This window comes from Dendrobates tinctorius, unplaced genomic scaffold (genome assembly GCF_039654945.1).
Source record: "Dendrobates tinctorius isolate UK_male_01 unplaced genomic scaffold, ASM3965494v1 ptg000095l, whole genome shotgun sequence".
Classification (NCBI taxonomy): domain Eukaryota; kingdom Metazoa; phylum Chordata; class Amphibia; order Anura; family Dendrobatidae; genus Dendrobates; species Dendrobates tinctorius.
The window spans coordinates 22,491,869-22,636,047 of record NW_027361763.1 but is presented as its reverse complement, the minus strand read 5'-3'; the positions used below and the strand labels follow the sequence as shown (position 1 = coordinate 22,636,047).

Here is a 144,179-nt window from a genome sequence, read left to right as displayed (position 1 = left end):
AGCGATTTTGTGTCAGCAGGGGGACACAAAATCGCTAAGAAACTAGAATTGCTTGTAGTAATAGCTCTCTCTCTCTCCCCAGCACAGGAATCGCTGCAATACTCGCATCCCCATTCATTAACATTGGACTCGCTAGACTCGCAACGAGTAGCGAGTTTCCGACTCGGACTCGTTACAGTCTAGCGATTCCGAGTATTTCAGGATTCGCCCATCCCTAATCCCTGACCAATTACCAATAGGCCTCCAGTATTGAGGCAGCACCAACTTGTGGAACCTGCCTATGCATTATCTAAACTCAGTTAGTGGCTTGCTGCTGAGTTGCAAGGTCTTGTTCTGTGCTTTGCCTTCTCTGGAGGCTTCACTCCTAGCTTTGTCTTGTACCTGTCTTTCCGCCCTCCAGGAGGCAGAATATCCTGGTTCCTGTGTATTTGTTTCTGTACCTTGTCTCATCCATTACCTTGTCTGAACTCTGTCCTACCTCTGTCTCCTTGTATGTGGCTTCTTTTCCTGCTGTATCTTTTCTTGTGTCCTCTCTGTCTGCTTGTGCTCCACACTCTTGCAGCTCTGCCTGTGCTCCGCACTTTTGCGGCTCTACCTGTGCTCCGCACTCTTGCAACTTTGCCTCTGCTCCACTCTTGTGACTCTGCCTGCTCCGTACTCTTGTGGCTCTGCCTCTGCTCCATACTCTTTTGGCTCTGTCTGTGCTCCACAATCTTGCGGCTCTGTTTGCTCTGCACTCTTGCGGCTCTGCCTGTTCTCCACTCTGGCGGCTCTGCCTGTGCTTCACACTCTTGCAGCTCTGCCTGTGCTCTGCACTCTTGTGGCTTTGTCTCTGCTCTGCACTCTTGTGACTGCCTGCTCTGTACTCTTGTGGTTCTGCTTGCTCTGTACTCTTGAGGCTCTGCTTGCTCTGTAATCTTGCGGCTCTGCCTGTGCTCCGTACTCTTGTGGTTCCTCTCTGTTATGGTTCTGCTGATGCAGAACCTCTTGCTGCTCTACAGCCCTTCTCTGCAGCCTTGCGGTTTTCCTCTTGTGTGAACAGGTCCAAACCTGTTCCTTCATACTCCATTTCTTCCTGTCAGTCCTAGTACCTGCACCTGCAGTGTGAATAAGTCTCTACCTGTTCCTCCATACACCATTCCTTCTTGTCAGTACCAGTACCAGTAGCAGATAGCCCCTATCAATAATATATTTTATCCTATGAAGGAAGAAAAATTATTAAACTCAAGAATTATATACCGTACATTTACATCCAGATCTACTGCTACCTTTTTCAATGGAGGACCTCACACTAAAAACTGTAACTGATCTGAGTTTGAAACTGGTGCATGTAGCCACTGACCACATATTATTGCATACTGTGTTTTACACCAGCACATCATTGCTAATTAAAACATAAAAAACAGCTGCCTCCCAAACATGTTTCAAAATTATTGGGTTCTTTAGGGGTAATGAGGGTGCAGTGACTACTGGTTGTGTCACCTGACCTTATAAAGGGTTGGTTTTGATGTCACTATGTTCATCCAATTGTAGGGGTGGACTGACTTATGGACATGTCTGAGATGGAAAGAACATGTAAAGGATGATGTGCACTATGCTTTATTGTATGTGTATGGTTAACAGCTGGGAATTAGTGCAGGACAACGTAGTACTGGGTTTTGGCCACAAGATGGAGACAGAGAGCAGTGAGGAAAGGACTCAACAGCAGGCCTTAGGCCAGGGGAACGGTATAGTCATGGTGGGCGGAGTTACAGGGCTGGGAAGGGGATTTCCAGAAAGAAGAGGTATAAGGAAGGAGAGTCCCAGGGGGCAGGGTGGAGAACACCCAGGAGGAGGCTGGAGAGAGATGAGTTCAGGAGAAGATGGAGGAAGAAAGAGCTCAGGAAAAGAACAAAGAGAGAAAGAGATGGATAGTTGGGGGGTGACCCTGACAGGACACCTGCAGACTGGAGGACACTGACTAATGGACGCATGGGGTACCGAAAGGCTGGACACTGAAGGTGCAGTAAGTGTCGCAGCGAGCAGACTCGACTGGGGAAAGCGCTGTGGCCGTGGGCCTAATGACAGCCACGGTGAAAGAACCCGGAGGATCGTCGCCAACCAGAGGAGGAGGAGGTGATAGGTACCCGGGCCAAAGTGCAGAAGCGTCACATTTCTGTGGATGTCCAGGAAGTTGCTCAATAAAGTGGACCTGATTGAACGAGCTTCTGCATCTGTTGTCAGTCCGTCTCACGGCCGAAAGAGTCCACCCCCCAGTCGACACACATATTACACAATCACTGCATATTATACAACTTTCAATCCTACAAGTTTTTATCAGAAAATCTAAAGGCATGAGAGGTATATTTACATCATGGATTCCCATAGGTGCCAGTGTTCACAGCATATTATCCTATCCATCCAATAAAGGCCCTTACAATGCTAGAAATTACCAATCAAAAGATCCTTCCAGGTCATCCATTTGGACCTCATATTAATATTTTTCTTAAACTCCAAGAGCAAGTAAATCAACAATTAACATCGCTCTCAATAACGATCCATATAATAATTAACAGGAACTGAGAGGTCATATCACAGGAAGTGAGGCGGCACTCTTTACGGTGGTAACAAAAATGTTGTCTCATCCTCTCTTTGCAGGGAGGCAATTCACCCTGTTAATCTTAAGCTGGAGGTAGAGGCAGAGAGTGCAACAGAAGAGGATGCAGGAGGAGGCTCACATCTGTCATGTTTTTAAGGTGTGTACTCCACAGCACCTTGAGCTTGGAATTTAGATGTCTCATCATGCAGATGGTGCCCAAGTTCAGAACAAATATGAATAGTACAGAGTGCAAACCACCCATATCTTGTTGTCAGCACAGTGAATGAATAAATGCCATGCCATGGATTTGCTTTTCTGCTTTGAATGGGTTTTGGTGTTCTCCTTTCCTCTGTGTGATAGGCAGTAGCAGCCAACAAACTAGCTAGGGGATGCCCTCTGTGCTTTTGCACCTTGCTCCTTCTTTTCCTTGTGTTGCTGGGGCAGTGTAACCACCTCCTCTTCCTCTCATCTGAGCATGTCACTGAGTTGGCTATCACTCCATGTGAGGTCTAGGTCCTCATCATCCCCCGCATCATGTTCCACCAGTCCTCTTACCTGAGTACATCCTCTCCCTGCAACAGCTATACCACCACCATAAGCAGCAACTACACCAGCACCACCATCTCTGACATGTCCTATATTAGATGCTCTCCTCATTTTTGAGTGTTTTCTAGGCTCAAAAATTCCACAGACACTTTTGCAAAGTACAAAAAAATTGATTAGGTACAGTACCTCGTACAGAAACAGGTGCAGAGTAGAAAAAATGGTTAGGCACACTACTCCAGCACACATGCATGTAGACTAGAACACATTGCTTAGGCAGATTACTCAAAACCTAATATTGTCCCTCCCTCCAGCTGTGTCCCATCCCTACACTAAGCAGAGCAGAATGGAAGCAGCACCCTTGATGCTGCATTTATACAGTCCAGGTCACGTGGTGTGCCGGACAATCGCAGACTTACCAATATTTGACATGGCTGTGAAGGCTCTGGAAATACCCAAAACCTAAAAGTTTGCTGATTGGCTGCAGTGCAGCTTTTCAGCAAACTTTATTGGGCATCTGAACCCAAACATTAAACCGGACATCAGGTAAAAAGTCTCTGTTCGGGGTACGGTACTGGACACTAGGTGTTCGTACAACCCTCCAAGTTCAGATTCGCTCATCACTGGTTTTATTATATAGCTACAAAGTCAAGCACTTTCTTGCTTCTTGAATATGTCATTTGAAAAGGTGAACATTTTGATTTTACTTTACATATTTAGACATGTATGCTGTTTTTGTCAGGAATGAGTTAGCAAGACAATTTTATATAGTTATATAAATAAAAAAGTTAGACACATCTGGTAAGTTTAGTATCATAGATTGACTTAATTACATATTGTAAGTAACTCCAGTGGTTATATAATGTGTGGGATGTTGCTTTCTCTATCACAGATGAAAATCTTCACTGACCCGTGACAGATGCTGGATCCCTGAATTCTACGAAGAATACGTGACTCGTTGACTGATTTTATTTGACAGAATAACTGCAATTTCTTAATTTCTCGCCATCGAGTAATGACAACTGGGATCATCCTGTGCCTTTCTCTTTCTATGACTTTGGCAATCTCCTCAAAATGTCAGCTGGAAATGCATAATGCAATAGAAGAAAATGAATATTATCAGCATGGAGACATTATAATCGGAGGAATATTCACTGTTAATTTAAACATGGATGAGCTTGAAGTTTATAAATCTCACACAGTAATGTTTTGCAACGGGTAAGTCAAAATGAAAAATTGCTTTCAGATTTGAGTGGAAAGAGATCATGAAATTTATGTTTTAAAATGAAATGATTTGAACAATGTATTAGCGTGAACTCTTGTTTTGCTTAGGAGAAACAAACAATTAAAGAGGCTGCTTAAGCCTTGGGAAAAAAACCAACATGTTTGCTTTCATATATTGCAGCACAGCTGAAATGAAATAACTGCATATAAAAAAGTATAAAACATTTCTCCTAGTATCTCTGTATTATGTAGTGTTACTAACAATTATTTCACAAATTACAGTGGGAACAGAAAGTCTTCAGACCCCTTTAAATTTTTCACTCTTTGCTTCATTGCAGTAATTTGGTAAATTTAATCAAGTATTTTTTTTCTCATTAATGTACACTCTGCACCTCATCTTGACGGAAAAAAAAATACAGAAATGTAGAAATTTTTGCAAATTTATTAAAAAAGAAAAACTGAAATATCACATGGTCATAAGTATTCAGACAAAGAAAGGAAAAAACAGCACCAGGTGATTTTCATAAAAATTAAAATTTTGTCTTTTATTTAATCCATTTTTTGTAAAAAGTTAAAAGCATACAGGTCATTGAATGTCAAGAGGCAAACAACCCCCGCACGCCTGACTTTATGTCTGACTCCTTACTTATAGGCATCTAAAAATACTATGAACATACAAAGTTTATAACACTTACACAAATTCTGCCCCACATGTGAACACAATTACACAACAAACACACCAATCGTTAAATGGTGGAATCAAATCTTTATCTAGAAGAAAAAAGCAGAATCTCAATCATATGATATGGCAAGCAAATATTGCTCTGTCAAATGTTACCCTTATCTTTGCTATACAGAAATACAGTAGAACAATAAATTGACACATATTCAGGCACTTAAGGTGTTAATAAAGTGTTCACTCTTTGCAACTGATGCACCGATTATCATACGGAAATTAATCTCTCACCCCATCAATACATTACTCAAGGAGGAGATCCCAAAAAGGAAAAAAACACCAGATTCCTGTGCTGCTATGTTTCAACCATCAAATAGAGGAAATCCAGTAGATTGTAGAAACAGGTTCCAATATCAGTGCTTTATTTATGGTACATACAGAGACAACGCGTTTCGAGGTCCATTCAGTGACCTCTTCTTCAGGTCAAATGTACAGAATTGAAGATAAAACAGAAGTTGGCAGTTTATATCATATCGAGGTCAGACCCCCCGCTTTTTACAAAAAAAAAAGGAGGAGGGGGAGGGGACAGTAACCAAATGCAAGTATATAGAACTTTCACAAAAAAACGACCAAGTGTTAGAAGACCCAATCACTTACATCCCAAATAGAAAAGACAATGAAGAAGCGGACGGCACCGCTATTACTGTGACTTATCAGGAGAATTGCGGTACATGAGAAGCCGGCAGCTGCAAAACTCGGGTGCTTGACCTGAAATCAGATGATCCTCAAGGTACAAAAGAAAGAATGATGGTCGCACTCATCGAGTATAATGTTCATGGGTTTATTGGCATATATGTATGTTCATGCCAGGTTGGGGGAGTGACAGGGAGTGCAAGAAAGGCTGACAACGGCCGTTTCGCGCTGCTCGAGCGCTTCAACGGGTCATATTGTGGAAGGAAGTGACGGATTCACATAAAGAACACGTCTCACAGCACCTCCTCCTTCCACAGCTGTTGTCTAAGTGACAATGTGAATTAAAAAAACATGTAGAGATGCATACCAGCAAACCACAAATATTGATGCTAATACAGATTTTAGCTACACAAAAATTAAGTTACAAAGGAAAACATCTTATCTTACTCTAGACAGAACAAAAAATTGCCTCACCTGCGTGAGACTGCTTCCACTTTCGAAAACATACGAACAGTGCCTCTAATCCAATTATTTTAAATAGAGTCATGAAAGTGGGTACTATCCCAAATAATCAATTTTCTCTGTCTGAAAAAGACACATATACATTTGTCTATAATTACAGGAAAACACATCAAACATTGACATATTAAAGAACCTGGAAATGCAAGAAAAAATAACACATTAATAATCTACATGCATATTATCAAACAGTTTGAAAATCCACATACCGCAGGAGCTTGTATCAAGAAAACTGCCATGACAAATATGTATATAAAAAACTTTAACTGAACCAATCAATATTTAGAAATATCACTGACCGAAATACTGCATCAAAATACAGTGAAAAAGTTTTTTATACTTCCCATGTATGTTTAATATAAATCTCGGCCCCTGTTAAATAACAGAGCAATCTAACCAGAAGTAATCAATGACAAAAAACACATGACCATTAATCCTCACAAGAAAATGGCCATATCTATCTTATCATTGAAACTAGAGTTGAGCGAAACGGGTCGAAAAAATTGAAAAGTCATCGACTTTCGCCAAAGTCGGTTCCATAAAACGAAACCCGACCTTAGCGTGAGGTCGGCCACGAGGTCGGCGACTTTAGCGTCAAAGTCGAATTTCAAAGGATGCTTGAGTGCCCTTTTTGCAGCCAATCAGGAAGAACGGACACTGTGGGCAATGTGATGACATAGGCAGCGGTCACCACCATCTTGGAGAAGGGCATGCAAGTGATTGGCTTGCTTTGTGGGGCATCACAGGGGGTATAAAAGGGCGGGGACTCCGACCGCCATGTTACTCATGCTGATCTCAGAATAGGGAGAGCTGCTGCTGATGATGATTCTGTAGGGAGAGCGTTAGGCAGGGAAGAAGATACCAAAAACTGATTCTGCTGCTAGCGATTTTGCCTGTACAACACACCAGTCACTGTGCAGTGCAAGGGGAGCTTATATTTTGGTGCATCAGCTCTGTTGGTTATTAGGCTGCCTTTTAAGGCTACCTGGTAACTGCATTGCTGTGTGCACACTGCTGAGCAAACTGCTTTTTTCAAAGCAATCCAGATTTTATTGTTTTGTCCTTGTGAGTTACTGAGCGTTCATTTTTCACACACCGTACAGAGGTGTACGCTCCTCTCTCAGTACCGTGTAACGGCTGTTATCACGGCCACAGTGAAGCTATCTGTGTATGACTCTGTAAGGATAAGTCGAGGAGTTGTTCCATTCTTACAGACCTCCACCTTATAGTTTTGTCTGGTTTTCAAACAGTTTAGTATATTTGCTGATTGATTACATTCAAAACTATAGAGAGACAGTGTGTGTCAGTCCGTATACTAAAACACGGAGCTTGACAATTTTACATACACCGTACAGCGGTGTATGTGCACGCTCCTCTCTCAGTACCGTGTAACGGCTGTTATCACGGCCAAATTGAAGCTAAGTGTGTGACTCTGTAAGGATAAGTTGAGGAGTTGTTCCGTTCTTACAGACCTACACTCTAGGAAGATTCCAATCCTGCCCTGTCCTATATAACATTTTTCACACCAGCCAAATTCAGCCTGTGATACAGCGGTGTGATATACACTGGGCCTGACACAATACATCAGTGTCCAGAAGTGTGTAAGGACATTCCATTTCTCCCGTCCTATATAACATTTTTCACACCAGCCAAATTCAGACTGTGATACAGTGGTGTGATATACACTGGGCCTGACACAATACATCAATGTCCAGAAGTGTGTAAGGACATAACATTTCTCCCGTCCAATATAACATTTTTCACACCAGCCAAATTCAGCCTGTGATACAGCGGTTTGATATACACTGGGCCTGACACAATACATCAGTGTCCAGAAGTGGTAGGAGAATTAAATTCTCGCCTGTCCTATATACACCTTGTACCTTGTTTTACAGTTTCATATCGTTGGTGGAATTGTGGGTACATTTTTCAAAAAAATGAGGAAGTGTGGTGTAAGAGGCCGTGTTAGTGGGCGACGGTTGCCAGCTGGTAATGATGGTGTTGGTGTTGGATCTGCTGGTAGTGGCAATAGCAAAATAACACCTAATGCAGGAGGTGTTGAGCCTGCGTCATCGTCTGGCTACACAAGGCCTCGAAGGCTCCCTTTTCTTGGAGTAGGTAAACCGCTTTTAAAGCCGGAGCTTCAGGAACAAGTTTTGGCCTAAATTGCTGACTCGGCCTCCAGCTCTATCGCCTCCTCTTCTGAACTTTTAAAAAATAAAAGCACTGAGTCATCTTTGGAGGCTCATGGTCATGAACCATACCTTTCTTGGTGTCCTTCACCTCAACCAAAATTGGAGGATGCAGCAGGCCACACTACAGATTAATCCATGAAGCTGTTTTCACATACCATGCCTGGGTTATCAAGTGAAATGGTGAATTCCCCAGACCAAGATGAATCTGACATGGAGTGCACTGATGCACAGCCACTGATAGATGATTCTGCTGGTACATTCACTCAGAGCACGACATTGTCCTCACAGTGTACTGAGCCAGATTCTGACCCTGATGAAACTCAGGTGCCCCTTCCCGCATACTATACCACCGCACACGGTGACACAGAGGAAGGTGCACATGACATTGAAGAGGAGGTGATGGATGACCCAGTTGTTGACCCTGATTGGCATCCATTGGGGGAAGAGGGTGCCACTGCCAATAGCTCAGAAGAGGAGGAGGAGCAGCCGCAGCAGGCATCGACATCGCAACAGCTGTTATCTGGCAGGCACGGAGCAGTCCAAAACCGGGTTACAAAAAGCCAAAAAGTTGCTGGACTGCTGGGCCAGACGGTCAAAATAGCACAGCGTGCAAGGACGCAAAATGTCTTCCATAGTAGGAAGAGTGCAGTGTGGCACTTTTTCGAACAAAATCCTAATGATCAGGCCAAGGTTATTTGTAAGAAGTGCGCAAAGACCTTTAGCCGAGGGAAAAATCTAAAAAAATTTGAATACCAGTTGCATGCTTAGACATTTAACCACCATGCACTTGCAAGCGTGGACGGAACACCAAACATCAAGTACCACATGTGCAAATGCTCCCAAATAAGGTAGTCAGCAATGCTACATTGTTTCCCCCACTGTAAGCCCACTGGTTAGCACAGCAGCAAATGTTGAGGTGTCGTTGCAAGGCCAAAGCTGTCAGGGAATCACAATGTTACATCAACGAAAGACTGAATCTAGGCCATCAGAAAAAACACCAACTCCATCACCATTATCAACCCTCTCTCAATCCGCCCTGTCCACCGCTAGTTCCACCATAGCAGCTCTCAAGTCCAGCTCACCCTGCCAGAGACTATGAGTAGGACAAGAAAGTCCTCATCCTCTCATCCGCGTACACTGGGTTTGAACGCCCACATAGCCAAACTAATCTCGTTAGAGATGATGCCCTATCGGTTGGTGGAAAGCGCAGCTTTCCGCGAACTCATGGCCTACGCAGTACCACGCTATGAACTAACCAGTCGCCACTTCTTTTCTCGAAAGCCATCCCAGCCCTCCACCTTCATGTGAAGGACCGCATTGTCCATGCACTCAAGCAATCAGTGAGTGGAAAGGTGCACCTCACAACTGATGCATGGTCCAGTAGGCATGGCCAGGGCCGTTACGTGTCCATCACTGCGCACTGGGTTAATGTTGTGGATGCAGGGTTCACAGGGGACATCTGTGGTGGGACAGTGCTGCCTAGCCCACGGTATAGGAAACAGTTGGCTGTAGGCGTTCGACCCTCCTCCTCCTACTCCTCCAGAAGCGAAAGCTCATCCCCAGAGCGCAGTCGCAGCAGCACTCCATCCGCAGCTGCCAGTGTTGCACACGAGGTGTCCCCCTATCGATCAGCTAGTGGAAAGCATCAGCAGGCTGTGTTGAAGATGAGGTGTTTGGGCGACAGACACACCGCGGAGGTACTGGCCGACTACTTTCAGCAACAAACTGAGTCATGGCTGCGCAGTCTACATCTTGAGGCAGGCAAGGTAGTTAGTGATAACGGCCGTAATTTTGTGGCTGCCATAGCGCTTTCAAAACTCAGACACATACATTGCTTGGCTCACACCTTGAACCTGGTGGTGCAGTGCTTCCTCAATAATTATCCGGAGTTAACAGGCCTGCTCCAGAAGGTTCGAAAACTGTGCTCGCACATCCGCTGGTCACCCGTACATTCCAGTCATATGCAGAAGCTGCAGCGATTGCTACACCTTCCCAAGCACCGGCTAATTATCGACATTACAACAAGGTGGAACTCCACCCTGCACATGGTTGAGCGGCTGTGCGAACAGAGGCAGGCCGTAATGCATTTGTGGGAGGATACCCGTAAAGGCACTTTGAGGGCAGACTTGGAGTTGACCGGTGTGCAGTGGTCAAAGCTGAAAGACCTCTGTAAAGTCCTTCAGTGTTTTGAGGAATGCACACGGCTGGTAAGCGCAGACGACGCCATCATAAGTATGAGCATCCCACTTATGCGTCTGCTCATGCAAACTTTGACACACATTAAGGAACAGGCGTCTGCAGCCGAGGTTGACGAGGAGGAAGAGGAGGAGGGAATCCTTGATGACAGTCAGCCATTGTCTGCTCCGGGACCTCTCCTGGACGAGGTGGAGGAAGAAGAGGAAGAGGAGGAGGAGGGTGATGATTGGGATGATTATTTAGGGGAGGAGGATGCTTCTCGTGTGTCCAGAGGAAATGTTGGCATGGCAAGGTCTGGTACAGGGTTTGTGCGTGACTGGAAGGATGTGGATTTGCCAGAAAGTGCTCCTCCACCCAGCAGTCGCACTGCATCATTGACACCGGGAACATTGGCCCACATGTCAGATTATGCCTTGCAGATCCTAAAAAGGGGCCCCCGCATTGCCAAAATTATGAATGATGACGACTACTGGTTGGCCAGCATCCTGGATCCATGCAATAAAGGCAAATTCCAAAATATCATGCCACAGGAGAACCTTGACCTAATATTGGCTAACAAACAAGCAACTATGGTACACAAGTTGGTTGAGGCATTCCCAGCACACAGCAGCGGTGATGGTTCTCACACGAGCCGTAGGGTCCAGGGGCAGCTTGAAAGAGGTGTTCGTGATGCACACATCAGAAGTGGCATTGGAGAAAGGGGTTTCATGACCATGTTGTGGACTGATTTTTCAAGTCCCGCTCAAACGACTGGTAATACTGCATCGATGGCTAGTGACAGGAGACAGCACTTGTCAACTATGGTTACAAACTACTTTTCCTCCCATGTCGATGTTCTCCCTCACAGGTCATTCCCCTTTGACTATTGGGCCGCTAAACTGGACACCTGGCCTGAATTGGCACAATATGCCTTACAGGAGCTCGCTTGCCCAGCTGCAAGTGTGCTATCGGAAAGAGTCTTCAGTGCTGCTGGATCAATCCTGACAGAAAAAAGGACCCGTCTGTCAACCCAAAATGTGGATGCTCTAACCTTCAATTAAAATGAACCATGCATGGGTTTCCAAGGATTTTGTCCCACCTTCCCCTGATGACACATAGGTTGACAGAAAAATGGCTTGCTGTGGTCCTCCTCTCCCTGGGACTTGACCAATTTCGCCTTCTGCATCAGCTGAATGTCCAACATCAACATATGCCAATTTGTAAACCTCCCTAACTTGGCTGCCTCCCCCCCATGGCTGGGGTCACCACCTAGCGCACGCAACCGTGTGAGTGCCGTTGCCCTGGAAAGGTGGGTTGGCCGACTCTTGGGCGCGGGCACTGGCACAGGGTCTCTCATAGTGCAATCAAGTGTCTCTGACTGTGGGGGTGCACACCCACTGTCAGACACACCGCCGTACTATGAGGGGCCCAGTGCCAGTACCGACGCCCACGAGTGGGCCCCCCCTTGCTTGGGCAGGGCCCCAGCATTTGCAATCTTTACCTCTCCCTGCTCCTCCGCTGTGTAGTCTGGGCTGTCAAATCCATACTGGGCCTGACACCGTCTGAGCCTGCCTCCTGATCTATAGACATATATTTTTAATGTGTACGCTATCCATACATGTTATCCGGTGATACGGTACCCTTTCTCACCTTTGTGCAATCACGTGAAATCCATACTGGGCATGAGAACGGCTGGCCAGCTGTTAAGCAAGCTACAGCAACTGTGGTTTGCACACGTAAGTTTTTCATTTTTTCAGGAATGATGGTTAGGCCTAATTCCGGAACTGCGGTTGACCTGCACTTACTGGGAAATCATCATTCACGGGTAATAATTGTAATCCCAGATCCCCATCACTAACGGTGTTCAGCGGGTTATCTGCACCAGTAAGCGACACACGCTGGCCCTTTCAGTGTAGCGCGCATGCAGCCACGGACATGTAATGCTTTGACACACCAGTTATTGGCCAATCTCGTGTGCCAGAGCCTCGCGTGTCCCTCTAGTAAGCTGGACGCGGACCGCGGGGGTATGACGGAGTCTCGTTCATTAACGGAATTAAGCTTGCAATGTGGCTGGATGGTTGAGGTTGCCCGTGTTGAGTCCAATTACGCCGCAGGCTCCACTCCTGGTGGTGCCCTTCTGGACATTCCTTTAAGGTTCAGCTTTGCAACCATACTGCCCATGTAAAACAAACACTTTGCCTTCATGGACGCTGTTTGGAGGGTCGTGACTCGTGGGAATAATGCCGCCCAATCAGTTAACCTGCTATAGAGATCCTTCGTTGCTCCCATGCATGACATCACACTCCCTACGAGGAAGGTAATGCTACTGTGGCGACCGTACTCCTCGGGGCACCACAAGTGCACTGATGCCCAGCCACTGCTCGATGATTCTGCTGGTACATTGACCCAGACCACTACATTCCCCTCGCACTCTACACAGCCTGAATTTGACCCTGATGAAACTCAGGTTACCCTTCCCATATACTGTTCCACCTTACAAGGTGACAAAGAGGAAGCTGCAGATGAAAGTGCAGGTTCGGCCCACCCGCTGTCAGACACACCGCCGTACTATCAGGGGCCCTGTGCCAGTGCCGTCGTCAACGAGTGGGCCCCCCCTGCTTGCTCAGGATCACAGCACTTGCAAGGTTGAAATACTTACCTCTCCCTGCTCCACCGCCATGACGTCTTCCGCGTTTCCTGACACTGATATTCTGATCAGAGAGCGCAATGACATCGCACTTGCAAGGTTGAAATACTTACCTCTCCCTGCTCCACCACCATGACGTCTTCCGCATTTCCTGACACTGATATTCTGATCAGAGAGCGCAATGACACGCCCTTTGCGTAAACAGCCAAGTGCAGTGAGATGGAAGATGGGGACGATGAGGAGTCCAGACTAGTACAGGGATTCCCTAGCGATGAGACTTATTTCATTGTTTTCAATGTTGGGACAGAAATTTTTGGGGAGCACTATACTCTGGAGAATGATAGATGGGGCCCACCATACAATGGAACATTCCAAAGGTGGACATCAGACACTGGAGCAGCATTTACAGGGCCCATTATACACTAGAGCATTAGAAATGGGGTCCATTATGTATGGAGCATTATTTGGGCCCATAAGACAGTGGAGCTCATCATATACTGTTTCAAACATTATATGGGACTAATGATTCTGTATGGAGAAATAGATGGGCCTCATTACTCTGTATAAGCGCACTATGCGGTGGCCATAATACTGTATGGAGTAATACACTGTCCGTTTTTGGAGCTATTGGAGAATTTAAAATGGATATCAGTCATGAGATGTAAAAAGTGAAGTATTTTTCATTGTAGTATACCACGATTTCTCTGCCGTATCGGAGCATGATGAGTTGTGGTATGTGTTAAAGGGGCGCTCTTTGGCCCAGGGCACATGAAAACCTGGAGCCAGCCCTACCCCCCCACAACGTTAGCCAAATAACCCCCATTTTTCAATGCGTAACTAGTATTATGAAGTAAATAAAGGGTGACAAGCTTCAGTAATAAGAATTTATGCTTTTGGCATTCAAATGGGCACTGTAAGTGTGTTTCCTGTCCTCTTCTCACTGCCGATTTTTCTTCCCCATTGACTTGCATTGGGTTTCGTGTTTCAGTCGGACCCCCGACTTTTCCCTATAGTCGGCCGATTTCGTTCGACCCGACTTTTGAGAAAGTCGGGTTTCATGAAACCCGACTCGACCCGAAAAAAGGCAAAGTCGCTCATCTCTAATTGAAACCTTTCGGACCTGTTGCATTGGTCTTCATTATCCATCTGGATTCCTGTCTCAAAAGGATTCTATTCAAATTCCCTCCTTGAGGGGGTAAAGAGACTTTTTCAATTCCTAAGAAAGAGAGGACATTCAGATCACTTCAATGGATATCTCTAATATGACCAATCAACCGTAAGACACCCTTCCCTGTTGTAATCGATTTAAAATGTTCCGTAAAACGGACATGAAGAGGACGTATGGTTTTTCATAAGTAAAAGAAATGGCACGGGCAGAAAATCGCATATACTACATAATCTGTCTTACACGTGATGAAATCAGAAACCGTATGTGTAATGGCAGCTAAACGGACAGTGCGGTCAGTGCAGTGAAACCTGCAATACGAACAATGGCCGCATTTGAAGTTACCTTTTGGGGTTCCTTTACTTAACCAAGTCCCCCGTTCTGTGATTACCCGATTTCTCACAAGAATGTCTCGAATTCTGGTGCTACGTTTACAAGAAATAAGAGGGCCTCTTGATACCATATCACTCAAGTCTCTATCCTGTTCTAAAATATGCCAGTTCTTTCTAATGGCTAATCTAATCTGACTGTCTATTGGACTGAAACGAAAACAGAAGGTGAATCTTTTATCCTTTTTTTCATGAATAATCATGTCTCTCCTTTTCTGACTAAAGTCTAAAGATCTCACTTTATCCAATGTAGTATCTAACAAAGTATTCGGATATCCTCGCTCTCTGAGCCTATTATATAGTTCCTTTGATTGTACATCAAATCCCTCCACTGTATTATTGAAACGACGTACTCTTAAAAATTGGCTATATGGCAATGAGTTGATAGTATACATGGATGAAAACTGTCATAGTGCAATATTGAATTAGTCGCTGATGGTTTCCTAAAAACTGACGTACATATTTTATCATTTTTAATTTCCACTAGGACATCGAGAAACTCTAGCTTACATCCCATAGATAACAAGTTGGACTAATTAAAAAAGTGATAAAAAATAAGAGTGTTTAAAAATGAAACATAAAAGACTCTCCACACCAGGATCAAACCAATAAGGTTGTGGGACTGAGTGTATGTATATGAACCAAAGTCATCCACTTTACCTAGTAGTGCTATATGTATTCTGCTATATTTAACTAATAAGAAAAACGTATGTAAAAGTTGAAAGTAAATATTATACACGGGGAGCGCCAGAGACCATGACTGTGAGTAACCCAAAAGGTTTTTCAGTTCCCACGGTCAGTGCTGACGTCAGAGGCCAGGGAGACATTTCCAAGGAACCGGAGAGATGTCAGCCGAACCCTTCAACACAACATGTCTGAGCTATTGGGATCATTAAAAAATGTCAGAGGATCACAGGGGAGAAGAAAAAAAAAAAAAGGTTTTACTCGAAGATATCACACACCTCATTGAGGCCATTCAGATTTATAGTATTCATCCTATAAATCCAATAAATTTCTCTCCTACACAGAGCCTGAAATCTGTTAGGAGTATTAAGAGTAATCTGGTCAATAGGTAAAAACCGCAAACCCGAGAAATCCCGTCCATGTGTGATAGCGCAGTGTCTGGACAGGCCGTGCTTCATGAAGCCTTTTTTAGTATTGTGGCAATGTGCATTGATTCTCTTTCTTAATGTCTGTGTTGTCCGCCCTATATACTGTTTATTGCAGCTACACTGTATCAAATAAATGACAAAGTCCGACTCGCAGGACAATCGCTCACGTATGGGAAAACATTCATTAGTAGAGGTAGAGCTGAAAGAGGACACATTATGAGTAATGCCTTTGCAACAATGGCATTTCCGTTTCCCACACTGAAACACTCCAATATTGCTGGCTTTTTTGATGTTCAAAAAAGGATTAGAGGTCTTCTCCTTCAAACGACTGGGAGCTAATATATTTTTGATCGTGGGAGCCCTCCTATAAGTGATCCTGGGGTTCTCAGGCAAGTCTACACCATCCTGCTGCAGCTTCATTGCATGTGACTAAGCGCATACAGTAGTTGTGGCTTTACACAACTATTGAGGGTGAGTACCCTACACTATTTTATATTTATTGTATCTGCACTGGTAAGGCCCTATGGGCTCACTTTTGTGGTATCTTTTACCCATCAATACATTGAAATTGGAAAAAGGCAGTATAAGCATACATAACCCTTTGACACTTTGCTTGAGTAGAAGCACTCCAGCCATGAGATTTCTTGGGAATGATGCAACAAGTTTTTCACCCCTGGATTTGGGGATCCTCTGCCATTCTTCCCTGCAGATCATCTCCAGTTCCATCAGGTTGGATGGTGAACGTTGGTGGACAGCCATTTTCAGGTCTCTCCAGAGATGCTCAGTTGGGTTTAGGTCAGGGCTCTGGCTGGGCCAGTCAAGAATGGTCACAGAATTGTTCTGAAGCCACTCCTTTGTTATTTTAGCTGTGTGCTTAGGGTTATTGTTTTGTTGGAAGGTGAACCTTCAGCCAAGTCAGAGGTCCAGAGCTCTCAGGAAGAGGTTTTCATCCAGGATATCTCTGTAGTTGGCCGCATTCATGTTTCCTTCAATTCCAACCAGTTGTCCTGTCCCTGCAGCTGAAAAACACCCCCATAGCATGATGCTGCCACCACCATGTTTCACTGTTGGGATTGTATTGGGCAGGTGATGAGCAGTACCTGGTTTTCTCCACACATACCGCTTAGATTTATCACCAAAAAGTTCTCTCTTCGTCTCATCAGACCAGAGAATCTTATTTCTCATAGTCTGGGAGTCCTTCATGTGTTTTTTAGTAAACTCTATGTGGGATTTAATATGTCTGGTACTGAGGAGAGGCTTCCGTCGGGCCACTCTGCCATAAAGGCCCAACTGGTGGAGGGCTGCAGTAATATTTGAATTTGTGGAACTTTCTCCCATCTCCCTACTGCATCTGTGGAGCTCAGCCACAGTGATCTTGGGGTTATTCTTTACCTCTGTCACCAAAGCTCTTCACCCATGATTGCTCAGTTTGGCTTGACAGCCAGGTCTAGGAAGACTTCTGGTCCCAAACTTCTTCAATTTAAGGATTATAGAGGCCACTGTGCTCTTAGAAACCTTGAGTACTGCAGAGATTTTTCTGTAACCTTGACCAGATCTGTGCCTTGCCACAATTCTGTCTCTGAGCTCCTTGGCCAGTTCCTTTGACCTCATGATTCTCATTTGGTCTGACATGCACTGTGAGCTGTGAGGTCTTATATAGACAGTTGTGCGCCTTTACAAATCAAGTTCTATCAGTTTAATTAAACACAGCTGGACTCCAATGAAGGAGTAGAACCATCTCAAGGAGGATCACAAGGAAATGGACAACATGAGTCATATATATGAGTGTCTGAGCAAAGGGGCTGAATACTTATGACCATGTGAGATTTCAGTTTTTCTTTTTTTATTATATTTGTAAAAAATTTCTACATTTCTATTGTTTTTCAGTCAAGATGGGGTGCAGAGTGTACATTAATGAGAAATGGGCCTGTATACATTGTATTTCTGGAACTCAATATATAATTTTCTTGCCTTGGTTGTTTTTTGTTTGTTTGTTTAAACTGATCACTTGTTGATTTTTTATTTTTGTTTGCTTATATTGCTCATTTTTGCTATTTCAATTTATTTTTTTGTTTGTTTATGCCATTCACTTATGTTAGTTGTTTTTATTTATTTATTTTTTAGTTATTTCAATTGTGTGTCTAAAAGTATTTTTTATGTGAATTGTTTATCACTGAAATTGTATTTCTCTCAAAGCAAAATGAATGCTGTAAAAACAATGCCCAATAAACAGTGGCACAATTGCTTGCATTTCACCATATAACCCGACTTGGTATTTTTTACCTGTTTTTCAGTACTATATATGCTAAAATGAATGATGTCATAAATTGGCACAAAAAATTATAAATAAACAATTCTTTGATGAAAGGGAGGGAAAATGCAAAATTGTGAAATGTTATTACTATTTTAGTAAGTTTTCAACTTTTTTGTCCTTGTCATTATCTATGGACATCTGTGTAACCGTATTGTAAACCCTTTGACATATTAATAAAATATTGGGTAAAGGAAATTATATAAACCCTTTATTTTTCACACTTCACATCTACATTTTTATTAAATCATGTGCAATAACAAAAATAAGAATTTCGGTGTGTCACGTGCTGCTGTCCATATCAATGTATTCTTCAATCTGATATCAAGCATAATGTCGTTAATCATTAACTGGTACAAATGTCGTGTATATTTTCAGAGCTATTTTTTCCACTTACAAGTTCTTTTTGGATTTTCAATTTGCCATAGAGGAAGTGAATAAAAATCCTTACATTTTGCCCAATGTGACTCTAGGATTTCATGTGTCTGATTCTTGTACCAGTGCTAAAAAAGCTGTGAAAAGTGTAATACAAATATTATCAGGACCAGAAGCTGCCACACCTAACTATAGCTGCAGGAAAGAAGGTAACATTGCAAGTTTTATTGGAGATCTGTTTTCAGTATCAACTTTGCCGATGGCAGAACTGCTGAATCTGTATGGATATACACAGGTAAGGAATCAGCAGCCAGTAACTACAAATAAACGAATAGCTTATGGTCAATGGTCCGGGATTCCAAGTTTGGCTTATGATTAGCCCGAGCTGGCGAGAAGTCACCTGTATGCTGCACACCATAAAGCTGATTTTTGTCAGGTTAGCTAATTCTAAACTGAAAAATGCTCCAAGAAAATGTAGATCCGCACAGCGAAGGAACAGACTAAATGCACCGGGGTTGTGCAGTGAAACTGCAAGCACATGTTCAGCAATGAAATAGATGCTCCGTAAGCCAGGGTGCCTTTCCAAAATGAACAGCCACAATAGATGCCAATAAAGAAGAAAACGGATGGCACTCACCGATAGAAGTCACTCTTTATTCCAGTATTTTAAAACATCGGCATCGGGAGGATGGGAGCAGGAGTGGAGGAGACGATGGCCGTTTCATGCTGCAGTAGCGCTTCTACGGGTCACAAATAGAAGCGCTACTGCAGCACGAAAAGGCCATCATCTTCTCCACTCCTGGTCCCATCCTCCAGACGCCGATGTTTTAAAATGCCGGAATAAAGAGTGACTTCTCCCGGTAATTATAAACTGAACCTGTGATCCTGGAGAGGGAGGAAATTCTCTTAGCTCCTGTCCACCAACTGAGACTACCGACTTGGACCATGTATCGGGGGTCATGGGAAACAAACAGTCATGAGAATCAAACTAAACTAACAGTTTGTCTAACTCACCTCAATAGGTTGATCACGTTCAACCTATTATTGAGTATTTATTGAATTTTTTTATGCCTATTATTTTTTGTTGCTGTTTACAAAATATTGACAGCTTTTTTATTATCCTCATGACCAACAGCCATAAGTTTTTTTTTTTCTTTTTTTCCATCAAGGGTTTGTTTTTGTGAGATCAGTTGTACTTTTGGATGACACCATTTATTTTACCATATACTGTACTGGAAAATGGGAAAAAAAAATCCAAGTTCGGTGAAATTGGAAATAAAATGCAATTCCACCTAAATTTTTAGCGTTTTTTATTTACCATGTTTACTATATGGTGTAACTGACTTGGCACTATGATTCTCCAGGCAAGTACGAGTACGCAGATACTAAACATGTCTAGTTTGTTTTTAATTAGTGAAAATAAATTTGTATAAATAAAATGTTCCGTCATTTTCTGAGACCAGTAGCATTTTAATTTTTCAGGATCTAGGCTTTCTGATGGATTATTTTTTGCGCCTTGAGGTGACATTTTTACTGATAAAGGATTGAGGTAGATATGATGTTTTGATTGCCACAGATTGCATTTTATTGCTATGCTGCTGTAGCAAAAAAAAAAACAATTTTTGCATTTGTTTCTTGTTATGTCGTTCACCAATAATATTAATTTATTTTATATTTGGATAGATTTGACATTTCTGAATTGTTTTATTTTCAATGGGGCAAAAGTGGGTAATTTGAACTTGTTTTTTTTATTTTTCTCATATTTTGCAAAAACATTTTTTCTCACTTTTAGCTGTATTTAAAAATGCCCGTAGGACACTTGAAGGTTCATTCATCCGATTGCTTGTGACAGACATAGCAGTACTTCTCACAAAATTAGAATATCATCAAAAAGTTAATTAATTTCAGTTCTTCATTACAAAAAGTGACTCTCCCATATTCTACAGAGTGATTACACACAGAGTGATCTATTTCACGTGTTTATTTCTGTTAATGTTGATGATTACGGCTTACAGCCAATGAAAACCCAAAAGTCATTATCTCAGTAAATTAGAATAATTTATAACACCAGCTTGAAAATATTATTTTTTTTAAAATCCGAAATATTGGCCTACTGAAATTTAGGCCAATGAAATGTTCAGTAAATGCACTCAGTACTTGGTTGGGCTCCTTTTGCATGAATTTGTGCATCAATGCGGCGTGGCATGGAGGTGATCAGCCTGTGGCACTGCTGAGGGGTTATGGAAGCCCAGGTTGCTTTGATAGCTGCCTTCAGCTCGTCTGCATTGTTGGGTCTGGGGTCTCTCATCTTCCTCTTGACAATACTCCATAGATTCTCTATGGGGTTAAGGTCAGGCGAGTTTGCTGGCAAATCAAGCACAGTGATACTGTTGTTTGTACTTTTGGCAGTGTGGACAGGCGCCAAGTCCTGCTGGAGAATTAAATTTCCATCTCCAAAAAGCTTTTCAGCAGAGAGAAGCATGAAGTGCTCTAGAATTTCCTGGTAGACGGCTGCGCTGACTTTAGTCTTGATAAAACACAGTGGACCTACACCAGCAGATGACATGGCTCCCCAAACCATCACTGACTGTGGAAACTTCACACTAGACCTCCAGCTGCTTGGATTGTGGCCTCTCCACTCTTCCTCCAGACTCTGGGACCTTGATTTCCAAATGAAATGCAAAATTTACTTTCATCTGAATATAACACTTTGGACCATTGACAATAGTTCAGTTCTTTTTCTCTTTTTCTTGCTGGCCCAGGTAAGACGCTTCTGGCGTTGTCTATTGGTCATGAGTAGCTTGACACAAGGAATGAGACACTTGTAGCCCATGTCCTGGATACGTCTGTGTGTGGTGTGAGGTTAGCATCCTCAATAATCAGAACCTCCCACTCCCGTCTTCAAGACTATACACGTGCTGCGCCAATTCTTTGGAATGCACTTCCCAGGTCAATACGATTATTCCCCAATCCCCACAATTTTAAGCGTGCCCTGAAAACTCATTTATTCAGACTGGCCTACCGCCTCAACGCATTAACCTAATCTATCCTTATGTGGCACAGCCAAAAGTTTTTTTACCATAACCAGGTTCCCCGCATCATGTTCCCACATGCTTTATGCATCCATTAGCCCTCTGCATCTGCACTGTTACACACTTAACACTATGGCTGGTCCATACAATCAGGGCAAATGTTACCACCCACCTTTCGTGTCTCCCCTTTTTTCCTCATAGACTGTAAGCTTGCGAGCAGGGCCCTCATTCCTCTTGGTATTTGTTATAATCTACTGTATGTGATTATTGTTATGCTGTAATGTCTATTGTCTGGACAAGTCCCCTCTGAAATGTAAAGTGCTGCGGAATATGTCAGCGCTATAGAAATAAAATTTATTATTATTATTATTATTAAGCAATGACTCCAGCAGCAGTCCACTCCTTATGAATCTCCCCCAAGTTTTTGAATGACCTTTTTTAACAACCCTTTCAAGGCTGTGGTTATCCCGATTGGTTGTGCTCCTTTTTCCTTTCCTTCTCATTAATCTGCTTGGACACAGCACTCTGTGAACAGCCGGCTTCTTTAGCAATGACCTTTTGTGGCTTCCCCTCCTTGTGGAGTGTTTCAATGACTGCCTTCTGGATATATGTCAGGCCAGTAGTCTTCCAAATGATTGTGGAGCTACTGAAGCAGACTATGGGACATTTTTAAATGCTTAGGAAGCCTTTGGAGGTGTTTTTTGTTAATTTTTCTCATTTACTGAGTTAATGACTTTTGGGCTTTCATTGGCTGTAAGCCATAATCATCAACATTATCAGAAATAAACACGTGAAATAGATCACTCTCTGTGTCATGACTCTATATAATATATGATTTTCACTTTTTGAATTGAAGAACTGAAATAACTTAACTTTTTGATGATATTCTAATTTTGTGAGAAGCACCTGTGTGATGCAAATACGTCATATGTCCTGGAAGGGGTTAAGAGCTACAATCAGAAAATTGTCTATTGTTTAAATCATATTACACATATTAAAAAATGCTGATTTTCCTATTACTGAGATAGGATATGGCAGCTGCTGCTGTTTTCTTTCTATATAGATTACGTAGCTGGGAGGAGAGAGAGGAGCTAGAAGCAGAGCTACTCCACTCCCATCCCCTCTACATAGATTCTTATCAGTTGCAGCGCCATCTCCTATCTCGGTAATAGTAAAGTCTTGACTGAATGTACAATTTACTTCCAAATTAAGAATTTTGTTAATGACTGATCATTTCTGGCAGAGAAAGAAGCAGATTTCTCTGATAACAAATATTACAAAGTTGCTTATTTTCATGTGTACTATTGATTTATGGAAAAAAAATAAAATAAAAATAAAAAGTGGTGACTCTTTAAGCCATTGAAGTGATCATTTTCTTCACAGCGTATTTTACTAGCCTAGGAAGAGGCCATGGATATTGACCTCTCCCAGACTAAAAACAACCACTCCCAGCTGCCCCAGAAATGGCACATTCATAAAATGCACCAATTATGGCACTTAGCCTAGCTCTTCCCACTTCCCCTGGTGCAGTGGCAAGTGGGGTGATAGTATTGGGGTTTATGTCACCTTTGTATTTTCAGGTGAAATCAAGTCCAGCGGTTAGTAATGCAGAGGCATGTATAAGACGCCACCATTACTAAACCCCATAGTCAAATTGTAAAAGCAGTAACACTCAGAATAAAATCCTTTATTTGAAATTAAGACACAGACTCCTTTATTGAAGCTAAATTTGCCAAAAACACAAACTCACCTCAACACCCAATTAACTGAAGCCAATGTCCACTGTAAATGAATTAAAATAATAAACAACCATATTTCTCACCTGTCCAATGAGAAGATAATAATCCAATTGTCCCAAATGTTGTTTATCTCTGCTACATCAAGATAAATGACTGATTTGTTTGATGATACGACTATACAGCCTGCCATCTAGCAAAGACACTGAGATGCATATGCTTGCTCAGTTCAGTAACTCATGCTCGCAGTGCTGTCAGAAAAGTCATTGGAGTTCAGAGCCAATGCACTCAGTTCAGCTCAGTGATGTTAGCACGAGTGCCGTTAGAAGTTTTCCCACGACGCTTATTCTGACATAATTGAGGCGAAAGTAATTCAATGGATCAAAACTGTGCTCAACTTTAGCACATCACCGCGAGGCACTGAGCTCCACTTTTCTGGACCGATATAGGACCGTTTTGTTTAACAGTGATTTCTTCTAGTCAGACAGGTTAGGAATATGATTTTTTGTTTTCATTTTTACAGTAACAAATGATAAAAAGAGAGTTGAGGAATATTTATTACAAATAATGAATTTTATTCTTACTACAGTATGTGTTTATTCCAAAACTTAATATTGGGTTAGTAATAAGGACGTCTAAGGCCTCTTTCACACATCAGTTTTTTGCCTTCAGGCGCGATCCGGCTTTTTTTGGAAAAAACGGATCCGGCAAAATGCAATGCCGGATCCGTTTTTTCCCCATTGACTTGCATTAGCGCCGGATCGCGCCGGATGGCATTGCGTTTCATCCGTTTTTTGCCGGATCCGGCAACTTGTCTCATTCCGGCGTCTTGAAAAAACGTCTACTGTAACGTTTTTTGTCTCCGGCGAAAAAGCCGGAAGCTTCCAGCTTTTTGCTACAATGAAAGTCTATGGGCGCCGGAATGCGCCGGATCCAGAAAAAGACGGATCCAGCAACCGGATCCGGTTTTTTTAAGTCTGCGCATGCTCAGATCCAATTGGCCAGCCGCCAGGAACAGAGACGGATCCAGCAAAAAAACGGATCCGTTTCTACAGTTCTCCAAAATTTATGCCGGATCCGTTTTTTCTAAAAAAAGCCGGATCCTGCCTGACGGCAAAAAACTGATGTGTGAAAGTAGCCTTATAGATGCCTATCTATTACCAACCTTAATGTCAGCTGACAATACAAAACTGACATCAACTCTAACCCTAATAACCTACTTACCACCACACCAGGGAAAGAGGGAAGAGTGAGGATTAAAGCCAGATTTGGCACACCTTAATGAATGCACCATTTCTAGGGTGGCTGAGGGCTGATGTTGAAAACCTGGGAGGGCAATATATTCCTGGCCCCTTCCAAGCCTATTAATATCAATCCACAGCTGTCTCTTTAGGCTTTGCTAGTTTGAATTTATAGGGGACAAAACACCATTTTTTTTCTTTGGTTCCCATAAACTAACCAGTAAAAGCTATGCAAACAGCTGTGAGCTGTTATCAATAGCCTGGGTACCTTTTGGTATATTTTTTTCCTTTTCCCAAACTATTAACATCTACCAACGGCTAAGGGCTTTCCCTCTGCTGGTTATGAAAATTACGCAGCAGACCACAAAATTGTTTTTACTTAATTCTACACATGATATATGTAGTGAGTGCTGAATACAACTGCAATAATTGTTGGCTGGTTGCGCACCTGGGAACAACATACTGTGCTGCTTTTCTCAGGTGCCGGTACGTGTCAAATGTGCACATGGATGGCACATGGATACCACACAAATGTGACACATGAACACACTGAAACATGGAAAGCAAATGGATACACGGATGTCACATGCATACATATGGATGGCACATGGACACAGAACACAGATCTCACCAGTTCTAGTTTCTCCAGTACAGGAATTACCAGAACATGTTAAGACTGGTGCTTGATACCTGTTAATCAAACATACAGTACATTCCAGCATTTATCTGTAAGCATGACATCACCTTTCACCTCTCAATAAAAAGTGATAATCTCTCAAATGGCACAGAACTTACTCATGAATTGGCTTTAGTCAATTTTTTTTTCATTGAAGTGGCTTTACAAATTTTGACAGAATTATGTTTTTTCCCCAGATCAGTTATGGAGCTACAGATCCGATCCTCAGTGACAGTGCTTTGTACCCATATCTTTTCCATACAGCACATAATGACAATGTCTACTTCTCTGCTGTTTTAGCATTAATGAAGCATTTTTCTTGGAATTGGGTTGGAATTGTAACTAGTGCAGATTTCAGTGGAGACAAACAGAGTCAAACTCTCGCCTCAATTCTTAACAGTCATGGGGTCTGTGTAGAGTTTATTGCTAGAATATTTTCTTTAAGAGAAACTGATCTTGATATAAAAAGCCAAATCATACAACGTAGAAATGAGAAGAACAAAGAAATAATCTTCAAATCATCCTCTAATATTATTCTTATTTGTGGAACAGTTTCTTTTTATTTGACTGACAGTTTACGTTTGCCGGATAATGTTCTGAAATCAAAAACTTTTATCCTTCCGCCCAACTGGTTCACCATTTATGATATAGTGCACGAATCTTTTAAAGCATTTAACTGTAGCCTGGGCTTTGTGTATAAAATGAGTAGTCATAATGAGTATAACAGCAGTGAAGAACTCAGGAAAACGCCATATAAAATGGACATCATGGAGAAATTTATTAAAAATGTCCATCCTTTAAATTATCCAGATGATAAGATGCTTGAAGATTTATGGATGATGGAATTCAATTGCCAATCAAGGAATAAACATAAAAACAGAGTATTTGAAATCGTATATAAGACAAAACTGCGCAAATGTTCAGGAGATGAGAATATAACAGATTTTTTTTATGCATTGTTCAATATTGGTTCACCCATTATATATGATGCGTTACTCACCATGGCTTACGCACTGGACGCTATGCTTCTTTCTCTGGGAAAAGATTTTAATAGGAATAAATTGAAAAATCATGAGTACAGAAATAAGGTAAATGAAAAATTGAAGTAGGAAATGTGTTAATCTGAGACCTCCCTGCTTATGTTTGTCATCACTGCAGACAACCATGATTGCTCAGACCCCCTTTGTGTCGTCTACAATCCACACTTGGCTATGGACTCTGCTGAGTTGTACTCAGACATCACGATGCTCATCTTCATGGGTGACACAAGTCATGATATCATGATGTCATGAGGCATGGGTGGTCAGTGGTGATGGGCATCAGGCTAGACACGGTTTCCACCGCTTGTCATGTAGTGCGGTGGAAACCATGTCCAGCCTGAAGCCCATCACCACTGACCACAAGGACATGTTATACTGTCACACAGCAACTAATATAACTACAGAGAAACTGATTACAAGCCTCCTTTTCAACTTAACAGGTTCTTCCAACAGCTATTCTGAATTAATATATGGTGTCCTACCTTATTAGGGAGCTGGACAGCTCACCTACAAGCCTTTCATAACAGTAGGAACTTACGCTTGTTCCTCAATTCTCCACAATATTTTTAAGCAGGTGGACTGATGAAGGCCATGTAGGCCGAAATGTTTGCAGACTGCATAAATAAAATTTTCTTCTATACATGGATGCCTTAAGTTGAGTGCCAAGTTATTTTCACTATTGAGCTTTGGTTTGGGTAACCTACTTGTGCATCCTGCAGTAGTGCCACGCTATATTATACACTGTCCTATGGGTTGACATTGTGTGGATTCAGGGACAGAGGATTACTTTATCTTCTCCTCCTTCACCCAGCAGCACACAATACCCCTAGTGATGCCCTCTAAGCCCGTTACCATCCAAGTGATTAATGGTTCTGCGCTACCCTATCAAATGATCCATGAGGCCGTTCCGCTTACCCTCGAGTTTTCTCCATAACATCAGGATGAGGTGTTGATGAGGTATTGCTAGGTATGCCTTGGTTGCGTCAACATTCATCCCATATTGATTGAGCTACTGGGAGTATACTGGGATGGAGTAGGTCATGCGAGGGACAGTGTTTCAAGGCCCAAATTCTGGTTGGGTCATCCAAGGTATCTGCAAATCTAACCACGCTTCCCAAGCATTACTGGCAGTATGTGGACGCATTCTCCAAGAAGGCCACGGAGACTCTTCCTCACCATCATCCCTATGATTTCCCGATAGACATCATTCCAGGGGCAGAGCCTCCTCATGAGCATGTTTACCTTTTGTCCCTTCTGGAAACTGAAGCGGTCAGAGTATGTCAAGGAGAATCTGGCGAGGGGATTTATTAGGAAGTCATTGTCTCCTGCTGGAGCCGGGTTCTTCTTCGTCCAAAAGAAGAGCGGAGAACTCCAACCTAGCATAGTGTCATGATGCATGCTGGATCAGGACTGATAAAAAGCACAGGTAACCTTTTTTTTTCTTAAGCTGTGCTTAAGTTTGGGTTTTGCCCCCGGCGGCCATTAGGATTATTGCACTGTGGTGTAGTTTGTTCTAAGTTTGCCCCTGGTGGTGGTGAGCGTCATTGCACTCTGGTTTCTTTAGTTAAGTGCACATGATTATAATGCAGGTGTGCTTGCTCTGGCTCTGCTATAAAAGAGTCACAGGTGTTGCAATCAGTGTTGGTGATAGTGTTCATTTCAACCATCCTTGGTGGAGGAAGGAGCTGGAGAGCGTTCCTTGCAGCACTGTCTTAGCCCTGGTGTGGAAGGAGTCATAGGAGATTTCCTTGTAGCTCTGACAGAGCTTGGTGGCAGCAATTCAGGAGGAGAGCTGCATTCGGGTGGTGGACTCTGTTGCGAGGAGCAAGTGCAACAGAGTAAAGCTAAGTAGTGTTTCCCTGTTTGTGTTTTTCCTTAGTTTGTATTAGTACGCGGTGGGGCCAGTGCCTGCGCCACCCAGCTCCCTAGCAAGGGATAGGTGTAGGGTGTGCTAGGGCGACAGGTTTCTGATCGGCGCCTATTGCAGAAGCGGCATAGGGAACATTAGGAGCATTAGGGACACTGACTCAGGGGAGTGCAGGAGGTCTCCATGTCCCCTTTCCCTATTGCAGGGCCCACCATTGTAACTGTTTCCCCTTTCCCTGTGTCTTGTTGTTTTAGTTACCGGCCTGCTGGTCGTGTCACACAGGACAGTATCACGTGCCGCGTCTTGTTGTTTTAGCTACCGGCTTGCAGGTCGCGTCACACAGGACGGGTCATCGTGACACATAGATTATAGGGGTCTGAATGTCATCACCGTTAATAATAAATATCCTCTGACACTTATCTCTGAGTTGTTTTGACAGACTGTGGGGTGCTAGGATATTTACTAAATTTGAGAGTGTGACAAATGGAAGATGGCGTTTTACACACGGGACGAGCATTATGAATACTTGGTAATGCCATTTCATCTCTGTAACGCCCTCGCCATCTTCCAGGATTTCGTCAATGACATCTTTCGGGAGATGTTATCTGCTTCGGTAGTCATCTACATGGATGACATTCTTATTTTATCTCCCGATCTGGATTCTCATCATGGAAATGTTGCCAGAGTTTTTGAACTCTTGCGCGCCAACTCTCTCTTCTCCACACTTGAGAAGTGTGTCTTTGAGCAGGAGTCCTTACCATTACTTGGCTACATCATCTCAGCCAATGGCTTGGCTATGGATCATACCAAGGTGGAATTGATGTTGAACTGGCAGGAGCCACATTCTCTTAAAGCAGTGCTGTGCTTTATGGGATTTATTAATTACTACCGCCAGTTCATTTCCCACTTCTCTACCCTGGCAGCTCCCTTGGTAGCTCTCACCAAGAAGGGAGATAACCTTTAGTTATGGTGTAAGGAGGTTTCTGAAGCTTTTGTCTCGATAAAGTCCCATTTCACTAGGGCTACTGTATTACATTGGCCAGATGTGGATAAGCCCTTCAATCTGAAGCTGATTGCCTCTTCCGTAGGTGCGGGAGCTCTATTATATTAGAAGGATGCTCACGGTCGGAAACAACCCTGCTTCTACTTCTCTTAGTTTTTCTCTCCGGTGGAGAAGAATTACACAATCGGGGACAGGAAATTTAAGTTCAACAAACTCTTCCTCTCAGGGGAGAAGAATTTAAGGGCTGATGCCTTGTCCCATTCTGTAGTCTGTTCCAAGGAGGGGGATGAACCACGGCTAATTGTCCCTTCAGAGAGTCTGCAAACTGTGGCTCCAGTTTCACAAGAGCAGGTCCTTTTGGGCAAAACTCTTGTACCACCAAGCCTGCAGCCGAAGGTTCTCTCCTGGGCTCACACGTCCAAGTTGGGTGGGCACTTCACTTCCAAAAGGACATCTGAGCTTCTGGCAAGGTCTTATTGGTGGTCATGGATGGCGCATGATGTTAGGGACTATGTCCAAGCTTGTGTCTCCTGTGCCAAGAATCGGCATTCCCAGCTGAGACCCGCGGGTTTGCTTCATCCCATGCCTGTTGGTAGATAGGCCCTGGGAGATGGTCAGGATGGACTTCATTGTGGGCTTGCCCAAGTTCCATAACAACACTGTCATTTGGGTAGTCACTGACCATTTCTCTGAGATGGTACATTTGGTCCCCCTTCAGCGCGTACGGTCAGCACGTGCCTTGGCTGTGCTTTTTGTGAAGCACATCTTCCGTCTTCACGGAATGCCTGACAAAATTGTCAGTGACCAGGGTCCCAAGTTAGCTTCCTGGTTCTGGAGAGAACTCTGTCGGCTGCTCAGTATTGAGCTTAATCTCTCTTCAGCATATCCTGAGATGAATGGGTTGGTGGAGAGGGCCAACCAGACTCTGGTCACGTATCTATGGCACTTTGTCTCTGCAAGACAAGATGAATGGGCATCCTTATTGCCATGGGAAGAGTTTGCCCTTAATAACGCCGTCGCCGATTCTACAGGGCAGACACCGTTCCTCCTCAATTACGGTCAGCATTTGCGTGTTCCCGTGCCCATGCCCATTTCGACTGCCGACTATAACATGATGGATTTGGCTGTTAAGGCTCGTGACATCTGGGACAGCACACAGGATGCCATCATGGCCTCTTAGGAGAGAATGAGGGTCTCTGGTGATGCCCATCGCCTTCTCACTCCTGTCTTCGCTCCCAGAAATTTACTGTGGCTCTCAACTCGTAATATCAAGCTGCACATTGAGTCCAATAAATTTGTTCCTCACTATTTAGGTCCTTTAAAAGTCCTTGAGCTGGTAAATCCAGTAGTGTATAGCCTGTGGCTTCCGCCACACCTAAATTTTACCAACACCTTTTACGTCTCACTCTTGAAACCATTTCATATGTCTCAGTTTCCTAAGTCTTCTGCAGGGACTTTGGGTACGTCTTCGGACGATTGTGAGGTGAACACAATTGTCAGGTCCAAGATGAGATGGTATATGGTAAAAGAGTTTTTTTGGTCAACTGGAAGGGTCATGGACCGTAGGATAGGATCTGGGAGCCTGTTGAGCACATTCGTGCCTCCCAGCTTATTGCGGCCTTCAAGCGTAGCAAGGCTCACTGGGGGGCGCAATGATAGGCTCTCAGATTCTTCCTCCACACAAGGTAGATCCCAAGCCTTATCTCGCTCTGTGGTCCCCCATTCAGCTTCAACCACAGTGGGTGCTGATCAGCAAATACGTCGGTCTCAGCATCTTGTTCAGATTCGTGCTGTGCGCTTTGTTACTGCTGGCTCTCCAACTAAAGCTATAGCAACTAGCAATAGGCAGAAGTGAACATACATTCCTGAAGCTAAGTCCTGGAATCACCCTACTGGGCATGCTCGCGAGGTGGCGACCTTTAATTGGTGGTCAGCCGTCAGCTGCTCCAGTGATGTGATAGTCCCGGATTAGTCTACGAGCAGTCTATAAAAGGGTCTTTGGGGCACTAAGATCACTTGATATATGTGTGTGTGTGTGTGTGTGTGTGAAACATTACGGCATTGTGGACTAGTCCGCGTGTTCTCAGGGCTGGCTTAGTGCCCTAGGAATTCTGGCTTATCCGGTGATGAGCTTGCTTGTCTGGATTGAGGGCTGGTTTAGAGGAATAGAAATTTTGTCTTATCTGGAGAGGAGTTTGTCTTTGTGAATTCAGGGCTGGCTTAGAGCCATTAGAATTCCGGAACCTCCAGAGAGAAGTTTGTTTGTGTGCATAAGCGGCGTTAATGTCCACTACCTGTTTCCTTGCCTGTGTAAAGGCCCCGTCACACTAAGCGACTTACCAGCGATCCCGACACTGATATCAAGGTGTCAGGATCGCTAGTAAGTTGCTATGTGATCGCTGGTGAGCTGTCACACAGACAGCTTCACCAGCGATCAGCACAGCGATGCCGAGCGCCCGGCATCGCTGGCCATCCCTGTAAAAAATAGAATCAAAATAAAAAATATAGTTATTCTCACCTTCCGACGTCCCGTTCAGCCATCCTGCCTCTCTCCACGCTCCGGTCCCAGTGATCCTTTGCGAGAATGACCGCGAGATGTCACGGTCTCGAGGGATAACAAAGTCTCGCGGTCATTCATGCAAAGGATCACTGGGACCGGAGCGTGGAGAGAGGCAGGATGGCTGAACGGGACCTCGGAAGGTGAGAATAACTATATTTTTTATTTTTTTTATTATTTTTTACACCTGATCGCTGGTCTCCCTTCTGTCACACACAGCGATGCGTGCTGGCCAGCGGGAGACCAGCGACCAAAGAAATGTCCAGAGGTTTCTTCCAGCGATCAGCGATACCGGCAGGGGGGCCGCTCGCTGATTGCTGTCACACACAGCGATCTCGCTGGTGAGATCGCTGTTACGTCACAAAAGTTGTGACTCAGCAGCGATCTCGCTACCGAGATCGCTTAGTGTGACGGGGCCTTAAGTCCTGCGGTTGCCTGTGAGATAAACATGAGGTCATATTTAGATCCATTCCTTTCAGCGTGGCTTCTAGCTGCACCACGCTGTCTAGAGGCAGCTTTATCTTTTAGTATTCCCCCTCTGTGCTGGTAATAGAGTTTGCTAATTAGCGTCTGTTCACACTGGGTGATGTTTAACGCTGTGTGTTTTCAAGATCGCTTGCTGCACGCTTTTTCCATTGCTTATTAGCTGCGGTTCCTCCATCTCCACACAGTGGACCCCGAGTCGCGATCGCACCTTTTTATAACTCGTATTTGGTGCAGTCCACCCCTAACACTGTATGTGAACATGGTTGATCATAAACAATTGAAAAATGGGATTAAAAACGTTTATTTCTTTTTCGGAAAAAGGTTACATGGACTGTTTGCAATTATAGTCGCTTTATAGCATTCTGCACACAAATAAAAAACTTGCTTTATATTTCTATTACTCTAACATAACATCTAACTAAATATAACTGTGTTAACATATTTTATAAAACAACAAATGAAAAATAATGAAAACTTCAGTTTTTCTTTTTTATCTCTAAAAAGATTGAACAGGTTTATGTACTTTTACATTTAACACAATAATAAAACACATTTCCTTTACATAGATATTTTGCAAACCCAGCACATGTCAGATTTGTTTTATTGAAGATGGACAGAAGGTACATCTTTTCCTTTTTCGGCTGGTAGCTGTGCTGGTGGAGGCCGTGGAGTCTCTTTCTTGAGCATGCTGCTGGACACTATTCACAATGGCTGATGCCCCTTCACTTCTGGGGTTTACTTTTCTGGCTTCGATATATGACCTAACTAGGGGTTTTCCTAGTTCAATAAAAATTCTTCTTTTATGCTGCTTATTTCTATTCCAATTGGGGTCGATTTCTCTCTATAAAACAAATGTGTTGCATGCCGAAACATCCAGAATGTTGTAAAATGTTATCATTGGCCAACGATTGGTTTTGTGTTTGCATGTGTATGTTGATATTGCTTGATCTAGTGTATCAACTGCCCCTTTTATGGAATTATAATCTAATACCATGTCCGGCTTTCTGTCTTCTCGATTACTTGTTGCATTGTCATGGTCCATTGTGCTCATTAGAATTACAAGTTGTTTTTTTTTGGCAATGTAAGACACAACTGTTGCATCTCCAGTAAAGTAAAAAGTAGAACTATACACATCTCTTTTACTAGGGATACCTTGCGGAGGGAAAGAGCGTGTCACTAAGGATTGTAAAGTATATGGCCTCATTCTTTCTCTCATTGATGCTGTAAAGTAGTCCTGTGCCTTTAGCAGAAAAATACCACAAAACATAATGTTTCCACCTCCATGCTTGACTGTGGGGACGCTTTTCTTTTGGTCATAAGCAGCATTTCTCTTGCTCCAAACACGGCGAGTTGAGTTAATGCCAAATAAATCAATATTTGTCTCATCTGACCACAGTACCTTATCCCAATCGCTCATAGAATCATCACTATGTTCATTGGCAAACTTCAGACAGACTTTCTTGAGCAGTGGGAGCTTTTGGGCACTGCAGGATTTTAAACCTTTACGGTGTAATTTGTTATCAATGGTTTGCTTGGTGACTGTGGTCCCAGCTGCCTTGAGATCATTAACAAGTTCCCCAGTGTAGTTTTAGGCTCATGTTTCACCTTCCTCATGATCAAGAATACCCTATGAGGCGAGATTTTGCATGGTGCCCCAGATCAATGTCGATTTACAGTCATTTTGTATTTCTTCCATTTTCTTACTATTGCACCAACAGTTGTCTCCTTCTCATCCAGTGTCTTACTTATGGTTTTGTAGCCCATTCCAGCTTTGTGCAGGTCTATGATCTTGTCCCTGACATCCTTATAAAGCTCTTTGGTCTTGTTCATGTTCTAGAGGTTAGTGTCTGACTGACTGATTAATTGAGTCTGTGGACAAGAGTCTTTTATAAAGGAGACTATGTAAGATTGCTGTCTTTAACGCAGGTAATGAGTTAATTAGGAGCATCTAACTGGTCTGTAAGAGCCAGAACTCTTAATGGATGGTAGGGGATGAAATACTTATTTCTCACTGCAAAATGCAAAAAAAATTATATAATTTATACAATGTGATTTTTTATGATATTCCATCTCTCAGTGTTAAAATTAACCTACCCTTAACCTCTTTCTGACAGCTGACGGGATAGTACGTCAGCAGTCTGACTCCCCTGCTTTGAGGTGAGCTCCGGCGGTGAGCGCTCCTCAAAGCCACGACATGTCAGCTGTTATGAACAGCTGACGTGCCTGCAATAGGGGCATGCGGAATCGCCATCAGCCCACGGCTAATAACTAGTTTTAGGGCCTGCGGAACGCACCAAATAATATAAGAGGAGATATGAGGTGCGTTCGCAGCCTGGGATCCACTGTGCAGAGATGGAACCTGCTGCTGAGTAATGGCTAAGCAAGATGGTGGATGAGTGCTTGTTCACACGTTCCTAGTGATCCAGTCGGAACCACTACAGGACCTGAGCATGTGATCCCTGATCTCCAATGAGAGGTCATCCTGTGGGCATGCTCAGTAGATGAAAAGCAGGACTTGGAACATCTGCTCGCCACTGATCAATGCTGGTTACAAAGGCTGAGCCTGGAATGGCAGCTGTACCCAAATCCACAGTATCTGCTTGAGCCTGACACTGGGACCAATGTCTCTGCTGAGCAGGCTCCACTGCGGCTGGAAGAGAATAGGAGACCACAGCAGACATGGTTCGAGATTCTTCCTGTGCAGCTGTGGGAACTTAACAACTAGTTAAATTGCACTGTCAAGAGTAGGCATTTAACTAGAGCTTCCAGCCACTGGGCTGGAAGTGAGCTCCTCACTAACCCCTGTGGGGGTTGGTGACACATTGCCTCAATAACCAGAGATCTCTATGGTTGCTGCAGGCAGATTGCTTTGAGTGGTGGCTGGAGCTCAAAGCACTGCAGCAAATCTGCTACATATGGGCGATCTGCTCATCGTCCATATGTAGCAGAGCTGATCGGGTTGTGCATGCTTCCTATGGAGGTTATGGAAGCATGCCAAAAGTAAAAAAAAAAAACTGTTTAAAAATAAAAAAAACAAAAAGTTCAAAACACCCCCCTTTTGCCCCAATCAAAATAAAACCATTTAAAAAAATCACACATACACATATTAGGAATTGACACATTCAGAATCGCCTGATCTATCAAAAAAAAAGGCATTAACCCGATCGCTAGACGGAGTAGCGAGGAAAAAATTCAAAACACCAGAATTATGTTTTTTTGGTCACCTCGACTTTGCATTAAGTACAATAACGGGCGATCAAAAGAAAGTATCTGCCCAAAACTGGTATCATTAAAAACTTCACCTCGGCCTGCAAAAAATAAGCCCTCAATCGACCCCAGATCACGAAAAATTAAGACGTTACGGGTCTCGGAAAATTGTGCATTTTTTTTAGCAAACTTTGGAATTTTTTTTCACCACTTAGATTAAAGAGAACCTAGACATGTTTGGTGTATGAACTCGTAATGACCTGGAGAATCATAATGGTAGTTCAGTTTTTGCATTTATTGAACCTAGCAAAAAAGTCAAGCAAAAAACAAGTGTGGGATTGCACTTTTTTGCAATTTCACCGCACTTGGAATTTTTTTCCAATTTTTGAGTACACGACATGCTAAAACCAATGATGTCGTTCAAAAGTACAACTCGTCCCGCAAAAAACATGCCCTCACATGGCCATATTGACGGAAAAATAAAAAGTTAAGGCTCTGGGAAGGAGGGGAGCAAACAATGTAAACAAAAAATCGAAAAACACTTCGGTCATGAAGGAGTTAAAATTACAGACTATTCATATCTTTGGCAGAGGGCAAACTTACAAAATTTTTCCACTGTGTATTTATGTTATTTTGATGCATACAGTGGTTACGGAAAGTATTCAGACCCATTTAAATTTTTCACTCTTTGTTTCATTGCAGCCATTTGGTAAATTCAAAAAAGTTCATTTTTTTCTCATTAATGTACACTCTGCACCCAAACTTTTGCAAATTTATTAAAAAAGAAAAACTGAAATATCACATGGTCATAAGTATTCAGCCCCTTTGCTCAGTATTGAGTTGAAGCACCTTTTGAGCTAGTACAGCAATGAGTCTTTTGGAAATGATGTGACAAGTTTTTCACACCTGCATGTGGGGATCCTCTGCCATTCTTCCTTGCAGATTCTCTCCAGTTCTCTCAGGTTGGATGGTGAACGTTGGTGGGCAGCCATTTTTAGGTCTCTCCAGAGATGCTCAGTTGAGTTTAGGTCAGGGCTCTGGCTGGGCCAGTCAAGAATGGTCACAGAGTTGTTCTGAAGCTACTCCTTTGTTATTTTAGCTGTGTGCTTAGGGTCATTGTCTTGTTGGAAGGGGAACCTTCAGCCAATTCTGAGGTCCAGAGCACTCTGGAAGAGGTTCTCATCTAGGAAATCTCTGTTCTTTGCTGCTTTCTTGCTTCCTTCAATTGCAACCAGTCATCCTGTCCCTGCAGCTGAAAACACCCCATAGCATGATGATGTCACCACCATATTTTACTTTTGGGATTGTATTGGGCAGGTGATGAGCAGTGCCTGGGTTTCTCCACACATACTGCTTAGAATTATCACCAAAAAGTTCTATATTTTTCTCACCAGACCAGAGAATCTTAATTCTCATAGTCTGGGAGTCCTTCATGTGTTTTTAGCAAACTCTATGTGGGCTTTCATATGTCTGGCACTGAGGAGAGGCTTCCGTCGGGCCACTCTGTCATATAGGCCTGACTGGTGGAAGGCTGTAGTGATAGTTGACTTTGTGGAACTTTCTCCCATCTCCTTACTGCATCTGTGGAACTCAGCTACAGTGATCTTGTGGTTCTTCTTTACCTCTCTCACCAAGGCTCTTCTCCCACAATTGCTGAGTTTGGATGGATGGCCAGGTCTAGAAAGACTTCTGGTGATCCCAAACTTCTTCCATTTAAGGATTATGGAGGCCACTGTGCTCTTAGGAACCTTGAGTACTGCAGAAATTCTTCTGTAACCTTGGCCAGATCTTTGCCTTACCTTAATCCTGTCACTGATCTCCTTGGCCAGTTCCTTTGACCTCATGATTCCCATTTGGTCTGACATGCACTGTGAGCAGCGAGGTCTTATATAGACAGGTGTGCGCCTTTCCAAATCAAGTCCTATTAGTTTAATTATAACAGCTGGACTCCAATGAAGGAGTAGAACCATCTCAAGGAGGATCACAAGGAAATGGACAGCATGTGACTTAAATGTCTGAGCAAAGGGTCTGAATACTTATGACCATGTGATATTTCAGTTTTTCTTTTTTAATAAATTTGCAAAAGTTTGGGTGCAGAGTGTACATTAACCCTCCGTCAGGCGCAATATAGATTCTCCTCAGTTCATGCGCAATGTGCCTGACAAGCACAGGTCAGAAAACCACCTATAGTAGCTACATATTTCAATTTCAGGACTATAGAAGTAGTCAGTGACCTTCATAGGAATGTATTAAAAGAGATTACACCAAATCAGATGCAAAAAAAAACATTTATTAACCATAAACTTATTAAAACTAAAAGTACCACTTTTCGGTAGTACAGCCAAATAGACTCCAGTTATCTTTACTTAACTATTGCTTAAATATAAAATTATGGAAAAAAACTTAAAGGATATTGCACTTAGATGTTACTTAATTATTTTCTACTCATCTTCAGTGGTTTCAATTGCAGCAGAAGATCATCGAAACGGAGGCAACGGATCAGGACTTTGAATCGTTTCAGATTCATCACAAGGCTGAATTTTTCGATGCCATCACCGTCTGTCCCCCACAGCTCCTCCAAACTTTGCCTATTTGCTCTGAAAGCACCAGCTAGGTATAACAAGCCAATAAATGCCTTGAGTTCAATCACATCAGTGTTTTTGATGTCCCTCTCTCTGGAGAATTGCTCTTTGATTGTGTCAATATACTGGTTAGTGAACTGAACAATAGTTTCCAACATGCTATCTGTAATTAGATTACTCCAACATTCCACTGCAGTTTTAGCTTTTCTAGCACTTCCAATAACTCCAGGAAGGTGTGTAATAATATTGTGGGATTCTCTGCGCTGTTTGTTCTTGGGTGCCTTTTTGTTCCACTTTGTATTTTTATCTTTGCCCAAATAATAAGCTAGATCTGTGTCTGTTTCCTCTGTATCAGTGTCATCACCATCCTGCTCTGTTCCAGAATCAGTGTTACATTCTGCTACCTCATCTTCAGATGAAATGTCACTAGATTCCTCTAAATCCTCAGTTACTGCTGGTTCTTCCTCATCATCTTCTAACAAAAAAATCTTCATTTCTTCTAAATGAAGGGGTTTAGATGAATCATACTGTTTTCTGGTCATTGCAGCAGAAAATCTGAAGCAAGAGAGAAAGAGTATGTGTTAGGGCGCAATGTGCCTTAGAAGCCACCCTCCTTTTGTCTAAGAAAACAGTACTTATGTACACTAACTTAGCATTAATCCTTCATAAAACAAGCTAAATACACAATCGTGATGAATAAAAAAAGAAAATACTAACCTTTCAATTTGTGTTGAAATCAGGCGCAATGTGCCTGAGAAGCCAAAGTGTTGATATCTGCTCACTAGAAGGTCTGCTGAGTCACTGTGATATCAGGTTTCACAGAGCCTGTAGAGTCAGGAGATAACTAGGAGGGGTGGGGTTTTCTGATAAGTGGGCAAGGAGAGAGAAGTGAAACTAATTACTGTGTGCCTGTCAGATCTATTGCGCCTGACGGAGGGTTGATGAGAAAAAAATGAACTTTTGTGAATTTACCAAGTGGCTGCAATGAAGCAAAGAGTGAAAAATTTAAAGGGATCTGAATACTTTCCACAACCAATGTATCTCTGAAGACTAATCTATTCTTATACCTAAAAACCTTTGCATTTTAGGTGTATATAATATTACCATTATTGTTTATAGACTTTTGATCGTTTGTATAGGTTGTCTCTGTGTGACCTTTCCTATATCTGACATTATCTTTTTAAATGTTTTTACATGTTTAGTAATTTTGCAATAAAGTCATATGTTATGTTTGGATGTACTCGTATGTTTCTATAGCTTTTTGTAGTTAATGATATGGGAGAGACTTTGATAGTTTTGGTCCATTAGGTAACTTTAACATTCTATGATACTAAGATAAAAAAATTGAAATTTGTTAAAGAAAAGCATTTATTATATCGTTATTTTTCGAGATCAATAACGTTTTCAATTGTTGGGATATGGGGGCTGTGTGAGGGCTTATTTTAGCTGATATTTTTAGTGATACATTCTTGTGGTGGACTTTTTGAGTTTTATTGCAATGTTGACACAGCCAAAAAAACCTGAACTTTAAATTTTTTTCTCCCTACGCTGCTTGATTGGATAAATTTATTTTACATTTTGATAAATCAAACTTTTCTGAACTTGGAAAAACCAAATAGTTTTTTTTTTATTTGATATCTATTTTTAATGAGCAAAAGGTTGATGATTTGAATTTGTTTTTTTCTTTTTCACTTTTTTAAAACCTCTTTTCTCACTTTTTACTATATTTCTTAGTCCACGTATGGGACTTGAAGCTGGGATCATACGACCTCTTGTTCTCTACACATCAGAGCATTAGCTCTGTTATCTATAGCTCAAATCAAGATCTACTATGAACGCCAGCTAAATGCGGGCTTTCATAGTGGTTTTTTAATGACTGGCATGGGGTCTTCCACAGATTGACAGTTGCATTTAACATGTTAACAGTCATGGGTGGAGCTCCACTAGACCCGTGCCTGTTATAGGCAGATGATGGCTAAATAAATCAGCCATCATCTGTAGAATGCAGGCTCGACTTGCGAACCCACTTGAAAGGCAAGGACTAAACATATGACGTAATTATACATCATGTGTCATGAATAGATTAATCATAATGTAATAAATAAATAAATATTATATGTATATAGACAACTATGAAAACAATTATGGGGCCTATTTACTCTACCTGTGAATAAATTAAGAGGTCACAAAATGTGACATATTTAACACAGTTGATGCAGGATAAAAAATTGGCCCATTTCTAGAAGCTTTTCTCTAACTTCAAACTGACTTTAAAGGGAATCTGTCACCCCTTTTTTGAGATATCATATAATGATATCATTCAATTGTGTGTCACAAAAGGATTCTCTTAGTATTTTTGCTTCCCCCTGACCCCGCACCTTTCATGCATAAATACCTTTTTTATATCGGTTCAGATGTATGTAAACTGCCACAGTCCGGTCCGATGGGTGGGGCTTATTCAACTGCTCCCCCCCGTCTTGCTCTGCACAAGAAGAAATGCGTAGAGCAACACAGGGAGGGGGGAGCAGGTGTATAAGCCCCGCCCAGCGGACCGGACAGCGGCAGTTTACATACATCTGAACCGATATAAAAAAGGTATTTATGCATGAAAGGTGCGGGGTCAGGGGGAAGAAAAAGTCCTAAGAGAATCTTTATGTGACACACAATTGAATGATATCATTATATGATATCTCAAAAAAGGGGTGACAGATTCCCTTTAACTGCCTCTAAATTCAGGGCAGGTTGTAACATTTTTAAACCACACTAATAAACTAATTAATTTTCCACCAACATCAAGGTGCACAGAGAAAGGTAAAGCCATTCCCAATGTGTTTTTTATCTCTATATCAGTTTGTAAAATTGCAAAATTTAAAAATTGAGCCAAGAATTTATTTGATATTAAAATAAGAAAAAAAAATAAACCACTTTAACAGTTACTAAATTTTACAACATAAAGTTTGTGATTTATTAAAAGCTGAACAAATACTTGAGAAACATTCAACATTATGATGGATCTGAGAAGAGATTATACTATGATGATAACAGGGAATTGAATACAAGATATATGATACGCAACTGGGTAAAGATCGGTGAAGGCAAAGTCACAATGAACTGCGTGGGTTCTTTCACACCTTGGGCATCACCAGACCAGCAACTTTACATCAACACATCATCAATATCCTGGAAAAATGAAGAGGTGAGAAATGGAGGAATGGAAAAAAGGTTGTTCTACAAATTGGGATACAATTGTCCCCCGAGAAAATCGACTTTGCAACACAAAACCAAAACACTGTATACTTATCTCCTAAACGGCTCCTCTAATCTTAAAATTGTATCTACTGGCTGTCAAGTGACATAATGTCACGTCACATCTAAAGCCAATCAGCAATTACTGATAGCGGCATCATTCTCACTAGTGCATTTCCGGTGAAAAATAGATGCAACAGAGCTGGTCCAGAGAGTAAAGCCCCCGTTACACACAGCGATATCGCTAGCAATATCGCTGTAAAGTCACCGATTTTATGACGTAGCAGCGGTATTGCTAGCGATATCGCTGCATGTGATACTTACCTCCGACCGGCTCCCCCGCTGCTCATCGTTGGTCGCGCGAGAAGCTCCTGGATGATTTCTCGTCATCAGCTTCCTGTGGCGCTTCCTGCTGTGACGACGAGCGACGTGTGGACGCGGGCGGGAGGACGCAGGATCGCCGCGTCTGACAGGTAAGTAGCGACCCCCTACCCCTGCGATGTCGCTGATGAGATCTGCCTGTGTGGCAGCTCACTAGCGACCACTTAGCGATGCACTAGCGATCCATATCGTTGTCGGGATCGCTAGTGCATCGTTATGTGTAACGGTACCCTAAGAATCTAGAGATTAATGGAGCTAATTAAGAGAATCTTCATATTACAAATTATCGAATTATTTTTATAAATGTATTTATTTCTGTTACACAATTTTAGGTCAGTTTAGTGATCTTGTGATGTGATATTCTTTGTGATATATTGATCATAATGATCTAATGATAAAGTTATTGTTGATATAGTTGATGTCATTGTGATCTCAAAACTATTTGTCAAATATGGAATAAACGTCTTTCTTCAAAGTTTTTTCCTAACTTTCTCATCTTCATAGTTACCGAGATCTCAATGTTCGGAAAATTGCCCACCTGGTAGCAGAAAGATCAATATTAATACGAAGCCAGTCTGTTGTTATGGCTGCAAAATGTGCTCAGAAGGAGAAATCTCTAATATAACTGGTAATTATAAATTACATTTCTGATCAAAGTAATTATAGAAGGTTGCGAATAACAGAATATTATAGGTAGATGGGTGACCCAGCTTAGGGGAAGGAATTTTTTTCCCTATGGAGAAAATTGTCTTCTACTCTGTGGGTTTTTTGCCTTCCCCAGGATCAACAATGCAGAACAGCTGCACTAAAAATAGGCTGAACTAGATGGACATAAGGTCTTCCGTCAGCCTTCAAAACTATCTTACTATGTATCTGATCATTTTTTATAAGTTATGATGTTGTTTGTGACTTGTTACTTAAATTACTTGTATAATAAATCATTATTTTAAGCTATCTAATTTTAATAGGTAGTATGTGTCATGTACCATGACACACACTATTGGGAAGCCTACTATTATGACACATACTGTTGGGAAACATACTATCATGAGTAAGCACAATTTTAGTTGATATTATGGTTGGATTTATACTTGTTAATGAATTGGCATAATGTGTACTGAAAACTGTCCATGTCACAGACTTTGTTGATGGCAATATTTAAAGTTTGTGAGTGACCGCTACATATTAAATATGGGTATCCATTCACTTTGATCATTGGTCCTAGTCAGGATGGCACCACAATTTTGTGAGCCCCGAGCAAAAGAGTCTCAGTGAGCCCCTTTAACACGTATCATGATTCATGATGCACTGGTAAATATGTATAGTACAATGCTAAAGATTTAACTTCTTACATTACATGAGTGATATCTATTGTAAATTCTACAATAGCTCAGAAACTAGCGAGTCCTTCCAGTGCACGGTGCATGCCCCTCCCTGGGGGAGTCAAAAGTCTGCAATCACACAGAGTGACTGCAGATGTTTCATTTTAGACCGGACAGTATAGTCCTCCATACAATTTTATGGGCACCATTTGTCCTCCATATAATATTATGGGCACCACATAGTCATCCATACAGTATTAAGGATACCACATCATTCTACATATGGTAAACAGGCCCCATATATTGCTCCATACAGTATAATGGACCCATGTAGTGCTCCATACAGTGTAAAGAGCCACATATAGTGCCCTGTACAATCTGAAGGCCATACATAGTGCTCAATACAGAATAATGTGCCTCATATATTGCCCCATACAGTATAATTGGACCCATATAGTGCTCCATGTAGTATAATGCACCTCATATATTGCTCCATACTGTATATTGGCCCCACATAATCCTCTGTAAAGTATATTGACCCACATAGTGCTACATACAGTGTAAAGGGTCTTATATATTGCTCCATACAGTAAAATGGACCCCATATACTACTCCATACAGTGTAATAGCCTTATATAGTGATACATGCAGTATAATAACCCAACATAGTGCTACATACAGTATAATGGCCCAACATAGTGCTCCATACAGTACAATGGGCCCCATATGATGCTCCATACAGAATAATGAGCCCCATATATTGCTTAATACAGTAAATGGCCTCATATAAACGCCATACAGTATAATGGGCCCCATATATTTCTTCATGCAGAATAATGCACACCACATAGTGCTACATACAGTATAATGGTCTTACATAGAACTCCATATAGTATAATGGCCCCATACAATTTTCTATACAGTATAATGAGCAACACATGGTGCCCTATACAGTCTCATGGCCATACATAGTGCTCTATACAGAATAATGTGCCTCATATAAAGCTCTATATTGTGTAGTTGCCCCCATATAGTGCTTCTTCTAGTATAATGCACCTCATATATTGCTCCATTCAGTATAATGGCCTCATATAGTCCTCCATAAAGTATATTGACCTCTCATAGTGCTACATACAGTGTAATGGGTCCTATATATTGCTCCATACAGTAAAATGGACCCCATATACAACTCCATACAGTATAATAGCCTTATATAGTGATACATAAGGGTGGCACAGTGGCTCAGTGGCTAGCGCTGCAGCCTTGCAGCGCTGGGGTCCTGGGTTTGAATCCCACCAAGGACAACATCTGCAAGGAGTTTGTGGGTTTCCTCCGGGCACTCCAGTTTCCTCCCACATTCTAAATACATACTAATAGGAAATTTAGATTGTGAGCCCCATTGGGGACAGTGATCATAATCTATACAAACTGTTAAGCGCTGCGGAATATGTTAACGCTATATAAAAATAAAGATTATTATTAATAAAGATTATTATACATGCAGTATAATGACCCCACATAGTGCTACATACAGTATAATGGCCTGACATAGTGCTCCATACACTATAATAGGCCCCATATGATGCTCCATACAGCATTAGCCCCATATACTGCTTTATACAGTTAATGGCACCACATAGTGTTATGGAAATATATATGTATTTCATATAGATCTCACTTGCCTGCTATAGGCTATATACTCCATATACTGTTATATACTTATGTACTCTTATATATTCTTATATGCACACAGATACATATTTACAGTTTGAACTTTATAATCAATGGCCAAAGATGACCTAACCCCATGAAGCCAGTCTGGGGAGCAGATGGTATCTTATGATAGCATTGTCTTGTGACATGTCTCCAGACACACAGAAGAGGAAGTTTAGGCCAGATGGTACGGCCGATATTGGAGACTTGCTGATTAGTGCAAGACCCCGGACAGTAAATCACGTGGTGTCTAAGTAACCCCAGGTCGGACACCCATATATGTTCATGCATTTAAACTGACCAATTAGCTAAGAAGTAAAGCCTTTATGTTAATGAGTAACCACTCCTTTCTGTACGAACATAAAAGACCATGAAAAAATAAAGTTTCCAGAGTTTTTTGGAAGGTATTGCTGCTAACCATGTGTGGCGTCTTTTCTTCTTTGAGCGCTCAATAAGACTCTGTTTAATCAGGACAGTATAGTCCTCCATACAATTTTATGGGCACCAGTATGCACAGGGGTAAACTCACCCAACCAAAAAATCCACAACATAGTGCTACATACAGTATAATGGTCTTACATAGAACGCCATAAAGTATAATGGCCTCACATAATTTTCCATACAGTACAGTATAATGAGCCACACATAGTGCCCTATACAGTCTAATGACCCTACATAGTGCTCTGTACAGAATAATAGCACATTATTATTTTACATACAGAATAATGGGCCCCATATATTGCTACATATAGTGCCTTGCGAAAGTATTCGGCCCCCTGGAACTTTTCAACCTTTTCCCACATATCATGCTTCAAACATAAAGATACCAAATGTAAATTTTTGGTGAAGAATCAACAAGTGGAACACAATTGTGAAGTTGAAAGAAAATCATTGGTTATTTTAAATTTTTGTGGAAATGCAAAAACTGAAAAGTGGGGCGTGCAATATTATTCGGCTCCTTTACTTTCAGTGCAGCAAACTCACTCCAGAAGTTCATTGTGGATCTCTGAATGATCCAATGTTGTCCTAAATGACTAATGATGATAAATATAATCCTCCTGTGTGTAATCAAGTCCCCGTATAAATGCACCTGCTCTGTGATAGTCTCAGGGTTCTTTTTGAAGCACAGAGAGCATCATGAAGACCAAGAAACACAACAGGCAGGTCCGCGATACTGTTGTGGAGAAGTTTAAAGCCGGATTTGGATACAAAATGATTTCCAAAACTTTAAACATCCCAAAGAGCACTATGCAACCATCATATTGAAATGGAAGGAGTATCATACCACTGCAAATCTACCAAGACCCAGCCGTCCCTCTAAACTTTCATCTCAAACAAGGAGAAGACTTATCAGAGATTCAGCCAAGAGGCCCATGATCACTCTGGTTGAACTGCAGAGTTCTACACCTGAGGTGGGACCGTCTATCCATAGGACAACAATCAGTCGTACACTGCACAAATCTGGCCTTTATTGGACGTGTAGCAAGAAGAAACCCATTTCTCAAAGATATCCATAAAAAGTGTTGTTTCTAGTTTGCAACAAGCTACCTGGGAGACGCACCAAACATGTGGAAGAAGGTGCTCTGGTCAGATGAAACCAAAATCGAACTTTTTTTCAACAATGCCAAACGATATGGCGTAAAGGCAGCACAGCTCATCACCCTGAACACCACTGTCAAACATGGTGGTGGCAGCATCATGGTTTGGGCCCGCTTTTCTTCAGCAGGGACATGTAAGATGGTTAAAATTGATGGGAAGATGGATGGAGCCAAATACAGGACCATTCTTGAAGAAAACTTGTTGGAGTCTGCAAAAGACCTGAGACTGGGATGGAGATTTGTCTTCCAACAAGACAATGACCCCAAACATAAAGCAAAATCTACAATGGAATGGTTCACAAATAAACGTATCCAGGTGTTAGAATGGCCAAGTCACAGTCCAGACCTAAATCCAATCGAGAATCTGTGGAAAGAGCTGAAAACTGCTGTTCACAAATGATCTCCATCCAAGCTCACTGAGCTCGTGCTGTTTGCCAAGGAAGAATGGGCGAGAATTTCAGTCTCTCGATGTACAAAACTGATAGAGACATACCCCAAGCGACTTGCAGCTGTAATCGCAGCAAAAGGTGGCACAACAAAGTATTACGGTAAGTTAAAGGGGACGAATAATATTGCACGCCCCACTTTTCAGTTTTTGAATTTCCACAAAATTTTAAAAAATCCAATAAATTTCGTTCATCTTCACAATTGTGTCCCACTTGTTGTTGATTCTTCACCAAAAATTTACATTTGGTATCTTTATGTTTGAAGCATGATATGTGGGAAAAGGCTGAAAAGTTCAAGAGGGGCCGAATACTTTTGCAAGGCACTGTACACTATAATGGGCCGCATATATTGCCACCTACAGTATAATGGGCCCCATAAAATGAACCATGCAGTATAATGGTCTCACATAGTGCTCCTTACAGTAAAATGGGACCTTTATATTGTTACATATGCTGTAATGGCCCCACATAGTGCTACATACAGTATAATGGACCGCATATATTACTTTATAGAGTAATGGACCCCAAATAGTGCTCCAAATAGTGAAATAGGCCACATAATGCTACATACATTATAATGGACCCCATTTATTACTACATGCAGTATAATGGGCCCCATATACTACAACGTAATGGGCCCCATATAATGTCCCATTTATAAAAAAATAAATAATCTAAATAAATAAATAATCTAAAGCTCACCTCACCTATTCCCTGCTGCTCCAGTCTTCTCAGCGTCTTTTGACTCTCTTCACAGAGGAAATTCTGCGTTGATATCATTGTGCCCTTTGTAGTGAAAGTTCACAGAAAATCAGAAGACAATGATGAGATGGGAACAGTGGGAAATGGGGAGAGGTGAGTTTTTAAAACGGTTTAACCCCTTCATGACCAGAGGTATTTTCGGCTTTGCCTTCTCGTTTTTTTCTCCCCTTCTTCCCAGAGTCACAACTTTTTATTTTTCTGACAATATGGCTATGTGAGGGCTTACTTTTTGCTGGACAAGCTTTATATTTGAATGACACCACTGGTTTTACCATGTCTTGTACTAGAAAACGGGAAAAAAATTCCCAGTGAAGTGAAATTGCGAAAAAGTACAATCCCACACTGGTTTTTATTTTGCTTTTTTTCTAGGTTCACTAATTGCTAAAACTGACCTGTCATTATTATTCTTCAGGTCATTACGAGTTCACAGACACCAAACATGTCTAGGCTCTCTTTTTTCTAAGTGGTGAAAAAAAAAATTCAAACTTTGCTTAAAAAAATTGCTCCAAATTGTGATACCCATAGGGTCTCCATTTTTCATGATATTGCCTTGGATAAGGGCTTATTTTTGCAACCTGAGCTGAGGTTTTTAACCTATTTACCACCAAGGGTGGTTTGCACGATCTTGACTGGGCCAAATTTTATAGTTCTGACCACTGTCCATTTATGAGATAATAACTCTGGAACGCTTCCATGGATCCCATTAATTATGACATTGTTTTCTCGTGACATACTGTACTTCATGTTAGTAGTAAAATTTCATTCATTTAACTTGCGTTTATTTGTGAAAAAAAAGGAAATTTGGTGAAAATTTTGAAAATTTTGCAATTTTCCAACTTTGATTTTTTATGCCCTTAAATCACAGAGATATGGCACAGATAAAACTTAACAAATAACATTTCCCACATGTTTACTTTATATCAGCACAATTTGGGAACCAAATTTTTTTTTTTTTAGGAAGTTATAAGTAGAGATGAGCGACTTTGCCTTTTTTCGGGTCGAGACGGGTTTCATGATACCCGACTTTCTCAAAAGTCGGGTCAAACGAAATCGGCCGATTATCGTGAAAAGTTGAAGGCCGACTGAAACACGAAATCCAATGCAAGTCAATGGGGAAGAAAACTCGGCAGTGAGTGGAGGACAGGAAACACACCTACAGTGCCCATTTTAATGCGAAAAGCATCAATTCTTATTACTTAAGCTTGTCAACCTTAACTTACTTTATAATAATAGTTAGGCATTGAAAACTGGGGGTTATTTGGCTAAAGTTGTGGGGGGGTAGGGCTGGCTCCAGATTTTTGTGGGCCCAGGGCCAAAGAGTGTCAGTGGGCTCCTTTAACACATGACACAATTCATGATCCTCTGATACGGCAGAGAAATAGCAGTATAGTACAATGAAAAATACTTCACTTTTTACATCTCATGACTGATATCCATTTTAAATTCTCCAATAGCTCCAAAAACGGACAGTATATTACTCCATACAGTATTATGGCCACCGCATAGTGCGCTATACAGAGTAATGAGGCCCATATATTTCTCCATACAGAATCATTGATCCCATATAATGTTTGAAACAGTATATGATGAGCTCCACATAATGCTACAGTATATGTTGGTCCCCATGGATGAAGCTCCACTGTGTTATGGGCCCAAATAATGCTCCATACATAATGGGCCCCATTTCTAATGCTCCAGTGCATAATGGGCCCTGTAAATGCTGCTTCAGTGTCTGATGTCCACCTTTGGAATGTTCCAGTGTATGGTGGGCCTCATATATCATTCTCCAAAGTATAGTGCTCCCCAAAAACTGCTGTCCCAACATTGAAAACAATTAAATAAGTCTCCTCGCTAGGGAATCCCTGTACTAGTCTGGACTTCTCGTCTTCCCCGTCATCCATCTCACTGCACGTGGACTGTTTAGGCAAAGGGCGTACAGACGTGATGTCATCGCGCTCTCTGACCAGAATGTCACTGTTAGGAAACGCGGAAGACATCACGACGGTGGAGCAGGGAGAGGTAAGTATTTCAACTTTGCAAGTGCTGTGATCCTGAGCAAGCGGGGGGGCCCACTCATTGGCGATGGCACTGGCACAGGGCCCCTCATAGTATGCCGGTGTGTTTGACGGCGGGTGTGCACCCCCACCATCAGAGACACTTGATTCTACTATGAGGGACCTTGTGCCAGTGCCGTTGCCAAACAGTGTGCCCACCCACCTGTCCAGGGCACCGGCACTCGCACGGGTGCGTGCGCCAGGTGGTGACCCTGGCCCTGTTGGGGGAGGCAGCCCAGTTAGGGAGGTGGAAAAATTGGCATATGTTGATGTTGGACATTCAGCAGCTGCAAATGGAGTACCTTCCCTTCTGCTTTCAAGCATGCCACAATCACACCTGTCCATAAAAAGCCAACCCTCGACCCAACCGCTATGTCCAGCTATCGCCCAATATCATTGCTTCCATTCGCTTCCAAACTCCTGGAACAGCACGTCCACGCTGAACTTTACTCCCACATATCATCTAACTTGCTCTTTGACAATCTACAATCTGGTTTCTGCCCCCATCACTCCACTGAGACAGCCCTGACCAAAATTACTAATGACCTACTTACAGCCAAATCAAATGGACAATACTCTATTCTCCTGCTTCTAGACCTGTCCTCTGCATTTGATACAGTTGACCACTGCCTCCTACTACAGATCCTCTCCTCCTTTGGCATCAAAGGCCTTGCCCTATCCTGGATCTCCTCATACCTTTCCAACCGCACATTTAGAGGCTCCCACTCCCACACCACCTCCTCATTCCACCCTCTCTCTGTTGGAGTCCCCCAAGGCTCTGTTTTAGGACCCCTACTCTTCTCAATCTATACACTTGGTCTGGGGCAACTCATAAAGTCCCACGGATTCCACTACCACCTTTATGCTGATAACACACAGATCTACCTCTCTGGCCCAGACGTCACCTCTCTGCTGTCCAGAATCCCAGAGTGTCTATCAGCCATATCCTCCTTCTTCTCCTCTCACTTCCTCAAACTCAATGTAGACAAATCTGAACACATCATCTTTCCTCCATCTCACTGATTACCCGACCTAGCTATGACAATTAATGACATCACACTTTCCCCAGTACCAGAAGTCCACTGTCTCGGAGTAACCTTTGACTCTGCCCTGTCCTTCAAACTGCACATCCAAGCTCTTTCTACCTCCTGTCGCCTCCAGCTCAAAAATATTTCCAGAATCCATCCTTTCCTCAACCCTCAATCCACTAAAATGCTTGTGCATGCCCTCATCATCTCCCGCCTCAACTACTGCAACATCCTTTTCTGTGGTCTCCCTGCTAACACCCTCGCACCTCTCCAGTCCATCCTTAACTCTGCCGCCCGACTAATTCATCTCTCTCCTTGCTACTCCTCCGCTTCTCCCCTCTACAAATCTCTTCACTGGCTCCCATTCCCTCAGCATATCCAGTTCAAATTACTAATACTGACCTACAAGGCCATCTGTAACCTGTCTCCCCCATATGTCTCTGAACTAATCTAACGATACCTTCCCTCACGTAATCTCCGGTCCTCCCAAGACCTCCTTCTCTCCTCCACACTTATTCGCTCCTTACCCAACCGCCTCCAAGACTTTTCCCGAATAGCCCCTATTCTCTGGAATTCTTTGCCCCAACAAGTCCGACTATCAACCACATTTGGATCCTTCAGACGGAACCTGAAAACCCACCTCTTCAAGAAAGCCTACAGCCTGCAATGACCCTGCTACCTCCTTCTCTCTCACCACTACCGGTGATATCACCTCAATCAGCACCGGAACTGCTGCAACCCACCAACCTACTGTCTCCTTCCCCACCATCCTGTAGCATGTAAGCCCGAAAGGGCAGGGTCCTCTCTCCCCTCTGTATCAGTCTGTCATTGTTAGTTTGTTTACTGTAAGGGATATCTGTAATTTGTTTGTAACAACTTCTCATGTACAGCACCATAGAATCAATGGTGATATATAAATAAATAATAATAATAATAATAATAATAATAATTGGAGAAGTCCGCGGACGAGGAGGACAAAAGCAAGCCATTTTTCTGGCAACCTACCTGTCAGCAGGGGAGGGTGGGACAAAATCCTTTGAAACCCATGCATGGTTCATTTTAATGAAGGTTAGATCATCAACATTTTGGGTCGACAGACGGGTCCTTTTTTCTGTCAGGATTGATCCAGCAGCACTGAAGACTCGTTCAGATAACACACTAGCAGCAGGGCAAGCGAGCTCCTGTAAGGCATATTGTGCCAATTCAGGCCATGTGTCAAGTTTACTGGCCCAATAGTCAAAGGGGAATGACCGTTGAGGGAGAACATCGATATGGGAGAAGTAGTTTGTTACCATAGTTGACAACTGCTGTCTCCTGTCACTTTCAATTGATGCAGTATTACCAGTCGTGTGAGCGGTACTTGAAAGATCAGTCCACAACATGGTCATGAAACCCCTGTCTCCAACGCCACTTCGGCTGTGTGCCCTACGGACACCTCTTTCATGTTGCCACCTATGGCTTGTTGGAAAAACATCACCGCTGCTGTGTGCTGGGAATGCCTCAAACAAACGGCTTACCAGATTTGCTTGTTTGTTAGCCAATATTAGCTCAGCTTCTCCTGTGGCATGATGTTTTGGAATTTGCCTTTATAGCGTGGATCCAGGATGCTGGCCAACCAGTAGTCATCATAGTTCATCATTTTGGCAATGCGGGGGTCCCTTTTTAGGATCTGCAAGGCATAATCAGACTTGTGGGCCAATGATCCAGGTGTCAATGATGGACTGCGAGTGCTGTGTGGAGGAGCGCTTTCTGGCAAATCCACATCCCTCCAGTCACGCACAAACCCTGTACCTGACCTTGCCAAGCCAACATTTTTTCTTGCCCCCTGAGAAGCATCCTCCTCCCCAAAATAATCATCCCCATCATCCTCCTCCTCCTCCTCTTTCTCTTCTTCCTCCACCTCGTCCACGAGACTTCCCTGACCAGAAAATGGCTTACTGTCATCAAGGCTTCCCTCCTCCTCTTCCTCCTCGGCTGCTCCTTAATGTGCGTCAAAGTTTGTATGAGCAGACCCATAAGTGGGATGCTCATGCTTATGATGGCGTCATCTGCGCTTACCAGCCGTGTGCATTTCTCAAAACACTGAAGGACTTTACAGAGGTCTTTCAGCTTCGATCACTGCACACCAGACAACTCCATGTCTGCCTGCAAACTGCCTGACCGTGTATCTTCCCACAAATGAATTACAGCCTGCCTCTGTTCGCACAGCCTCTGAACTTGTGCAGGGTGGAGTTCCACCTTGTTGCAACGTCGATAATTAGGCAGTGCTTGGGAAGGTGGAGAAATTGCTGCAGCTTCTGCATACGACTGGAGTGTACGGGCGACCGGCGGATGTGCGAGCACAGTCTTCGCACCTTATGGAGCAGGGGTGTTATCTCTGGATAATTATCGAGGAAGCATGCACCACCAGGTTCAAGGTGTGAGCCAGGCAAGGTATGTGTCTGAGTTTTGAAAGGGCTATGGCTGCCACAAAATTCCGGCCGTTATCACTAACTACCTTGCCTGCCTCAAGATGTAGATTGCCCAGCCATAACTCAGTTTGTCGCTGCAAGTAGTCGGCCAGTATCTCCGCGGTGTGTCTGTTGTCGCCCAAACACATCATCTTCAACACAGCCTGCTCACGCTTACCACTAGCTGTTCGATAGTGGGACACCTCATTTGCAACTCTGGCAGCTGCAGATGGAGTGCTCGTGTGACTGCGCTCTGTGGACGAGCTTTCGTTTCTGGAGGAGGAGGAGGGTCGAACGCCTACAGCCAACTGTTTCCTATACCGTGGGTTAGGCAGCACTGTCCCACCGCCGCAGTCCCCTGTGGAGCTTGCATCCACCACATTAACCCAGTGCGCAGTGATGGACATGTAACGGCTCTGGCCATGCCTACTGGACCATGCATCTGTTGTGAGGTGCACCTTTCCATCACTGATTGCTTGAGTGCATGGACAATGCGGTCTTTCACATGCACGTGGAGGGCTGGGATGGCTTTTCGCGAAAAGAAGTGCCGACTGGGTAGGTCATAGCGTGGTACTGTGTAGGCCATGAGCTCGTGGAAAGCTTTGCTTTCAACCACCCGGTAGGGCATCATCTCTACTGAGATTAGTTTGGCAATGTGGGCATTCAAAGCCAGTGTACGCGGATGAGAGGATGAGTACATTCCTGTCCTACTCAGAGTCTCTGGTAGGGTGAGCAGGACTTGAGAGCTGCATATGGTGGAACTAGCAGTGGACATAGCGGACTGAGAGAGGGTTGGTGATGGTGATGGTGGTGTAGCTGATGGCCTGGATTCAGTCTTTCGCAGCAATACCATTGTGATTCCATGACTGCTTTGCCCTTGCGATGACACCTCGACATTTGCTGCTGGTGGTGTGCTAACCGGTGGGCTTACAGTGGGGGAAGTGATGTAGCGTTGCTGACTACCTTCATTCGGAGCAGGTGCACATGTGGTACATGAGGTTTGGTAGTCCTTCCACGCTTGGAATGTGCATGGAGGTTAAATGTCTAAGCATGCAACTGGTATTCAAATTTCTCAGGTCTTTGCGCACTTCTTACAGATAACTTTTGCCTGATCATTAGGATTTTGTTCAAAAAAGTGCCACACTACAGTCTTCCTACTATGGAAGACATTTTGAGACCTTGCACACTGTGCTAATTTGACCGTCTGGCCAAGCTGTCCAGCAACACTTTTGTTTTTTGTAACACATTTTTGGACTGCTACGGTCCTGCCAGATAACAGCTGTTGTGATGTCGTTGCCTGCTGCGGATCCTCCTCCTCCTCTTCTGAGCTATTGGCAGCGGCACCCTCTTCGCCCAATGGATGACAATCTGGGTCAACAACTGGGTCATCCATCACCTCCTCTTCAATTTCATGTGCACCTTCCTCGGTGTCACCGTGTAAGGTGGTATAGTATGCAGGAAGGGGCACCTGAGTTTCATCAGGTTCTGATTCTGCCTCAGTACACTGCGAGGACAATGTAGTGCTCTGAGTGAATGTACCAGCAGAAAAATCGAGCAGTGGCTGCGCATCAGTGCACTCCATGTCAGATTCATTTTGTACTGGGGAATTCACAATTTGACTTGCTAACCCAGACATGGTATGTGAAAAGAGCTCCATGGAGTAATCGGTAGTGTGGCCTGCCACATCCTTCACTTTTGGTAGGGGTGAAGGACGCAAGGAAAGGTGTTGTTCCTGACCAGGAGCCTCCAATGACGACTCAGTGCTTTTATTTTTTGAAACTTCAGAAGAGGAGGCAAGAGAGCTGGAGGCTGTGTCAACAATGTAAGCCAAAACTTGTTCCTGAAGCTCCGGCTTTAAAAGTGGTATACCTACTCCCAGAAAAGAGAGCCTTCGAGACCTTGTGGAGCCAGACGATGACGCAGGCTTAACACCTCCTGCCTTAGGTGCTATTGTGCTTTTGCCACTACCAACAGATGCAACACCACCACCATCGGGACCAGCTGGCAACCCCCGCCCACTTCCATGGCGTATTCCACCATACTTGCTCATTTTTGTGACAATGTACCCAAAATACCACCAGCTATATGGTACTGTAAAACAAGGTAGAAGGTGTATCTACTATTGGTGAGAATTTGAATCTCACTAGAGATTTGAGGACGCAGAACTATTGTCTCAGGCCCAGTAGAGATTACACCTCAAAGTAACAGACTGAAATTGGATGGTGTATGACAATGTGGAGAATGTCTATAGGATTGGTGAGAATTTGAATCTCACTGTAGATTTGAGGATGCTGAACTGTTGTCTCAGGCCCAGTACATTAGAGATTGCACCTCAATGTAACAAGCTGAAATTGGATGGTGAATGACAAGGTGGAGCGTGTCTATAGGATTGGTGAGAATTTGAATCACACTATAGATTTGAGGACGCTGAACTATTGTCTCAGGCCCAGTAGAGATTACACCTCAATGTAACATGCTGAAATTGGATGGTGAATGACAAGGTGGAGGGTGTCTATAGGATTGGTGAGAATTTGAATCTCACTATTGATTTGATGTCGCTGAACTATTGTCTCAGGCCCAGTAGAGTTTACACCTCAATGTAACAGGCTGAAATTGGATGGTGAATGACAAGGTGGAGGATGTCTATAGGATTGGTGAGAATTTGAATCTCACTATAGATTTGAGGATGCAGAACTATTGTCTCTGGCCCAGTAGACATTATACCTCAATGTAACAGGCTGAAATTGGATGGTGTATGACAAAGTGTAGGGTGTCTATAGGATTGGTGGGAATTTGGATCTCACTATAGATTTGAGGACGCAGAGCTATTGTCTCTGACCCAGGAGAGATTACACCTCAATGTAACAGGCTGAAATTGGATGGTGTATGACAAGGTGGAGGGTGTCTATAGGATTGGTGAGATTTTGGATCTCACTAGAGATTTGAGGTCGCTGACAATGATGCTCTCAGTCCAAGTATGGACACAGGCAGCCTAATAAGCAGGACTGCTGCACAGTGCACACACAAAAGGGTGGAAAAATGAACCCTTGGTAACTGTGCAGAATAGAGGAAGAAAAGTATTTTTGCTTTTAATAAAGCAGTTTGCACAGCAGTGTGCAGACAGCAATGCAGCTATCAGGGAGCCTTATAAGGCAGCCTAATAACCAACAGAGCTGATGCACAAAAATAGAGCCTCCCCTGTCACTGCACACAAAGTGTTGTGTTGTAAGTGGAAATCGCTAACAGCAGAAGCAGTTTTCTGGTTCTTCTTCCTTGCCTAACGCTCTCCCTACAGAATCAGCAGCAGCAGCAGCAGCTCTCCCTATGCTAAGATCGGCAGAAGTAAGATGGCGGTCGGCGTTCATGCCCTTTTATAGCCCCTGTGACGCCACACAAAGCAAGCCAATCACTTGCATGCCCGTCTCAAAGATGGTGGTGACCGATGCCTATGTCATCGCGTTGCTCACCGTGTGCGTCCTCCATCATTGGCTGAAAAAGGGCGCTGGAAGCATCTTCTGAAACGCGACTTTGGCGCTCTGGTCGCCGACCTCGTGGCCGACCTCAAGCTATGATCGGGTGTCGTTTCCTGAAACCCGACTTCAGCGAAAGTCGGCGACTTTTGAATATGACTGACCCGTTTCGCTCAACTCTAGTCATAAGGGTTAAAAGTTGACCAGCAATTTCTCATTTTTACAAAATCATTTTATTTTTAAGGACCACATTACATTTGAAGCCACTTTGAGGGGTCTATATGATAGAACATACCCAAAAATGACACCATTCTAAAAACTGCACCCTTCATGGTACTCAAAACCAGATTCAAGAAGTTTATTATCCCTTCAGGTGCTTCACAGGAATTTTTTGAATGTTTAAAAAAAATGAACATTTAACTTTTTTTCAAAAAAAAAAATTCCTTCAGGTCCAATTTTTTTATTTTACCAAAGGTAAAAGGAGAAATTGGACTGAAAAAGTTATTGTGCAATTTGTCCTGAGTACGCTGATACCTGATATGTGGGGGGAACCACTGTTTCGGTGCACGGAAGAGCTCAGAAGTGAAGGAGCGCCTTTTGGCTTTTTCTCTGCAAAATTGGCTGGAATTCATATCGGACGCCATGTCATGTTTGGAGAGCTCCTGATGTACCTAAACAGTGGAAACCCCCCACAAGTGACACCATTTTGGAAACTAGACCCCCCAGGGAACTTATCTAGATATGTTTTGAGCACTTTGAACCCCCAAGGGCTTCACAGAAGTTTATAACGTACAGCGGTAAAATTAAAAAAATATATTTTTTCCAAAAAAATGATCTTTTCACCCTCAATTTTTATTTTCTAAAGGGTAACAGGACAACAAAAATTATTGTGCAATTTGTCCTGAGTACGCTGATACCCCACATGTTGTGATAAACCACTATTTGGGCGCATGGCAGAGCTCAGAAGGGAAGCAGCGCCATTTGACTTTTTTGGCTGGAATTGAGATCGGACACCATGTCGCGTTTGAAAAGCCCCTGATGTGCCAAACCAGTGGAAACCCACCAAAAATGACCCCATTTTGGAAACTAGATGCCCCAAGGAACTTATTTAGATATGTGGTGAGCACTTTGAACCCCCAGGGGCTTCACAGAAGTTTATAATGTACAACCATACAATAAAAAAAATCATTTTTTTTCCACAAAAATGATCTTTTCACCCCCAATTTTTATTTTCTCAAACGTAACAGGACCCCAAAAAGTTATTGTGCAATTTGTCCTGAGTACGATGATACCCCACATGTGGGGGTAAACCACTATTTGGGCGCATGGCAGAGCTCGGAAGGGAAGCAGCGCCATATGACTTTTTTGGCTGGAATTGAGATCGGACGCCATGTCACATTTGGAAAGCCCCTGATGTGCCAAAACAGTGGAAACCCCCCATAAATGACAACATTTTGGAAACTAGACCCCCAAGGAACATATCTAGATGTGTGGAGAGAACTTTGAGCCCCCAAGGGCTTCACAGAAGTTTTTAACGTACAGCCGTACAATTAAAAAAATCATATTTTTTCCACTAAAATGATCTTTTCATCCCCAATTATTATTTTCCCAAGGGAAACAGGACCACAAAAGATATTGTGCAATTTGTCCTGAGTACGCTGATACCCCACATGTGGGGGTATACCACTATTTGGGTGCATGGCGGAGCTCAGAAGGGAAGCAGCCCATTTGACTTATTTTTGGCTGTAATTGAGATCAGACGCCGTGTCGAGTTTGGAAAGCACCTGATGTGCCAAAACAGTAGAAACTCCCCACAGTTGATACCATTTTGGAAGCTAGACCCCCCAAGGAACTTATCTAGATGTGTGGTGAGCACTTTGAACCCCCAAGTGCTTCACAGACGTTTATAACGCCCGGGCATGAAAATAAAAAAATCATATTTTTTCCACAAACATGATCATTTAGTCCCCAATTTTGTTGTTTTCCTAAGGGGTACAGGAGAAATTGGACCCCAAAAGTTGTTGTCCAGTTTGTCCTGAGTATGCTGATATCCCATATGTGGGAGAAAACTACTGTGTGGGCACACGTCGGGGCTTGGAAGGGAAGTAGTCATGTTTTGGAATGCAGACTTTGATGGAATCGTCTGCGGGTGTCATGTCGCGTTTGGAGAGCCTCTGATGTACCTAATCTGTTGAAACCCACACAAGTGACCCCATTTTGGAAACTAGACCCCCCAAGGAACTTATTTAGATGTGTGGTGAACACTTTGAACCCCAAGTGCTTCACAGAAGTTTATAACATAGAGCCATAAAAATAAAAAAATCATATTTTTTCCACAAAAATGATATTTTTGCCCCCAATTTTTTATTTTCCCAAGGGTAACAGGTGAAATTGGACCACAACAGTTGTTGTACAATTTGTCCTGAGTAGGCTGATTCCCCATATGTGGGGTAAACCACTGTTTGGGCTCATGGCAGAGCTTGGAAGGGAAGGAGCACCATTTGACTTTTTCAGCACAGAATTGGCTGGAATTGAGATCAGACGCCATGTTGCGTTTGGATAGCACCTGATGTGCCTAAACAGTGAAAAACCCAATTCTAACTCCAACCCTAACCCCAACACACCCCTAACCCAAATGTCAGCCCTAACTCTAGCCCTAACCCTAAACCTAGTCCTAACCCTAACTAGCCCTAACCCAAGCCCGAACCCTAGCCCTAGCCCTAACCCTAATGGGAAAATGGAAATAAATATTTTTTTTATTTTATTATTTTTCCCTAACTAAGGGGGTGATAAACGGGGGTTTGATTTACTATTTATGGCAGGTGTTTATATTTTCTCTTTCAAACCAAATATCCAAGCCCTTGCCTCCTCCTGCCACCTCAAACTCAAAAATATTTCCCGGATCCGCTCATTCCTCAACCACGAAACCACAAAAACACTAGTGCAGGCTCTTATCATCTCCCGCCTCGACTACTGCAACCTCCTACTCTCTGGCCTCCCCTCTAGCACTCTGGCTCTGCTCCAGTCCATCCTACACTCTGCTGCCCAACTAATCCACCTGTCTCCCCGCTATTCCCCAGCCTCCCCCCTATGCCAGGCCATTCACTGGCTTCCTATTGCCCAGAGGCTACAATTCAAAACCCTAACCAAGACATACAAAGCCATCCACAACCTGTCTCCTCCATACATCTGTGACATGGTCTCTAGGTACCTACCCGCAGTCAACCTTTGATCATCTCAAGATCTCCTTCTCTACTCCCCCTTATCTCTTCTTCCCACAACCTCATACAAGACTTCCCCCGTGCTTCCCCATACTCTGGAACTCCCTGCCGCAACACAACAGACTCTCACCATCAACGGAAACCTTCAAGAAGAACCTGAAGACCCACCTGTTCCGACAAGCCTACAGCCTGCAATTATCCTCGGTCTACTGAACCACCCCATGACCTGCTCTACCCTCTACCCTATCCTCACCCATCCCTGTAGACTGTGAGCCCTCGCGGGCAGGGTCCCCTCTCCTTATGTACTTGTGTGTCCTTTGTCTTACACATGTTTATTATATTTGTCTATATTTCCCCTTTTCACATGTAAAGTGCCATGAATAAATGGCGCTATATAAATGCATAATAATAATAATAATAATAATAATAATAATAAATAATAATAATATTTGGCAGCTGTCGCACGCTAAAAGACGCTTTTTATTTTAAAAATACTTTTTGCATCACCACATTTTGAGAGCTATAATTTTTCCGTATTTTGACTCACCGAGTCATGTGAGGTCTTATTTTTTGCGGGACGAGTTGATGTTTTTACTGGTACCATTTTCGGGCACGTGACATTTTTTGATCACTTTTTATTCTGCTTTTTTAAGACGCAGAATGAACAAAAACCAGCATTTCATGAATTTCTTTTGGGGGGTGCGCTTACACCATTCTACGTGTAGTAAAATTGATAAAGCAGTTTTATTCTTCGGGTCAGTACGGTTACAGCGATACCTCATTTATTCTTCTTTAATGTTTTGGCGCTTTTATACAATAAAAACAATTTTATATAAAAAATAATTATTTTTGCATCGCTTTATTCTGTGAGCTATAACTTTTTTATTTTTTCACTGATGATGCTGTGTCATGGCTAATTTTTTGCGGGGCAAGATGTCGTTTTCAGTGGTATCATGTTTATTCATATCCGTCTTTTTGATCGCGCGGTATTGCACTTTTTGTTCAGCGATATGATGATAAAGCATTATTTTTTGCTTTGTTTTTTATTTTTATTTTTTAAGAGGTTCACTAAAGGGGTTAACTAGTAGGACAGTTTTATAGGGCGGGTCGTTACGGACACGGCGATACAAAATATGTGTCCTCATGTTGTTTTTTTTATTTCCAAAAAGTGAATTTATTAGGGAATATTTTTTTTTTTATTTAGTGATTTTTTTTAATAAATTATTTTTACACTTTTCTTTTTTTACTTTATTACTTTGTCCCAGAGGTGGACATCACTGTCTTGTGTCAGATCGCTGATCTGATATATCACACAGCGCTGTGGCAGATCAGCGATGTGACAGGCGCTGCAGCAGGTTTCCCCGTGCCTGTTCTCTGCAGGCACTGAGGAAGCCACCTCCCTGCAGGCCCCCGAAGGCCCCCGCGGCCATATTGGATCCAGGGCCTGCAGGGAATGAGACCATTGGAGCAGCGCAGCACATCGCTCTGTTCCGGTGGTCTCAGGGAAGCAGGGAGGGAGCCCCTCCCTGCTGATGCTTCCCTGTTACTCCGCACACTGCGATCATGTTTGATCGCAGTGTGCGAAGGGGTTAATGTGCCGGGGCGGTCCGTGACCGCCCCAGACACATAGTGCCGGGTGTCAGCTGTGATAATCAGGTGATCAGAACATTATATATAATCCAAAATGTTATCAATAAAAACATCAACTAAGAGCGCAAAAAATAATCTGTCAGCCAGTCTCAACCCAAATGGAGATGATACAGATCTCGGAAAATATATATAAATTTTACAAACTTGAGATTTATTTTCACCACTCAAATAAAAGAGCCTATAAATGTTTGGTATCTGCATATTGCCAGGTCAGTTTCAGTATTTAACAAGGTAAATTAAAAAAAAAGTGAAAAACAGTGATGGATTTGCATTTTTTTTGCAATTTCATGTTACTTGGATTTTTTCCCATTTTGCAGCACATGACATGGTAAAATCAATGGTGTCATACAAAGTACAACTCATCTCGCAAAACACAAGCCCTCATATGGCTAAATTGACAAAAACAAAAACGTTATGGCTTTAGGAAGAAGGGGAGGAAGAAGAAAACATAAAATCGGAAAATGGCAAAGTAGTGAAGGCGATGATATGGATTTTCTGGGCATATTACTGCATATCATAGCAATTTTCCGTTTAAAAATTTGAAATTTAGTTTTTAGAAATTTAAAACTACAGCAATCTGGCAACACTTCGGTAATCAAAAAAAATCCTGTTTTTTTTTTTGTATTTACAGACAGTGAAAACTGCATACAATGTTTGACTACGGAATGGCCAAGCAGCAAAAGAGATCGATGCCTTCCCAAATTTGAAGAATTCCTTGATTATTCTGACACTCTTACTATACCACTGTTGACCATTTCTATCATTTTTTGGTCAGTCTCTGTTCTAATATTAGGAGTTTTTGTGTCACACAAAGATACCCCAATTGTGAAAGCAAATAACAAACATCTCAGCTTCGTCCTACTTGCCTCACTCTCGTTGTGCTTTTTGTGTGTATTTTTATTCATTGGTCGTCCTATTGAAAGAACCTGTAAATTACGGCAAATTGTTTTTGGCATCATCTTCTCCATCTCAGTGTCTTCTGTTTTGGCCAAAACTATCATGGTCTACATGGCTTTTAAAACATCAAGACCTGGAAGTCCATGGAGAAATCTAATTGGAATTAAAGTGACCAACTCAATAGTTGTGATGGCCTCATCCATTGAGGTCATCATTGGCATTAATTGGCTATACTTTTCACCCCCCTACCTGGAGCAGGACACACATACCTATCAAAGAAAAGTCATCATTCAGTGCAATGAAGGATCCCAAATTGGTTTCTTTGCAGTTATAGGTTATCTATTCTTCTTGGCTGTTGTTAGTTTTAGTGTAGCATTTTTGGCTAGAACATTACCTGATCGTTTTAATGAAACAAAGTACATCACATTTAGTATGCTCGTATTCTGCAGTGTCTGGATTGCAATGGTTCCTTCTTATCTGAGCACCAAAGGAAAAAATGTGGTGGCAGTAGAAGTTTTTTCTATATTGACATCCAGTGCTGGACTGTTAAGTTTTATATTTTTCCCAAAGTGCTACATTATTTTCCTGAAACCTGAGATGAATAGAAAAATCAAACTGCATAGAAGATTAAAAATGTAATTTCTCCAATAATTTGGTAGAGTAATAAAATACAAAAATAGAAAGAGTACAAATAAACTTCACTAAGACTACATGTTCAACTGATTATGCTAAAAATCACATTGTTAGTGCATTTTTAGGTTATTCTTTGCTCAACAAAACTAGAATAATCCTGCTTCTTACCTTACTGTTAGAGATAAATGGATGTTTTAAATTTCAGTTTGCCAACTTTTCCAAACTTTCCCAATAGATTTGATTTGTGGCAAATAAATTTTAACAAAACTCAATTCTGGGCAGCTTGTAAGGGCTTGAAAAATACACCTTTTGACACGGGAGAATTAACAACTGACCATGAAAACTTACAATTTACAGACAAAAAAAAAAGATAGCCAGAAATAGAGCTCAGAAGAGCATGGTGTGTTTCAATCAAGAATTTTGTAAGTAAAGCCAAGTTTATACAAAAATACAAAACTTTATTGTGTTTTTAAACAAGTCAGAAGTAAGCATATAATACACACCATAAATCACGTACAAAAATGTTTAAAACCAGTGAATAACAATGCAACCTATGGCGTGATCCAGCGAACAAAAATAACAGTAATATCCGGGAACTAAGAATGGTACACAGTAATAAGATATTATGTATAGGTGTCCCTACATGCCTAGGATGCTGGGTAATGAGCAAAATCAATCCCCAACTAGAGAGAGGGAGGTCCTAATAAGCTAGTGATCATGGGGATAGGTAAGCTGGGTCCACTCATGTAAGTAAAAAGTAACACCAGTCATGGGACCCCAGGATACCAAACCCCACAGATGGCCAAACATATTAATAGCTCATCATTGCGTTAGAGAAGACGTCCCAACCACCCTGTAGATAGAAGAGGTAAGGGTTTAATGAAAAGTAAAGGCGCTCTTACCCATGATGTAATGTCCGCACATCACGCTGAAGCCCCGACGCACATTTCGCTTCCTGCTTCCTCGGGGGGCAGTGACAAAAAAAAGAGACTACCATGCTGACCATAAAGGTCTTTACAGTACAAAAGAGACAGAGGGAGAGGACTCTGCTGATAATGAGAGCTTACACCCTACCAAAGAGAGAAGAACCCTTTATTTTCAGTCAGAGTGGTGCCTGCTAAACCAAGGTATAGAGTTTAAAGGATTTCTTCATATTTATCATTTAATCTTACTTTGCGATATGAACTTGTCTTTGGTGAATCCTTAGGAAACAAACTCCAGAACAGTTTCTGGAATTGTAGAACTAGTGCAAAGTTAAGGAAGCATTGGCCGTAACTGGTTAACAAAATGGTAAAAAAAAGCATGGTTGAGACAAGAGAAGGTCAATGCTAAAGAAAGCTAAGCTTAGTTTTGTGGGTGGTGGTCATGACTGATCACTAGTTAGTCCCTTCATAGCTCATCCTTTTTGTATTTGAAAATGTATGACAAGAGGTAATGTCAACCTGTTCGCATCGCCAAGTTGCAAAATACTGTATCTTCGAGTGGAAGATTATAGGTGTATAGTGCGCATACTTATTGTAAGTGTCAGAAGCAAAAGGTTCCATTGATTAATGTGGACGCCCAACTCTTAAACTGATATCCCTCTAAAGACATTTGCTGCAGTGACCTGATTTCTGCAGTCAATGGCAGAGCTCAGCAGTCAGGTGACTGAAGAAAGGGACAGCTTTGCTGCCTACCATCTATATCAATATACCACAAGCTATGAAACTTCATGTATTTTGCACACAGATCTCTATGTACCAAGGTCACCCACACCAGGAGAACTGTACAGAGAGAAAATCAGAGTTTCATCCTAGCTCCCAAGAGGATATGGCCTAGTTGCGTGAAGAAACTGGAAAATTGGATTGAGAACCCTATCAAATGGGGCAATCTACTCCAGATGGAGCATGGGACTCAAGGGCTTAGATTGGAGGGGGAAGAGACTGATTTCCATTTGGGTGAGTTCATGCAGAAAGTGGTCAGCACATAGTGCACTGCTCTCTTTTGGCCACATTAAAATACACGCTAATGGGTTTCATGAAAAATTAAATTTATTAAAACTTCAGTAAAAAACACATGGAAACAACACAAATGCTGATAAATAGTTTTAAACATAAGTCAATATTGCTCTATTGTGCTACACACAGAAATCCAAAGAACACAACAATTGAGCTTGATTTAAGTTGGCATACATGCAGCACATAAACGCGTGTTCACATTGTCCATAAAGCATACAAAACCTACAAAAACAAAATGAGCCAAATCCCTGCTGTAACTAAATATATAAAAAGCAAAAAAGCATCTAAATAACACAGGGTTCTTAGTAATACTGTTTTTGATCAAAAATAGACTAAAAGCCATCCCATTGTTGAAAAGGTGACCTTGATTGGGACAGTCCTGTGCTGTCTATTGGTAAAGTTTTTAATATTAGACAACGTAGGACTGTCCTTATCAGGGCCACCTTGTCAACGGTGGGATGGCTTTTATGCTATTTTTGATCAAAAACAGAATTACTAATAACCCTGTGTTTTTTTGGTGCAATTTTACTTTTTACTTATTTAGTCAAAGCAGGGTTTTTGCTCATTTTGTTTTTTGTATGTTTCATACACAAAAATCCAAGTAGCTTACTATGATACGCGGCTAGAATTACCACCTACCTCCTGTAAACAAATGTCTCTGGCCAAAAAAGACAATATACAAGTAACACTCAACATAAAATACAATTATATACTGTAACAAAGCATATGCATGTATGCCAAAACCAGAAATAATACAAAATTCATCATCAATCAAGTGTGTTGTTGAAAAAAAAATACATATCTCATATAAGATCACGGAGGCCTTAGAGGAAGTTGTGGATTGCATGTCCCACTTTGTATTGCACATCACTTGTGGCTTCATCAAATGTGTTCCTACATCTTAATTAGCTTCATCATAACAATCGGAAAGAAGATCACCAGTAAAAATAGGAGCTGGGAATTTATTTTGGAATAATGGTGTCAAGTAGAGTTGAGCAACTTTGGTCGGATCGGGTTTCATGAAACAAAATTTGTTTCAGATGAAACTGGTCCCACTAGGGCAAAAAAAAGTCGGAGTTTCGTCCGAAACCCGACCCCAATGCAAGTCAATGGGGATTAAAAGTTGGCATTGAGTTGATGAATCCGTTTCATGAAACCAAAGTCGTTCAACTCTAGTTTGCACTCTGCAGGCATAGCCTCTAACTTTGTACGCTGACAAGCTGCTTATTGAATTTGTTTTCTTTGCATTTTTTCCTTACACTATTGCACTTTATGAAGTGGCTTTATACAAGGCTGTTTGGAAAAATATTTCTTTTTGGAATTTTTTGCTGCTATGCACTTTCGCACTTTGCAAGCTAAATATTAATTGTCATTCTTGTTAGTGAGCTGTATTTTTGCAAGAGAACTTCTGTTTTGATAATAGAATTCATTGTGTGGACACGGCGTGAGAGAGGCAACTGAGTCTATGGCTGATGTGAGGGTTGCATTTTAGAAAGTGGTAGCGGTGTCCGTATCATGGAGTGATGAAATGGAGGACAGAAGTAGAAAAGAGTCTGTGAGTCTGTGTGTGTCTAGATGTGCGAGGTTTCTGCGATGATGTGCTAGTGGCTGGACATGGGGGGCAGGTGAGAAGGACAAGGATGATATACACAGAGTATAAATATATATATACTATATATATATACACATGTATAAACAGAACACATATCTGGAATCATATCTATAAACAAAAATAAATAAACCCAGCCATATACATACAGTATATGCACAGAGCAAATACATACAGACATATGCATCCACTGAGCACATACACACACTTAGACTCAAAGCACATACATGTATAAACATAAGTATACACAAAGCACGTACATATAGACATAGCTGTATAAACAGAGCACATAGATGCAAATGCATGTATACACAGAGAGCATTTACATAGAGACACAGGTAGAGTTGAGCGAAACGGGTCGGTCATATTCAAAAGTCGGTGACTTTCACTGAAGTCGGGTTTCATGAAACGACACCAGACCATAGCGTGAGGTTGGCCATGAGGTCGGCGACCAGAGCGCCAAAGTCGCGTTTCAGAAGATGCTTCCAGCACCCTTTTTCAGCCAATGATGGAGGACGCACACTGTGAGCAACGCGATGACATAGGCATCGGTCACCACCATCTTTGAGAAGGGCATGCAAGTGATTGGCTTGCTTTGTGTGGTGTCACAGGTGCTATACAAGGGTGTGAACGCCGACCGCAATCTTACTTCTGCCGATCTTAGCATAGGGAGAGCTGATGATGATGATTCTGTAAGGAGAGCATTAGGCAGGGAAGAAGAACCAATAAACTGCTTCTGCTGTTAGCGATTTCCACTTACAACACAACACTTTGTGTGCAGTGACAGGGGAGGCTCTATTTTTGTGCATCAGCTCTGTTGGTTATTAGGCTGCCTTATAAGGCTCCCTGATAGCTGCATTGCTGTTAACTGCTTTTTTAAAAGCAAAAATACTTTTCTTCCTCTTTTCTGCATAGTTTCCAAGCGTTCATTTTTCCACCCTTTTGTGTGTGCAGCAGTCCTGCTTATTAGGATGCCTGCGTCCAAACTTGGACTGAGAGCATCATTGTCAGTGTCCTCAAATCTCTTATGAGATCCAAATTCTCACCAATCCTATTGACACCCTCCACCTTGTCATACACCATCCAATTTCAGCCTGTTACATTGAGGTGTAATCTCTATTGGGCCAGAGACAATAGTTCAGCGTCCTCACATCTATAATGAGATTCAAATTCTCACCAATCTTATACAGGAAAGATGTATATCTTTGTACCGTGTTAGCCAGTAGATAGAAAAATATTCAGAATTAAGAGTCCTTAGTGGTTGATACCTTTTAATGGCTAACTGAAAAGATGGTAACACATTGCAAGCTTTTGAGACTACTCAGGTCTCTTCTTCACGCTAGACTAATACAAAATCTGAAGTCACATATTTATGCACAATACAACACAGAAAAAAAGCAATAGATAAGACAAGTGACGTGAAGCAGAACTATCAATACGGGAGAGGGAGAAGCATAAATATTGGACCAGTTCATAGATAAGGAGTCCGGATGTTTTATAGTCCTCTGATTGGGGTCTCCTAATGTGTTGTGATGCCTCAACAAGGTCTTGAAAGCAAATTCCTTAATTGATGTAAAAAGACATAAATCCATGCGACACATTCATTCCAGCACTGAGTGTGTCAAAGGTCGTCATAAATTTATACTCACAAACACGTCTCTCTCTCTGAGATGTGAAGTTACCTTTCAATACCAGTAATTTCATATCCACGTTGCTGTGATCAGGGATACAAAAATGTTTTGCCACAGGTAGATCCATTCTTTTTTCTCTTATTGTGTGACGATGAGCATTCATCCTTGTTCTAAGCTTTTGCCCTGTCTCCCCCACATACAGACCCCCAGTTGGACATTTAGTACAAATAATTAAGTACACCACATTAGATGTAATGCAGCTGAAAGTACCTGGGATCTTGTAGTCCTGATGTGAGTTGGGGATCTTTATCTTGTCCGTGACCATTATAAATGGACAGGTTTTACATTTTTTCTGGTTGCAAGGAAAGGTTCCTGCAGCTGTTGGAGAGGACAGGGAGCTTCTGACAATGATGCTTTTTAAATTTGGGGGCTGCCTAAAACACAGCAGTGGGGGGTCTGGAAAAATGGACTGTAATCGGGCATCTTTTTGTAGTAAAGGTTGTAATTTCCGTGCAGCTTCCCTTAGCACTTCCAGATTTGGGTTGTAGGTGACCACTAGAGGCACCCGGTTATTTTCTTCTTTAGCTTTGTAAGCCACCAGAATGTCAAGGAATCACCTGCTACATTACGTCAGTGGAGGCTCCTGGTCAGGAACAACACCTTTCCTTACGTCCTTCACCCCTACCAAAAGTCAAGGATGTGGCAGGCCAAACTACCGATTACTCCATGGAGCTCTTTTCACATACCATGCCTGGGTTAGCAAGTCAAATCATGAATTCCCCAGTCCAAGATGAATCTCACATGGAGTGCACTGATGCACAGCCACTGCTAGATTTTTCTGCTGGTACATTCACTCAGAGCACTACATTGTCCTCGCAGTGTACTGAGGCAGAATCAGACCCTGATGAAACTCAGGTGTCCCTTCCCGCATACTATACCACCTTACAAGGTGACACAGAGGAAGGTGCACATGAAATTGAAGAGGAGGTGATGGATGACCCAGTTGTTGACCCAGATTGGCATCCATTGGGGAAGAGGGTGCCGCTGCCAATAGCTCAGAAGAGGAGGAGGAGGATCCGCAGCAGGCAACGACATCGCAACAGCTGTTATCTGGCATGACCATAGCAGGCCAAAAACGTGTCACAAAAACCAAAAGAGTTGCAGGACAGCTTGGCCAGACTGTCAAATTAGCACAGCGTGGAATGTCTCAAAATGTCTTCCATAGAAGGAAGAGTGCAGTGTGGCACTTTTTTGAACAAAATCCTAATGATCAGGCAAAAGTTATCTGTAAGAAGTGTGCAAAGATCTTTAGCCAAGGGAAAAATCTAAGAAACTTGAATAACAGTTGCATGCATAGACATTTAACCACCATGCACTTGCAAGCATGGACGAACTACCAAACCTCACGTACCACATGTGCACCTGCTCCAAATGAAGGTAGTCAGCAACGCTACATCGCTACCCCCACTGTAAGCCCACCGGTTAGCACACCACCAGCAGCAAATGTTGAGGTGTCATTGCAAGGGCAAATCAGTCATGGAATCACAATGTTATTGCTATGAAAGACTGAATCTAGGCCATCAGCAACACCACCAACACCATCACCAACCCTCTCTCAGTCCGCCATGTCCACCGCTAGATCCACCATATGCAGCTCTCAAGTCCAGCTCACCCTACCAAAGACTCTGAGTAGGACAAGAAAGTACTCATCCTCTCATCCATGTACACTGGCTTTGAACGCCCACATTGCCAAACTAATCTCATTAGAGATGATGCCCTACCGGTTGGTTGAAAGCAAAGCTTTCCGCGAGCTTATGGCCTACGCAGTACCATGCTATGACCTACCCAGTCGGCACTTTTCACGAAAAGCCATCCCAGCCCTCCACGTGCATGTGAAAGACCGTATTGTCCATGCACTCAAGCAATCAGTGAGTGGAAAGGTGCATCTCACAACAGATGCATGGTCCAGTAGGCATGGCCAGGGCCATTACGTGTCCATCACTGCGCACTGGGTTAATGTGGTGGATGCAGGCTCCACAGCGGACAGCAGCGATGGGACAGTGCTGCCTAACCCACGGTGTAGGAAACAGTTGGCTGTAGATGTCCGACCCTCCTCCTCCTCCAGAAGCGAAATCTCGTCCACAGAGCGCAGTCGCACGAGCACTCCATCCACTGCTGCCAGTGTTGCACACGAGGTGTCCCACTATCGAACAGCTAGTGGTAAGCGTGAGCAGGCTGTGTTGAAGATGATGTGTTTGGGCGACAACAGACACACCACAGAGGTACTGGCCGACTACTTGCAGCGACAAACTGAGTCATGGCTGCGCAGTCTACATCTTGAGGCAGGCAAGGTAGTTAGTGATAACGGCCGGAATTTTGTGGCAGCCATAGCCCTTTAAAAACTCAGACACATACCTTGCCTGGCTCATACCTTGAACCTGGTGGTGTAGTGCTTCCTCAATAATTATCTGGAGTTAACACCCCTGCTCCATAAGGTGAGAAGACTGTGCTCGCACATCCACCGGTCACCCATACACTCCAGTCGTATGCAGAAGCTGCAGCGATTGCTCCAACTTCCCAAGCACCGCCTAATTATCGATGTTGCAACAAGGTGGAACTCCACGCTGCACATGGTTCAGAGGCTGTGCGAACAGAGGTAGGCTGTAATTCATTTGTGGGAGGATACACGGGCAGGCAGTTTGCAGGCAGACATGGAGTTGTCTGGTGTGCAGTGGTCGAAGCTGAAAGACCTCTGTAAAGTCCTTCAGTGTTCTGAGGAATCCTCACGGCTGGTAAGCGCAGATGACGCCATCATAAGCATGAGCATCCCACTTATGCATCTGCTCATGCAAACTTTGACGCACATTAAGGAGCAGGCGTCTGCAGCCAAGGAGGAAGAGGAGGGGGGAAGCCTTGATGACAGTCAGCCATTGTCTGCTCAGGGAAGTCTCTTGGACGAGGTGGAGGAAAAAGAGGAAGAGGAGGTGGAGGAGGATGATGGGGATGATTATTTTGGGGAGGAGGATGCTTCTCAGGGGGCAAGAAAAAATGTTGGCGTGGCAAGGTCAGGTACAGGGTTTGTGCGTGACTGGAGGGATGTGGATTTGCCAGAAAGTGCTCCTCCACCCAGCACTTGCAGTGCATCATTGACACCTGGAACATTGGCCCACATGTCTGATTATGCTTTGCAGATCCTAAATAGGGACCCCCGCATTGCCAAAATGATGAACGATGACGACTACTGGTTGGCCAGCATCCTGGATCCACGCTATAAAGGCAAATTCCAAAACATCATGCCACAGGAGAACCTAGAGCTAATATTGGCTAACAAACAAGCAACTCTGGTAAACCGTTTGTTTGAGGCATTCCCAGCACACAGCGGCGGTGATGTTTTTCCAACGAGCCGTAGGGGCAACATGGAAGAGGTGTTCGTGGTGCACACTGCCGAAGTGGCGTTGGAGACAGGGGTTTCATGACCATCTTGTGGACTGATTTTTCAAGTACCGCTCACACGACTGGTAATACTGCATCGATCGAAAGTGACAGGAGACAGCAGTTGTCAACTATGGTAACAAACTACTTCTCCTCCCATATCGATGTTCTCCCTCACCGGTCATTCCCCTTTGACTATTGGGCCAGTAAACTTGACACATGGCCTGAATTGGCACAATATGCCTTACAGGAGCTCGCTTGCCCTGCTGCTAGTGTGTTATCTGAACGAGTCTTCAGTGCTGCTGGATCAATCCTGACAGAAAAGAGGACCCGTCTGTCGACTCAAAATGTTGATGATCTAACCTTCATTAAAATGAACCATGCATGGGTTTCAAAGGATTTTGTCCCACCCTCCCCTGCTGACACGGTTGCCAGAAAAACGGCTTGCTTTTTTCCACCTCTTCCGCCGACTTCTCCAATTACTCCTTTTGCAGCTGCTGAATCTCGACCATCCACGCATATTGAAAGAACTCTTTTGCAGCCTCAGGTTCTTTACTATTATAAAATGATTTTTTTCCTGACGGCTTGGTTGTCTTTTCCCATCCATTGTTTAATGTCCAACATCAACATATGCCATTTTTTCCACCTCCCTAACTGGGCTGTCTCCCCCCACAGGGCCAGGGTCACCACCTGGTGCACGCACCCGTGCGAGTGCCGTTGCCCTGGACAGGTGGGTGGGCACACTCTTTGGCAATGGCACTGGCACAATGTCCCTCATAGTACAATCAAGTGTCTCTGATGGTGGGTGTGCACACCCGCCTTCAGACACACCGGCGTACTATGAGGGGCCCTGTGCCAGTACCGCCGCCCATGAGTGGGCCCCCTGCTTGCTCAGGGCACCAGCACTTGCAATACTTACCTCTCCCTGCTCCAACACTGTGTAGTCTGGCCTGTTAAATACTTCACTGGGACTGCCAATACAAATTTGGTGAAATGATAGATGATGGTTAAGATGTAGCTATGCCCTGTCCTGCTGGGCTCTATCTTCAGATGATCAATGGCTTCTATTTGTTATGGACGTTGACTCACAATGAGATGCAGAGGTGGTTTATCATCAGCTTTCACGGTTTTCCTACTCACAGACGTGTGACATTCCTGCCCACATTTTTAAATGTGCCCTCTGATGCCAATCCAGTAGAATCGCCTATGGCCAGTGGCTTCTGTCTTTTGCACTCCAAAGTTACCTGACAGATCATGATAGGCAGTGAGGACAATGTCTACATCTGTCCCTGTGATCACAATTTGATGGGTTCCATGGTACTGCGGTACAGCAAACCTTTCTTCACAAGAACTGTTTTCGCTGTCTCCCTAGACAAAGTAATTGAGGGTCAGCATCGCCTCTGAGAATTCTCCCAGGAGTTTTTACCGTGATTAGTAATTCCAAAATTCCTGCAATCAGTCGACTTTCCGTCTGTACTTGTATCCATCTCGTTTCCTCTTGCGGAGAGTCTGGACTGTCTTACTGAGCCTGAAATATATATGAAGATTGAAAATTACCCCAACAGTGTATACTTGTGCACGCTTCAAATACATAACCCTTTTTCTACTTTTTTGATTCTTGTCTAATCCATACTGAGGCTGTGAGTGTCTTTGTCGGACTTCAGAAATATATACGCAGATGTTTACTTTTTAAACTATGCTCTATATACCTGCTATCCAGTGATACTGTACCCTTTCTCAACTTTCTACAATCACGTCGAATCCATACTGGGCCTGAGACCGTCTGAGTCAGCCTCCTGATATATACACATTGGTTTTTAATGTTTAAACTATGATATATATACCTGTTATCCGGTGATACTGTACCCTTTCTCAACTTTGTACAATCACGTCAAATCCATACTGGACCTGAGACCCTCTGAGTCTGCCTCCTGATATATAGACATAGGTTTTTAATGTTTAAACTATGCTATATATACCTGTTATCCGGTGATACTGTACCCTTTCTCAACTTTGTACAATCACGTCAAATCCATACTGGACCTGAGACCCTCTGAGTCTGCCTCCTGATATATAGACATAGGTTTTTAATGTTTAAACTATGATATATATACCTGTTATCCGGTGATACTGTACCCTTTCTCAACTTTGTACAATCACGTCAAATCCATACTGGACCTGAGACCCTCTGAGTCTGCCTCCTGATATATAGACATAGGTTTTTAATGTTTAAACTATGCTATATATACCTGTTATCCGGTGATACTGTACCCTTTCTCAACTTTGTACAATCGCATCAAATCCATACTGGGCCTGAGACCCTCTGAGTCTGCCTCCTGATTAGAGATGAGCGGTGTTCGAGTCGACCTGTTTGCCAAGTTAAAATTCCAGCTGTTTTGGGCGGTGTTTGAGCAGTTCGTTGAACTCGAACACTTTGCTTAAAATTCAGCTGTTCAAGGTTCCGTTCGAGAATGGTTCGTTCACCAAAAACGTAACTTCATTTTCACATTAATAGTGGTTTTCAATGTTCATAGACTGTTTTATGGCATAGTAGCGGTTTGTGGCAGCAAGCGGTGTAGTACACCTGTAAAGGAGATACACCGTGTGTGTTTCTAATTATTTTTACCGCATCTTGTCCAGAAAATCCTTTTGGGCCTTGTAGCACTGTCTGCTACTCAGCAGAGGAGCCCACCAGTGAACCAAGCTATGCCGTCTGTTTATGTAAGAACTGCGTGCTACTCAGCATAGGAGCCCAGCTGTTAAACAAGATACAGCACCTGTGGTTTGGACACTTAATTTTTTCATTTTTTCTGGAATGCTGGTTAGGCCTAATTCCGGAATTCCGGTTGACCTGCACTTACTGGGAAATCCTCGTTCGCGGGGAAGAATTGGAATCCCAGATCCCCATCACTAACGGGGTTCAGTGGGTTATCTGCACCTGTAAGCGACACAAGCTGGACCTTTCAGTGTAGCGCGCATGCAGCCCCGGACATGTAAGGGCATGACAGACCTGTTATTGATCGATCTCGTGTGCCAGAGCGTCGCGTGTCCCTCTAGTAAGCTTGACATGTACCGCGGGGGCATGCCGGAGTCTCGCTCATTAGCGGAATTAAGCTTACAAATCGCTAGCACAACTAAAAACGGACATCCACCGCCGCCCGATCACCAGTTGGCCTAATTTATGGTGGGAAGTCCGAAGGTATATGATCGTCTTCGATGTCAGATTTTTACAGTTTTTTGTTATTTTACATTTTTATTCCAGCCTTTCTTGACTTCAAAAGGGCATAACATGCCTATATCTGTGTCTCCTCCTCCTACTTTTACTCCTCCACCTCTTCTCTAAATGTAGTTGCTCTTTTCCATATGTTATTTTTATCTTCTGAGCATTTTGTCTGCTTTGGGACACCTTTTAAGGTGTTTTGTAATTGTTTTCTATGTGTTTGCATGTGTTTGTGTTTGCCTGCCATTGTTTTCAATGGTGTTCGACGTTGTTCGTCGAACGTTCGACAAACATTCGACAAACTTGCCTCGTGTTCGACGAACCAAAACGAACTGGAACACTAGCAGGGTGGCTCAACACTACTCCTGAATATATAGACATACATTTTTAATGTTTAAACTATGCTATCTGGTGATACTGTACCCTTTCTGCCAGGAAGTCCTCCTCCACCCACCACTCTAAGTGTATCATTGACACCTGGAACATTGTCCCACATGTGTGATTATTTCTTGCGGATCTTCTTGTTATATTGTGGTGTGATCCATCCTGAGCGTGTGACAGTCTGTGGGTTACTCCTGCAATTTAGATGTACATTTAAAAATTACCCCGACACTAGTGTATACAGCTCTACGCTTGTGATACATTACCCATTTACTGCTTTTTATATTCTGGTCTAATCCAAACTGACCAAGTGAGACTTATTTTCTGACTGTGGAAATAAATAATGAGATTGACAACAATGACATCAACACTGTGTACAGCTGTACTCTTGAGATCCATTACCGTTTTACGGCTTTTTATATTGTGTTGTAATTAGTGTTGAGCGATACCTTCCGATATCGTGAAATACCGGATCAGATTAGATTGGACCGATACTCAAAAAGTATCGGATATCGAAGATTCCGATACAAGAAACCAATGCAAGTCAATGGGACAGAAATATTGGAATTAAAATAGACCCTTTCTTTCCTTGTAGGTTAATTCTACATGAAGAAAAACAACTAAGAATAATGTAGAATGTATTGGGGGAGGTGGAGAAGACATTAAAGCCATAGAGGTTTAGCCCAATCAAATGGAATAGCAGGAATAAAAATTTTTTAAGACGCTCGGAGTTACAAAGATATTGACTATGTTAAGCTTTGTTATATTTTGTCAGATATGTATGTTTCACTACTTCCATGCTCTTCACCTTCTTTTTTACTCTCCCACACTTTCTCCTTCATGATCCTCAGCAGCAGCAGCAGCAGCAGCATCGTTTTCATCAACTTCTTCTTCACCTTATTCATCTTCTTCACCTTCTTCCTATTATTCTTTTTTTTATTCTTCTTATTCAACTATTATCCTTCTTCATATTCTACTTCTTCATCTTCTTCCTATTCTTCTTCTTCATCATATTCTTATTTGTGACAGGCATTCCTGTAGTTGTTATCTATAAAAGTTTGAAGATTACAACCTTCCGTTCTGTATGTCACAAAAGATTTACAACAGGATTTGTCCGCGTTGAGTTTGGCATGCAGCAGCAGGCATTTTCCAAGGGCACCACGAGGAGGAACAGACTCACCCCCATACACTGCTTAGTCTTCTTCTGCTTATAATTTGGTCTTCTGTCTCTTGTTGTTCTGTATCTTGTTGGTTGTCTTCATGTTCTTTGTCCTCTTGGTTATCTTCTTCAGGGTCATCTTTTTGGTCTTCTTTGGGGTGGTCTTCAGGGTCGTCGTCAGGGAGATCAAGAGTGATTACCAAAAACCATTTCAAAAAGCTTGAACTTGGAAATGTGGCAGAAGGTACAAGAAGGCTGAGGAACTACCGAGAACCAGCTGATGGTACTGGAACCCGGATGGGTAGCAGAAGGAAGAAGAGCCAATGGCACTACCAAGGACCAGCTGATGGTACTGGTACCCGGTTACTAAGCAGGAGGTACCTGTGCTAGAAAGCACTACCAAGGACCAGCAGACGTTCCTGGAACTCGGATACCGAGATGGAGGCACCTAAGCCAAAGGCACTGCCGAGAACGAGCTGACGGCGCTGGAAGCCAGAGGGGCAGCAGAAGGAACAAGAGCCAAAGGCACTACCGAGGACCAGCAGACGTTGCTGGAACTCGGATACCGAGATGGAGGCACATAAGCAAAAGGCACTGCTGAGAACCAGCTGACGGTGCTGGAACCTGGAGGGGCAGCAGAAGGTACCCCTGAAAAAAAAGTTGCAAGGCCGCGAGCTGGCCACAGGTACCAAAACCCACAGTCCTACAGGGGGTGCTTGTCCTATTGGCACTACGGAACCAGCCTTTATTCCCAGATCCCGCAGCCCACATAGGAAGCACCTAAACTGCAGGCACCATATTTCGATCGCAACACGACAGGACAACGTATTGGTGCCAAAGTGACCTTGACACTTCCCGGAAACAGCTGGTGTGCTGGAACCAGGCTGGGCAGGAGGGAGTCCCCGTGCCAAATACACTGCCGAGAACCAGCTGACGGTCATGGAAACCGGAGGGGTAGCAGAAGATACAAGAGCCAATGGCATTACCAATAACTAGCTGACGGTACTGGAACATGGTTACTAAGCAGGAGATACCTGTGCTAGAAAGCACTACCAAGGACCAGCAGACGTTGCTGGAACTCAGATACCGAGATGGAGGCACCTAAGCCAAAGGCACTGCTGAGAACCAGCTGACGGTGCTGGAACTCGGAGGGGCAGCAGAAGTAACAAGAGCCAATGACATTACCGAGGACCAGCTGACGGTACTGGAACCCGGTTATTAAGCAGGAGGTACCTGTGCTAGAAAGCACTACCAAGGACCAGCAGACGTTGCTGGAACTCGGATACCGAGATGGAGGCACCTAAGCCAAAGGCACTGCCGAGAACCAGCTGACGGTGCTGGAACCCGGAGGGGCAACAGAAGGAAGAAGAGCCAATGGCACTGCCGAGAATAAGCTGACGGTGCTGGAACTCGGCTTGGTAGCAGAAAGTACCCCTGAAAAACAACATTGCAAGGCCGCGAGCCGGCCTCAGTTACCAAAACCCACAGACCTACAGGAGGTGCTTGTCCTATTGGAACTGCGGAACCAGCCTTTATTGCCAGATCCCGCAGCCCACATAGGAAGCACCTAAACTGCAGGCACCATAGAATTGGCTAACCCGACCACAACACGACAGGACAACGTATTGGTGCCAAAGTGACCTTGACACTTCCCGGAAACAGCTGGCGTGCTGGAACCAGGCTGGGCAGGATGGAGTACCCGTGCCAAATACACTGCTGAGAACCAGCTGGCGGTGCTGAAAACCGGAGGGGCAGCAGAAGTAACAAGAGCCAATGGCACTACCGAGGACCAGCTGACGGCACTGGAACCCGGTAACTGAGCAGGAGGTACCTGTGCTAGAAAGCACTACCAAGGACCAGCAGACTTTGCTGGAACTCGGATACCGAGATGGAGGCACCTAAGCCAAAGGCACTGCCGAGAACCAGCTGATGGTGCTGGAACCCGGAGGGGCAGCAGAAGGAACAAGAGCCAATGGCACTACCGAGGACCAGCTGACGGTACTGGAACACGGTTACTAAGCAGGAGGTACCGGTGCTAGAAAGCACTACCAAGAACCAGCAGACGTTGCTGGAACTCGGATACCGAGATGGAGGCACCTAAGCCAAAGGCACTGCCAAGAACCAGCTGACGGTGCTGGAACACAGAGGGGCAGCAGAAGGAACAAGAGCCAATGGCACTGCCGAGAACCAGCTGATGGGGCTGGAACCTGGATGGGTAGCAGAAAGTACCTCTGAAAAACAACTTTGCAAGGCCGCGAGCTTGCCGTAGTTACCGAAACCCACAGTCCTACGGGGGGTGCTTGTCCTATTGGCACTATGGAACCAGGCTTTATTGACAGATCACACAGCCCACTTAGGAAGCACCTAAACTGCAGGCACCATAGAGTCGGCTAACCCGAACGCAACACGACAGGACAATGTATTGGTGCCAAAGTGACGTTGACACTACCCGTAAACAGCGGGCGTGCTGGAACCAGGCTGTGCAGGAGGGAGTACCTGTGCCAAAGACACTTCTGAGCAGAAACTGTTGGTGTTGGAGCCAGGGATTACAGTAGAAACAGAGTGTAGCCAGAGGCCTAATTGGAGCAATTTTAAAATATGGAGTAGTGTGAATGTGGACAGAGCAGGCGAAATTGCCGGACACACAGCAGGGGATCAGCTGACGTTACTGAACCCCACTAACACTGGAGCATATGTTGACAGTGCAGACGGCACTTCTGAGCAGCAACTGGCGGTGTTGGAGACCAGGGTCAATCATGGAGTAGGCTGAGGGCTAATTGGAGCAAGTTTTAAATCAGTTGTTGTGTGAATGTGGAGGGAGCAGGAGATATTGCCGGACACACAGCAGGGGAGCAGCTGACGTTACTGAACCCCACTAACACAGGAGCTAGTTATTTTCTCTGTGCAGATGGCACTTCTGAGCAGCAACTGGCGGTGTTGGAGCCCAGGGTCAATCATGGAGTAGGCTGAGGCCTAATTGGAGCAAGTTTTAAATCAGTTGTTGTGTGAATGTGGAGGGAGCAGGAGATATACTATTAATATCCACTATTGCTTTTTACTTACTTATAGGAGGGTATATGTTCATTTTCATTCTAGCTTATGTTTTGTCTGTTTAATGGCCAATGCTCCTATATTTTATATGCATACCAACTTATTCTTCTGTTCATTTTTTTGGTAATGCTACTAAAATATCTTGATATGCTGATAGTTTTGAAAACTTGACAAAACAATTATTAAAGTTTTTATGATCTGTACTTTTATGTATTCTTTCCTTAATCTTATACAACGTTTTTTATGAAGGTGTTTTTTGCATTCTAGTGTATGTCCTGTAGGGAAATTTTCTGTAAAAGCAGATATGAATTTAGTTGAAGAATTTCTGCAGCGTTTCAGCATATTTTACACACTGTTTTTCATAAAATCATATTTCAAATCCAAAACCTTCAGTGATTTCCAAGCATTTGTCTGCTCATTTACATCGCTGCTAGTATAACAGACAGTGAAAATTCCACAAGCAAATTCATAAAGGAAAAAAAAATGCTACATATTTGTGTATTAGGAAGTCCTCTTTAGGCCGGAAACACACTAGCGTTTTTTTAAAAATCTGTCTGATTTTGATACTGGAGAGTGAGAAGAATGGTATGCGACTTTGTTTCCGATTCTTCAACAACTGCAATATGACTGTGCAAATTTTTACCTAGTCTTGATGTCTGTGATGTGATTTGCATCCATTTTCAGTGCATGGTGCTATTTTCTTCCACATTTTCACTACATAGCCTATAAAAGGCCTCTTTTCCTTGTTTGACATTGGGAGCACATATAGGTTTATTGGATGCTCCCTCATATTAACCCCTTCACCCCCAAGGGTGGTTTGCACGTTAATGACCGGGCCAGATTTTACAATTCTGACCACTGTCCCTTTATGAGGTAATAACTCTGAAATTCTTCCATGGATCCCGGTGACTCTGGCATTGTTTTTTTGTGACATATTGTACTTCATGATTGTGGTTATATTTCTTTGATATGACTTGCATTTATTTGTGAAAAAAACTGAAATTTGGCAAAAATTTTTAAAAATTTCTCAATTTTCCAAATTTGAATTTTCATACCCTTAAATCACAGAGATATGTCACATAAAATACTTAATAAGTAACATTTCCCACATGTTTACTTTACATCAGCACAATTTTGGAACCAATTTTTTTTGGTAGGAAGTTATAAGGGTTAAAATTAAAAAACAGCGATTTCTTATTTTTACAACACCATTTTTTTTAGGGACCACATCACATTTGAAGTTTCTTTGAGGGGTCTATATGATAGAAAATATCCAAAAGTGACACCCTTCTAAAAACTGCACCCCTTAAGGTGCTCAAAACCACATTCAATAAGTTTATTAACCCTTCAGGTGCTTCACATGAATTTTTGGGAATGTTTAAAAAAATGAACATTTAACTTTTTTTCACAAAAAATTTACTTCACATCCAATTTTTTTATTTTACCAATGGTAACAGGAGAAATTGGACCCCAAAAGTCTTCCAATTTGTCCTGAGTACACCAATACACTATATGTGTGGGTAAATCATTATTTGGGTGCACAGCTGAGCTTGGAAGGGAAGGTGCGCCATTTGACTTTTTCAACGCGGAATTGGCTGGAATTGAGATTGGATGCCATATCGCATTTGGAGAGCTCCTGATGTGCCCAAACAGTGGAAATCCCCCACAAGTGACACAATTTGGGAAATTAGCCCCCCTTAGAAACTTATCTAGATTTGTGATGAGCACTTTGAACCCCCAAGTGCTTCAAAAAAGTTTATAACCTAGAGCCATAAAAATAAAAAAAATCATATTTTTTTCACAAAAATGATCTTTTAGCCCCCAATTTTTTATTTTTACAACATTAACAGGAGAAATTGGATGCAAAATGCTGTTGTCCAATTGGTCCTGATTACGTTGATACCACATATGTAGGTGTAAATAACTGTTTGGGCGCACACCAGAGCTTGGAAGGGAAGGAGCATAATTTGACCTTTTCAACACAGAATTGGCTGGAATTGAGATCGGATACCATGTCACTTTTGGAGAGCCCCTGATGTGACCAGACTGGAAACCCCCACTTCTAACTCCAACCCTAACCTCAACACATACCTAACCCTAATACCAACCCTAACCATAACCCTAACCACAAATCTAACCCTAACACACCCCTAACCCTAGTCCCAAACCTAATCCTAATCTCAACCGTAACTAAGGGGGCAATAAAGGGGGGTTTGATTTAATACTTTTTTATTTTGATCACTGTGATATTGTCTATCATAGTGATCAAAATGTACCAATAGGAAAAAATCTCCTATGGTTGCCGGGTGCTGGTTGGCATATCTCAGCAGGCACACTGCACATGCGTCCACCATTTTATCTTGGAAGAATAAACTGGCGGCCTAGAGAACTTCAGCAGAGCCTGCAAGGACAATGAAGGTACCAGGGGGATCGGGGACTCTATTTCTCTATCCTCTGATGTGTGTTCACATCAGAAGAGAGAGAAATTAAATGGAAAATTTGACTTTTTTGCGGCTGACGTTATAACGTTAATAACGGCGATTGCAACACTGGGGTCGGTAAAAATCGACCCAAATCATGTTCTCTTGGGTCTCCACTACCCCTGGCAGCAAAGACCCTGGAGAAATTCTGAAGCTGGTGGGCGCTATAATCTTAAACCTCAGCACCATTAAAAAGTGGCGCTGTGATTTAAGTAACCTTAACTGCCGCCATTAAAAGGTGAATCATTGGTTGCTAAGGGGTTAAATGTAACGCTCATCTTTCTCTTCTGCTTGAGCAGATCGCCAGCAGAGCAGGTGAGAATTATGAAAGCCATCTTCAGCACCCGGCACTGGGGAGCAGCGCTTACTGTAACTCTTCTTCCCTGGAACCCATCCATGTGGTACTGTTGCGGCACATGCATGCCACACGTGTGCCGCAAGTATTACACACATGGACACTGATATCTCCGGTACTGGAAATATCAGGACATGTTAAAGAGGCATTATATCTGGTTTTCATGCTTGGCAACTCTCACACGCTAAAAGACGCTTTTTATTGCAAAAAATAGTTTTTGTATCACCACATTTTGAGAGCTATAATTTTTCCATGTTTCGTCCCACAGAATCATGTGAGGTCTTGTTTTTGACAGGATGAGCTGACGTTTTTATTGGTACCATTTTCAGGCATATGACATTTTTTGATCACTTTCTATTCTGATTTTTGGAGACAGAATGAGCAAAAAACAGCAATTCTTGAATTTCTTTTTGGGGGGACGTTTACACTGCTCCGAGTGTGGTAAAATAGATAACGCTGTTTTATTCTTCAGGTCAGTATGATTACAGCGATGCCTCTTTTATATAATTTTTTTGATGTTTTGGCGCTTTTATACAATAAAAATTATTTAATAGGCAAAATAATTGTTTTTGCATCACTTTATTCTGACAGCTATAACTTTTTTATTTTTTTGCTGATGACGCTGTATGGCGGCTGTTTTTTTGTGGGACAAGATGGCATTTTCAGCAGTACCATGATTATTTATATCCATCTTTTTGATCGTGTGCTATTCCACTGTGTGGCTGATCTGCATGCTATAGAAGCTGTCAGCGCTGCATGTATTTTTCACTAACCTGAGAGACTTCCTGATCATCACTGTGCATGACAGTGATGCAGGTGAACAACTGGCTACGTCGATGGTGCCGTCAGCAACGATTTGGATTTCTGGATCACGGAGTGAACTACTTATACGATGGACTACTTGCTAGAGATGGGGTGCACCTTACGAAGACTGGAAAGCAGGTATTTGGAAGTCGCCTTGCTACACTTGTAAGGAGAGCTTTAAACTAGAACAACATGGGAAGGGAAGCAAAAGACCAGAAAAAGCCATACACCTGACAAATGCTACTGAGAACTCTGCTATTAGAAGTGAAAAGGAAGAACAAAGACGAAAGAATCTAATTAAAAAAAATATTGGAGAAAGAGAAACCAATCACAAACTAAAATGTTTCTATACTAATGCACAAAGCATGGGCAACAAACAAGGAGAATTGGAACTACTAACACAGGAAAAGAAATATGATGTCATTGGAATCACTGAAACTTGGTGGGACGATACACATGATTGGAATACAAGACTAGAAGGATACAACTTATTTGCAAGAAACAGACTTGATAAACGAGGAGGGGGTGTCGCATTGTATGTTAGAAACGCGTATAACTGCACAGAGATTGAAGCTTCAGAGACTGGGAGTTCTGTGGAAACTGTTTGGGTAAGAATACAAGGACAGAACAATGGAAAGGACACCATTGTAGGCATTTACTACAGACCGCCTGTGCAAGCTGAAGATATGGATGAACTCTTTATGCATCAAATGGCCAAGTTCTCCAAAAAATATGACATAGTTGTCATGGGAGATTTCAACTATCCAGACATTTGTTGGGAATCTCTCTCAGGCAAAACTAACAGGTCAAGGAAATTCTTATCCTCTCTTGCTGACAACTTTATCTTCCAAAAGGTAAAGGAGAAAACAAGGGGAACTGCTACCTTGGATCTAATCCTTATAAACAGGGAGGAAATGGTTGAGGAGGTAAAAGTGGCTGGGACCCTAGGAGGTAGCGACCATGCTATTTTAGAATTTTGGATAACTAGAGGCTGAAGACCTGTGAAGACTCAGACGTCAAGGTTAGATTTCAGAAAGGCAGATTTTAAGGGATTCAGAAAGAGAATTGGAGGGATCCAATGGCTGGATATCCTTAAAGACAAAAATGTCCAGGAAGGATGGGAAATCTTGAAAAATGAAATTCTCAAAGCACAGTTGTTAACAATTCCGAAAAGAGGGAAGAATAGGAAGCATTTAAGGAAACCAGGATGGATGAACACAGAACTTAAGCACATGCTAAAAAGGAAGCAAAAAATGTTTATAAAATGGAAAGAAGGAGGCATATCTAAAGAAGAATATAATGCTGTCTGCAGAACCTGCAAGGCACAAATCAGATTATCTAAAGCTGAAAATGAATTGAGGCTTGCAAGAGATGTCAAAAGCAATAATAAAGGATTTTGGGGATATGTCAAAAGTAAAAGAAAAGTCAAAGATGCTATAGGATTTTTACAGGATGAAAATGATGAAATGGTAAGACAGGATGTTGAGAAGGCTGAACTTTTAAATTCCTATTTTGCATCTGTTTTCTCTCAGAAAGGAAATGTAACATCAACTGTTATTCACTGTCCTATTAAGGGAATAGAAGAATCCAGGATATCTATAAACAGAAAGATAGTGAGGAAACACTTAGCTAACCTAAATGTATTCAAGTCTCCAGGTCCAGATGAATTACACCCCAGAGTACTGAAGGAGATAGCAGAAGAAATTTTTGAACCCCTCTCCATAATCTTTGAAAATTCTTGGAGAACAGGAGAAGTGCCAGAAGACTGGAGAAGAGCAAATGTTGTTCCTATCTTCAAAAAGGGGAAGAAGGTGGACCCAGGCAACTATAGGCCGGTGAGTCTGACTTCTATACCAGGAAAGATCTTTGAACAAATTATTAAACAACATGTATGTCAATACCTGGATAAGAATGAAGTGATTAAACAGAGTCAGCATGGGTTTGTAACTAATAAGTCATGTCAGACTAATTTAATTTCCTTCTATGATGGTATTACTGATTGGGTGGATCAAGGAAATGCTGTAGATATAGTATATCTTGACTTCAGCAAAGCATTTGACAAAGTCTCTCATACAATCCTTATTGAAAAAATGACTAAGTATGGAATGGACAAGGCAACTGTTAGGTGGATTCATAACTGGCTTAGTGATCGGACCCAAAGAGTGGTCGTAAATGGCTGCACATCCAGTTGGAAGAATGTCTCAAGTGGGGTACCACAGGGCTCTGTCCTGGGCCCTGTATTGTTCAACATCTTTATCAACGATTTAGATGAAGGAATTGAGGGTAAACTGATTAAATTTGCTGATGACACAAAGCTAGGAGGGATAGCTAATACTAGAGAAGAGAGAGAGAGGATTCAAAAAGATTTAAATAAACTGGAGAAGTGGGCAGCAACTAACAGAATGGTTTTTAACAGGGAGAAATGCAAAGTACTACATCTGGGCAATAAAAATGAAAAAAGCATATATAGAATGGGAGGAATAGGGCTAAGTGACAGCACATGTGAAAAAGACTTGGGTATACTAATAGATCACAGACTGAATATGAGTCAACAGTGTGATGCAGCAGCAAAAAAGGCAAATGCAATTCTAGGATGTATTAACAGAAGCATACAGTCTAGATCACGTGAAGTAATTATTTCCCTCTACTCCTCTTTGGTCAGACCTCATCTGGAATATTGTGTCCAATTTTGGGCACCACATTTTAAAAAAGACATCAACAAACTGGAGCAAGTTCAGAAAAGAGCGACCAGAATGGTGACCGGTCTGCAAACCCTGTCTTATGAGGAAAGGTTGCAGGATTTGGGAATGTTTAGTTTGCAAAAGAGAAGACTGAGAGGAGACTTAATAGCTGTCTACAAATATCTAAAGGGCTGTCACATTGTAGAAGGATCAACTTTATTCTCATTTGCACAAGGAAAGACTAGAAGCAATGGGATGAAGCTGAATTTGAGGAGACACAGATTAGATATTAGAAAAAACTTTTTGACAGTTAGAGTGATCAATGAGTGGAACAGGCTGCCACGAGAAGTGGTGAGTTCTCCTTCAATGGAAGTCTTCAAACAGAGGCTGGACAGACATCTAACTGGGATGATTTAGCGAATCCTGCTTTGAGCAGGGGGTTGGACCAGATGGCCCAGGAGGTCCCTTCCAACTCTACGATTCTATGATTCTATGACAGGAAGTCTCTCAGTTCTGGATACCTGGATGTCATCATATTGACATCGGGTATCCATAGCAGCGATTGGGACACCTGCTTGGCTGAGAGCCCTGATACCCCTGATACCCCATGCAACAGCTCAAACTGCTCTTCTGCTCAGCCACACTTTGAAGGCACAAATATCAGTTTCATCTACTATTGATAGAAACATTTAAAGATAGTAGCAAAGTTAGTTGACTGAAAGTAATTGCAGGCCTGCAGTGCTGGGAGCCCTACTGCTACAGACAACACATGAAGGAGACCCAAATTGGAGTACAAACATTTCCAAAAATGAGGGGCAGACACCAGGACAAGTGGCATTAATTGACCCACAGTACAAATTTTATAATGATGCAGTAGTCGGACATGGGACATGCATGAGACTGGCCCAGCATCTACAGCTCTGAAATTAAGTTGAAATTAAGAGGTGAGTGAGGGACAGGTGTAAGCCTGCTAAACTGGAAGCCCTGCCAAATTCAGGCAACATACCTGAAGGAGACCCAACTTGGAGTACAAACATTTAAAAAAATCAGGGGCTGGTGTGGGGAAGGTGACCGGACAGACGGACTTGTTAGCAAGAAGAAAGGATGGTTTGTGCACTTTAGACAGATGTTAGTTACGACAGAAGGGAAACAGCTGGGAAAAGTTTAGATTGAGTGCAGCACCTTGGGTTGACCACAAGATGGCAGGGGAGAACGTGAGTTCAGGACTTGACAGCAGCTTAGGGCTTTAGAAATCGTTGGTCATGGGGGGCGGAGTTAAAGGGAACCGGGAAAGTTATAAATAGGACAGGAGGGTTCCAGAAAGTTCCAGTCCCGGGAGGAGCTCAAGAGGAGAGGAGCCTGTGACGAAGTGTGTGTTGTGTGGAGAGCTCAACTAGGGGACTGAGGATAAAGGAAGTCAGGGGGTGGCCCCGACACGAAGAACCGCAGAACAGACGAGGCCCCAGGGGAGATATACCAAATTGACAACGACCTCTGACCAGTAAATTGCTGTTGGTGAACAGGCCTAAGGTGGCCACAGTGACTGAGCTGGTAGGGACGTCACTAAGCTAAAAAGTGCGGTGTATGTACCCGGGCCTGGAAACGGAAGGCTGTGGAAGAAGTGCGGTGTATTGCTGGAGTCGTCAGACGGACGACTAAAATAAACTTGGACCTGTTGAACCCGAAATCTGCCTCCATCTTGTGTCTGTGACGTCTGTGCGCGGTAAATGAGGGACCACCCCCCAGTCCGGCCCACACCACTACACAGGCACCAAGAAAAGTGGTATCGATTAACCCACAGTAGATATTTGATAATGGGGCAACATTCAGGGATGGGCCATGCATGAGGTATCAGAGTCTGAGCCAGCACTTATAGTTTTTAATTTAGGTTTAAATTAAGACGACGGGACCTGTGTAAACTTGTTTTGATGGGAGCCCTGATACCACATGCAACATCTCAAACTACTATTCTGCTCAGCCACACTTAGGTGGCAAAAATATTAGCTTTGTTGACTACCATTGTTAGAAACATTTAAGGATAGTAACACAGGTAGTTGACTGAAAGTTAGTGCAAGTCTGCCAGTATGGGAGCCCTACTGCTAGAGGCAACACTCATGAAGGAGACTCAACTTTGAGTACAAACATTTCTCCAATTTATTGACACACACAACTAATGTGTCATCAATTTCTCTAGACTATTAATAGTAGAAATGTGCAGTTTTATGAAAAACCTCTGTTACTGCACAGTCTACTTGACTCCCTTTCTTTGGCAGCCACTCAGCGGTACTATTATTATTTTTTGCTATAGCGCCATTTATTCCATGGTGCTTTACATGTGAAAAGTGGTATACATAATAATAAGAAGTACAATAATCTTTAACAATACAAGTCACAGTCTGGTATTGGATTAAAGTGGACCCTGTGTGTGAGGGCTCGCAGTCTGCAAGTGGGGGGTGAGGATACAAAAGGTCAGGATAGAGCTGCTTGTGCAGCAGTATGGTGGAGTGAGGGTCAGTGTGCGCTGTAGGCTTGTCTGAAGAGGTGTTTCTACAGGTTCCTTTTGACGGTCCCAATGGTAGGCAAAAGTATGATATGTTGGCGTACACTGTTCCTGAGTAGAGGGGATTTATCAGAGAAATATAGTATGCTATTTTGGGAAAAGGAGATAAGATGGGAGTAGAGAAGGAGACCTTCTGATGATCGGAGGTTGCGTACAGGTAAGTAGTGTTACAGATGTATGGAAAAGACAGGTTTTGGAAAGCTTTGTTTGCCAAAGCTAGGGTTTTCAACATGAACCTCTGGACAATGGGGAGCAAGAGTAGGGATTGACATTGGGGGGATACCAGGGAATAGCAGGGTGCCAGGTGGATTAGTTGGGCAGCAGAGTTTAGAATAGATTGGACAGGTGTGATAGTCTTAGAAGGGAGCCACCAAACAGGAGGTTGCAATAGTTGCAGCGAGAAATGGCATGCACTATTGTTTTTGCAGATTTATGATTGAGGAATGTGCGGATCCGGGTAATATTTTTAAGTTGCTGTAGGCTGGAAGTGGAAAGGGCTTTGATCTCAGATTTGAAGGAGAGATCAGACTCAAGCTTGTGAGACTGGGGACAGTGGGCAGCTATTGACTTCAATGGATATGTCAGTTTGGGGGGTTTAATTAGATGGTGGAAAGATGATGAATTTGGTTTTATCCATGTTAAGTTTTACAAATCTAACAGAGAACAAAGACAAAATAGCATACAGACATTGTGGATTCTGGTTAGTAAGGAGGTTATATCAGGTCCAGAGATGTAAAGCTGAGTGTCATCAGCATAAAGATAATACTGAAAGTCGTGAGACTCCATGAGCTGTCCTAGGCTAAAGGTGTAGATAGTGAAGAGGAGGGGTCCTAGAACTGAACATTGTAGGGCACCAACAGATAGGGTGCGAGATATGGAGGTGGTGTGTGAGTGGGAGACACTGAATATCCTGTCTGTTAGATGTGAGGACATTCAGTATAGGACCAAGAAGTGGGAAAACAGAGAGAGTGATGATGAGGTTGTTGATCCCACTTGGTGGGTACACAGAGACACGTAGATGAGTAGCTAATCTGAGGAGGTGGAGGAGGAAGAAGATGAGTAGGTTACATTGTGGCTTCCCACACTGAGAGTGAGTGATGAAATCTCAACAAGCACTGCATCGTCAGCCACAACTCTGGCTGTGGAGAGCAGCAGTCATGGGTCTGCAGTTCACAGGTGCTGCAAGGGTTGGCTAGCCTGGCCCTTTTTTGAGATCGCAAATGATGACCAAACTCACGTTATCTGCTAACTGTAAAAAAATGACTGAGCAGAGTAAAAAAATCCAATAATTTGACTATTGCATGCATGAACCGATGCAATTGCAATCAATATGCGTTAGTCTGGGAATCTCACTGCCATATAATGCAGAATAGCGGGTCTCGCCAACCACCAGGCATCCTGTCAACCACATCTCCTGCTTCTCTCTTCTCCACTTCTTGGAAATGTGTTCTCAAACAGGTCTTCGTCCGCAGATCCTCCCTGAAACAGTGCTTGTGACTGACAGCCCGTCAGCTGTTATGGAAGTGGATATGCCTGCTGTTTTGTCCAATCTCAGACTCTGAGCACATCACATGTTTCTCAATCCACCATAACATCCCCATCTGCACCTCACTCACACTACAGCAGTTTGTTGTGTTCACCCTACTCCACCCTCTGTCAGAACAGCAGCCAGCCACTGTTCACACTGTTGTGGTCACATAAAAGACTCTTTCTTCCTACACATGGCAAAGTTAAGAGAGGGAACTTTACCATCTATAATCTACTACTAATAATAATCTTTATTTATATAGTGCAAACATATTTTGCAGAGCTTTACAAGTTAGCAGTTTATATAAAACAGTCATAAGTTACAAAATTAACGATAATCCAATAATTAAAGGCAAAATAATGGTGATCCTGCTTGTAAGAGCTTACAATCTAAATGAGGTTGGTGGTGACACAAAGTACAGGTGGTTATTTTCAATGATGCTCCAGTCATCTTGAGGAAATGGGGGGTAGATAAAGGCTGCATGAAGTACTCACCAGGCAATATTTGTAGTACTTTTGGGTGTGGTGGAGTTTGATGTTAAAAGAACTAGAGAATGGGCAATATAGAAAAAAGAATTTGATTAGGGAACAAGGTAGGCTGCCCTAAACAGATGTGTTTTTGAGGAGCTCCTTAGAGTGTGTAAGTTGCTTTTAGTTCTAATTTCTATGGGTAGAGAGGGGAAGAGGTGAATTATCTAGGTAGGAGATTGAACAGAGGAAACTAAACCCTGTTATGAGCTCATTTTCTCCTTCCCCTCTGATGTCTGATGAACTCCCTCTGCTGGTGAAGGGGGGTGGTGAAGCTGATCTGAATGGGAGAGACTCGTCATTAGAGCATTTGGAGGATGATTGGACACCTGGAATTACTGAGTGGATATAAGGCTGCCGACGCCCTGCAGGGTTGCTGGTGATACTTCTCTGCTCAGAGCTCTGGTCTCCAGTTATTCCAGTCTTCTAAAAGTTAAGTTTTGCTCTTCTGTTTTTCCATGAGATTTTGTCTGGTTTGCTTAGTGAATGTGTTCAGCCAGCTCTTGCTGGACTGGCTGGACTCCATTTTTGTCTCTGATCAGTTGCTCTCTTTTGCTCTGTTTCAGAATATACCTGAGTACTGATATAGTGATGTTGAAGTCTAGTGACTTCAGGGCCTTTTTCTATCAGTTGGTTGATTTTTTGCGCAATTGCAGACAGCAGCTTTTCTGTCCTGTCCTATCTAGTTAGTCTTTCTATCTGTGTTTGTGCTTTCTTCTGTTTTTCACCGTCAATACATGTTGGGGGCTGCCTATTGCTTTGGGGTCTGCTCTGGGGCAGTTTAGATTTCCCCTTTCTTTCTTTAGGTTTATGTAGTTCTCCGGCTGTGATCAAGGGGTCTAGGATCACCGTAGGAACCCCCCACGGCTACTGTTAGTTGTTGTGTATAGGATCAGGGGTCTGCAATCCGCTTGCTCCCAACCTCTCGGTTTTCTGGACTTAGCTTTTACTGTTGTTTTCCTCCTCCAGTGACTCAATCATAACAAAACCCACTACACATCATGGGATGGTGAAATAAAATAATAGACACTGAGGTGTCACTGGACAGAAAATCTTGGAATTCCCAAAGGCTTGCTTGACAAAACATCGGTGTCTAGCACCTCTTCCACTGCTTCTGCCTCCTCCACCTCCTGTAGGTCCTCCTCCTGTGCCCTCAACCTCTCTTTTAAAGAGACACTCTATCCAACACTGCAGAGAGCATTCCCTTGTCCACCTATGTACTACACAGCCAGGACAAAATGCAATCAGAGAGTGAGTGATAGTGGTGCCATATGCTCATATCTAAACTTTAGGCTTTGAAAGCCATAAAATGGCCAGAAGAAGTGACCTGTACTCTCTTCTGGCGATTTCTTCTTGGAAACCACCATTATTTAATACAGTAAAAAAAAGAAAACCTTGATACAAAGCTGCTTCAAAAACAGCAAAAAGACCACAAAGAGCAAATGTTTGAAAAAACACAGGTGGCATTTTCCTGAAGTGTCTCCTGCTTTGCACATATTTTTAATGATCTACCAGATATATGCTCTTTTAAATGTTTTCCCATTCTACAGTTAGAAACTACTGATTACGCATAACATAATTCTAGTAAATATCTAAATTTTAAATTAAATAATTTTGTCAATATATTATACATTGTAAACATGATTTACAGTATATAGTTTTACTTTACCTATCATATTTATGCTTTTTTAACAAATTGTCCTTTGAGTTTAAGTCTGGTCTCAGGATAATAATATAACATTTAGGATAAAATATACAGGCCAAAATGCCGACACTTGAAGACAATATAGCAAATATCTCTACAAGAACTGAACTTTTTCCAGTGACACTTAAATATGCCGGGATAAAAGCCACCCAGACACTGCAGACAACCAGCATGCTGAATGTGATGTATTTAGCTTCATTGAAACTATCTGGCAAATTTCTTGCCAGAAAAGCAACCAAGAAACTCACTGCAGCAAGAAAACCAATGTAACCCAGGATAATGGAAAATGCTACTATCGAGCCTTCATTACACTGAAGAATAATTTTGTCCACATGCAAGTCAAAGTTGTTTTCTGGAAATGGCGGTGCAGTAGATAACCAGATAATGCAAAGTACAACTTGGACAAATGAGCAAACAAACACTAAACAGTTGGTGATCTTTACTCCAATAAATTTTCGACATTTGCTCCCAGGTTTGGTGGCTTTGAAGGCCGAGTAGACCATAATAGTCTTAGCCAGAATAGAAGAAATGGCTACTGAGAAGATGATCCCAAATGAAGTCTGACGAAGCATGCAGGTGACTCTTGTAGGACGACCCAGGAACAAAAATATACAGAGGAAGCTTATCATAATGGAGACAAGTAAGGAGAAGCTTAAGCTTTGATTTGTTGCCCTGATGACTGGTGTATCTCTAAATAATATAAAGATGCCCAAGATAAATGAAGTTTTGAGGAAAAGAAAGATAGAAATTGTAGATATAATAAGAGTTATTGAGTCGTCGGTATATGATAAAAATTCTGCTTCCTTTGCTGCACATTGATTGCTGTCATTTGGCCATTGGTCTCTTGAACACCTGATACATGATCGCTTGTCTAAAAGAAGATAAAAAAATTAAACAAAAGTCTATAAAGCACAGTTTTTGAGAAATGCTTTAAAGATCGGACTTTTGCCTCTAAGGCTATGTGCCCATGTAGCGTTTTAAAACGCTTACTAAAAACCGGACTCCTTCCCAGAAATCGCACGTTTTTTTCCGCGCGATTTCACCGCGATTTTGTCGCGATTATGATCGCGATTTTGCCGCGATTTTCGCGTGCGATATTCAAGCACTTTCCAAGGGATTTGAAGCAACGCTTGGAAAGTGATTGACAGGTTGGTCACACTCGTCAAACATAGTGTTTGACAAGTGCGACCAGGTTTTTACTATTGAGGCCGCCTATGCGGCATCAATAGTAAAAGATAGGATGTTAAAATGCTAAAAAAAATAAAAAAATCGGGGTATATTTACCTTCCGGCGTCCCGCGCTGCATTCCCGGGCCCCAGCGTTCCCAGTAATGCCTTGCGAGACCTGTGATGACGTAGTCTCGCGTTACTATAGCGATCTCGCGAGACCGCTGGAGTCACGCGAGACTACATCATCACAGGGCCTTGCCGCAAGGCATTACTGGGAACGCTTAGGCCGGGAATGCAGCGCGGGACGCCGGAAGGTAAATATACCCCGATTTTTTATTTTTTATTCTTTTTTTTACAGGGGTATGGTACCCAGGGCCTGGAGGACAGTCTCCTCTCCTCCACACCGTGGGTACCAAACGCACATGAGACGCTTAACTTCCCGCATGGTGGGCATAGCCACTTGCGGGAAGTAAGCGATTCTCATGCATTCCTATGGGTGCGGAATCGCGGCAATCCTTTACGATTCCGCACAAAATAATGAGCATGCTGCGATTTTTTCCGCGATGCGATTCTGCCGTGGAAAAAAGCGCAGCATTAGCACAGCATGTGCGGAATGCCATAGGAATGCATGGGGGGGCGTTCTGTACACGATTTTTAAACGTTTTCGCAGCGTTTTCGTGCCGAAAATCGCGGCAAAAATGCTTAAAAATCACTACGTGGACACACAGCCTTAGTGTAGACCTGGAGATCCTTTGTATAATATGACATGATCAAAACTCGTGCTATACCTCACAGCCACAGAATGTGGAAATAGAAATTTGCAGTTTATACTTGAGATAAAGAAAATATTGGGCCATTTGGCCAGGACAGGATAGTTTTTGTAAAAACATATGGCCAAGACTCCATGAGTCCCTTGATAATTATTAACGTCTTTGGTGAAAAAATCGCTATGTCCTAATGCATATCATTTGTTAAAGTAGTGTATCTTTAAATGTGACATTTTTAAGATTTTTTGGAAATGAAGAATAAATCTATTTCAATTTTTCTTAAAATGAAATAATGAGAATATTAAATGGATTACACATAGAAAAAGACGCACATCTGAATTTCTTTAGCACATTGTATAATCACTATCAGCATTTCAAATGTTTCATTTAATTCATCCTGACACAGTTAAATCTAAACATATGATGACTTGGAGGTCCCTTCCAACTCTAATATTCTATGATTCTATTATTCCATGATACGATCCATCGTTTAGCAAACAGTCCGGAACATGCTCAAATGTGGAGACAAGAAGTCTGTCTCTGACCTCCTGAGTACTATAGCTTGATAGCATTATTAGAGATGAGCAAATCGATCAATGAGTAATTGAGTTCAAGTGATGTTACCTCAAATTTGCATGTCATTGTGAATTGAATCACTTTTGATGCTCAGGGATTAAAAAGAAAAATACCAAGCATCATATTATATACTGCTGAAGATACCCTGGTTAATAGTGATGAGCAAGCACTAAAATGCTTGGGTGCTTGTTACTCAAGTCAAGCAAATCGTAAACCTTGGGTACTTGTCCCGAGTAACAAGTATAATGGAAATCAATGGGAAACTCAAGGATTTTTCCTGCGGCCCCACCCCCCGGAGGTATGGAGAAGGTCTAAAAATTGCTGAAAATCATCAAAACTGAAATGGTATGTGGACAGCATGGGGAAGACCCCGGGAAGTATCTCTGAATCTCAGGTCGCTGCTGGGAACAATGTTGTCAGAGTATTGCACCACTTTTACAAACCGACAATAGAACATAAAAAACTGCAGTTAAAATGAATTTACCTGGAAAAAATGTTAAGAAACATTCTTTCCAGGATAATGACTTGTGTATAAGGCAAAATAAGTAAGATGGAAGGAAAATGTTCTTCAACACATTGGGCTATGTTCACAATCAGGAACCCACACAACCTGATAAAAGCTATACCGATATATATCACGGTTTAAAAATACAAAGAAAAAGGATTTGTGTTTAAAAAAATTATATATATATATATATATAGTATATTTTTCAAAAAAATTAATAAAAAAATATATAAATATATAAACCGTGTTATATAAAAGGAGAATGGTAGTCCATTCGAGAATTAAGTAGTGCCAAAAAAGAAAGACCTCGAATTTATGGTCAGAAAAAAGAGATGTTAATTTTTTAAAAATATATAATAATGATAACGTATATAAAATGATAAATACCACACAATAATATTATTAAAATACCTTTATTGAGTAATAGTGGTAACATCATAACATAAAAACAGCATTGTGCGCTCATATTATTAATAAATACTAATACATCGGGCCCATTATATAAATATTACATCAGAATTATATAAAAAAGATTGATGTATGCTACCCTTAATAAGCTGCTCCCATAAAAAAGTGGCAACATAAGGTAAGGAGTCAATTAATGAATCATATAGAGGCTCCAAACAGGTGCATGTGCCAAAATACAATGAAATATATAACCAAATAAGCAAAAATATATAGCCACATTGATCTAAAATGGATTATAACATGTGAAAAAATACAGCGCAAAGTGCAAGGTGCCAATAACAAAGGGGAGAGCAATTGGGGGTATATACCTTTAAGACCCGTCTGTCACCGAGCAGCACAGCCCCTGAGACAGACGGATCTTAATGGTATATACCCCCACATAAAAGCATTTTTTCCCATTATTAAGGAGTGGGTCTCCTACACGGGTAAAGCATATGCACTTAGTGCAAAGGATGCCTAAAATAAAAAATAGGCACTCCATTTGAAAAAAACATAATGGAGGGCCTTATAAAACATTTTTTCCAATGTTAAGGAGTGGGTAGACTGGTAATGCCCATGCACTAGCAGAGTTGCTAACGGTGGTTGCAAGTGTGCAAAGGCAGGTGCAGGTTGGGAGGCATCTTCGCCTGTGTCATGGACAGGAGATTGACATGCCTGTAGAATTGAAAAAGTGGCAGTGGTGTCACCTGAAGACAGTGTTTATGGATCCTGGCGCTTGGCCCAACTAGTTGGGAAGAAGCTGGTGGCGAAACGCGCGTCAGGGTGAGGGGATACCGAGTTGACACACAGCATCTGCCTTACCGGTAATTATTATAAAAGGACTTTAACTTTGGTGCTATTATTTGATTCCTTGATAATACTGATTTTGAGACCCCCATGAGTCTCGGGTCTTGTTGACATGTGCAGGGACTTCACACAGTGTCATATGATGTTGTTTACTTAGCTAATAACCTTGTAGGTTTATTATTATATTCTTGGTGCCTCTTAAAATTGTGTGTTAATAAGCAAATTAGAATTTTCTGATTTATATATCTTTTTGTTCTACAGTATGTAGGGAGCTCAATTATACTCAGATTGTATTAGTATTATTATACATATTATTTATTATGATTATTTATTCTTAGTGCCTCATAAATTACATCCATAAGGCATAATTGTTCATGTGATATCCATCCTATGTGTATCATCATTTGGTGTTTTTACCACTTGGTGTCCTCTTGATAGTATTTTTTGCTTTTTACTTTTCACCTTGTTTTTATGTCATTGACTAATAAAAGTTATTTTCTAACATTATTGCATTCGGGATCTCTTCATATTCCCATGAGTATTTCATGATAAATATGATTTTGGTGACTATATATATGTATATATATATATATATAGCCACACACATACATGTATACTGTATATATTACATAGTCTCCTTTATTATGTATATTGCCGTCCCTTGTTATGCAGTGCCTTCTCTTGTAATGTACAGCACCATCCCTTACATATTGGATTATATAGAGCCCTGTTTTTTATTACATACTATCCTGTTTTGTTAGAAGTATAATGTAATGATGGCTGATGAGGCATGGGAAAGCTTCTTTTCTAATGGAAGAGCTAATGGACTGGTCATCTGGCTGATGGCTCCTCCCTCAGCAGTCATTTTATATCTAAAAAGAGAGGGGACTATATAAAAAAGAGGGCGCTGTGAATAACAAAATTAACAAGAATATACTATGTAATAAGAGACAGCACTGCACATAACAGCAGAGGAAGCTATATAAAAAGGGACGGCGCCATATATATCGAGAGAGGATGGTGCATAATAAGTGATGGTGTTATACATAATAAAAGAGGAAACTATGTAACTAAGGATGGTGTTATACAGAATTAATGAGTACACTATATACTAAGGGACTGTGTTATGCATAAGTACATACACTAAGGGACTGTGTTAGACATAATAAGTGAGTACACTTTATACTAAGGAGCTGTGTTAGACAAAAGCAATAATAATGTCTTCCTCCACCTCCCCCTGTTTTTAATTCTGTTATAAGTTCCCCTTCCTCCGAACCCAATCCCCCACACCCCTCATTGTCCTCTTTCCCCTGCATCCTATTATTGTCCCCCACCCCATTAGCCCATTCCTCCACCTCCACCATTTCCTCCTCCTCACCACAGCCATTATTTTCCTTTCCACCACTACCATCATTATCCTTTCCACCACCATCATTGCATTCTCCCCACCACCCCATCATTGTCCTTTCTACCAACACCATCATTGTATTCTCCCCCACCACCCCCAACATTGTTCTTTCCACCACCTCCATCATTTCTTTTTCCCCTACCACCCCATCATTGTCCTCTCCATCACAACCATCATTGCCCATTCCACCACCTCCATCATTGCCTTCTTCCCCACCACCTCCATCATTGCCTTCTTCCCTACCACTCCCATCATTGTCTTTCCCACTACCACCATCATTGCCTTCTCCTCCATCTCCATCATTGCCCTTTCCACCACCAACATTCTTGCCCATTCCACCACCTCCATCAGTTCCTCCCCCCTCCACCCCCATTATTTCCCTTTCCACCACCTCCATCATTGCCTTCTCCCCGACCACCATCATTGCCCATTCCACCAAGTCCATCATTTCCTCCTCCTCCATCATCCCCATCTTTGCCCATTCTCCCACTTCCATCATTTCCTCCTCCCCCACCATCCCCATCATTGCCCTCTCCAATACCCCATCATTGCCTTCTCCCCTTTACCTCCATCATTGCCCTCTCCTCCACCTACACACACATACACACACAGCACCATTCACCTCTCTGCATATTCCCCCGCAGTGCTACGCAAGCACACACACCACCACTAATCTCTACACACAAACAACACACATACATACAACAAAAAACACATACAGCACCTCTCGCCTCTCCGCACACTCTCCCACAGCTGAAGCACCACTGTCGCCAGCAGCCTCCTCTCTCTGGCAAAGAAGGACGCTGAATGATTACGCCAAACAGCAGAGCTGCTGTCTGTGTGATAGGAGGCACGGGAAGGAATCAAGACTGATCCCTGCAGCTCCACTCCACTACTATTTTCTCTTGTAAGCAGCGGAGCTGCAGAGATCACTCCCTGCCCGCCGCACATGAGGATATTCTGGCCAGGGGCCCTCTGTAGCCTCAGGACTGGATAAACAAGCCAGGTTGCCCTCATTATTAGCCACCCTGCAGGGACCCCCTCCATCTCTGGTCCCCGGTGCAGCCACACAGGCTGCACATGTGATATGTCTGCCATGTGGGTCTGTGACTTCATGGTCCATGACCTTGACTTCCAGTTCCACACCCTTGTCCTCCTCCTGACCTGCTGATGTAGCAACACTACTTGCTGGTAATTGTGTCTCATCATTAACCTCTACCTCTTGCAACATTATTTGAATTTTCACACTGTTACCTTATTGTGAGCGTGGCTGCTCAAATATTTGGGCATTGCTAAATGCAGTCTTCTCTTGTCTCGCTTGAAATGAGCAGGTCGAGAGGCCAGAATCTATAGATGGAAATGTGAACAGCTGTTTGGAGTGTCCAAGTGTGGGATTGCTTGTCTCCTGGCACTCGGCATGATGGGAGGAAGGAGGATCAGGGTGAAGAATATGTGGTCCAGTATCATGGCTACTGAGACTTGACCGTGTGGTAAACAGGGTGGTGCTGGCAAATTGGCTGGAAGCATTATTTGCTATCCACCCAACAAACTTTTCACACTGGTCTAGCTTCAAGAGTGGTGATCCGCTCCCCCCTACAAAGTGGGACAAGAAGCTAGTTCGACATGATGTGAGTGTTTGTTGCGCTCTCTCGGCAGGCAGCACAAAAAATGCTTAACAAAATTACACTGCTGAAAAGAATTGCAGTATTACAAGGACAAGGAAATTGGACTACTTCAAAAGGACTATTTCTCACTAAATTTCTATTTTTTTAGTGCCAACTGTAGCCTAAAAAATGCTGGATAAAATTACACTGCTGAAAAATTGCAGTCTTACAATTCCAGTAAAATTTGCACTACTCAGATTGGTTACAGTGTAGGAGCAACATAGCGATGCTATTCACATCCAACCATGTCTTGCTGTATGCTTTTGATGCACAACTGCAGCAGTAAAAATGGTACATAATATTTCCCTGCTCGGAACAAATTGCAGAATTAAGAGAAAAAATAACAAAATTAGCCCTGAGAAGGGGTTTTGGTAGGAGATGCAGCAGAAAAGAAGAAATGCAATTAGCCTTATCCTGTCCTACATGATCCCTTCAGCACAATCTCTACGTGCTGCTAACAGCAGTCTTACTATTGATTATCATTAAGCGTTACGAAGGGCTATTGTTGTACTTAAACCAAATGTTAAGGTGGTTGAATCCCTGGCTAATATGCAGCTACAATTCTTTCCCTCTCTCACCAGCATCTTTCCCTACAATGTGATGAGCATGGTGTCACTTTGTTAGATGTAGGGTTTCTTCCCCTGCCCAGGAGGAACCCCGAGCCTTGCCTTCTGCGGTTTCCCATTCATTCTCAACAGCAGAAGAGGCTGCTCAGCAGAGATGTCGATCTTGTCTTCTTGCTCAGGATACTGTACTGCTGTCTGTTTGGTTGCTGCTGCCACCCCTGGTTCAGCTTTAGCAATCCACATTTGCCAGCAGTGAGTAGCTCCTGGGACTAAGTCCTTCTTTCGGCCTACTGAGCATGCCCGTGGGACGACCTCTTATTCGAGGTCAGAGGTCACATGCTCAGGTCCTGTTGCTGCTCCGATTGGACCTCTAGGAAGGTCCCGGAAGGCTGCAACTATAAAAGGTTCGCTTGGCCGCCCGGCCATGTGCTAGTATAGCAATCTGTACTTGTGTGTGTGATGATGGATGCATGTTTCTGGTGACTGACTCCTTATGATTCCCTCCCTTTGGTTGTGCATGTAATAGGCTATTGGAATTAGAATTAGCACCTAGTTGTGGCACTGCCTATGCGCCACAGTGCTCCCAGTCCACTCCACAAGTGTTAGTGTCAGATTGTGCCATCTAGAACTAAGCATGAGCATACTGCATCTAGCCAGCAGCAATCTCCAGTGCAGCGCCATCTACAACTAGTGCGCTTTCCTAGCCACAGTTTGGGGAGGTAAGTGGCGTCTGCCAGTGTGGTACTGTACGCAAGTAGTGCACTAATCTATTGACGCAGTCTCTCCCTGGCACCACAGTTGTGCCGTGCACTTGTGGGCTTAGAGGGACGCTAACCCCGTGTCTTTGGGGCAGAGTCCTGTGACTACACACCAGCGCTCTCTTAGCCGAGCTCTGTGAATCTTAACAGGCTACGGCATTTACGTTTCACTTAGGTAGACTCTGCGAAGCAACAGAGTTGACCACAGTACACACCGGGTGACGTTAACCTGCGTGCATTCTGCTATTTCACCGCCATAGAGTGTCTGCCATTACCTGGCAGCAGGTAACATCTCTGTACGGTGGACCCCGGGCTGCGAACGCACCCTCTCATTACTTTTATATTATTTGGTGTGTTCCGCCAGCTCCCTAACACACTGTTCTTAACAGACCTGATGATGCTATGCAGCCAGAAAATCAAAGTAATGACACAATGAAGATTGCTATGGCATTACAGTGACCTTCAGGCAATCCCCACATATTAATTGGTTGTCTACAAAGCACCTAACATGCAGTGCAGGGAATCAAGCTCCTGCTCGAACATTAAAAAAATACTCACCGAGAAACAAGCATCCCAAGCACACTGATGCTCGAGCGAGTAGTGAGTGACTCCTCTGCCTTCAGTCATCTCTGAAGGAGGTTCTGAAGACATTACTCTTCAGAATACACATGAAAGCATAAACCAAGGAGCGATATCTCTTTAAACTCTTCTTCCCTGTATGCCTCTGGAGAATTTCAGAAACATACTTCAGATATATTTTCAATTCTTTCCTCCATCTCACAGATCTTCCTTACAACAATTAATGACATCACCCTTTCCCCAGTACCGGAAGTCCACTGCCTCGGAGTAACCTTTGACTCTGCCCTGTCCTTCAAACCGCACATCCAAGCTCTTTCTACTTCATGTCACCTCCAGCTCAAAAACATTTCCAGAATCCGTCCTTTCCTCAACCCTCAATCTACTAAAATGCTTGTGCATGCCCTCATCATCTCCCGCCTCAACTACTGCAACATCTTTTTCTGTGGTCTCCCTGATAACACCCTCGCACCTCTCCAGTCCATCCTTAACGCTGCTGCCCGACTAATTCATCTCTCTCCTCGCTACTCCTCCGCTTCTCCCCTCTGCAAATCTCTTCACTGGCTCCCATTCCCTCAGCGTATCCAGTTCAAATTACTAATACTGACCTACAAGGCCATCTATAACCTGTCTCCCCCATATGTCTCTGAACTAATCTCCCGATACCTTCCCTCACGAATTCTCCAGTCCTCCAAAGACCTCCTTTTCTCCTCCACACTTATTTGCTCCTCACCCAACCGCCTCCAAGACTTCTCCCGAACTGCCCCTATTCTCTGGAATTCTTTGACCCAACAAGTCTGACTCTCAACCACATTTGGATCCTTCAGACGGAACCTGAAAACCCACCTCTTCAAGAAAGCCAACAGCATGCAATAACTCCGCTACCTCATTCTCTCTCACCACTACCGGTGATATCACCTCAACCAACACCGAAACTGCTGCAACCAACCAACCTACTGTCTCATTCCCCACCATCCTGTAGCATGTAAGCCCGAAAGGGCAGGGTCCTCTCTCTATTCTGTATGAGTCTGTCATCATTAGTTTGTTTACTGTAAGTGATATCTGTAATTTGTATGCAACCACTTCTCATGTACAGCACCATGGAACCAATGGCGCTATACAAATAAATAATAATAATAATAATCATTCTCCATTCACAATTGAAGAAAAAAAGGAAAAGTCATCTCCCAACTGAAGATATACAAGTTCCCTGGTAAAGATGGATTTATCAATGAGTAATTCCAAAGATTCACCTCACTCCTACTGCCATTCTTAACCAAATTATGTAATTATGCAGTGGCCAATAGTTCTGATCCATTTGAAATGCTTTCAACTGTTACAACAAATATATCTGAACCTGGGAAGGACCCCATTCATTTCACAAATCATTTCCCTTTGAAACACAATTGCAAAAATGTATTTTAAACTGCTAGCACTGAGACGCACAGATTTACTCTTAACAATAATCTATTCGGACCAATGGCTGAAAAGGATAATAAACCTAATGCACTTTGCTAAATTAAATAAACATGCCTGGATCTTTCTCACATTGGATGCTGAAAAATCTTTCAACACAGTGCATTGGAATTTTATCTTTTGAGCTTTATAGAAGTATGGATTCCCTGTTTTATTTCTGAGTACCATTCAATCCCTGTTTTTCTCCATCTGTGAAAGTGTGGGTCATCAACACTTTAGTGGACACAATTCCCAGACCTTCTTATGGAGTGATGTCTCAAACTTAATAACAAAAATCACATATGTACCCAATACACTTACCACGGTTATAACTCTTTTTCTTTTAGATGTTCAAGACTTTCCTTTTTTAGATTTATTATTTCTCACATTTTACTAGTAGCAAAAGATATAATTGTTTCAATTTTTCAATGACTCATCTTCTACTATTGCAGTATTCAAAAATTAGGTAAGTTGGGAAAAATTCTACAAAACTGACAAATTTGAATTTCCAAACAATCTGCTCATTTCTAATAATTACCTATCAAATTTCTCATGTCAGCTCTCAAAATGTTCCCCTATCTAGAAAGCAGAGAAAACACATATGCAAACAACCAGAAATGTACTTATTCAATATATATATATATATATATATATATATATATATATACAACTTATAAAATAAAAAAACCTTTGGGAAAAATGTAAAAATCAGAGTAAATGTAATAATGTAATACCTGTCTCATTAGATATTTCTCCGTCAGAACACTGCAGACATTCGAAGCAGCACTTGTGCCTTCCTGTCCTTAAGATCCTTCGATAACCTGGTGGACAGTCCTCCGTGCACTTAGAGACTGGAACCTAAAACACAAGTCAGCACAATGTTTTAAAGAAACATAATTATACTCAGATTGCTTTACATAGAAAGCAAATATTCAGCATTTGAAATGATATTTTTTCATTTGTATATTAATTTTATAAAAATATATTCTGTTTTATATATATATATATATATATATATATATATATATATATATATATATATATATATATATATATATCCCTTGTTTAGTGATGGAAAGACCCACAATGGTCACAGAAATAACTTGAATCTGACAAAAGTAAGGATTCTATGACAATGAACAAATGAAAGTCAGACATTGCATTTCAGCCATGATTCAAGAGAATAAAAAAATAAATAAAAATCATGAAATAGGCCTGGAAAAAAATCATGGTACTCCTGAAAATAATGTGACAAAAGGGACATGTTAAATCGCGGTGTGTCCACTAATTATCATCACAGGTGTCTTCAATCTTGGGATCAGTGAGTGACCTGTATAGAGGGTTACAGATACTCACTGTAATGTGTGGTGACATGGTGTGTATAACACTTAACATGGACCAGAGGAGGCAAAGGAAAGAGCTGTCTCAGGAGATTAGAAAGAAAATTATAGACAAACATGTTACAGGTAAAAGTTATCAGACCATCTCCAAGCAGCTTGATGTTCCTGTGACTACAGTTGCACATATTATTCAGAAATTTAAGATTCATGGGATAGTAGCCAACCTCCCTGGACGTGGCCGCAGGAGGAAAATTGATGACAAATCAAAGAGATGGATATTATGAATGGTAACAAAAGAGCCCAGAAAAACTTCTAAACAGATTAAAGGTGAACTTCAAGCTCAAGGAACATCAGTGTCAGATCGCACCATCCGTCGTTGTATGAGCCAAAGTGGACTTAATGGGAGACAACCAAGGAGGACACCATTGTTGAAAAAAAAATTAAAAAAAGCCTGACTGGAATCTGCTAAACTACATGTTGACAAGCCACAAAGCTTCTGGGAGAATGTCCTATGGACAGATGAGAAAAAAAATTAAACTTTTTGGAAAGACACATCAGCTCTATGTTCACAGATGGAAAAATGAAGCATATCAAGAAAAGAACACTGTCCCTACTGTGAAACATGGAGGAGGCTCTTTTATGTTCTGGGGCTGCCTTGCTGAATCTGGCACAGGGTGTATAGAATCTGTGCAGGGTACAATGAAATCTCAAGAATACCAAGGGATTCTAGAGAGAAATGTGCTGCCCAGTGTCAGAAAGCTTGGTCTCAGTCACAGGTCATAGGTCTTTCAACAGGTTAATGACCGACAACACACATCTAAAAGCACACAAGAAAGTCAAAGAGGAAAACATTGAACAATTTTGAAGTGACCATCTATGAGCCCTGACCTAAATCCTATTGAGCATCTCTGGAAAGAGCTGAAACATGCCATCTGGAAGAGGCAACCTTCAAACACAAGACAATGGAAGCAGTTTGCTCTTGAGGAGTAGGCCAAAATACCTGTTGAGAGGTGCAGAAGTCTTATTGACAGCTACAGAAATAATTTGATTGCAGTGATTGCTTCAAAAGGTTGTGCAACAAAATATTAAGATAAAGGGCAACATCATTTCTGTACAAACCTATTTCACGAGTTTTATTTTTTTTTTAAATCTGTGGAAGTATTTTTGAAAAGCAATGTCAAACTTTCATAAATTCATTCAAAACACAAGCCGCGGAGACACCATCACGTGTTTCTCAACGCAAGCAATGACTAGTCAGGTCTTTCCCCAGGAAGGAACAACCACGGGAAGGGCAGTCTCCAATGCAAGAAACCACCTATGCCAAAACATGGTATCCATCCACAGACAGCTGTTTCGGGGTATTGCCCCTCATCAGTGTGGAGTAGTAAACTGGCTAGTAGGAGCAATGCCTAGTAAAAGACTGTGAAAATGAGGATGAGTGACCTCGTGGAGATCAAACATCCAACACTGTGGAGACACCATCACATGTTTCTCAACGCAGTGATCTAGAGCAATGCCCCCATCCCTTATGGGAAATATGCAAAAACTTGCAAAACACAAGCCGCGGAGACACCATCACGTGTTTCTAAACGCAAGCAATGACTAGCCAGGTCTTTCCCCGGGAAGGAACAACCACGGGAAGGGCAGTCTCCAATGAAGGAAACCACCTATGCCAAAACATGGTATCCATCCACAGACAGCTGTTTCGGGGTATTGCCCCTTATCAGTGTGGAGTAGGAAACTGGCTAGTAGGAGCAATGCCTAGTAAAAGACTGTGAAAATGAGGATGAGTGACCTCGTGGAGATCAAACATCCAACACTGCGGAGACACCATCACATGTTTCTCAACGCAGTGATCTAGAGCAATGCCCCCATCCCTTATGGGAAATATGCAAAAACATGCAAAACACAAGCCGCGGAGACACCATCACGTGTTTCTCAACGCAAGCAATGACTAGCCAGGTCTTTCCCCGGGAAGGAACAACCACGGGAAGGGCAGTCTCCAATGAAGGAAACCACCTATGCCAAAACATGGTATCCATCCACAGACAGCTGTTTCGGGGCATTGCCCCTCATCAGTGTGGAGTAGGAAACTGGCTAGTAGGAGCAATGCCTAGTAAAAGACTGTGAAAATGAGGATGAGTGACCTCGTGGAGATCAAACATCCAACACTGCGGAGACACCATCACATGTTTCTCAACGCAGTGATCTAGAGCAATGCCCCCATCCCTTATGGGAAATATGCAAAAACATGCAAAACACAAGCCGTGGAGACACCATCACGTGTTTCTCAACGCAAGCAATGACTAGCCAGGTCTTTCCCCAGGAAGGAACAACCACGGGAAGGGCAGTCTCCAATGAAGGAAACCACCTATGCCAAAACATGGTATCCATCCACAGACAGCTGTTTCGGGGTATTGCCCCTCATCAGTGTGGAGTAGGAAACAGGCTAGTAGGAGCAATGCCTAGTAAAAGACTGTGAAAATGAGGATGAGTGACCTCGTGGAGATCAAACATTCAACACTGCGGAGACACCATCACATGTTTCTCAACGCAGTGATCTAGAGCAATGCCCCCATCCCTTATGGGAAATATGCAAAAACATGCAAAACACAATCCGCGGAGGCACCATCACGTGTTTCTCAACGCAAGCAATGACAAGCCAGGTCTTTCCCCGGGAAGGAACAACCACGGGAAGGGCAGTCTCCAATGAAGGAAACCACCTATGCCAAAACATGGTATCCATCCACAGACAGCTGTTTCGGGGTATTGCCCCTCATCAGTGTGGAGTAGGAAACTGGTTAGTAGGAGCAATGCCTAGTAAAAGACTGTGAAAATGAGGATGAGTGACCTCGTGGAGATCAAACATCCAACACTGCGGAGACACCATCACATGTTTCTCAACGCAGTGATCTAGAGCAATGCCCCCATCCCTTATGGGAAATATGCAAAAACATGCAAAACACAAGCCGCGGAGACACCACCACGTGTTTCTCAACGCAAGCAATGACTAGCCAGGTCTTTCCCTGGGAAGGGCAGTCTCCAATGAAGGAAACCACCTATGCCAAAACATGGTATCCATCCACAGACAGCTGTTTCGGGGTATTGCCCCTCATCAGTGTGGAGTAGGAAACTGGCTAGTAGGAGCAATGCCTAGTAAAAGACTGTGAAAATGAGGATGAGTGACCTCGTGGAGATCAAACATCCAACACTGCGGAGACACCATCACATGTTTCTCAACGCAGTGATCTAGAGCACTGCCCCCATCCCTTATGGGAAATATGCAAAAACATGCAAAACACAAGCCGCGGAGACACCATCACGTGTTTCTCAACGCAAGCAATGACTAGCCAGGTCTTTCCCCGGGAAGGAACAACCACGGGAAGGGCAGTCTACAATGAAGGAAACCACCTATGCCAAAACATGGTATCCATCCACAGACAGCTGTTTCGGGGTATTGCCCCTCATCAGTGTGGAGTAGGAAACTGGCTAGTAGGAGCAATGCCTAGTAAAAGACTGTGAAAATGAGGATGAGTGACCTCGTGGAGATCAAACATCCAACACTGCGGAGACACCATCACATGTTTCTCAACGCAGTGATCTAGAGCACTGCCCCATCCCTTATGGGAAATATGCAAAAACATGCAAAACACAAGCCGCGGAGACACCATCACGTGTTTCTCAACGCAAGCAATGACTAGCCAGGTCTTTCCCCGGGAAGGAACAACCACGGGAAGGGCAGTATCCAATGAAGGAAACCACCTATGCCAAAACATGGTATCCATCCACAGACAGCTGTTTCGGGGTATTGCACCTCATCAGTGTGGAGTAGGAAACTGGCTAGTAGGAGCAATGCCTAGTAAAAGACTGTGAAAATGAGGATGAGTGACCTCGTGGAGATCAAACATCCAACACTGCGGAGACACCATCACATGTTTCTCAACGCAGTGATCTAGAGCAATGCCCCCATCCCTTATGGGAAATATGCAAAAACATGCAAAACACAAGCCGCGGAGACACCATCACGTGTTTCTCAACGCAAGCAATGACTAGCCAGGTCTTTCCCCGGGAAGGAACAACCACGGGAAGGGCAGTCTCCAATGAAGGAAACCACCTATGCCAAAACATGGTATCCATCCACAGACAGCTGTTTCGGGGTATTGCTCCTCATCAGTGTGGAGTAGGAAACTGGCTAGTAGGAGCAATGCCTAGTAAAAGACTGTGAAAATGAGGATGAGTGACCTCGTGGAGATCAAACATCCAACACTGCGGAGACACCATCACATGTTTCCTTCATTGGAGACTGCCCTTCCCGTGGTTGTTCCTTCCCGGGGAAAGACCTGGCTAGTCATTGCTTGCGTTGAGAAACACGTGATGGTGTCTCCGCGGCTTGTGTTTTGCATGTTTTTGCATATTTCCCATAAGGGATGGGGGCATTGCTCTATATCACTGCGTTTAGAAACATGTGATGGTGTCTCCGCAGTGTTTGATGTTTGATCTCCACGAGGTCACTCATCCTCATTTTCATAAATTCATTGTCTTATTTCATAGATTTTTGAATTATTATTACTTTTGTCATATTCAAGTTATTTTTGTGACCATTATGGGTTTTTCTGTCATTACACGAGGGCATCAACAATTTTGACCATGGGTATATATATTTCTGATATCCAGCTGTGGAGGTAGACGTTTAGTCAGATTAATAACCCCCACCAAACACATAATGATGAGCTATAGATAGCACAACACCTTTAAAATAGCAGAATAGTTTAAAAATAAAAATCTTGTTTCTCATAGAATACACTGTAGCAAAGATAAAAAAAAAGTTGGTTGCCCTTAACATGAGTCTCTTGGTTAACGAAATAGACATTCAAATCTAGCAATAATAAGTGCAAAAATGAAGAACTTTGCTAGAAATTCTAGAAATTAGACATCTGAATATAACATGGAATTCATGCATTGATTTCAATCTTTACTAATCTGTACTAATTGCATCACTTACATTAAGTTACATCAATTGGTGCTCCCTTCCTTCCGAACCCAGACATGTGCCCAAACAGTGGTTTACCCTAACATATGAGGCATCAGCGTACTCAGGACAAATTGCATGAACCTAGGGAGTCTAATTTCTCCTGTTACCCTTGGGAAAATAAAAAAATTGGGAGCTAAAAAAATCACTTTTGTGGAAAAAAAATATATATTTTTTATTTTCACTGCTCCGCGTTTCAAATGTCTGTGAAGCACTTGGGGGTTCAAAGTGCTCACCACACATCTAGATAAGCTCCTTAGGGGGTCTAGTTTTCAAAATGGTGTCACTTGTGGGGGGTTTATACTGTTTAGGCACATCAGGGGCTCTGCAATTGCAACATGACGTCCGCAGAACATTCTATCAAAGTCTGCATTCCAAAATGGCGCTCCTTCCCTTCTGAGCTTTCCCATGTGCCCAAACAGTGGTTCCCCCACATATGGGGTATCAGCGTACTCAGGACAAATTGCAAAACAACTTCTGTTGTCCAACTTCTCCTGTTACCTTTGGGAAAAAAAATAGCAGGCTAAAATGTAATTTTTTTTGGAAAAAAATGATTTTTTATTTTCACGGCTCTGCCTTATAAACTTCTGTGAAGCACTTGGGGGTTCAAAATGCTCATCACACATCTAGATAAGTTGTCTAGATAAGGGGTCTAGTTTCCAAAATATTATCACTTGTGGGGGGTTTTCACTGTTTAGGCACATCAGGGGCTCTCAAACGCAACATGGCGTCAAATCACAAGTCCAGCCAATTCTGTATTGAAAAAGTCAAACGGTGCCCCTTCCCTTCTGAGCTCGGCCATGCAAATAAACAGTGGTTTACCCCCACATATGGTGTATGGACGTACTCAGGACAAATTGCACAACAACTTTAGAGGTCTAATTTCTCCTGCTACCCTTGTAAAAATAAAAATTTTTGTTTTATGGAAACATTTTTTTTTTATTTTCACATCTCTAAGTTATAAAACTTCTGTGAAGCACTTGGAGGTTCAAAGTGCTCACCACACATCTAGATAAGTTCCTTAAGGGGTCTAGTTTCCAAAATGGGGGCACTTGTTGGGGGTTTCCACTGTTTATGCACATCAGGGGCTCTCCAAACGCAACATGGTGTCCGATCTCAATGCCAGCCAATTCTGCATTGAAAAAGTCAAACGGTGCTCCTTCCATTCCAAGCCCTGCCATGTGCCCAAACAGTGGTTTACCCCCATATATGGGGTATCTGCGTATTCAGAAGAAATTGTACAACAAACATTGTTCTTTATTTTCTCTTTTACTCTTGTGAAAATAAAAAAAATTGGTTCTGAAGTAAAATGTTTGTAAAAAAAAGTAAAATGTTAATTTTTCCTTCCACATTACTTCAGTTCCTGTGAAGCACATAAAGGGTTAATAAACTTCTTAAATGTGGTTTTGCACACCATGAGGGCTTCAGTTTTTAGAATGGTGTCACTTTTGGGTATTTTCTGTCATATTGACCTCTCAAAGTGTCTTCAAATGTGATGTGGTCCCTAAAAAAATGGCTTTGTAAATTTTGTTGTAACAATGAGAAATCACTGGTCAACTTTTATCTATTTTTATTTAGTGCAATCCACCAACCCTAACACCATGTGACAGCATTTCTTGTCCATCTTGAGCAGTTTCCTTAAACCAATTGGAGAATTTTAGGGAAATTAAGAGAATATGCTAAGCTTATGTCTTTCAGTATTATTATCCCTAAGTTTTTAAAAGTTTAATTAGCTTATTTTAAGCTGAAGCCAGCTTTCAAGGGCGCTAAAATAGAAGAAAAGGTGATGATTGTGATGACATCGCATTTATTCTTGATTATCCAGATGTATTTTTCCAGTAGGCCCAGGGACATGAGCTATTGTTCATTTGAGACTGAACGTTGACTCTTCTTGTAGTTTAAATTGATGTTTACTGCAGCTTATTGTGTGCTATCCTTGAAAGACAGGGATGCAAGGTCATTGAACAATTGACGTTTGTTAATATTTTGATTGCCCATTGTATGGGGCAATGCAGTTTGTTGACTTAGAAACATTGAAGGATAAACTATGAACTCTCGAACAAAGAGAGATGATCTCCTGTCACCTTCCCCCAATCTTGTGTAAAAGTGCTTGAATAAGAGCTGTGAGCTGAAAGGAGGATCTGACTCTGTTTCTAGTTTGACTTGACAGAACAACTGCTAGGCATCATGGCTCTAGCTATAGGAATACAGATTTGATTTACTGCCCATCACTGAACTCATGGAGACAGTTGGAGAACCAAGGTTGGGACACCAGGTTACCTGGACATGTAACTCAATGGACTGTCTGCTTCCTAACCCTGTCATTACATCCCCTCTGTGGTTGCCCACTAAACATGGGGTGCCATTGGTGGGGTTGGTCAGTCCTGGAAGCCCTGAAGTCACAGCTGCTTTAATCCCGACAAACCAGCGGAAGTGTGAGACTCTGTAATTTGCACAATCTTGTGTATTTGCTGGGAATGTACTATATGTTATTGTCTGTTGGTGGTTCACTAAAGTATTGCCATGCTATTTTTCCTCCCCCTGTGTTTAGAGTAGTATTATGCCCATGGGGAAGGAATGCAGACATTCGATGGGATGAGCCCTGGTCCATGCGGTCTTTTTAAAGACAGCCGGGCCAGCAAATGAGAGAATCCACTGACCCCGTGTCTTCACACTCATTCGAAACAGTGGGATACTACTCATCCCTGTAGATCTGGTGGAGCTGCACGTGACTGTTGTTTGTAGACACCGTCCAAGGACAACACAATCAGGGAGGCAGATAAACAGTCCCAGCAGATCATACACTGCTCAAAAAAATAAAGAGAACACTTAAACACCGAATAACACTCCAAGTAAATCAAACTTCTGTGAAATTAAACTGTCCACTTAGGAAGCAACACTGATTGACAATCAATTTCACATGCTGTTGTGCAAATGGAATAGACAACAGATGACAGATGGAAATTATTGGCAATTATCAAGACACGCTCAATAAAGGAGTGTTTCTGCAGGTGGGGACCACAGACCACATCTCGGTACCAATGCTTTCTGGCTGATGTTTTGGTCACTTTTGAATGTTGGTTGTGCTTTCACACTCATGATAGCATGAGATGAACTCTACAATCCACACAAGTGGCTCAGGTAGTGCAGCTCATCCAGGATGGCACATCAATGCGAGCGGTGGCAAGAAGGTTTGCTGTGTTTGTCAGCGTAGTGTCCAGAAGATGGAGGTGCTACCAGGAGACAGGCCAGTACATCAGGATATATGGAGGGTGCTGTAGGAGGGCAACAATCCTGCAGCAGGACCACTACCTCCACCTTTGTGCAAGGAGGAACAGAAAGAACACTGCCAGAGCCCTGCAAAATGACCTCCAGCAGGCCAAAAATGTGCATGTGTCTGCACAAACAATTAGAAACCAACTCCATGAGGATGGTCTGAGTGCCCAATGTCCACAGATGTGCTCACAGCCCAACACCATGCTGGACGCTTGGCATTTGCCACAGAACACCTGGATTGGCAAATTCGCCACTGGTGCCCTGTGCTCTTCAAAGATTTAAGCAGGTTCACTTTGAGCACATGTGACAGATGTGACAGAGTCTGGAGATGCCGTGGAGAGTGATCAGTTGCTTGCAACATCCTTCAGCATGACCGATTTGGCAGTGGGTCAGTAATGGTGTGGGGTGCCATTTCTTTGGAGGGCCTCACAGCCCTCCATGTCCTCGCTAGAGGTAGTCTGACTGCCATTAGGTTCCAAAATGAGATCCTCAGAACCCTTGTGAGACCATATGCTGATGCAGTTTGTCCTGGGTTCCTCCTAATGCAGGACAATGCCAGACCTCATGTGGCTGGAGTGTGTCAACAGTTCCTGCAAGATGAAGGCACTGAAGCTAATGACTGGCACGTCCATTCCCCAGACCTGAATCGGATTGAGCACATCTGGGACATCATGTCTCACTCCATCCACCAACGTCACCACAGACTGTTCAGGAGTTGGTGGATGTTTTAGTCCAGGTGTGGGAGGAGATCCCTCAGGAGACCATCCGCCACCTCATCAGGAGCATGCCCAGGCATTGTCGGGAGGTCATACAGGCACGTGGAGGCCACACACACTACTGAGCATCTTTTCTTTGTCATGAGGCATTTCCATTGAAGTTGGATCAGTCTGTTATTTGATTTTCCTTTTTGATTTTGAGTATCATTCCAAATCCAGACCTCCATGGGATATTCATTTTGATTTACATTGATAATTGTTTTGCTTTATTGTTCTGAACACATTCCACTATGCAATGAATAAAAGTTTGCAACTGGAATATTTCATTCAGAGATATCTAGGATGTGGTATTTTAGTGTCCCCTTTATTTTTTTGAGGAGTGTATATTTTTTTTTTTAAAATTTGTCATAGCTGGTGAATTCAAATATCTAGATTCGACTATCTTTACCATCTATAAATGTGTGGTATCACTTATAAAATAAGCTGAACATAGACATTGATTTTAATCACTGATTATCATGTCTACATAGTGTAAAATGTACAGTATTGATTCAAAGCGTTTGTAATGTAATTTTGAACTTTCAATAAAAAAGAAAATTCTGATTGTTTTCCAATATTAAGTACATCACAACAAGATTAATTTATTTGTGATGCCCAGTGAAGGAATATAATACTGACCTTGCCATTTTTCCAAAATATTTTACTATTGTCTATAAAAAGTTGATCTTCTTCATGTGAAATTAGATTAAATCTTCCAAAAGATGTTAAAATAAATACTTTTTGAAACACTATTCTTAACTTATTAATATGATAGTGAGTGGTCATTTCTCCTTTCTCATTAAAGTAGACTTCTTCACCAATTGTATTTTGGAAATTAATTTTTCTTAAATAATTCTGTAAGAAATAAAATTTTAAAAAATGAGTTTAAAGTAAACTAGTTTGAATCATATGTGCCAAATTTTTAGATTTGCAGAAAAAGAGGCTAAAGAATTTTTGTGCAGATTAAATTTTTTTTAAGCATGTGCTGTTTTGGTGTTACTTATTACTTACTTACATTGGATGAAGCATCAGGAGATGCATCGTACTACCATTCCCAGCTATCTATGTTCATGTGTGAAGTAGATTGCCATGGAAACACAGTGCTTACCTTCAACATCATGCCCAACTACCTTATAGGCAGGCTCAAGTGATGGCTTGCCACCAGAGTATTCAGGTAATTGGGGGCCCATGCCATTATTTTCAACTGCTTTCATCTCTTCTGGATTTCTATAGCCACTTGAATATCCAAGCTTTGATAAATTTCTGGGTACTGTGTTATACTGCCAGCTTGTTGTGACTTGGACTTTTGACAAGCCAAACTCTGCTACATCACTTGATACTCTGGTATTCCGCTGATCTGCTTTGCATTAAACTGTATGATATAATCAGCTCTGCTGCTTTGCTGAACTAACTGTGTTTTAAATATTCCATCTCTTCGTTGAACTTTTCTAAACTCAGCTCTAATAGTTTGGTGCTATACAGTCAATTCTGTTTTTGAACCCCTTGTGAATTCAGTTCTGTTGCAAAGGTTCTTCATCTTAGTGCTCCTAGATCAGTTCTGGTACTGACTTGTTTTACTATAGGGTTGTTTTTTCCATGTAAACTGAGAAGATGCAGAGTAAAAAATACATGAAAACAATAATAAAAAAAATGATAATAGCAAAACGGGTGAAATAAATTTTGAACATGTCAACAATTTCTAAGCGAAGATCATTCTAAAGGTGCCATTGACATGAAATTATCACAAGATGTCAGTAACAAACCATCTAATCCACATAGACAAATAAATAAAGCTATAGATGTCCATAAATTAACTTATGTTTAGTGATGAGTGAACCAGTGGATGTTCAGGTCCAGCAGGTTACATTAAATATTAATAAAAAGTTTTGTTCATGTACCAGAATGGTACCCGAACTCAAACCCGAACCCAGACCATATTCAGATTAATGGGGGCCCGGCATATCTATTGTTTCCCTCCTGCCATCTGCATGACAGCATGATAAACATAGGCTCTGATTGGTAGTAAGACTGTTATGGCAGTCAAAGTTTTGCAGTTCCCACATTTGAGCCAGCAGTTGTGACTGGCAGTAAAAAGACTACCTCTGGTCACAGGCATCTCCTGATGACAATACTACTGTCATCATCCTACATCTGTTCTCACTGATAGTAGCAAGAGCAGGTGAGAGTGATGAAAGTATTCACGAACTGTAGCTATGCAATCAATAATTTTTTTAAAAAAATACCCAGGGTTCCGCTCTATTTTTTTATAACCAGCACAGGTAATTCTGACAGCCCCTAGATGTCAGCTTTATATTCGCTGGTCATCAAAAATAGCGGGATCATCACAGCATATTTTTAATTATTTAAATAAATAATTTAAAAACAGCATGGGGTCCAACCATTTTTGACAGCCAGCCAAGCTATTGCAGAAAGTTAGGGACTGGTATTCACAGACTGGGATAGGGCCATGGATATTAGCCTTCTCCAGCCTATAAATAGCAGTCCGCAACTGCCCCAGAAAAAGTACATCAATTAGATGCACCAATTGGAGCTTTTCCAGGCTCTTCCCACTTGCCCTGATGCGGTGGCAAGTGGGGTCGGCTTTGTAATGTTAGCTGACATCAAACCCACAGGCTATGTTTTGTAACAACAACACCCCCACAAATATTACCCCACTTGCCACCACAATAGGGCAAGGACTGGCTAAAGCACCAGAATTGACATATCTAGTAGATTTGCTTTTTCAGGAGTGGCTGTAGACTGCTATTTTTAGGCTGGAATGAGCGAATATCCATGTCCCCCTCAAAGTCTGAGAAAACTAGCCCCCAGATATCTGCTTTAGCTTGGCTGATCATCAAAAGTTGGGGGATACAGTGGGAGAAAAAAGTATATAGTCAGCCACCAATTGTGCAAGTTCCCCACTTAAAAAGATGAGAGAGGCCTGTAATTGACATCATAGGTAGACCACAACTATGAGAGTCAAAATGAGAAAACAAATCCAGAAAATCACCTTGTCTGATTTGGCAAGATTTATTTTTCTAATTATGGTGGAAAATAAGTATTTGGTCACCTAAAAACATGCAAGATTTCTGGCTCTCACAGACCAGTAACTTCTTCTTTAAGAGGCTTCTCTGTCCTCCACTCATTAACTATATTAATGGCACCCGTTTGAACCTGTTATGAGTATAAAAGACACCTGTCCATAATAGGTTCGTTCTATATCAGAATGAAAAATTTATTTAGCATATAGGGTAGTTGCCAAAAGAGGAAAATCACTGGGAAATATGCTTTCCTCGAGTTTATTCTTTGGCAAAATTGCAAATAAGACATGATTGACACAAAAGTATGGTAAAAACTGTAGCATATGACTCTATGATGAAAAGAAAAAAATCCATAACACTACCTAATAATAAAGAACATCTTACAGATACATTTATAAATTGTGACGACCGTCCTTTGGCATACTGTGTAAAATGCATTATTCGAGTATGTAAAATGCAAGTACATCGGGTGCACTACAAGAAAAATGAAAAAAGTGCTAGGACATATTTATACAGTAACATCATAAAAGGTAAAAACACTTTTTCTGAAGTGACTAAACACTTATAGGCGGAGGTACTATAGAAGGACTTATATGTTATTGTGTTGAATGAGTAATATGTCCTGAAAGAGGCAGAGACTTTTTCAAAATGATTACATATGTTGAAAAAAGACCTAGGTCCATCAAGTTTATCCATCCTCCACCAATTATACATTTTTTCACTAATTTAACTATAACTCACAACTTTATGTGTATTAAGAGCATCGTCCATCCCTTGTATAAAACCTGTTACAGTGTCTGCCATTACAACATCTTTTGGAAGGGGATTCCACAGTCTAACTTCTCTAAGGTATTTTTAAGGGAAATATTCTGGATCCTTAAAATGAATACCAAACAGCCTAATGGCTTGAATTTTCGTAATGACACAAAGTATTTCTATTAATAATATAAAATTGATGGAATATACTTGTATATAATGTTTTTGATGTACACTTTCTGAATTGTGCTGTCTGATTGTTTTTCATAGAATCATAGAATCTTAGAGTTGGAAGGGACCTCCTGGGCCATCTGGTCCAACCCCCTGCTCAAAGCAGGATTCGCTAAATCATCCCAGACAGATGTCTGTCCAGCCTGTGTTTGAAGACTTCCATTGAAGGAGAACTCACCACTTCTCGTGGCAGCCTGTTCCACTGTCAAAAAGTTTTTTCTAATATCTAATCTGTGTCTCCTCCCATTCAGTTTCAACCCATTGCTTCTAGTCTTTCCTTGTGCAAATGAGAATAAAGTTGATCCTTCTACAATGTGACAGCCCTTTAGATATTTGTAGACAGCTATTAAGTCTCCTCTCAGTCTTCTCTTTTGCAAACTAAACATTCCCAAATCCTGCAACCTTTCCTCATAAGACAGGGTTTGCAGACCGGTCACCATTCTGGTCGCTCTTTTCTGAACTTGCTCCAGTTTGTTGATGTCTTTTTTAAAATGTGGCGCCCAAAACTGGACACAATATTCCAGATGAGGTCTGACCAAAGAGGAGTAGAGGGAAATAATGACTTCACGTGATCTAGACTGTATGCTTCTGTTAATACATCCTAGAATTGCATTTGCCTTTTTTTCCATGGTTTAAAATAGATCCTGATGAGACTCTGATGATATCTCTATGACAAAGGGCATTTTCATATCCTGGAGACGCATCAAAGATGTATTGGTTCACAAATGTCTTAATGAATAGCGAATAAAGAATGATTTTTACATTTTATAAGTGTATTTATAAGTGCTTATTCCTACACTATGTTTTCTTCTATAGCATTGCTTTCCAGGTCTTTCAGTAGGTCTCCACAGGAGGTCCTTGGCTCTACTACAACCATTCTGATAATTATTTTCACCCTTCTGTCTAAAATATTGAGGGGAGCTCCTGGTCATGGCCAGTTTTTGTTGAAATTATGTTGTTTCCACTGCTGGATTATGGTCCCAACAGTGCTTACTGTAAGATTCGGTAGTTTAGAAATTGTTCTGTTATTAATGCCATCAGCATATTTTGCAAATATTAGTTTGCATAGGTATTGAGACAGCTTACTGATTTTTGCCATTATGAGATGTTTATTGGGTGTGCCACCCAAGACGGAATCCAGTGATCCAATATTATTACCAGGTAGGGCAGTCGGATCCAGCGAAAAAACGGATCAGTCGCATCTGTTTTCCACAATCTGTGACAGATCCGTTTTTTTTCCAAAACTGCCAGATTGCAATTGATGCCAAAAAACTGATGTGTGAAAGAGGCCTTAGTGAGAAATAATATCAGCTGATTCAACTGAGGGCCTATAAAAAAGTGTCTCACTACCAACGTGCCATAATTTTAACTGACCACATCTGAAAGTTCTGAGCCTACGAACCCGGTCAGATATGTATAATTCCTTAATTGTCTGTATTTGTGCACATTAACTAACCTAGCCATTCCAGAGGGTGTGTTTAGCATTTGTTGAAAAAGCCATCCCATACTGCACTAGGGATACTAGGATAAGACGGTGCGGAGTACGGAGGGGGGTGTTTTATTGGGCAATCTCCCTGGTTCCGACCTTAGACGGTCGAAGAAACTATTTACACATACCCAGGTGCTCACGTCCGGCCATACGCCCCATAGTACAAATTGGGTTTGGTGACGTGACCGACATGGCAGATATATATATATATATATATATATATATATACACAAAAGGAAAGAGGCAATTGCTACACCCCCCCCCGCTGTGATATTAATTGCAGAAGCAAAGTTGATCATTGACAGTACTGCCGCCTCCTACAGCTAAAGTGACAAAGGTCATCCCTAGTTGCCTGATAAAAAGAACAGTGAAGGGATACGTTAATGATTACACCCCTACTCAAAATAGTCTCATGTCTTGCCCTTCCTGTGTACAAACTTTAGTTCTTGCTATCTCAGAAGATGGGTGGTGCATTGTCAAAATACTGGATGTACCAATAAGCAGATTTCACACTGGTTATACTGCCTATTCAGCTGAATTTCCTGAATTCAAAGTGTTTAGATTGAACTTTCACGCTATGTTATCCGTTCTGACTGATTTTTCAACCTCTAGGTGGTTGGTGACTTCTTGAGGGGGTTCCCACCGAAAATCATGATTGCTCTCTCCCTGTCTACGTAGAGTGTGTTTTGCCCAGGTGTAAACTTTTCATCTCTACAAATCAGGCTGGCATATAGATAGGTAAATTGTGACGTGTTTTGGTGTCAAGAATTTGCAGTATTTAACCCCTTCCTGACATGAGACGTACTATCCCGTCCACGGTACCCGGGCCCGTATGACCGGGGACGGGATAGTACGTCTACCGCGATCAGCGGCGCCCACGTGGTGAGCGCCGCTGATCGCGGCCGGGTGTCAGCTGATTATCACAGCTGACACCCGGCACAATGTGTCAGGGGCGGTCACGGACCGCCCCCGACACGTTAACCCCTTGCACACCGCGATCAAACATGATCGCGGTGTACCGGGGGTTAAAGGGAAGCATCGGCAGGGAGGGGGCTCCCTCCGTGCTTCCCTGAGCCCCCCACGGCAGCGCAATGTGCAGCGCTGCTGCGGGGGGCTCCTTTCCTCCAGGCCCCCGAATCCAAGATGGCGACGGGGGCCTTCGGGGGCCTGGAGAAGCTGGCTTCCTCAGTGCCTGCAAAGCGCAGGCATGAGGAAGCCTTGTGCACTGCCTGTGACAGATTGCTGATCTGTCACAGTGATCTGTGATGTGACAGATCAGCGATCTGTCACAGGACAGTGATGTCCCACCTGGGACTATGTAATAAAGTAAAAAAAAAATTAAAAAAAAGTGTAAAAATAAATTTAAAAAAATCGCCAAATAAATTAGTAAAAAAAAAAAAAAATATTCCCCAATAAATTCATTTTTTGAAAATAATAAAAAAAAAAACAATAAAAGTACACATATTAGGTATCGCCGCGTCCGTAACGACCTGCCCTATAAAACTGTCCCAATAGTTAACCCCTTTAGCGAATCCCTTAAAAAACAAAAATAAAAAACGAAGCAAAAAATAATGATTTATTATCATACCGCCAAACAAAAAGTGCAATAACCCGCGATCAAAAAGACGCATATAAATATCCATGGTACCGCTGAAAACGTCATCTTGTCCCGCAAAAAACAAGCCGCCATACAGCATCATCAGTGAAAAAATAAAAAAGTTATAACTCGCAGAATAAAGCGATGCAAAAATAATTATTTTTTATATAAAATAGTTTTCATTGCATAAAACCGACAAAAACATAAAAAAACGACCTAAATGAGGTATCGCTGTAACCGTACTGACCCGAAGAATAAAACCGCTTTATCAATTTTACCGCACGTGGAACGGTGTAAACGCACCCCCCCCAAAAGAAATTCATGAAACGCTGGTTTTTGTTCATTCTGCGTCACAAAAATCGGAATAAAAAGCGATCAAAAAATTTCACGTGCCCGAAAATGGTACCAATAAAAACGTCAACTTGTCCCGCAAAAAATAAGACCTCACATGACTCGGTGGGTCAAAATACGGAAAAATTATAGCTCTCAATATGTGGTGATGCAAAAACTATTTTTACAATAAAAAGCGTCTTTTAGCGTGCGACAGCCGCCAAACATAAAAACCGCCATAAATAGTAAATCAAACCCCCCGTTATCACCCCCTTAGTTAGGGAAAAATAATAAAATTAAAAAAATGTATTTATTTCCATTTTTCCATTAGGGTTAGGGCTAGGGTTAGGGCTAGGGGTGTGTTGGGGTAGGGTTAGGGTTAGGGTTAGGGCTAGGGTTAGGGCTAGGGTTAGGGCTAGGGTTAGGGCTAGGGCTAGGGTTAGGGCTAGGGTTAGGGCTAGGGTTAGGGGCGTGTTGGGGTTCGGGTTGGAGTTAGAATTGGGGGTTTCCACTGTTTGGGCACATCAGGGGCTCTCCAAATGCAACATGGCGTCTGATCTCAATTCCAGCCAATTCTGAGTTGAAAAAGTCAAATGGTGCTCCTTCCCTTCCAAGCTCTGCTATGCGCCCAAACAGTGTTTTACCCCCACATGTAGGGTATCAGCCTACTCAGGACAAATTGCAAAACAATTTTTGGGGTCCAATTTCTCCTGTTACCCTTAGGAAAATAAAAAATTGGGGGCAAAAATATCATTTTTGTGGAAAAAAATGATTTTTTTATTTTCACGTCCGAGCGTTATAAACTTCTGTGAAGCACTTGGGGGTTCAAAGTGCTCACCACACATCTAGAAAAGTTCCGTGGGGGGTCTAGTGTCCAAAATGGGGTCACTTGTGGGGAGTTTCAATAGTTTAGGTACATCAGGGGCTCTCCAAACGCACATGACACCCGCAGACCATTCCATCAAAGTCTGCATTCCAAAACGTCACTGCTTCCCTTCCGAGCCCCGACGTGTGTCCATACAGTAGTTTTCTCCCACATATGGGAAATCAGCGTACTCAGGACAAATTGGACAACAACTTTTGGGGTCCAATTTCTCCTGGTACCCTTGGGAAAATAAAAAAATGGTGACTAAAAGATCATGTTTGTGGAAAAAATACGAATTTTTTATTTTCACGCCCGGGCGTTGTAAACTTCTGTGAAGCACTGGGGGGGTCAAAGTGCTCACCACACATCTAGATAAGTTCCTTGGGGGGTCTAGTTTACAAAATGGTGTCATTTGTGGGGGGTTTCCACTGTTTAGGTACATTAGGGGCTCTCCAAAGGCAACATGACACCCGCAGACCATTCCATCAAAGTCTGCATTCCAAAACGTCACTACTTCCCTTCCGAGCCCCGACGTGTGCCCATACAGTAGTTTTCTCCCACATATGGGGTATCAGCATACTCAGGACAAATTGGACAACAACTTTTGGGGTCCAATTTCTCCTGGTACCCTTGGGAAAATAAAAAAATGGTGACTAAAAGATCATGTTTGTGGAAAAAATATGAATTTTTTATTTTCACGCCCGGGCGTTGTAAACTTCTGTGAAGCACTGGGGGGGTCAAAGTGCTCACCACACATCTAGATAAGTTCCTTGGGGGGTCTAGTTTACAAAATGGTGTCATTTGTGGGGGGTTTCCACTGTTTAGGTACATTAGGGGCTCTCCAAAGGCAACATGACACCCGCAGACCATTCCATCTAAGTCTGCATTCCAAAACGTCACTACTTCCCTTCCGAGCCCCGACGTGTGCCCATACAGTAGTTTTCTCCCACATATGGGGTATCAGCATACTCAGGACAAATTGGACAACAACTTTTGGGGTCCAATTTCTCCTGGTACCCTTGGGAAAATAAAAAAATGGTGACTAAAAGATCATGTTTGTGGAAAAAAATACGAATTTTTTATTTTCACGCCCGGGCGTTGTAAACTTCTGTGAAGCACTGGGGGGGTCAAAGTGCTCACCACACATCTAGATAAGTTCCTTGGGGGGTCTAGTTTACAAAATGGTGTCATTTGTGGGGGGTTTCCACTGTTTAGGTACATTAGGGGCTCTCCAAAGGCAACATGACACCCGCAGACCATTCCATCAAAGTCTGCATTCCAAAACGTCACTACTTCCCTTCTGAGCCCCGACGTGTGCCCATACAGTAGTTTTCTCCCACATATGGGGTATCAGCATACTCAGGACAAATTGGACAATAACTTTTGGGGTCCAATTTCTCCTGGTACCCTTGGGAAAATAAAAAAATGGTGACTAAAAGATCATGTTTGTGGAAAAAATACGAATTTTTTATTTTCACGCCCGGGCGTTGTAAACTTCTGTGAAGCACTGGGGGGGTCAAAGTGCTCACCACACATCTAGATAAGTTCCTTAGGGGGTCTAGTTTCCAAAATGTTGTCATTTGTGGGGGGTTTTCACTGTTTTGGTACATCAGGGGTTTTCCAAACGCGACATGGTGTCCGATCTCAATTCCAGCCAAAAACGTCAAGTGGCGCTGCTTCCCTTCCGAGCTCTGCCATGTGCCCAAATAGTGGTTTACCCCCACATGTGGGGTATCAGCGTACTCAGGACAAATTGCACAATAACTTTTAGGGTCCTGTTACCCTTGGGAAAATAAGAATTGAGGGTGAAAAGATCATTTTTGTGGAAAAAAATATGATTTTTTAATTGTATGGCTTTATGTTATAAACTTCTGTGAAGCCCATGGGGGTTCAAAGTTCTCACCACACATCTAGATAAGTTCCTTAGGGGGTCTATTTTCCAAAATGGTGTCATTTGTGGGGGGTTTCCACTGTTTTGGTACATCAGGGGTTTTCCAAACGCGACATGGTGTCCAATCTCAATTCCAGCCAAAAACGTCAAATGGCGCTGCTTCCCTTCCGAGCTCTGCCATGCGCCCAAATAGTGGTTTACTCCCACATGTGGGGTATCAGCGTACTCAGGACAAATTGCACAATAACTTTTAGGGTCCTGTTACCCTTGGGAAAATAAAAATTGGGGTGAAAAGATCATTTTTGTGGAAAAAATATGATTTTTTAATTGTACCGCTGTACGTTATAAACTTCTGTAAAGCCCTTGTGGGTTCAAAGTTCTCACCACATATCTAGATAAGTTCCTTGGGGGGTCTAGTTTCCAAAATGGGGTCACTTGTAGGGGGTTTCCACTGTTTAGGTACATCAGGGACTCTCCAAACGTGACATGGCGTCCAATCTGAATTCCAGCCAATTTTGCATTGAAAAAGTCAAACTGCGCTCCTTCCATTCTGAGCTCTGCCATGCGCCGAAACAGTCGTTCCCCCCCACATATCAGGTATCTGCATACTCAGGACAAATTGCACAATAACTTTTGCAGTTCAATTTCTCCTGTTACCCTTGGTAAAATAAAAAAAATTGAACCTGAAGTATTTTTTTTATGAAAAAAAGTTAGATGTTCATTTTTTTTTAAATATTCAAAAAATTTCATGTGACGCACCTAAAGGGTTAATAAACTTCTTGAATGTGGTTTTGAGCACCTTAAGGGGTGCAGTTTTAAGAATGGTGTCACTTTTGGGTATTTTCTATCATATAGACCCCTCAAAGTGGCTTCAAATGTGATGTGGTCCTAAAAATAAAATGGTGTTGTAAAAATAAGAAATCGCTGGTCAACTTTTAACCCTTATAACTTCCTAACAAAAAAAAATTTTGGTTCCAAAATTGTGCTGATGTAAAGTAATCATGTGGGAAATGTTAGATATCAAGTTTTTTGTGTGCCGTATCTCTGTGATTTAAGGGCATAAAAATTCAAAGTTGGAAAATTGCGAAATTTTCAAAATTTTTGCCAAATTTCCGTTTTTCTCACAAATAAACGCAAGTTATTTGAATGAAATTTTACCACTAACATGAAGTACAATATGTCACGAGAAAACAATGTCAGAATCACCGGGATCCATGGAAGCGTTCGAGAGTTATGACCTCATAAAGGTACAGTGGTCAGAATTGTAAAAATTGGCCCGGTCATGAACGTGCAAACCACCCTTGGGGGTGAAGGGGTTAATGTCCGTACCAGTTTTGAATTCATTTTGTCTCTGTTTGTATTGTGCATGATTTGCCGGCAGGAGGCGTACTAGCATATGGTTAAAGTTTTGAATATGTATATATATTGTGAGATTAGAGAATTGCTTAATCGGTTTTGTTTCCCATACTTTAGAATTGTAAGGTTAGTTGTCAAAACTTATTCATGGAGAGAGAGAATTCCTCGAATGGTAATTGCTAGAGTTGAGCGACTTTTGGATTTTTAGGGTCGCGTTTCGTTTCGTGAAACCCGACTTTTCCAAAAGTCGGGTCGAGCAAGATCGTCCGATTATAGGGAAAAGTCGGGGTCGTCCCGAAACACGAAACCCAATGTAAGTCAATGGGGAATAAAAGTCGGCAGTGAGAGGAGGACAGGAAACACACCTACAGTGCCCATTTGAATGCCAAAAGCATCAATTCTTCTTACTTAAGCTTGTCAACCTTAATTAACTTCATAATACAAGTTACGCACTGAAAAATGGGGGTTATTTGGCTACAAACTGTGGGGGGGGAGGGCTGGCTCCAGGTTTTCATGTGCCCTGGGCGAAAGAGCGCCCCTTTAACACATACCACAACTCATCATGCTCCGATACGGCAGAGAAATAGCGGTATAGTACAATGAAAAATACCTCACTTTTTACATCTCATGACGAGGCCCATCTATTTCTCCATACAGAATCATTGGTCCCATATAATGTTTGAAACAGTATATGATGATCTCCACATAATGCTACAGTATATGTTGGTCCCCATGGATGAAGCTCCACTGTCTTATGGGCCCAAATAATGCTCCAAACATATTGGGCCCCATTTCTAATGCTCTAGTGTATAATGGGCCCTGTAAATGCTGCTCCAGTGTCTGATGTCCACCTTTGGAATGTTCCAGTGTATGGTGGGCCCCATCTTTCATTCTCCAGAGTATAGTGCTCCCCAAAAATTGCTGTCCCAACATTGAAAACAATCAAATAAGTCTCCTCGCTAGGGAATCCCTGTACTTGTCTGGACAGGTGCTGTAGCTTGCTTAACAGCTCGCCAGCCGTTCTCACGCCCAGTATGGATTACACGTGATTGAACAAAGGTGAGAAAGGGTACCGTATCCCCAGATAACTTGTATGGATAGCGTACACATTCAAAATATATGTCTCAGGAGGCAGGCTCAGACGGTGTTAGGCCCAGTATGGATTGCACGTGATTGCACAAAGGTTAGAAAGGGTACCGTATCCCTGGATAACATGTATGGATAGCGTACACATTCAAAATATATGTCTCAGGAGGCAGGCTCAGACGGTGTCAGGCACAGTATGGATTTGACGGCCCAGATTACACAGCGGAGGAGCAGGGAGAGGTAAAGATTGCAAATGCTGGGGCCCTGCCCAAGCAAGGGGGGCCCACTCATGGGCGTCGGTACTGGCACTGGGCCCCTCATAGTACAGCGGTGTGTCTGACGGCGGGTGTGCACCACCACCGTCAGAGACACTTGATTGCACTATGAGGGACCCTGTGCCAGTGCCCGCGCCCAAGAGTCGGCCTACCCACCTGTCCAGGGCAACGGCACTCGCACGGTGTCATGCGCTAGGTGGTGACCCCGGCCATGGGGGGGGAGGCAGCACAGTTAGGGAGTTTTAGAAAGTGGCATATGTTGATGTTGGACATTCAGCTGATGCAAAAGGCGAAATAGGTGAAGTACCAGGAAGGGGTGGACCAAAGCAAGCCATTTTTCTGTCACCCTATGTGTCATCAGGGGAAGGTGGGACAAAATCCTTGGAAACCCATGCGTGGTTCATTTTAATGAAGGTTAGATCATCCACATTTTGGGTTGACAGACGGGTCCTTTTTTCTGTCAGGATTGATCCAGCTGCACTGAAGACTCTTTCCGATAGCACACTTGCAGCTGGGCAAGCGAGCTCCTGTAAGGCATATTGTGCCAATTCAGGCCAGGTGTCCAGTTTAGCGGCCCAATAGTCAAAGGGGAATGACCTGTGTGGGAGAACATCGATATGGGAGGAAAAGTAGTTTGTTACCATAGTTGACAACTGCTGTCTCCTGTCACTTTCCATCGATGCAGTATTACCAGTTGTGTGAGCGGTATTTGAAAAATCAGTCCACAACATTGTCATGAAACCCCTGTCTCCAACGCCACTTCTGCTGTGTGCACCACGAACACCTCTGCCAAGCTGCCCCCGGCCCGTACGGCTCGTGTGAGAACCATCACCGCTGCTGTGTGGTGGGAATGCCTCAAGCAACCGATTTACCAGAGTTGCTTGTTTATTAGAAATATTAGGTCAAGGTTCTCCTGTGGCATGATGTTTTGTAATTTGCCTTTATAGCGTGGATCCAGGATGCTGGCCAACCAGTAGTCGTCATCGTTCATCATTTTGGCAATGCGGGGGTCCCTTTTTAGGATCTGCAAGGCATAATCTGACATGTGGGCCAATGTTCCCGGTGTCAATGATGCACTGCGAGTGCTGGGTGGAGGAGCACTTTCTGGCAAATCCACATCCCTCCAGTCACGCACAAACCCTGTACCAGACCTTGCCACGCCAACATTTTCACTTGCCCCACGAGATGCATCCTCCTCCCCTAAGTAATCATCCCCATCATCCTCCTCCTCTTCTTCCTCCACCTCGTCCAGGAGAGGTCCCTGAGCAGACAATGGCTGAATGTCATCAAGGATTCCCTCCTCCTCTTCCTCCTCATCAACATTGGCTGCAGACGCCTGCTCCTTAAGGTGCGTCAAAGTTTGCATGAGCAGACGCATAAGTGGGATGCTCATGCTTAGGATGGCGTCGTCTGCGCTTACCAGCCGTGTGCATTCCTCAAAACACTGAAGGACTTTACAAAGGTCTTTCAGCTTCGACCACTGCACACCTGTCAACTCCATGTCTGCTCTCAAAGTACCTGGCCGCGTATCCTCCCACAAATGCATTATGGCCTGCCTCTGCTAGCACAGCCGCTCCACCATGTGCAGGGTGGAGTTCCACCTTGTTGCAATGTCGATAATGAGGCGGTGGTTGGGAAGGTGGAGCAATCGCTGCAGCTTCTGCATACGAACGGAGTGTACAGGCGACCGGCGGATGTGCGCGCACAGTCTTCGCACCTTCTGGAGCAGGGCTGTTAACTCCGGATAATTTTTGAGGAAGCACTGCACCACCAGGTTCAAGGTGTGAGCCAAGCAAGGTATGTGGCTGAGTTTTGAAAGGGCTATGGCTGCCACAAAATTACAGCTGTTATCACTAACTACCTTGCCTGCCTCAAGATGTACACTGCCCAGCCATGACTCAGTTTGTCGCTTCAAGTACTCGGCCAGCACCTCGGCGGTGTGTCTGTCGCCCAAACACATCATCTGCAACACAGCCTGCTGACGCTTTCCACTAGCTGCTCGATAGGGGGACACATCGTGTGCAACAGTGGCAGCTGCAGATGGAGTGCTCGTACGACTGCGCTCTGTGGACGAGCTTTCGCTTCTGGAGGAGGTGGAGGAGGAGGAGGGTCGAACGCCTACAGCCAACTGTTTCCTATACCGTGGGCTAGGCAGCACTGTCCCACCACCGCTGTCCCCTGTGGACCCTGCATCCACCACATTAACCCAGTGCGCAGTGATGGACACGTAACGGCCCTGGCCATGCCGACTGGACCATGCATCAGTTGTGAGGTGCACCTTTCCGCTCACTGACTGCTTGAGTGCATGGACAATGCGGTCTTTCACATGATGGTGGAGGGCTGGGATGGCTTTGCGAGAGAAGAAGTGGCGACTGGGTAGGTCATAGCGTGGTACTGCATAGGACATGAGTTCGCGGAAAGCTGTGCTTTCCACCAACCGAAAGGGCATCATCTCAAACGAGATTAGTTTGGCAATGTGGGCGTTCAAACCCAGTGTACGCGGATGAGAGACTGAGTACTTTCTTGACCTACTCATAGTGTCTGGGAGGGTGAGCTGGACTTGAGAGCTGCATATGGTGGAAGTAGCGGTGGACAGGGCGGACTGAGAGAGGGTTGATGATGGTGATGGAGTTGGTGTTCTTTCTGATGGCCTAGAATCAGTCTTTCATTGATATAACAGTGGGATTCCCTGACTGCTGTGGCCTTGCAACGACACCTCAACATTTGCTGCTGTGCTAACCGGTGGGCTTACAGTGGGGGAAACAATGTAGCGTTGCTGACTACCTTCGTTGTGATCAGTTGCACATGTGGCACTTGAGGTTTGGTGTTGTGTCCACGCTTGCAAGTGCATGCTGGTTAAATGTCTAAGCATGCAACTGGTATTCAAATTTTTCAGATTTTTCCCTCGGCTAAAGGTCTTTGCGCACTTCTTACAGATAACCTTGGCCTGATCATGAGGATTTTGTTCAAAAAAGTGCCACACTGCACTCTTCCTACTTTGGCAGACAGTTTGCGGCCTAGCACGCTGTGATCTTTTGACCCTCTGGACAAGCTGTCCAGCAACTCTTTTGATGTTTGGAACCTGTCTTTGGAGTGCTCCGTGCCTGCCAGATAACAGCTGATGCGATGTCGATGTCTGCTGTGGATGCTCCTCATCTGAGCTATTGGAAGCAGCACCCTCTTCCCCCAATGGATGCCAATCTGGGTCAACAACTGGGTCATCCATCACCTCCTCTTCTATGTCATGTGCACCTTCCTCTGTGTCACCGTGTATAGTGTTGTAGTGTGCGGGAAGGGGCACCTGAGTCTCATCAGGGTCAGAATCTGGCTCTGTACACTGCGAGGACAATGTAGTGCTCTGAGTGAATGTACCAGCAGAATCATCCATCAGCGGCTGTGCATCAGTGCACTCCATGTCAGATTCATCTTGGCCTGGGTAATTCACCATTTCACTTGATAATCCAGGCATGGTATGTGAAAACAGCTCCATGGAGTAATCAGTAGTATGGCCTGCGTCATCCTTCAATCTTGGTTGGGGTGAAGGACACAAGGAAAGGTGTGGTTCATGAACATGAGCCTCCAATGACGACTCAGTGCTTTTACTTTTTACAACTGAAGAAGAGGAGGCGATAGAGCTGGAGGCTGAGTCAGCAATGTAAGACAAAACTTTTTCCTGATGCTCTGGCTTTAAAAGCGGTTTGCCAACTCCTAGAAAACTAAGCGTTCGAGGCCTTATGTAGCCAGACGATGACGCAGGCTCATCACCTCCTGCATTCGGTCCTATTTTGCTCTTGCCACTACCATCAGATCCACCACCAACACCATCACTACCAGCTGCCAACCCCCGCCCAATTCCACGGCCTCTTCCACCAGCCTTCCTCATTTTTGGTAGAAATGTAGACAAAATCCAACAAACTATATAGTATGTAAAACAAGGTGTCTATAGGACAGGGGAGATTTTGAATTTCTGCACACACTTTTGGACACTGGACACTTTTGGATTGTGTGAGGCCCACTGATATCTGAGCGCTATGTGACAGGCTCGATGGCACAGCTGTGACCTAAGTGACTAGAGAATAAGTGAGATTTTGAATCTCTGCACACACTTTTGGACACTGGACACTTTTGGATTGTGTGAGGCCCACTGATACCTGAGCGCTATGTGACAGGCTCGATGGCACAGCTGTGACCTAAGTGACTAGAGAATAAGTGAGATTTTGAATCTCTGCACACACTTTTGGACACTGGACCCTTTTGGATTGTGTGAGGCCCAATGAATATCTGAGCGCTATGTGACAAGCTCGATGGCACAGCTGTGACCTAAGTGACTAGAGGATAAGTGAGAGTTTGAATCTCTGCACACACTTTTGGACACTGGACACTTTTGGATTGTGTGAGGCCCAATGAATATCTGAGCGCTATGTGACAAGCTCGATGGCTTAGCTGTGACCTAAGTGACTAGAGGATAAGTGAGAGTTTGAATCTCTGCACACACTTTTGGACACTGGACACTTTTGGATTGTGTGAGGCCCAATGAATATCTGAGCGCTATGTGACAAGCTCGATGGCACAGCTGTGACCTAAGTGACTAGAGAATAAGTGAGATTTTGAATCTCTGCACACACTTTTGGACACTGGACACTTTTGGATTGTGTGAGGCCCAATGAATATCTGAGCGCTATGTGACAGGCTCGATGGCACAGCTGTGACCTAAGTGACTAGAGAATAAGTGAGATTTTGAATCTCTGCACACACTTTTGGACACTGGACACTTTTGGATTGTGTGAGGCCCAATGAATATCTGAGCGCTATGTGACAAGCTCGATGGCACAGCTGTGACCTAAGTGACTAGAGGATAAGTGAGAGTTTGAATCTCTGCAAACACTTTTGGACACTGGACACTTTTGGATTGTGTGAGGCCCAATGAATATCTGAGCGCTATGTGACAAGCTCGATGGCACAGCTGTGACCTAAGTGACTAGAGGATAAGTGAGAGTTTGAATCTCTGCACACACTTTTGGACACTGGACACTTTTGGATTGTGTGAGGCCCAATGAATATCTGAGCGCTATGTGACAAGCTCGATGGCACAGCTGTGACCTAAGTGACTAGAGGATAAGTGAGAGTTTGAATCTCTGCACACACTTTTTGGACACTGGACACTTTTGGATTGTGTGAGGCCCAATGAATATCTGAGCGCTATGTGACAAGCTCGATGGCACAGCTGTGCCCTAAGTGACTAGAGAATAAGTGAGATTTTGAATCTCTGCACACACTTTTGGGCACTGGACACTTTTGGATTGTGTGAGGCCCAAAGAATATCTGAGCGCTATGTGACAGGCTGGATGGCACAGCTGTGACCTAAGTGACTAGAGAATAAGTGAGATTTTGAATCTCTGCACACACTTTTGGATACTGGACACTTTTGGATTGTGTGAGGCCCAATGAATATCTGAGCGCTATGTGACAAGCTCGATGGCACAGCTGTGACCTAAGTGACTAGAGGATAAGTGAGAGTTTGAATCTCTGCACACACTTTTGGACACTGGACACTTTTGGATTGTGTGAGGCCCAATGTATATCTGAGCGCTATGTGACAAGCTCGATGGCACAGCTGTGACCTAAGTGACTAGAGGATAAGGGAGATTGGATTGCTTTTAAAAAAGCAGTTTGCGGAGCAGTGGGTAAACAGCAATGCCAGCCTGTCAGGAAGCCTTAAAAGGCAGCCCAACAACCAACACCACTGATACACCACTATATAGCCTCCCCTTGCACTGCACACACAGTGACTGGTGTGTTGTGCAGGCCAAATCGCTAGCAGCAGAAGCAATTTTTTGGTCTTCTTCCCTGCCTAACGCTCTCCCTACAGAATCAGCAGCAACCTCTCCCTATACTGAGATCGGCAGAAGTAAGATGGCGGTCGGCGTGCATGCCCTTTTATACCCCCTGTGACGCCCACCAAAGCAAGCCAATCACTTGCATGCCCTTCTGAAAGATGGTGGTGACCCGTGCCTATGTCATCACGTTGCCCACAGTGTCCGTGGATCCTGATTGGCTGAAAAAGAGCGCAAAACAAACTTTTGAAACGCGACTTTGGCGCGTAAGTCGCCGACCTCGTGGCCGACCTCATCCTAGGGTCGGGTTTCGTTTCATGAAACCCGACTTTGCCAAAAGTCGGCGACTTTTGAATTTTTTCGACCCGTTTCGCTCAACTCTAGTAATTGCTTTAATTTGTACAGATGCAGTTGTGGCCAAAAGTATTGACACCCCTGCAATTCTGTCAGATAATACTCAGTTTCTTCCTGAAAATGATTGCAAACACAAATTCTTTGGTACTATTATCTTCATTTAATTTGTCTTAAATGAAAAAACACAAAAGAGAATGAAGCAAAAAGCAAAACATTGATCATTTGACACAAAACTCCAAAAATGGGCCAGACAAAAGTATTGGCACCCTCAGCCTAATACTTGGTTGCACAACCTTTAGCCAAAATAACTGCGACCAACCGCTTCCGGTAACCATCAATGAGTTTCTTACAATGCTCTGCTGGAATTTTAGACCATTCTCCTTTGGCAAACTGCTCCAGGTCCCTGATATTTGAAGGGTGCCTTCTCCAAACTGCCATTTTTAGATCTCTCCACAGGTGTTCTATGGGACTCAGGTCTGGACTCATTGCTGGCCACCTTAAAAGTCTCCAGTGCTTTCTCTCAAACCATTTTCTAGTGCTTTTTGAAGTGTGTTTTGGGTCATTGTCCTGCTGGAAGACCCATGACCTCTGAGGGAGACCCAGCTTTCTCACACTGGGCCCTACATTATGCTGCAAAATTTGTTGGCAGTATTCTGACACGGTCAAGCAGTCCAGTGCCAGAGGCAGCAAAGCAACTCCAAAACATCAGGGAACCTCCGCCATGATTGACTGTAGGGACCGTGTTCTTTTCTTTGAATGCCTCTTTTTTTCTCCTGTAAACTCTATGTTGATGCCTTTGCCCAAAAAGCTCTACTTTTGTCTCATCTGACCAGAGAACATTCTTCCAAAACGTTTAAGGCTTTTTCAGGTAAGTTTTGGCAAACTCCAGCCTGGCTTTTTTATGTCTCGGGGTAAGAAGTGGGGTCTTCCTGGGTCTCCTACCATACAGTCCCTTTTCATTCAGACGCCGACGGATAGTACGGGTTGACACTGTTTTACCCTCGGACTGCAGGGCAACTTGAACTTGTTTGGATGTTAGTCGAGGTTCTTTATCCAACATCCGCACAATCTTGCGTTGAAATCTCTTGTCAATTTTTCTTTTCCGTCCACATCTAGGGAGGCTAGCCACAGTGCCATGGGCTTTAAACTTCTTGATGACACTGTGCATGGTAGACACAGGAACATTCAGGTCTTTGGAGATAGACTTGTAGCCTTGAGATTGCTCATGCTTCCTAACAATTTGGTTTCTAAAGTCCTCAGACAGTTCTTTGGTCTTCTTTCTTTTCTCCATGCTCAATGTGGTACACACAAGGACACAGGACAGAGGTTGAGTCAACTTTAATCCATGTCAACTGGCTGCAAGTGTGATTGAGTTTATGCCAACACCTGTTAGGTGCCACAGGTAAGTTACAGGTGCTGTTAATTACACAAATTAGAGAAACATCACATGATTTTTCAAACAGTGCCAATACTTTTGTCCACCCTCTTTTTTATGTTTGGTGTGGAATTATATCCAATTTGGCTTTAGGACAATACTTTTTGTGTTTTTTTCATTTAAGACAAATTAAATGAAGATAATAATAACAAAGAATTTGTGTTTGCAATAATTTTCAGGAAGAAACTGAGTATTATCTGACAAAATTGCAGGGGTGTCAATACTTTTGTCCACAACTGTATCTCTGGTAGCGTGAGATCAAAGTCCTCAGTTACTCTTTAGTTAATGTTTTACTAACGTCACTGCATTTTTCTGTGAGACGGGTTGGAAATGTTTTAAAGCAAAAGTGTTACGGAAACAGATAATCTAGTAATTTATCTGGTATTGTTAGACTACGCAGTTTCTGGATACACAAGAATTGTGAAATACCCTGGTGGTGATTATTGGCGAACTCCCAATATCACTGTGTTCAAGATAGCTAGACATCACAATATCACTGAAGACTCCTTTACTAGGACATAAGGGGTACATACAGCTTTCACAGTCACATATCCAACTGTCCACATATCCAACTGAACTTGTCTCAAGATATAAGACACACATGTCCCTCAGACGCACTCAGAATTCAGATGAGAGAATGGGTGGGAGTAATCAGTCAACACCTATAAGACAAAAACGAACCATAGCGGAGCGAAGAAAGAAAGCACATGTTAAGAACCCTCCGGGAGGAGGATTAGATAAGAAGGAATGGAAGAATGTGTTAATGAGTAGAGAGCGGCGTCCCAGCCTCAGGTACTATGAGGTCTTACAGGGCCCTGAAGCATTTTATAAGATGGTAAGAAAAGTTAGAAGAAAGATGTGGAGAGGAATACGACAAGGTTACTGAATTTCATGCCAAACAGGCACCTACACAGAGAAAAGTGTCAGTTGCAACATCTGCATTACAGTCATTTATACCTCCTATATACATTCCCGATGGCTGGACATGTGCCAGCTGTCAAACGCAGAATGCAGAATATTGTGAGACTTGTTCTAACTCTCAGATGACCAACCCAAATAGCCCTACCTTCTTTTCAACTATCTATATAGATGGCACATCTTATGCTACATCCTGTCCAGCATCCACTATAGCTCCATTAATTAATGCAGCCTATGAAAAGAATAATGAAGAAAAAGATGAAGATGACATGGAGATACATCATCAAGCAGAGCAGGGAAGACATGAATCAACAGCTCAGACTGATAATCTACCACAGAGGTGGGGAACCTCATGCCCCAGGGCCATTTACGGCTTTCGATGACCTTTTATCAGTGTGATGTACAATGTCTGCAAGATATGTTTTATGTTGCAATGTGCTAACAAACCCTCCATTTTCTTTGAGAAGCTGCCTGCCAGTGTCTCAGTTACATTGCACACTACAGCAGCTTCCCTTCCCCCGAGTGCCATAAACCAATTTCCTGTCACCCCATTTGGCTTCTCTCAGCCTCAGCTGAAAGAGAAGAAAAAAAAAGTGCGGGAAAAACTTCTTTGTTTTAAACGAATAAAACTATGAGAGACTATACCATAAGAACCAAATACCCTAGAGATATGAAAATCACATTTTTGTAATCCGGGCGGTCACAGCGTCGCTGCCGTGGTTCTTGCGAAGCCTAATCCTTTCAGAACCTGAGATATGTGTTCCAGCTAAACGGTGTATCAGAACTACTGCATATTTGGTCTTGAATTATTGTACTCAACAAATCACAACCAATGATGCCCTATGTGTCTGTGCGGGCTGCCCCCATGGAGTTATGATTAGTATAAGTTTTCTAGTGTAATTCTAAATCCAAAAGGGAGAGGTGGGATTAACCCAGCATGCATCTCTCCGTGATGTCACATAGCAAGTCTATAAAGCATTTCCTGGACAAAACCAGCGCAGAACAGCTGCAGAGTCCAGGCTGACAAGAACTCAGATGAGCGGAGAAGTGCAGCTCCGCCTCCACCCCCCTTAAAACCACATGGGATGCCTAACAACAATATGGAACTGTGAGTGTAATCTCTTTGTTTTCTCCACTTTTATTTTATACCTGTACTGTACATATTTGATGTCTCAATTTTATAGCAACTTTGATCTGTAAGCACTGTCGTCTTTCGGAAAATAAATGATATAATTATTTAGATCTGTCTCTATGCTTTAAGAATCGAACTATACGCCTTTGATAGATAATCGCTACTAATTCAAGGGGTTTGCCACGGACCCTCTTAATTTAACGCTGTGAATTAAGTAACCGTGACTGGTGGCAGCGCGTTGTGTACGGCTATTGCGGCTTGCTGGCAGTTTAGAAGGGTCTTATATTGCTGAATAAGGGGCTGCAGCCACAGCATTGATAATTCCCTTACTGCAGAAGCCTAATTGCCGGTTCACAACAGGCAGCCCCGTCCGGCGACGAATTATCCTAGGTGCAGTTCCCTGACTGACCTGAGGGTAAGGGGGGCGCCGGAGAGCTGCGAGTTCCAAAGTGGAACTGAGAAAGTGGGATATACATAAATCCCCGCAGTACTTGGAAGATTGATAGCAGTGGTGGGGCATCCAAATTAAACTCCCCCTGCGGCAAATTGTAGAGCGAGATTAGCTTGCTGGATATTTTTGGTCACATGGTGCCAGTGTTGGGATAACTAAGATAAGCCCCACTGCGCCTGTGATAGCCGTGTGCCGGCATTGTGTCACGCCCCTCCGTCCGCTGATACACCGGTGTCAGTGGTGGGATTGTGACATAGTGGTGACACAGGGTCCGCTGTCCGTCGCGTTTTGGTGGCAGCGGGACCCCCGTTAGTGTCGCCCTTAAGTAGACGAACAGCGGTGGGCTGTTCGTCACAATCAGGCCCCTGAGCAGATTCTCAGGGACCGCATTCTCCCTGAGCTGTACTTTGATTGCCACAATCTCATTAATTTCTTCTTGCTCTGTTAGCACACACACGCAGTGCTCACTACTGAGCATTGAAGGGCATGCAATGAAAGATTAAGTCATGAAACCAGTGCCAGAGTCAGGATGTACTTTGTGGATGGAGTTTGTACGGCCCACGAAGGATAGTATAAATATCCAAATGGCCCTTGGCAGAAAAAAGATTCCCCTCCCCTGATCTACAGCATCCATCGCTATATGGTGAGGGGACATCATCATCATCTTTTAAGCCTTAAAGCTTATACTCTCGTGCACAATCTACCCACACAAGGACTCCTGGAGATACCAGGAGATAGATACCCAAGTGAGCAGCTTGCCAGACCCAATGCAAGATCTCATGCCATTTTATAAAAGGATGAGTCAAATACAGAAGGCACACTCTGCCTCATGGACTGTTTTAGAAAGGCTCTCTCAAATTACAGCAGGATATTTGTTTTGGCCAAGGTTGCGACTAGCCCTTGAGCCCGACAACATCCATGTAAAATGTACGTACCCATTAAAATACATATACTCGTACAGTCCACAAAAATACAAGAGAGAAACAACACATCTCACCCAGATAGAGGTTGGGGATACTCCCCTCAAATTCCTGGTGGGTCCCTATGCAGCCAGAAGCTTAATCAGGGACATTGACTTACCCACTACAGAAGTGTGCGGTCTCTTCTCTTTACAGGACATACCTGTAGGTCATGTAGACGACGTTGAACTGGTGGCCCTGATCCCAGACTCACTAAGGAGCCCTACTACCAAGGAAACTGTAATACCCATCGTCCATTTCACAATCTGCAATCATTCCCATCAGGTTCTGCATGATACATGACTTGTGTGCTGTCAATGAAGCCACAGTACTGGACACAGCCATTATGTCAAACCCACACACTCTGCTTTCATCAATCACACCCACCCCACCATGGTTTACGGTGATTGACCTGGCCGGTGCCTTCTTCAATTTACCCCTACATGCTGCAAGCCAGTACCTGTTTGCTTTCACATATGAGGGTCAGCAATGTACTTGGACTATGATGCCTCGATGACCACGGTCCTGGAGCCCAGGAAGAGGACTCATCTTAGTGCCACTCTCTTACAGTACGTGGATGACCTCCTCCTCTGTGCTGACACCCTGGAAGAAGCTCAGAGTACATCTCCTTACTACAATTCTTGCAAGGCATCTGAAGACAAAATGCAGTTCTGCAAGAAGAAAGTTTTGTTTTTGGGACACTGCATTTCCCATCAAACCAAACACCTGACAGGAAAACAGCCATGCAGAACATACCCCTGCCATCCAAGCCCCCACAGCTTGCTTGGACATGTATCCTACTACCGTCCCTGGAGCCAATAATGCCTCTCTACCCATGCAACCCCTTTATACCTACCTAAAGGCTAACCAAGGAGGCCATCGATTGGTTTTATATGATAATCTGCAATCACATCTCTCCAGCTCTAGAACTGCCAGGCTATAACGATCTGTTCTGTCTGTTTGTCATAAAGAAGCCTGACCATGCAACTGGAGTCCTGACACAGCTTCACGGAGGAAGACAAAGCCCTCCTGGCTACTACTCTCCCAGACTTGACCCAGTGGCTCGTGTAGTCCCAATCTGCAACCAGCCGTGTTTGCAACCCACCTGTGCCAGACAAGGCTTCTGACATCATTATAGGTCACCAGTTGAAGGTCCTGGCCCAAAGCAACTGTCTGCCACCTACGTCTGCAATGCCCTACTCTGCTCCCAGACATTGTCACCATCTCCAGATGTGCTGTCCATAACCCAGCTACTGTCCTACCTCTGCCTATGGGAGGGAGGGTGAACACCACATTTCTGACACACCAGTGGAAGAGATAGTCGACTCTGAAATGGCTCAACGCGATTTTCTCGCTGTCATGAGGCAAGAAAACATCTGTAAGATCCTGACCTGATGCTCTTTGTGGATAGACCAAGGTATGCAGACCACACTGCCTCCACACAAAGGCAGGACTGCGGGCCTTGACAGAAGCATAAAAGAGATCCACTCAACATGAAGCTGTGACCAATCTAGAGGGAAAAAGACATCATCACGGCTAACGTAATGCCGATCAGACACCACAAAGCCGTAGAAGAACTAATGGAGTCCTTGTTGATGCCAGGAAGAGTTGCAGTGGAAAAAAGTGAAGACACACACTGGAGACACCTCAAGGGAAGCAGGGAAGAAGTGGGCAGCAAACTAGCTGAAGTAACAGCAAAAGAAGCAGCAGTGACACCACTTGACACAGAAACATCTCATCTGTACTCTTATATGGATCCAGAAACAGAGGGAAAGGGATAACCCTGGGGGGAAAATATAATGTAACACATTTCAGCAGTTATAGAAGAAGTGAGAGCCCTGCTCGCAAGCTTACAATCTATAAGGAAATCTATTATACCACATGGATGACTATGGAGAAGCAAGCATTCAAAGAAGAAAAGAAGAAATGGACCCAAGATGAAGCTACACAGGATGAAATACGCCTAAGGATGTACAAGGAAAATTTAAGGCCTCAAACAAAAAACCGTACATACTTCCTGCTGGACAGGAAATAAGGGAGTCATAGCATAAGAGTTTTAGTCTTTCCCTTGGGTCACACACACACACACAAGCACACATACATGACCCACACACATGCACACACACACTAGCAGGTCCAACGAAACTCAGCCCTATAAGATCCTACTTGTAAATATTCACAGTTTGGGATTATGCTTTGCTCACTATAGTTGTCTACATTCAGACTAAGTTTATTGTTATTGTTAAGTTAAATAGAACATGTGACTAAAATTTGTTCTCAAGTTCTATCCACCCCAGATCCTGAGGACCTAGGAGCCCACCAGATCCTGCCCGATGACTGAGTCCTCATCACCAAGTGGTTCAATAGACGTACCCTTGAACCTAGAGATGACAGCCTGTTCAGAGTCCTGTCAACTATCACAGCAGTCCATGGGTCCACGCTTCCCACTGCAAGGAGATGCCGGATCCAGAGTCCAGTGGCGGCAGCCACTCTCCGTCTGACATTTATCCTTTTCCTAGCCCAAGGGGTAGTCAGTCACCAAGGGGTAGTCACTCATGAGAAGGGTATAGTGACATTCTGGTATAATGTCTCCACCCCAAGAGTAACATATCAATTTGACTACTGTCTAATAGTAGAGTGTCCATGCCCCATAGCAAAGTTTGACATCTGGTTAAGTACACAATTCATCTGTGTCACTACTGCTGAAACAGGGGAAGGTTCAAACTGTGAGTATTGGTCACTTGTTGGGTGGCACACTGGTGAAAGGGACTGGGGACATCAACCAGTCCAAGCCCTACAACGCAGAGACAAATGGGGAATAAGCCTACTAAGGCTAGTTTCACACTAGCGTTTATTTCCTGCAGCGCACGGCACTGCTAAGCCCCGCCCCATCCAGTCATCGCCGCCTACTAGCGCACATTGGCGCTTGCGATCTGCGCACCCTATCTTTAGCATAGGGTGTGCAGATCGTGCGCTAGCAGGAATTTGCCGTGCGCTGCGCACTTTTGAAGGTGCGCCCGTGTGCGCCGAACGCAGCATGTTGCATTTCGGCGCGCACGGCGCACCATCAAAAGTGCGCAGCACACGGAAAAGTCCTGCTAGTGCACGGCCAGCGCACGATCTGCGCACCCTATGCTAAAGATAGGGTGCGCAGATCGCAAGCGTCCATGTGCGCTAGTAGGCGGCGATGACCGGATTGGGCGGGCAGGGAGCCGGGAGGGGGCGGGGCTTAGCGGCGCCGTGCGCTGCAGGAAATAAACGCTAGTGTGAAACTAGCCTTAGCCACATGACCCTGTCCAAAGCCCCCTTTAAGGGTCAGAGGGGCCTTCCAGATTCAATACTCCCCTTCACTGCCACACATTGCCCCAAGGAGGGATGCATAGTTCTGTACGTCACCATTGAGAACCCCTCAGAAGGTGACCAATGGTTATATGGGTTATACCGGGCTTAAGTACTAAACTTGGGAGGGAGGATGGTGACAAAAAAGGTAAATTTTGGCTAAGAAGCATAGATACCAATGTGGGCACGCAGGGGGTACATGACAAATTCAAAGTCAGGACCAAGACAGCAGTTGGGTTTAACCCCACCATCCCCGTAACTAAGAATGCAAAGTAAACTACCTATACTATAACCAGCAACGGTTTATAAAATACACTGGAGAAGCCATAAAGGCGATTATTGACCCATTAAGTTTGCAATAGCTACTTTTATGTGTTTTGATCATATTTGCCTTAATTCCATGCTGCATAGCTCCCTGCCTTAAGAAAATGATAATGACGGCCATGGAGACCACAGTGATGACTATGCATGCCGACTTCAAAGATCCCCTATTCGGGAAATGCTGCCTCGAAGATTCCCTATGTGAAATCATGCGAGAAATGCCTTGTCCACAGCCCCCGGAATATGTCTGCCTGAGGCAAACCAACGAGGGAGAGACCAGGATCTGACTTCCTCCTGTGCAAAGTCCGTTAGGAGGGGGTCCATGTACTAGAGATGGGCCGTCTCATGTATACGGTGAAGGTTAGTTAGTTAGGGACCGGCATTTTGAGATAGGTAGGCCGGGAGGACAGATTGATAGGCTCAACGAGATGAGGGTTTTTGATTATTGCATATCTTCAAGGGGGGACTGTTAAGGGGAGAATATATGGCATATGAACATATATCAAAATCAAACTTATATGATTGCTTTTACTGAATCTGTATTAAATGCTTACTTGACTTTAATTTAGTTTTGTCAATAAGCTGACCATCAGCAATGATGACGTGATTAATGAATGGAAATCTAAAAATGGAAACTGCAATGTACCAGGGAGTATCAAACTCCACAGCTGCCGCTTCTCACAGAAATCAAACAGTATTGGCCAAATCAAACATATTAGCTAGATATGGTGTAGCTTGTTTTCTCCATAAATACGCTGCATTCTTCAGCTAATAAATAAAAATCATTTTGAGACAATTGCTTGCATTTGTGTCTGATTTCCCGACCGAAACACATTCTAATTTGAAAGCAGACAATTAATAAGGGTTTCACCCTGGTGTGACAACTCCAACACCGGGTGCTGCCGCCCGCTCTGTCCTCCGGTGCTGCCGATATCTCCATGTGCGCTTGCGCGGCTGCCATTTTCCAGGAAGCAGTCCACCGCACTGGCAAGCAAGGATGGAATGGGAGAGCCCCCCCACGCAGCACGAGACAGAGCGTGGCGGCGGCAAGCACCGGGGACAGAGCATGGTGGCGGCAGCACCCGGCGGACAGAGCGCGGCGGCAAGCACCAGACACCCGCAGCAGCAGCACAGATAAGTTATATCTGCATTGTAAGATGCACCCCTATTTTCCCCCAAATTTGGGGGGAAAAAGTGTGTCTTACAAAGCGAAAAATACGGTAAATCAATGGTGAAAAGCGCAGGGTTAAAACACATAATGCAGATTATTTTCTGCACCAAATCTGCAAGTCAAAAATACTCAACATTTACATGTCACATCAGGTTTCTCATTCTCTTTTCTAGCATCAAGTTTGGCTTCAGGTTTTGTCACAAATCTGAGAAGAATAAATGTTAGAAATGCAGCAAATTTTCAATGTGTGCACACAGCCTTAGGCTACTTTCACACATCAGGTTTTCGACATCAGGCGCGATCCGGCGTCGTGCCGGAACGCCGGATCCGGCAAATGTTTAGTAAAACCGGATGTGACGGATCCGGTTTTTTGCCGGATCCGTCTTTTTCTTGACAGACAAAACCGGATCCGTCTCATCCGGTTCATCCGTTTTTCTATCCGTTTTTCGACGGATTACGCCGGATCCGGTTTTTAAAATTGACCCTTGTGGCCTTCCGAACGGGATTGGCTACTGGAAAACTATATATAGCATGTTCCTACAGCCCTTCTTTGACAGGTTGTAGAGGAGAAAGTGCAGGTTGGAGAGAAGAGCAAGTTACTGGCGAAGATGGATGTTGTCATTGGAAATATTTTGAAGAATTTGGCGGATTTTACAGCGGAGGCAAATCGTTTGAGGGTGATTGTTCTGGAGAAGGAGAGAGCGAGACAGCAGCGCATCAGGCATCGTAGACGATGTTTGTGGATCCACCCCATCACAGCCAAGAGAATGACGCGTGGGGTCTAATCTACACTATGCATGGACCTTCGACGAAACCCGGAGAAATTTTTTGGATATGTTAGGATGAAAATGGAGAATTTTGATTACTTGGTGGAGCGCATTGCACACCTCATAAGAAAAGCGGACACCTATTGCCGCTTCTCTGTTTCACCCGCAGAGCGTCTGATGGTGACTTTAGAGTAAGCCACATTTATTGGATATGATCGCATCAGAGCACACTTTCACTGCAATCTTGTTGGTGGTAGTTTGTATCTCCAAGTGTTAGAGCTCAGTTTTGGTATGTAATGCTGTGATTTAAAACTAATTTATTGTTTTTTAATTCCCCACAGATTTCTTGCAACTGGAGAATCCCTTTCGTCACTGCATTTCCAGTACAGACTCGGGATTTCCACCATATCTGGAATTGTGAAGTACACATGCCGTGCACTGTGGGACTCCTTAGCTGAAGAGTTTTTACCAGAGCCCACAACAGAGAGGTGGATTGAAATTGCTGACAAGTTTCAACAGATATGTCAGTTTCCAAACTGCTTGGGCGCTGTGGACGGGAAACATATCCGCATTGTAAAGCCAGCTGGATCGGGATCGGAATATTTCAATTACAAGAAATATTTTTCAATTGTCCTCATGGCCATCGCTGACGCGGAATACAAATTTATTGCGGTTGATATTGGGGCCTATGGCCGCTCCAATGACTCTCAAGTTTTCAAACTGTCTGCCATGGGGCGTAAACTGTATGGAAACACCTTCCAGTTCCCACCACCTAGACCGCTGCCGCAAACATCTGGTCCACCTATGCCATTTGTCTGTGTAGGGGATGAAGCCTTCCAGCTGTCAGAACACCTTTTGAAACCGTACTCTAGCAGAGGATTGACAAGACCAAAACGCATTTTTAATTACCGCCTCACAAGAGCAAGAAGAATGGTTGAATGTACCTTTGGTATTCTGACAGCCAAATGGCGGGTCCTATTGACTGCGATCAGACAGAAACTGTGGACGAGGTGATCAAAGCGTGCGTGGTACTCCACAATTTTGTTATCTGCAAGGAACCCATTTCCATTGAGGACACCTCTGAAGAAACCACCTTGCAAGATTACCATGACATTACCACTAGAAGTTCTGTGACGGTTTCAGTAATGAGGGACAATTTTGCACTATACTTTATGTCACCTCAAGGCAGAGTACACTGGCAGGATGTGAAAGATTTGTGCCCTAACCAAACTTGTGTACCTTCTGTACCAACAGTATATACCTTTGCCAACCAAAGTTGGCTATCTTGTCATGGTCTCTATTTTTAGCTTTAGGCCACAGGTGTGTACCTGGTTGTGTTTTATGCAAAGTATTTCACCTTTTAACAAAAGTTGTGTACATTGTTAGGAAATCACCAACAATAAACACAACTTTTTAGGTGAAATACTTTGCTTCAAACACAACCAGGAACACAACTGTGGCAA

General features: G+C 43.0%; 2 protein-coding genes across 2 annotated transcripts; one reads left to right on the top strand and one right to left on the bottom strand.

The window, feature by feature from the left end:
* The first annotated feature begins 47,580 nt into the window (after nucleotides 1-47,580).
* LOC141098823 (vomeronasal type-2 receptor 26-like) lies at nucleotides 47,581-62,906 on the top strand. Its single transcript, XM_073586796.1, has 2 exons — nucleotides 47,581-47,590; nucleotides 62,002-62,906. The coding sequence occupies exons 1-2, from the start codon at nucleotides 47,581-47,583 to the stop codon at nucleotides 62,904-62,906; spliced, it is 915 nt and encodes a 304-aa protein (XP_073442897.1).
* Nucleotides 62,907-64,036: 1,130 nt separating this feature from the next.
* Nucleotides 64,037-114,235, bottom strand: LOC141098822 (vomeronasal type-2 receptor 26-like). Its single transcript, XM_073586795.1, has 5 exons — nucleotides 114,227-114,235; nucleotides 113,758-113,973; nucleotides 103,453-103,576; nucleotides 91,985-92,891; nucleotides 64,037-64,175 (listed from the first exon to the last, which is right to left on the bottom strand). The coding sequence occupies exons 1-5, from the start codon at nucleotides 114,233-114,235 to the stop codon at nucleotides 64,037-64,039; spliced, it is 1,395 nt and encodes a 464-aa protein (XP_073442896.1).
* Between the last annotated feature and the right edge of the window lie 29,944 nt (nucleotides 114,236-144,179).

Excerpts from the sequence above, each read along its gene's own strand:
- LOC141098822 (XM_073586795.1), bottom strand. Across the intron at positions 103,577-113,757 it reads TATTTTGGAAAAATGGCAAG|GTTCCAGTCTCTAAGTGCAC; the intron begins GTCAGTATTATA and ends CTTGTGTTTTAG. Across the intron at positions 64,176-91,984 it reads AAAAAGCATAAATATGATAG|TTACGGCCAATGCTTCCTTA; the intron begins GTAAAGTAAAAC and ends TTTGTTAACCAG.